Here is a 144,179-nt window from a genome sequence, read left to right as displayed (position 1 = left end):
TAATCAATAACTTGTGTTTTCTTAAATACGCAAATGTGGGTACCTCTGGTGATATATATATATATATATATATATATATATATATATATATATATATATATATATTCTATCTCTCTCTCCCGTAGGGTTATATGGTTTTCGTTTCTTAACTTTGTATATTTTGTACTACTAGATGTCGTTTTCTCATGATAAATCCACACAAATATTATTCAAGGCCTGATTTCAATAAAAAAACAGTTTTGTATTCTAGATTCTTGTTTTTCATCTTTATGGACGTTCTTGATACAAAGATCTTGTGGAAATCGAATCCATGTGTTATACATAATTCACTATAACTACAGATGATGTTGGAGTGAAATATTCTTGTCTTACTGGGTGAGATGTGGATGAAAGAAAAAGGAGAATACCAAATAGAGCATGGGCCAGAGAATTATTCTCCATGTACTCATAAACAAGCAGTAGTTGATTGCTTTCCACACAACACCCATGTAGCCTTACAACATTAGGGTGTTGGATGCCAGCTATCATCCCTATTTCATTCACAAATTCACGATTTCCTTGAGTCGATTTAGCAGACAGTTTCTTCACGGCAATTAGAGTTCCATCTAGGAGTGTGCCCTGCAAATAAAAAATTAAAGGTATATCAGCTACACCTTAATTGGTTTATCAATTTCTTTTGTATTTCACCATTTACATTAAACACCTTACAAGTGATACTTTGTAGATTTCAAAATATGAAACGACGAAGGAAAATTCTCTGTGTGTTCAATATTACCTTGTAAACAGGTCCAAAACCACCCTCCCCAAGTTTATTTGAATCAGCAAAGTTGTTGGTGGCAGCTTTAATCTGTTTATATGTAAATACTCCAGTCTGCAAATCCAATCCCCTTAAATCTGTAAGGACACAATATATTAGCAATCATATAGTTTTTATCTCACTAACCACAAAGAAGTTGCCATAACACAAGTCTCGGCACCTAGGGAGGGGGCAGAGATTAAACAATTGGTCGTGTCAGGGTTAAATATAATTTTCTAATAACAAGTAGAACACCTTTTTCTCGCGATGTTCGGCCCCCTTTATAACGCCTCGCGATATGCCTTGCAATACCAATAACTATGATAATGAGGCACAATGATGCAACCACCGCTCCAATGATTAGGAATATACTTCTTTTGTCAGGCTTAGACTCTAAAGAAAGAAAATCATCTTAGCAACAGACAAAAGCTTAATACTTAATTATTCACTATTCAATACTATAAGGGAAATGCATTTCTAAGCATATCACTATATCTTAATTTCTATCAAGATTGTCTAATAAGTGTCGGTAAAAAATTATAGTTTCGACTTTTAAGGACATTATCAAGAAAAATTCGTTACGCCTAAAATTTATCCTCGCACTCTTTTGTGTCACTGTATAGACCTTTACCATAACAGCTTTACCTCACACTCTTTTGTATCACTTTTGTTTTTAACAACAAAAACAACGAAACTGGAACGATTAAACCAAAGATTATTATTAACGACTATGAATTGAAAGCGAATACCTATGTTTCTATATAATGAAAGAAGTCAACTAATAAAAAAAAAAGTGAATACAAGAGAAACTGAAAAAAGAGTCAGTAATCTAACGAAATAAAACTTTACAATAGTAGAAGAAATAGCATACGAAACTCATAACTAGTGACAAAGACTAACCGTTTATTACTCAACGACTAGATGAGTGACTAAATAATTCTAAAGAGTTTGTATTAATCTTAATAGAGTGATAAGTTGTGATGAAAATAGTGGTTAAAACACGTGGGCAATAAGCGTACCAAACTCCATAGAAATGGCAGATATCATAGGCCCAAAATCTCCTTTTTTTGGGGCTACGGTTGTGCCTTTCCCAGCATACTGAAATCGAATTTCTAATGTTGTATTAGTAACATGAATATTTTTTATTGATATCCAAATTCGATATCCAAATTCTTAAACTTAATTGCACCCTGTGGAAAGGAGAAGGCAAAAGTGAAATAAAATTACAACAAAATTCATTTTTCTATTTCATTGTAGGAAATGCATCATACTTTTTGTTTACAAATTTCTAGGTGAAGTATGTAAAAATTTTTCAGAAAATTTAAAAAGTAGGAACCTTCAACCTGTACATAAACATCAAAAGCACGTCTTCCAAGAGCCTGATAAGATTTGTTAGCTCTGAAAACTATCTCTGCAAAATGTAGAGTCACCCTATACCTTCCATTTGCTAAGCAGCGGCCATAGTAAGTGAGAGACAGTGGAGAGGCTCGAGCCTCAATGTAAATTCCGAGTCTTTCATAGTGAGTCTTGATATATTCTTTATTGTATATGTAAAATTATTAAGATCCAATACATTTCCGGTGCTACTAAATCCCCAATGATCACTTAAAGGACGGAATTTTGCAGGTCCGGCTGGATATTGATCTGCCTCGTCAAATTTATCTCCGATGGTGGCTCCTATCCCGCCACAATTAATATGAACTGATTTGTAGTCTGGGCCAAGAAAAAGAGAAACATAAGATGCATCAGCTTGACTTTTGCTTTTAAGAAGGATTTGCAACATCACCTAGAAAAAACGAGGCTCACCCTTCAAGCAAGGATGGTTGCTAAGGCATTTAGCAAGGTCTCTGTGTTAAACGAAACATAAATCCATGAGCATCGTTGAATTATAGTTCTATTCATATTACAATCGAAAGTAGGGTATATGCTTACGAGTCGTTCCCACTATTGTAACTTCTGAACAAGTTCCTAGTAAATGAGGAGACCATACATAGACTTTAATTTCAAGTTGTTTTCAAACAAGAACTGAGCTAGTATTCTAAATCTGAAAACTTACAATGATTCACCACAAGCTGGAAACATAGTTTCTCTGATAAAGTGGTTATATGAAAGATCTACAAATCTTACTGCATTATAAACACAATCATTTAAGAAAGTATATATATTGTTGAAGACTAATTCAAATAGTGTTGAGTTAAAGTCAAAGTTGGTTAAATCAACGTGGACAACTAAAACTACAGGGGCTTATTTGTAATCTTTCAAACATGTGATGGCTACTTACTAGAGTTTGATTTGAGAGTGTATTAGTTTTCAAACTATAGGCTATTTGTGTCAGTGAGACCTAGTTTGTTAACAACCTATACTAATTTGATTTGGGTGTTTAGGGTTTATAAACTCGGCAGATTCAATCATTTGTATTGCTTGTGCGTTCTTCGATTCATCTATAGTACTTTATTGCTTCGTTCTTGTAATCAGAATACACATTTGTGTTCTTCAGTTATGCCAATTATTTGTTGTTTCCAGAACAGTAGCCACCGCTTAGCTCAATTCATCATCATCATCGTCGTCGTCATCATCATCATCATCATCATCATTGTACTCAGTAAATCTTACCAATAGTAAAGCTATGATAGGGTCTCAAATAACTTAAAAGTATATTCCGTAATTGATGATCAAGATTGTGTCGGGTTGATGTTCAAATTGAAGAAATTCGATGGTAGAATCGATTTTCGTCAACCGAGAGTGAAGGTGGGCCATGCTAGTTCATCAGGGCATACGTTGTGCTCTTTTGGGAAAAAACTAACAAAGCTAGATTGGTTGCCAAAGGGTTCACACATAAGGTTGGGATTGACTTGGGATTGACTACAGTGAGATTTTCTCTCATGTAATCAAGCAAACATCAATAAGGATAATTATGTCATTAGTTGCTTCACCAGATTTGAAGTTGGAGCAACTAGATATAAAGACTGCATTTTTACATGCTTAATTGTGTAACTCTCCTCTCGTCCCAACCAATGGGTCAAACCATGCAAGTGGTATATAAGGCGGGTAACTTTTATGGCACGGTATGTCCCCTCATAACTCAACGATGTAGGGTTTACCTAAGGATTTACAATGTCTGTGTATGTGTTCATTCGAGTTGAAATCTCATAGCAAAGGGCACAAATTTCATACAAAGGTAATGATGAAATGGAGCTTGATAATCCACATCGTATATTACCTGATCCTTTCGTAATCCATCCGGGTACACTCCCATTGAGAGAGTTACCGGTGACATACCTGGTCATTTCACCAAATAACCTTGTTACAATTTATAATCATGTCCTTTCTTTCATAATAACTTAGAAGTTTAATGAGTGAAAAACTAAAGCGTATATTTCTTACATGTATTGTAGATCTTTTAGTCCACTAAGATCTGGGATACCGCCATATAAATGATTGAAACTTAGATCTCTGTGCAAGTACATAGATATAGATAAAAATAATAATAAAACAAGAAAAAATAAGAATATATCAGAAAATACAAAAAACATTCAAAGATGTGATAAATGCAAAAAGACAAACGATACTAGTCAAAAGTAGATTTTGCTCAAGAAATGATTAAGGGAAAACTATTACAAATGCTTCAAATTGGGCAACTTTTTGAAATAATCAGGAATTCTCCCTGTTATACTACAGCTTCTCAACATCCTGCAAAATTGACGTAATTAATTCTTGAAGTTAAGACAACCAATATAGATATTAAGAACTAGGTAATAGATTCCTAAATAAAACAACTTACAACTTTGTGATGTTCGTCATGTTACTTAGATTCGGGAACGATGAATTTTCTCCACTTAAATCAGAGATTCTTCTACACATGGATTACATAAAGATATGCAGATTAGTTATAGCACGAAACATAAAGTTTGAGAGTGTTTTAGTAACTTACAATTCTATCAAGTTGCTCAAGACAGAAAGGCTTGCTGGTATCGGTCCTTCAAGTCCACTACCATGGATCTCTCTGATGATGTTGCCACATAAGAGATATTACAGGGTTGCAATGGCTATAATACTCATTGTCACAATAAAAGCCTCATAGCATGGGTACAAGTTAAGACTTACAGATTAGTAAGTTGTTTCCAGCTTTCAAGGTTTGGTATTTTTCCAGTGAAGTTATTACTACTTAGTCGGCTGCACAAAGATGAAAAGTAGCGATAATTTGTTTCGAAATTATCCATGAGAAATAAAGGAATCTTCATGCTTTTAAAGTATTAGTTTGAAAGGGTGGAATTGCATACAGTTCTGTCAATTTGGCTAGATTATTAAGCTCCATTGGTAACACACCAGAGAGATTATTTGCCTTAAGAATCCTAGTATTTGAGATAAAATAAAATGTGGCCACAAATTTTATCAATCACCATAGGAACAATTATCAGGAATATTTGTAGTAAATAAGTATTAGAAACAAGGCGTACAGGTTTACTAAATTTTCTAGTTTTCCAAGCTCAGCTGGAACAGTTCCGGAGAACATGTTACTCTCCAGACTCCTGGAATTTATTTAGTTATCCATCATACATAAATTTATATAAAGAGCATAATAACTTAATGAAATCCAATTAGCCATAGCATAAATGATGATGCCTTTTGCAAGTGTTAGTTGGGAATATAAAGCATTACACATAAACTTATTGGAGTAGTATCCTCAAAAGTGTGTATTTGAGATGGATATAGAGATCAGAGAACATACAGATATACAAGTGATGTTATGTTGCCCAAATATGTTGGAATCGTTCCCGATAAGCGATTCACAGTAACAGACCTAGATTACAGTTAAAAAGCTAAGAACCAAATTGATATTCACCAAACTTGTAATAAACATGAATGAGAAATGGCTTACAAGTACTCCAGACTGGTTGAAGCCCATTCAGGTGGTATGGTACCATTTAGGTAATTGCGAGTTAAATCACCGCAAGAAGCGACCGGTGTAAAATAATGCCTTGAAGCATGGTATCTGAATTTATTTTTAAATTATGTCTTACATGGTTTTAATATATGGTAACTTTGCCAGGGAAGGTGGAAGAACACCATCCAGATCCTGCCCTTTGAGATATCTGTTTATAAAAGAAATTTCCGCTTATTTAGTTTAACGTGGAGACAGATATCATATACGAAATGAACATATGTTTAATTTTCTATGAATTCAATACATCTATCTTTTTAGTAATTTAATGCATATTTCATTTCATCAAAAATAGTGTTTACATCGATACAGAATGGAAAAGGGCAACAAGTTGTGCCGCTAGCTTTTTTTGAAAATCAAAACTAAGTCGTTTAAGAATAACATTCATAGATCGTGAGGTCATAACATTACAATTTTATGTTCCATTGGACACGACTAAGTAGCCATACATTAGGAGCTAGGAAACCAAAAGTATCATGTGAAGGGTATAAATATGTGTTGTTTGTCAAGACACGTTTTCTCATGTTTGGTCACTTTGCATGAAACAACTTTTAAAGCACTTTGCCCCACATTGAAAAGACAAAAAGAAAATGACAGCCAACGTGCGCATATGGCTTTAATATGGCTCATCCATCTGATTATTATTTACTTTAAAATCATGATTGGCATATTACTTCAGTATATGTACACTTTTCACGAAAGAAACGTTTGTATTTGATCCTAACACCTAAATAATAAAAACTTACCTTCTTCTTGAGGAAGATATCCAGCTTGTGCATGAACATTAGTTACGTCAAATAACAGAAGTGCAGACAAGATGAGCAAGAGAGTAAACAACATTTTGAAACGTCTATGAAAAACAGTCGACATCTAAAATGAGGATTAATTGTAGTAAAGGCTATTCGTGTAATGTCTATAAATACACTGCAAACGAATTTACCGATTGTCCATTATTGTGACTTGACTCAAATGTGTGGCAGGCATCTTTCATCAACAAAAAATGAATGCACAATAATCCATGTCAGACATGAAAGAGTTGACACTGATGGTTGTACTACACGGTGGTACCCCAGAAATTATATGAGTTCACATATGTCAGGAAACATGGCCACACTTATCTACACTCTACAGTGACCAGCATTGAAAATTCAAAAACTTTTGGTGCCCGTACGATCCCATGCAAGTAATTTTTGTGGAATAAATTCACCAAAAAAAAAAGACTGATGTTGATGGTGATTTGGTATTGTGGCGCCACATGCCAATTGGGTCCTTTTGGTCTTGGCTCCAATTAGTTCTCTTAGACACTGTTCTTTATATGGGGTGCGTGTGTGTGTGGTGGTGGGGGGGTGGGGGATCGAAGCCCCTCCATAGTGCCACATCAGCATCATGTAGGCACTGGAGGGTATCGAAGCCCCAACCTATAATGCCCCACTATGGTTTCAAGCCCCTTGGGCACCCCATTATATACACACCTATGTATGTATTTGTGTGCGAGAGAGAGATGGAGAGAGAGAGATAGGGCTCACCAAAATTACCCAAACGCGCCCATCGTTGTGAAGCCCCCCCCCCTCCCACAAGGCGCCCGTCTGCGGTGTGCACAGGCATCAAAGCCCCAATGGCGCCCACAACGACCTTTCTTAGTAATTCATATGTAACAGGTTTAAGTGGTTGATGTGAGGCATTCAAAAACTTTACTTAAAAAAGAAGTTCTTGAGTTCAGTCTCATGTGTGATAAAATAGGGATTCAAGGTTAGGTTAGAGGGTTATTCACATATGTTTCATCCTGGAGGAGGTCACTGGTACTCAGGAAATGAAGATGATTGGGTTAGCCAACAACAACGACTAGTTAGTGATCCAAATGATCGTTATAAAAAATAATCAAACCTTTTTGACTGCCATTCTTTTCTACTATTTTTCACCTATGCCAAGTTATTTTCTTTGAATTTTCCTTCTATTTTGTGGTTTTAGGGTGCCCACATCACTATGTAAATCATTAATTTTCAATAGTCTTATCAATTAATAGCAGTCATAGTGTTTGACCTGAAGGTTAATCTTGAATTATTAATTAAGTTAAATGGTTTATTTTATAATTTTTTATTTTAGTTATTTGAATTATAATAGGTTTAGGAAAGGTTTTGTTTTGGAGAAGAAGTTAAGTAATTGATTATTTAGTAAGACTATAAATATGGGTCTAGCTTATTGTTTGTTGGGCTATATTAAATGGTTTACGCTTTATGTTATTGGGCTTAGTTTTAGGCTATTCAATGTAAACCGAAATCTATGATTTCAGTGGGCTTAGTGTATGTTTGGGCTTGGGGTTAGCATATACTATATATATATATGATGTATGTATGTTGTTTTGGTTGGTCATGGTTAGAAAGTGAGAGACGAGAGAATATATTATCATTGTAATAAGGGCTTAAGTACCCGACGTTGAATATAACGTGTTTTTTGAAGCCATATTGTGTGTTTTATTGTGTTTGTTCGTGTTACCATTGAATCGATCCTTTGTTAGATTCCGCCTAACAACGGTGTTTGATCCCGGATTAACAGTCGATAACAATAAAACACATCTCAGATCTGTAGATTATCCAATTACCACTATTAAATATCCAGCTCATAATTAACCTTGATTTAATGTTATGTATGTGTATATATTATCAATAATGTTAAGATGGAGCTTGGGAGAGAGTAATTACTCAAGATTTTTCTCAATAAACTTATATCTTCCCCAAAAAACACTTTACAAGTGAACAGTTGTTCACTATATATAGAAGGCGACCTGGTTCGCTAACATCCCCTAGCGAACCAGCTTCCCCTTCGTTACATAACTTAACATAACGAACCACCCCTGATTCGTTACCATCCCCTAACGAATCAGGAGGGAATATATTATAACGTCTTAGTTCGCTAACATCCCTAGCGAACTAGACTTAACCTTAACGAACTAGTCTTAGTTCGCTAACATCCCTAACGAACTAGATAAATATAAACATTAAATATTACATTAATTAAATACAAAGACTCCAGACGCAAAACCGTGCACTAACAGACACCCCCTCGTCTTGAGCTCTTTGTCTTTAACTTATTTGAAGCGCTTGGACTGCCAGTCTCTGCAACTATGAATTCCATGTTCGTGACACACACGAACGACTCGTTGGAATTGCATAGCCAGGTCGTAATCTTCTTGGCGTTCAAACAAAATCTGCTTCCTGTATAGCACGTCGTTGTCTGTCTCTGATAAATTAACCAACCACATCGGGTCGATTATCTTGATGAGCTCGGTCTGCAGTCCTCGACCACGAACAATAACGGCCTCGCCAGTATGATTGTCATAGTACCAACGGTTGAAAGACAGATAAATATCTTGAGGCATTGTCTTCACAGGAACCTTTTTCATTGTCTTTGGCTGCTTCACTTTCAAGACAAGTTTCTTCCAGCCGGTCCTTGGATCAATCTCGTCAATGCGCTTACGTCTTGGAACCTGGGGCTTGAAGAATTTGAAGCCATGATTGACCTCGAACAGTAAGTGTTGATGAAACCACTCAGCCGTTCGGTGACTCCCACGATTGATAAATGGACATCTCGCGAGGGTACGTACATCCCAACGCGTTAGAGTTAAAACATCCATTATCCTCTCCTAATACTGGACACCCTTTTCGCACTTGACTATACATACTTTAAGGTCTGAATCATAGAGCCAGGAGACAATATCACCATCTACCTTAGAAACAGTCTTGAAGGTAGTCACCTGATTCGCCTCAATCCAAGCAGCAGCGATATCTTTTCTTTCTTGATCTACATACCGATAAGCACTGATAATCTTACCCACTTTCTGACGTTTGAACCATCTTTCTATGTCATCATCAGTCACTTCTTTGAGTGAATGAACTGTTCGCTGCACAACCTTTTCTAGTTCATCCTCAGTCTCTTTAATTACATTTTCGTGAAATACCGGAGCACCTTGATCAACGTTTGCGTGTTGATACAAGTCCGGGTACTTTTCAGCTGTCACATCCTCCATCTCAATCTCCTCGTTCTCATAAATAAAATCCGTATCCATAAATAACGGATCAACTTCCATTTCTTCTTCATTGATCACTTCGACATCGGGCTCAGTCTCTAAAGCAGTCAACTGATCGTCATTCAGCCCAAGCAGAATCGAAATCTGCTCCCGTGTCAAAGATCTAACAATAAACTCACCGACCTCTATCTCATCTCTGTTCACCACACTTCTAACCACCCCCGATCCATCCATAAATATCACCGTGTTAGCCTCAATCATTTCTATTGGCTTGGCAGCTGTTGGATCTTGATAGGTAATTATCTGCTTGTTCGAATCATCAGCGCCACTAACACCAGCACCAGAGGATGAACCATGCGATTGTTTAGGCTCACCTCCTGCATCAGATTCGTCAGGATCATTATAGTCATTTTTAATTTTCTTGAGGGCATCATCTTTACAAGTTAATTGTAAAATCAACTCTTCTTGTTCCTTTAATTTCACCCCCTGAGACTTAACAATCGTACGTAACGATTTAGTCTCCTTCTGACAGAAAGAAATATAACTCATCATTCGACGTTGATTCTCCATGAGTCTTTCTTGAGTTTGACGGTCAGCTGCCATTGATTTTCATATAGATGTAGCAGATTTAGCAGCATTTCAGTTTGACGACCTGTTGGAAAATTGTATACAGATGGATGAACTGGTTGAACAGGTCCTTGAGGTCGAGTAATCGTCATAAAAGAGACATCACTAGGCGGAGGTGGAGGAAGAGTAGTTGTTGGCAGAGGAGGAGGTCTCATTGGTGTGGTGGAAGATACTGTAGACAACACAGCAGGAGGCCTAGGTATCTCGGTCAACGCCATTTGAGGGATTAGACCGAGCCTCTCATGTGACACCATCGTCGTCGTCAAGGTAAGCATCGGAGTGCTAGTAGTTAGCGACACCGCCGAGCTTTGAGTAGTTGATTGAAGTGGTGGTGGAGTTCCAATAATTACCCCAACCCCAGCAGACACACGAGGCTTCTTTGATGGTTCACCAGTAGCTACAGCTTTCCCCTTTCGTTTTCTTTCTAACTGAGCTTTCACGGTGGCAGCTAGAGCATCATCGACTACATCTTGTTGTTCTTTAAGAGCTCGTTCACCAGCTCCACCATCACCATCATCATTGTCACCATCATCATCTCCACCATCATTGTTCCTACCTTCTCCCCCTTCACGCTCGGAATCCGAATCATCATGGATCCAGCGCTCATTAGGAGGACATACGTAATCCGGATTGATTATATGACCAATCATCCGTTTATCCTGTGGCTTGTCTTTTCTATAGATTAACATACGATGCACCGTTTCAGCTTTCATATGTTCCATATCAAGAACATCGTTCACCAACGATCGATCAATCACTAAATTCGGTATCAAATCCTGAATAATTAGCTGTAAAAAGAGAGGATACATCAAGAACTTCTTTGACGGTAGAGTTTGCTGAACTTGCTCTTTCAGATGATCAAAGATGAGTTCTGAATAGTTGAAGGGCTTATTCAGGATTAGAGCAACAAATGCCGACTGCAAACTTAGTCTACACTCATCAAAACCACCGCGACGTCCACTCATACAATGAAGTAAAACATGCAGCAGATACTTGTATGGTGGACACAACCCATTCTTGTTCAACATAGACTTACGAATATCACCCCCATAATTCAAACGTCTGAATAAACCCCTAACCAATGTCCTGTCAAATTCACTCGGGTAATCATCAATATCGTCAAATTGAAGTACCCGACGAATGACCTCAACATCAATCGTAATAGGGATCTGATTAATTGTAGCTCGAACCCAATTATTTTCTTCAATATATTCCGCCGTGGTCCAAAACTGCCTGATTATACTAAGATACACTTTAGGTTTAGCAGTGATTGCATAGTGTATCTTTGAACGTCGTAAGAAAGTCAACATAGCTCCAAACGTTCTCAAATCAGTCACATCTTGATCAACATAAGCACAAATGTTGTGCTTCTTATCGAACGGCAATAAGATCACTTTAGCTTGTTGATCTTGTTGTTGTGGTTATCCTTGTGGAGGTTGTTCCTGTGGCGGTTGATTTTGTTGTTCTTGATCAGCCATGTTTTACTGTATAAATAAAACCGAATATGAGAATAGATATCACAATATATAATCAAAAGATATGTGTAATTAATCTAGTTATGCGTATTAGACGATTTAAATCCTTTAATTAAAATAAATGAATATTAAAATTAATTTATTTAATATTAAAATTAATTTATTTAATAAATGTCATTCGTTGAGAATCACACTGATTCGTTACAATGAGATAACGAATCAGACGATTCGCTATCAAGTAAATACCTTAACGAACTGAACATAGCGAATCACTATTTAATTTTGACAAACTACACACTAGTTCGTTATATTTTAAGCGAATCCAAATCTGATTCGTGTAACATTTTATTCGCTAAGCTAGTTAGTGTAAAATCTTAACGAATTGGATACGAAACAGTTCCAATTCGCTAAGACTAACGAATGGTCATAAATAGGACTTTTTCTTTGACTTCACACAGTCAATGGTCAAAATTAGGATGAACACGGATAGTCAACAAAATGAACCCAAGAACAATTAGGCCATAACTATCGTCGAATCATCACGCTAATGAGCTCGTTGTACTCGGAATTACAATCGTAATCGAAGATGAATGAGATTAAGACTCAAAATCTCTAAGTACATAGGTTAGACGAACCCACAGTAAACACCAATGTCACAAAACAATAATTAACCCGACAAACAACAATCAATTCATGATTGAAGCCCACCAAGGGTATCGGAATATGATTCCGATCATAATGACATCAAAAACATATATGAATTAACATAAATTATACACAAATGGGTTTTAAAATATCAGAAACCCTTAAACTCCTAAAATTTCATAATTTAACTATCAACATATAGCCATTTTTGACGAAAATGATATCGCCATAATCAGCTATACCTTAGAAACTCAAATATGTCCTTGAAATATTCAAACAAGAAAGTCGAAATTTCAGAGAGAATTTGAACAGGTTTCTTAAAATTGAAGAAAGAAGGCGAACAGTAGAAGACTGTTCGTTTTCTTGTCTTATATAACAGTGCACATAACCCTAGGTACAACTTGTACGAATCAGACGATTCGCGTAATTTAAAGTTAACGAATTAGCCCATTCGCTAACTCAATTCGTTACGTTATGTTGGCGAATCGCTACTTGATTCGTTAAATTAAAGGTAGCGAATCAAGACATGATTCGTGTCATGATTCGTTAAATATGCATAATGAAGGGATGATTCGTTACAGAGTGCGGAAGCGAATTAGGTTAGCGAACCAGAAGCTAGTTCGCTAAAGAATCACCTAGTTCGTTATCCATAAATAACGAATTGGATTTTAGCGAAATAAACTCTTTTATTTAATTTTAAATTAAAGAATTAAATAAATAAAAGAATTAAATGAATAAATTAATGAATTAATTAAAGAATTAAATAAATAAATAAATCAAATTATCGAGAAACCCTTTTATCCCGACAACCAGACACGTTAAAAATGTTTCAGATTTCCGAAACATAACTTAAAATTATTTAAGTATTTTGTACAAATAAGACGAAAATATTTTTGGTATTTTGAAAAAATTTAAAGAATGTATTGCCAAAAAAAAATAAATAAACAATCTTTTTGTGGTTTTCAATGATTTTATCAAAAACAGTACATATTTTTGTATTTTTGTTGAGTTTGAGCTGAGAATCATATTGAACAAATTGCCCTTCCATCACAGTTTTGTATTTCAGCGATATTATGACTGGCGATAAGTCGGTCATTGGTATTGTATCCACATAAATCTAATAACACACATTCAAGTATTTTTGTGATATGATTAAATAGTTCAATTAAAGCACAGAATATCAGAAACTATCAGCCTCTAATCACGGTTCAAGCTTAATTTGATTTTTGCCAAATCACCCCAACTTGACTTAAACCATTATATTGTTGATCAAAATTTTGATACCAATTGTAGAAATTTTGAGCAATGCATCAAGTTTCCTTTACTGTGAGTGAGTATGCACGAGTCCATCTGTCGGCTTACATACATTGTATCCCCTGGGGTCCGTTTCTTAATGGTATTAAGACGCACGCAAGGGAGGAACAATTGTATGACTAACAGCGGATTTTGATCAAGTCAGTAATTTAAATTGTACGAAGTACAGCGGTGATCAAGTTTAATGACTTTGGGTTTGCTCTAGAAGGCGAGTGAAATATTCATGCTTATGAATACCTAGATGGTTAAGCCGCATAAAGACTCACAGTGTCCAGAATCTTAACACTTGTTATTTGCTTTATTTGATTTTTGGGTGATCAACAAATATAAGGCTTGAGTATGACTGGTTATTACATTTCTGCCATCCTCACCGAGACTTTTGCTAGAGACTAACACTCCTTTCAATTTGGCGTTTCTTTATGTTTATATCACATATTTTACTCTACTGGGTTGTTTTAAGACCTACCAATGCACCAATGCAATTAAGCACACAGTCTTTTAAGCTTACTTTTTGCTGAATTTGGGGTCAAGATAATCAATGTACTATCATGTTCTCTTTTTGCTTCAAAAAATCAAAATTTTGAGGAGCATAAAATAAAGAAAAGATAAATTTAATCGCCCCAGTTAACTTAAGTTAATAAATAAATGGCTAACCATCAATTCACGAGTGAATCATAGGACCAAGACATGCAAGCATGCTTCATAAACTTAAATAACCAACGTAATTTTCAGCGAGAAATTAATCTAAAAACGTCTGTAAAAATCTTTTTGGATTTTCTCTGTACAAACATTCAAAAACACAATATTTTTGTCTTTATCAATTTTGTTATAAATAATCTTTTTGAAAACATAAAACACATTCTTTTTGTATTTTCTAGAATTCTCCCCCTAAAACCTAAAAACATAAAAAAAAATTAAGTTAAATTAATAAAACAATTTAAAGATAATTATCCTAATTTTAGGATCTCAGCAAGGGTCTTCAATCCATTTAAACCAAGCAAAAAGTTAAAATGTGTTTTATCAAACGCTTTGGTTAATGAATCGGCTTTTTGAAAATCTGTGTGCACTTTCTCAAGATCAATTAATTTCTTTTTATAGCAATCTCGTATAAAATGATATCAAATTTCGATATGTTTCGTTTTAGAATGTTGTACGGAATTCTTGGTGATACTAATAGCAGCAGAATTATCAAACAAGATGGGAGTAGTAAGAAACTTCAAACCGTAGTCGCGAAGATGTTGTTGTATCCACAAAACCTGGGAACAGCAACTCGAGGCTGCAACATATTCAGCTTCGGCGGTTGAAGTGGAGACCGTTTTCTGCTTCTTACACTGCCAGGAAACAAGCCGACTTCCTAAGAATTGACATCCCGATGTCGTTGATTTGAAGTTGATCTTGCATCCTCCATAATCTGAGTCTGAGTAGGCGGTAAGATCGAAAATATTATCTTTGGGGTACCATAACCCGATGTCAGGATTTCCTCGTAGATATTGCAAAATACGCTTGACCGCTGCCAGGTGAGTCACTCAGGGACTAGCTTGGTACCTAGCACACACACAAACATCAAACATTATATCGGGTCGAGAAGCAGTTAAATACATTAGAGAACTTGTACATAGTTTAAGTTATTCTCTCCATAACTTATCTCCACCATAATGTATTTACTCCATATTTATCAATAAAGTATAATATTTAAAGTATCGATTTCGTGTTGATGTATCGTATTAGCGGCTAGATCTTGGTCGAGAAGTGTTAAGAGGAGTAGAAGGGATTTTTCCGGCAGTAATCTTGAACCGTTCCAAGACATCGTTCACATATTTTGTCTGATGAATGAAGATTTCCTTATCAGACTGGTGAACCTGCAGCCCTAAAAAGAAATTCATCTCTCCCATCGAGCTCATTTCGAACTTTGTTTGCATGGACTTCTCAATCTCCTTACACAATGTGTCGTTTGTAGACCCAAAAATAATATCGTCAACATAAATCTGGACTAGAAGAAGATCATCACCAACAGTTTTAGGAAATAAAGTGCAGTCAACAGTTCCTCGTTTGAAGCCATTATCAGTCAGATGGTCGGCGAGCATGCCATACCAAGCTCTCGGGGCTTGATGTAGACCATACAGAGCCTTGTTTAATCGGTAAACAAGGTCTGGATAATCAGGATCTTCAAAACCAGGTGGTTGTTGGACAAACACTTCCTCGTGTAATTCACCATTGAGAAAAGCACTTTTAACATCCATTTGATAGACCTTGATATTCTTATAAGCTGCATAATCCAGGAAGATTCGAATCGACTCTAATCTTGCAACTGGAGCATATACCTCTGTGTAATCAATACCCTCTTACTGATGAAAACCCTGCACCACTAGACGTGCTTTGTTTCTGACAATCACCCCTCGATCGTCCTTCTTACACTTAAATACCCACTTAGTCGGAATGGCTTTCTTGACTCTAGCAGGTTTGTCTATTAAATCCCAAACACCCAAACGTGCAAATTGTTGTAATTCCTCTTGCATAGATCTTCAAGTGCCTTACGAGCTGTCGTTGGCTCAACTTGAGATAGAAAGCAATTGAATTTAGCAATACTCACAATTCCTGAAGAAAGTAAGTTAGTGTAAGCACACAATGTGTTATTGTCACTTGACGAAGCAACTTGATGACGTGTACGAACGCCCACATCAAGTTCTCCAATGATGTTTTCTTGTGGATGATAACCATGAATCCGAAGAGTGGGATTTTCAGGAACAACAACATTATCAAATAAGTTAGTGTAATGTTCACCCAACTCGGGAAATGAAGCATTATCACTGTCAAGATCAATAACTTGAATTTCAGCTTGATCATCATCAGAAGAAGTAGAAACATTATCAATAGCAACTGGAGAGACAACTTGAGATTCTTCAGTTGGAGCATCTGGTTGAACTTCAACTGCATTAGAACTTGAAAATCCTGGAATGTTCAAATGTTCTTCAAAGTATGCTCTAACCAGATCATCATCGATGTGTTCAGTCGAAGGAGTAAAAGAATTAAATAAACTATCGTAGTCAAACATCCAGTCTGGACCTTTCCCTTGAGGAGGAGTTGTGTACTTTTGACAGTCCACATGGTACCATTCTTCAACATAGCCAGATGTGAAATTAAAAACCCTTTTCTTTGGAGATGCATATCCCAAGAAATACCCTTCGATAGCTTTTTCTTCAAGTTTACCCAAATCCTTCTTCAACATTGTACACGGACACCCAAATGGTTCCGGGTACTTTAAATTAGGTTTTCTATTATTTAAGATCTCGTAGCTTGTTTTCTTGAGTCGTTTCACTGTTAGAACTCGATTAAGCGTATAACAAGCTGTATTCACTGCCTCATTCCAAAATTGAACAGGAAGCTTTGAATCAGCGAGCATTGTACGTGCAACTTCAATCAAAGTTCTATTTTTCCTTTCAGAACACCATTTTGTTGAGGTACATAAGGTGCACTATATTCTCGGTGAATTCCCTTTTGAATACAAAAAAATCCAATATAGTGTTTTTGAATTCAGTACCATTATCACTTCGGATTCTCCTCACCTTTTGTTTATACAGTGATTCGATCTTAGTAATAAGGTTTTGTACCAAAACTGGTGTTTGATCTTTTGAACTCATAAATAACACCCATGAATATCTTGAATAATCATCTGTCACTACAAGACAATACCAGTCTCCAGAAATATTCGCACGATTCACTGGACCAAACAAATCCATATGAAGTCGTTCAAGAGGAGTATCAATGGAATTCAATAACTTAGAGGGACGTGTCTTCTTCTTCTGCTTGTCCTTTTTGCATGCAACGCAGTGATCAGATAACTTAAAATTCTTTAACGAGACACCCTCAACTAAGTCATTTGCCATTAAATAATTCATCTTTTTGACATGTATGTGACCCATTCTACGATGCCATAGAATCGAGTCTTTCTCGGTTGCTTTAGAGACAAAACATGTTTCGATCGATGTTGATATCTTAGAACTCATATTTAAGACATAAATATCATTAGATCGTGGTGATCGCATGACAACCATGTCCTCGGGAATAACATATCCCGGTTTCAAGATAAGACACTCTTTGTCAGTAAATATCGTAGTGTACTTTTTATCACAAATCTGCGATACACTCAATAATTTATGATCAACCTTGTCGCAATAATTCACTTTCTCAAACGTAATGTGACCATTTGAAACTTCACCCTCTTGTGTGATCATGCCCCCAGAATTCCTAGCAAACGCTACATAATCCCCTTGAATATTTCTTACTTTGGTTAATAGGTTGAGATTCCCAGTGATATGACGAGAACATCCGCTATCCATTATCCAGTTTTCACCAGAAATGGTCCTGGATGAACCCTACACACAAACAAAAGTGATTAGTACAAAAAGGCAGCCCAGGACTCGGTCTTGGGCACCTTTTGGTTTTCTCTTTGAACATTAACCTTAACAGATTTCAATTGTTGTTCAACCACTTGTGAATAAGTTACTGGCTTCTTAGACTTTCGTCTTAAGTACGCTGCTTGAACAATGTTTGAATTCTTGTTTTGACATATAGGTTCAGTTGGAATGAATTTTGGTTTCACTTGACCATGTGTCTCATTGATATGAAAAACCTTCCAAGGATTCACATCAGAGAACAAAATATGAGTATCATCAGCATACGACACAGGTCGTTTCAGGATCTCCTTGACCACTGGAATTGGCTTAGATTTGTCTTTAATAAAAGGATGAAGATTCTGAAAGTTTTGCTGACTACAATTCCTCACAACATGACCTTGTTGACCGCATAAAAAACAAGTTCGCATGTCTACATGGTGATGTTTAGAAGAAATTGGAATAAATGATGCAGATGATTGATGATGACTCACATTTTTAATCATGCTCTTAGCAAACTCATCAGATAAGTCACATTTCTTCTTTAAATAAAAATCTAAATTAGAACAGTTCGAAAAGCTTTTTAGTGTATCTGTCCCAGTTGACTTCACAAAGTTAATCTTCTTAGCTTGTTTTAAAAATTGTTTTGCCTTAGTCAATGGATCAGATTGAACTGATGTTTTTGTTTGAGCATACACACGTTCAAGTTCTTGAATTTGTGAAGTTTCATTGACAAAAACACTCTCAATAAGTTCAGGTTTGATAATACTTACTGGAATATCTTTATCAGTGAACATCGTATCCATTCCCTTTAACTTAAAAACACTAGCCGATGAAGACTTAGAACTAGGAGGATTAATGAAACGCATTAAGTCCTCGTCAGAAATCTTTGGTTTAACTGACTTCTTTGTCCTCACTGGTTTGGTTTTCACAGTTTCTTCCTTGTTCATTTGAGATTTGAATGAACCATACACAGCGTCCTCAAACTCTTGAGGTTCGCAAAGAATATGATTAGAACTAGGAATGTTCTTATTCTTGTGTATTAACTCAGGTTCAAACAAATCTTCAATAATCACTTTGTCAACATTTTCAACAAAGACCTTTTTACTTTCCACATGAGGTTTTTGAGGAGCAACTTGGGATTTGACAATTTCAGGTTTAACCAATTTAGGTTTTTCGGAAATCACAGATTCTTTTTGAATCAAATCCTCTTCTTTTCTTGCAAAAGGATTAGTTTTATAATCATTATGAAAAGGTGGTGGAATTTCAACAAAACCAATACCTTTCTTAGAATCTTTTTGTTTTCCAGATACTTCAATAATTTCATTCAACAGAAAAGATGAATTCCTAAATTTTCCCAATTTGTTCTTCAATTCAAGAACCTCATTCTCAAGCTCAGTTATCTTAGAACGATGTTTCAAGATTTCCTGAAACTTTTGGTCATTAATGGTCATTTTCACAGATAACTCGGCTTTGAGATCTTGGTTACTTGTCGACAATGCTTCAATCTTTTCTCGAGATTTCCTTTGAGATTCAAGAGATTGTCGATAAGTATCCTTAAGAGAAACAATTTCTCTTATAAGATTATCATTTTGATTTTTCAATGCTTCTAACTTAGATTTGTTAGATTCACAGTCAACACATGATGCTTTAACAAATGAAGTATTAGAAATAGAATTACTAACCTCATTGATCTTAGCCATGCAAGCAAACATTGATTCAGGAGGCTTGTCGCAAGAGTTGTCAGAATTAGATCCAGAATCATTATCAGAAGACATCTCACTACCAGTAGCATCTTGACAATCTTTATGTAACATAGCCAAATTTGCTTGAACATCATTGCATAGTAACCGTTGTGACCAATCAGTTCCATCTGCTAACATTGCTTGTGTTGTAGAAGAAGATGGTTTCTTTTCAGCATCACTTCTTCGTGGTGTAGAAGCATTTTGACTTTGACCACGAGGTCCAGTGTATTCTTTCTTTGGTTTGTCACATTCCTTCACGAAGTGCCCAAATTCTTGACAATTATAACACTTTACTTTTAATTTGTCAAAACCCAACTTCTTGTTTAAAGCTAGAAGATCTTTTCCAGTTCTCTGCATGAATCTTTTAACTTTACGAACGATCATAGCCATGTTCCATTTCAAATCCATGATTTCTAGATCATCTGGATCTATCTGATCATAGTCCTCATCTGTTAAATCACTTGTGGCAATTTTACTACTCACTAAGTTTTCATATGAAGACATAAAAGCCGTCAGAAAAGCAAAGTTTTGCTCAGCTTCCTTCATATTAACACTAGGTGGTGTAACAAATGGATTGGTATTAGTTGAACTTCCAGAACCACCCGAATTACCAGCAGAGTAGAAACAAACTTTTGTATCATTAAACATAGTTGATTCTTTTTATTTGCCGCATGAGTAAGAAAAGCAGTGATTGGAGAGATTGTTGAACTAAGAGGCATACTTCCACCATAGAAAGCTGGATCTTGATTTTCTTTGGAGGATTTTTGACACTTAAAATCATATTCTCTAGCTTAGATCTTTTGTAGAAATTCAAGTGCCGTCAAGTCTTCATTCAGAAAATAATCATCCTCTTTCAAAACCATTAGAAATGTTGAGTAGGAACTTGGAAGTACACTTTTAATAGTGTCAATTTTATCTCTTTCAAAAATTTCCATTTTCATCTTGTCCATTTCCGCAATTAAATGACTAAATCTTGTAGTCATCTCTTCAACTGTTTCTCCTTTCAATAAATTAAAGTTTTGAAACTGAAACTTGAGCATCACTTTCTTACTCTCAGTTGTGTTTCCCATGCTTCTCATACGCAGATGTTGAAATAAAGACGCACATCTCTTGATACTACCAACTTGATGAAAGATATTTTCTGTTAATGCCATAGTCAAAGTAGAATATGCTTTTATCTCGATTTCTAAAGCTTTCTTCTCTTCTTGTGAGTATTGAGAAACAGCTTTAGGAGTATCCAATAGTATCATCACCAATCATTGGTGCAACATAAACTTCATCAAGACAATATGAGTAGTCAGGATGAACCAATCCCAAATGTGCACGAAACCGAGGTTCCCACTTGGCAAAGTCACTGAACTTCATCAATCTTGGACATTTAGAATGTGAACCTATCTCGGTATCAAGTTGCAACATCTGTTGCATCAACATGTTTTGAGACGCTAATGCATACATACCAGCCATCTTTGAAAATCGAATCAAATAATGAAATACCTTAACTAATCAGTGAACAACTATGGCGAACTGTGAACAGTTGTAGCGAACTGTGAACAGTTATAGCGAATCAATCCTTAACGAAATTAAGACTGATCAGTAACGAAGTATCTTAACGAATGAGGTGAGTGTTTTAACGAATCAAAAGTCAACTTAACGAGTCAACTTAACGAATCACAAATAAGGTTAACGAATCACCCAACTGGTGAAACAGATAACGAATGAGATAAAGGTTTAACGAATCACAAGTCAACTTAACGAATTGACCAAATGAATTGACCAAGTCACCTTAACGAATTGACCAAACGAATTGACCAAGTCAACTTAACAAATTGACCAAACGAATTGACCAAACGAATTGACCAAGTCAACTTAACGAATTGACCAAATGAATTGACCAAACGAATTGACCAAGTCAACTTAACGAATTGACCAAACGAATTACAAAGGATTAGTTTAGCGAATCAGATGATAATCAGTAACGAATCGCCAACATAAACTTAGCGAATCACTAAGGAATGCTTAGCGAATCAGCTACAGTGGATGAGCGAATCACACTATAGCGAATCAGGTTGTTACAACCGTTTGTAACAAACTCTGACACCTTATGCCACATGGCAAAGGTTGTTATGATACAAATCCCAAGAAGAACACGTGTCACACGAATCGGTTAATCTAGTTAACGAACTAGATAACACGAATCAATAACTCACACGAATTGATTAACGAACAAGGTAGCGAAGTAACACTGTTGATAACGAATCACCAAGAAACATATAGCGAATCACCAGGAAGAAGATAACGAATCAAGTTCATCTTCAAATCTTCAAACTAATTTCCAGAAATTATGAAGATTAACCCAGAAACCTAGAAATACCAAATTCGTAATACAACCTCGTTACTCAACCAAATTGCACAAATAACCAATCAAAATTCTCGTAAACCAATTCCGAATCCAATACACATATCCTCGTAATCGATTAACACTTTATCCAAATCAAATTAACCAAAAACAAACACCCTGTTTCGGACTTAAACCGAAACCAAAACCAGATCACTCAATTCCAATTCAAACCTCAATTCCTCTTAACCACACATATCCATATCTTAACACAAATTCCATTCAATCCGTACATAATTCAGCCAAAATAAACTCAAGTTGATTCAAAATCAAACAAAACCGAAAAACTTAATAATAATAACAATAACAATAACACTTAAAACACCAAATCAAGTGTAAAGAGCACCAAGAGCTCTGATACCACTTGTTTGATCCCGGATTAACAGTCGATAACAATAAAACAGATCTCAGATCTGTAGATTATCCAATTACCACTATTAAAGATCTAGCTCATAATTAACCTTGATTTAATGTTATGTATGTGTATATATTATCAATAATGTTAAGATGGAGCTTGGGAGAGAGTAATTACTCAAGATTTTTCTCAATAAACTTATATCTTCCCCAAAAAACACTTTACAAGTGAACAGTTGTTCACTATATATAGAAGGCGACCTGGTTCGCTCACATCCCCTAGCGAACCAGCTTCCCCTTTGTTACATAACTTAACATAACGAACCACCCCTTGATTCGTTACCATCCCCTAATGAATCAGGAGGGAATATATTATAATGTCTTAGTTCGCTAACATCCCTAGCGAACTAGACTTAACCTTAACGAACTAGTCTTAGTTCGCTAACATCCCTAACGAACTAGATAAATATAAACATTAAATATTACATTAATTAAATACAAAGACTCCAGACGCAAAACCGTGCACTAACAAACGGGTTTACGTGATATCACATTGAAAGATCCTTCTCCGGGACTTACAATTGGTATCAGAGGCTACAGACCTATTCTAGGCTCGGTGTTAGTGATATCATTGATTCAAGGGTGATTTTTGGTTGATGATTATTTGAAGAATCCTGGAAATAAAGAACAACCGTTCATCGTGTTCATCGGGGCTAATTGAGATAACTTTGAGAAAGATTTAATTTGATCTCTGGTTTAAATTCAAATCCCATCATTCTTGGGATTTGACTTAATCACCAAGCTTACCAAGTCAAGGTTTTCAGTGTTCTCGGCAACCTCTAATCGATTTCGGGCATTTATTAAGGGTTCTCGGCAAAGATTAGTTGATCTTGGCCATATTTCAGTGTTCTCGGCAAGTTTTGATCGTTCACGGCCATTTTTGTGTGTTCTTGGGCATTTTTGATCGTTCTTGGTCACTCTGGTGTGTTATCGGGCACTTTTGATCGTTCTCGGGAAACTAGTATACGTTCTTGACCAACATTCCTTGTTCTCGGGAAGTTTTGGGTGTTCTTGGATACTGTTCACGTGTTTTCGGTCAACTTTCAGGGTCCTCCGGCTTTTGATAGTAATTAGGTCTGCCTTTGTTGGGCCTTGGAGTTCTCTGTTGAATCGTTTTCAGGCCACTGGGTTCTCTGTTGGGTTATTTGTTATTAGGTCTAGTCTCATTGGGCCTAGTTATTGGACCAGCATATATTTGGGCTGTTCTCTTGGACTATAGATTAAAATGAACAAATTAACTAAAACACCATCAAATGATGCTTTATATCAAGAGTTGGATTCCATCATGGGAACTGCTACTCGTGTACCCCATTTACTGTCTCATGAGCGGTTCGCCGAGTGGAAGTTCAGATTCGAGAAGTATGTGAAGATGAAAGATGAAAAGATTTGGAAAAGCATTGTCGGGGGTCCTCAAATTATCACTTATTAAAGAGAGAATACCGGTGAAGTGGTCGTAAAGCTTTTCGAAATGTATGTCGACGCAGATTTTGGAAAAATTGAAGAGGATGAGAAGGCTCTTGCTACCTTAACAATGACACTTTCACCTGAAATTGCCTTAAGATTCAGAGAGCTATAGTCTGCAAAGGCATTATGGGAAGCCCTCATGGAGGTGTATGAGGGAAATGAGGATATGAGAAGAAGTCCCCAAGATCTGTTACGACAAAATTTACATTTTCAATCATGTTATGGGAGAGTCTTTGGAGACACAGCTTCAAAGATTTATAACTTTGATCACTGAAATGCGATCTGCAAACATAAATCTGACCTTTGTTGAAACAAATAACAAGCTGGTCAAATCGCTACCACAAAGTTGGGACATGAATGCTGCAGTGATCAAGAAGACAAAGGATCTGACCAGACTAACTTTGTTAGAGGTGATGACTATCATTAAATCCTGTGACATGTATAATAAGCAGCGTGCCATAAATCATGCAAACTCCTATAATGCGGTTGGATACATCGTTGCTTCTAATTATGTCATCATCTCACAGAATAACTTCTCTAAGTTCAAATCCTCTTAGGGTCAGTATGCTCAGCCACAACAATCTCAGAACAACTTCACAATGTTTAAATCTGCCCAAGGTCAATTTACTCAACCACCACCACAACCTACTCCTGTGTTCTTTCAACAACATGCTCCTGCCACTAACTCTCAATCAACTATTGGATCCTCCAGTCTGTCTCCCACTCAGTATCCTACTATTTCAAAGGATACTCAAGCAAGCATTGCCTTAATGGCAGGTTTCATGAACTGGTACAATGCTTTTCTTGCTGGATATTTGGTTCAACTAGCTATAGCTGCTGAGATGGATCAAATCCACCCTGACGATGTGGAGGAAATGGATATCTCTTGGCAAATAGCCATGGCAGTGTTTAGAGCGAAGAAGTTTACCAAGAGAATTGGTGGATAACAACTGGAATGTGCAAGCTAACCAGAAGGTGGGATTTAACAAAGACACTCTGAGGTGCTATAATTGTCATGAGCCAGGTTACTTCGCTCGTGAGTGCACGAATCTAGCCAATGAGGGAAACAGGGAAAAAGCATTGGTTCGAGTGAGTAGTGTTAGAGGAGAGATTGCAACTGGTTCAAATGAGGGTAAGCGGGGATTGGTGGCTCAACAATTTTCTTGGAATGACTAGATGGCAGCACTCAACATCATCAATCAGGCTGCTAATTTTTCCCAGATTGATGTCACTGAAGAAGAGAACGATACAGAGGAACAAGTTAAGTATTTTCAATTTTGCCTTCATGGCCTTCACTTCTTCCAGCTCATCCAAGGTAAGTTTTGAATTGTGTTCTCAATCTTGTGTTAAAAAGGTAGATTTACATAAATCTCACAATAGTAATCTTATTAGAGAAATGGAGGGAATAAAACATGAAAATTTCACCCTTAAGAAACTCGAAAATGCTTTAAAAGATAAACTAGAGGCACAACAAAAGGATTTCTCAAAACTTCAATATGATTTTAGCATAAAATGTTGTCACCACTTAGATTCTAAACAAAAATTTACGAGCTAACCGCCGAGTTAGAAGCCTATAAGTTGGAGATTGCTAAGTTAACTTCTAAACTTGAAAATGCTAAATTTAGTTTTAAGAAATTTGATGTCTCTAGTGTTGTTTTTGAGTCCATGATTGAAAAACAATTAAAATGGAAAGAAAACAAGGGTGAGGGTATTGGGTATAGTGTGATTCCTTCCTCCATATAATGACAACTACACTGGACTTCCTCTTTCCAAAGATAAGAAAGAAATGAAAATATTCATGTAGTACGGTAAGCCAACTGCTAATGGAAAAAGTGCTTTTGGTTCAGTCAATGCTACTGACTCAACCTCAAGGGTGAATAATACTAATGCGTTTGCTTCACATGACAATGTAGTAGTTATTGAGGATTGGACTAATGAGGAGGATGATTTATCTGTTTTGAATAATAATGACATTAATTCTAATGTTTCGTTAAATTTGCATGTTTTAAGTTCTGTTGCTACAAATGTTTGTGTGGACTTTGTTTTAAGAGTAAAGACAATTGTGTGGTTGATTCTTCTAAAACTTTTAAAACTGGTGGTGTGGTTTCAAATAAATTTGTTAAAAATAAAAGTTCGCATAAATGTTTATCACCTAAGTTTGTTAAAGAAGTAAGTACATGTCATCAAGGTATTACAAGGCAAATCCCTCGGACGATGATTGGAAAAGAAACAAGGCTGACAGGTTGAACTCCTATCAGACTAAGCCTACCATGTCTCAAAATCGTGATGGAAACTCTGTTTCGGTCCCGAGACCCAAGTCGGCCTCTGGATCAAAATCGTTCTAGAAGTCAAAGCCAAATGTGTCTTCCGTCCTCAAATAGGAGACAAAGTCAACCATTTATGTTAGTAACAAAATTCTAAAACCCGAATATAAATGGCCGCCCAAATCTCTGGTGTCCAAGTCGTTAAAATCTTCTTGCTCGATCTTAGATAATCATGACGACATGTCATGGCAACCCGTAACACGTTTAGATGAATCATGCTTACCCAACACTACTATGGGCTGGGTTCCAAAAACTAATTAATCTCGCACATGGTGCAGGAACAACTATGGAGGAATATCATCAGATCTTGGTATGTTGATAGTGACTATTCTAGGCACATGACATAATATCTCTTAACTGAACGACGTTCGGATATATAATAGAGGGTTTGTTTCCTTTTCGGAAGGAGAAAAAGGAATGATCACATAGAAGGGTACTATAAGTAATGGTGTTCTTAAATTTGAGAATGTTAATTTTTTTTGGGAATTGAAACACAGTCTGCTCAGTGTCTTTCAGATATGCGATAGAAGGGTTTTCAACTCATTTCGCAAACAAAGAGTGTCTAATTTTAAAACCTGGTATCATCATACTAGAAGATTGGGTTCTTGTTCGATCACAAAGAAAAGATAATGCTTACGTGATCGACATGATTAAAATGTTCCAGATGAAATCACCTGTTTATTTTCAAAAGTGTCAGAATATAGTGCCATGCTTTGACATCGTCATCTTGGTCATGCAAATATTAAAATAATAAATCGTCTTGCTAAAGATGACATTGTACGTGGTTTCCCAGATAAAGATTTTGTAACAATTGAGAAATGTGTATCTTGTGCTTTAGGCAAACATCATCGTAAAATCTCACAAGCCAAAACTGGTCAATACTATTTCCTCGGTCCTTCAGTTGCTCATATGGACTTGTTTGGTCCAGTTCACGTATTGAGTATTTCTCGCAGTTCTTATTGTTTGGTTATTACTGATGATTACTCATGTTTTACTTGGGTGTTTTTCTTGTCAAATAAGAGCGAAACTGCAAAATATATAAAGCGATTTGTGGTGCTTATGGAGAATCAACTTAATCTGAAGCTAGAAGGAATTCTCCGTGACAATGCCACAGAGTTCAAGAACTCAACTTTGAATTATTTTTTGTGCCGAAAAGGTAGTACTTAGACAATACAGCTCAGCTCGCACACCACAACAAAATGGTGTAGCTGAGAGATAAAACAGAACTCTAATCGAGGCTGCAAGGACTATGTTGTGTGATTCGAAGCTACCTCTGTTCTTCTGGGCTGAAGCGGTCAACACAGCTTGTTACGTTCAAAATCGGGTGTTGATCAACAAATCACATATGAAAACTCTCTATGAAATTGTTTATGGTAACAAGCCTAATGTTGCACACTTTCGAACTTTTGGATGTCCGTGTACCTTACTAAACGGATTTGACCAATCCGGTGATTGTAAAATGGGTGCCTCCACTAACTTTTCCTTCAAACTGTCAAAAGCTTGCAAACATTCATCAGTAAACTCAAAGGGGACATCCTTCAATAAGAGGTTACATAAAGGTTTTGAATTTGCACTAAAACCTTTAATGAATCTCCTATAAAATCCGGCATGTCCCAAAAACGATCTCACCCCTTTGATATTTTTCAGGGGTGGTAAAGATGAAATTACTTTTATTTTAGCTTGGTCAACTTCCATTCCCCTACTTGAAACCACATGGACCAACACAATGCCCTCCTGCACCATGAAGTGACTTTTTTACCAACTCAACACCAAGTTTGTCTCAACACAACGTTTTAAAACCTTTTTCTAGATCATTGAGACAAGACTCGAAAGTTGAGCTAAAAATGGAAAAATCGTCCATAAAAACTTCAAGTGAATCCCCAACCATGTCAGAAAAGATGCTCATCATACATCTTTGAAAAGTGGTCGGGGCATTACATAGTCCAAATGGCATTCGCCTAAAGGCAAAAGTACTATATGGACAAGTGAAGGTGGTCTTATGTTGGTCATCAGGATGAATTGCAATTTGATTGTAGCCCGCATATCCATCCAAAAAACAATAATAATTTTGACCAGAAAGTTTTTCAACTATTTTATCAATGAATGGTAAAGGGAAATGGTCTTTTGAGGTTGCATTATTTAATTTTCTATAATCGATGCACACTCGCCACCCGGTTACCAGTCGGGTGGCGATTTGTTCACCATTATCACCTTTTATTACCTAGATGTCGGCGTTCTAGGGCACTACCTGTGTCGGGCTCACCAATGCACTGTCTGAAATGGGATAAATGATCCCCGCATCCAACCACTTGATAACCTCCTTTTTCACCACTTCTCACAAATTCGGGTTCAATCTTCTTTGAGTTTCCCTTGTTGGTTTAGCCTCCTCATCAGTGATTATTTTATGCATAACAATCAAAGGACTAATACCCTTTAAATCTGCAAGTATCCATCCAATAGCAGCCCTATATGCTCCCAAAACCTTTACCAACGCCTTCTCTTGATCTTCCTCCAAGTTTGAAGTAATGATAACCGGAAATGTTTCATTATCTCCTAAAAATGCATACTTCAAATGATTTGGAAGTTCCCTCAATTCCACCTTTGGTGGACACTCCAAAGATGGCTTTGTGTCCGAATTGATCTCCGTTGGCAAGCTCTCAAATTGGTGTGTCCATGGTGGCCTTCTCTTTTGCATAGCTAAGGCATCCTGCTTTTGTTCTTCCATCCTCAAAGCACACACGTGTACCTGTTCAGAATCATCACAAATAAAAGCTTTCACACAATCTTCATCATATTCATGAGGAATACAGGTCCACCACATCTGCCATAAAAAATTCTTCACCACTCAAAGAATTAGCAACATTAGTAAAACATTAAGGCGTATTTTTCTATTACCAAATGCCATGCCAACGATACCAAATCTACAATCAATGATTGCATGAGCAGTGTTCAGAAATGGTAGACCCAAAATAACATTTTGTTGTTGAATTGGGTCACCCGAAGAATAGTCTAACATTAAAAAGTCCACAGGATAGTAGAAATCCTTCACTTTTACAATTACATCACGCACGATTCCACGGGGAAGTTTTATGAGACAAATCCGCCAATACAACTGTGGTCTCAACTCGTTTCAAAGGACCAAAATCATATTGGTCATATAAACCCCTCGGGATAATGCTTACTCCGGCCCCAAGATCTAGTAATGCCCTATACATTTGAAAATCCACTTGAATATTAAATAAGGGCGTTCCCTGGTCTTGAAGCTTAGGAGGAAGATCTCCTTTTAGAACCGCACTTACCCGCTCAGTTAAATCCACTCATTTAGGCACCTTTTGTTGCCTCTGTTGAGTGCATAGTTCTTCTAAAAACTTAGCATACGCGGGCACTTGTTTGATTGCCTCAAGTAGAGGTAAATTCACTTTAACCTTTTTAAACACTTCCCACATCTCCTCCTTTTGAGGACCTCTTTTAACAATTACATTTTTCTTACCCGGGTCAAGCAAAGCCGAAGGAAATGGAACCGCATTTGGTTCGACTTCTTTTTTTTTATCTTTTAAATTAGAAGTTTAACCTGGATTTTGTAACGGCTTTTCAAAAGTGACATGTTTAATGGGTTTATTGATTTCGATTTCATCATCACTTTCATTACCCGTAATGTCCTCGACTTCCCCATCAACTGAACCCGGTGACAAATCAGCTTTATACTCTTTACCACTTCTTAACAAACTAACATGATTTATAGGAACGTTACGAGATGAACTATGGGACGGCTTTAACTTAGTTTCTCTTGGCAGTTGGCCTTTATTTTTCTTCAATTCTGACACTTCAGTTGCGAGTTGACCCATTTGTGTGGTCAACGATTGGATGGCCTTATATCTAACTTCATCCTTTTGCATTCGAGCTTCATCAAGTTGATTTCTTCGTCGCATGTCTGTTGCATCAACTTCAACATGTCTATAACTTCATTTCCACTTGATGAACTTTGACCCATTGACCCACTTTAACCGCCACCTCCTTGACCTTGAAACCCTTGATTATTCCTGCCATGAAAACTACCTTGGTTATTATATTTTTGGGTAGGAACATAATTGCCTTGATATCCTTGAAAATTCAGGTTAGATTGAGTGGCTGGGTTTCCATAGTGAAAATTTGGGTGATTTCTTATCCCGGGGTGGTAAGTTTTGGAGTTCATATTGTAATTCCTACCACCTCCCCCTTGAAGTGCATTCACCTCCTCCACTGGTACTTGACCCACCACACACACATCCGAAGCATGAACCAACTCGTTACAATTTGTGCAAACATCAATTACCTGATTAGTGGTTTGTACCCCTCCTTCTTCCATGGCTTGCACTTGCGGTCTACCAATCGCCGGTCTTGCTCTTCTTCCTGTTTGGGCCTTTCTCTTTGAAGTGACCGTCATTTGTTCCAAATATTCGCAATCATCTTGTTCATAATTGTTACCAAATGTACCATTTGTGATCGACCTCAAATCTCGTCCATCCTCCGTACTCAACCCTTCATGAAACACATTCAATAATTCTCATAAGGAAATACCCTGATGAGGACAATATTTAATCATCATGTTAAACCTCTCAAATGCCTCATGAAACATCTCGCCCGATTGTTGTTGGAATGTTCTCAAACTCCTTCTTGCATCGTTGGTCTTTTGAGCCGTGTAGAATTCTTCCAAGAATCTTTGTTGCATCTCTCCTAAGTATAGATGGATGCGGAAGACAATGTGTAAAACCATCTCTTTGCCTTGTCTTCCAACGAAAATTGAAATAAGACCAACTTAACCTCATCAGATGTAAAACCTTGACCCCCAATCGTGGTGCAAATGGAGTCATATGACTCAAAGTGAAAAATTTCTCCGTTTCTAGACCCTTATACTTCGGGAGACTTTGAAGGGAACTGATTCTAACTTCAAATGTCCTCCCTTGTTGATTGTGAGGAATAACCACCGGAGACGGATTATTAGTAATTATCGGTCGAAAATGGGCTTCAATCTCCCTCACCATTTCTCTTGCATGCCTTCTTGGTACCCCCATTGGTACTTTTGGTTGACCCATTTGCCTATAAATGGGCCTTGGAGGTGCAAATTGTTGAAACTGTGGCTGGGCATTTGTTGTTGAAATTGTTGATCTTGAGGTTGCCCTTGTTGTTGAATAATCGGTGGTGGTAGAACTTGTTGTTGAACAACAACCAGTGGTTGTTGTTGAGCTTGTTGTTGAACAACCGGTGGTGGTAGTCTATTAAGCTCTTGCACCTATTTCGGTTGTTGCCATTGACCATAATCAAAATTTCCAGCATTTACCGTTGACCTCCATCACCTTCCGCATAGTAACCTTCCACTTCATACCCCTTAAATTCATTATCAAACCCGTATCCGTAACCGACCTTGTGTTCTTGAAAGTTGCATGAAAGGTGGGGGGTTGATATTGGTAGCTTGATTGTGATTGTTGAAAGGTTGGTTGTTGATTTTGTTGAGATAATGATGCACCAAAGGTAGGAAAAAGGTTGGAAATAGATGGCACTGTGGATGATGTTGAGTATGTGTACTGAGCAGTGATAGGTTCGGTTGTCTGAGTTGGTTGCAATTCACTTGATGTTGTAGGTATAGTAGTAGTGATCGATGGAGGTGGATTTGGTGGAGGTGTGGTTGGGATTGTTTGACCCGAAGTGGGAGCTGGTGAATCCATAGTGCTGTTTGATGAAGTTGGAGAACCAAGAAACTTGTTCTCCCTAAGTAACACTCGGTTTCTTCGAAGTGTTCGGTCAATCTCGGGATCGATATAACTAGTGGTGATGACATGTTAGAGCCTCTCGTATGCATACACCTGTAAGTACCTGCACACTAACACAACCAGCGTAAACCCAAAAATAACGAAAAAAACTACAAAATCTAACACACATTGCGCACTACTCCCCGGCAACGGCGCCAAAATTTGACGAGAGGTCAAAAACTCACACAAAAATAAACCGATTACAACTAACTAGATAGTGGTAAGCGGGTATCGAACACAGGGAGTTTATGGAAAATACGTTACTAAGTAGCTATGTAATTTATCTATATTAATCTAAGTGCATAAAATAAATTCAAAGATTTGGTTGTTTGGTTTTGATTAACAAAAATAACTTAAACAAATAAACGAGTTTTAAAACAATATGAGGAAATATGCAATACATATTGATAAACAGAACTGCTATTTATTTGCTGAATAGACAGATTGATAGAAAAAATCATGACTATACTTAACAATAAAACACTCTGAAAAGCCCACATACGACGAAGACTTTTTGTTGCCGTCGGGAAAAGAAGAAGTCCTAGCTCTATTAACATAGGAACTGGAAGTGGAAGAAAAGGTATTATCCACGCATATTGATATGTCTTTTTCATTCCGTCGAAAATCTATTTTACGGTATAGACGCTTATGACCTCCCCCTCTATGCCCTGCGGTAATGATTCCTCTGGTTTCAGGTTTCTACAAAAGCCAACATGAATGTTTAACTGATATGAATGATAAATATATAGTTCGTGATTATGCAACGATTGTGATAACTGAGGAATGAGTACTTGGATTGTAAATTCAAGGTAATCACTCAAATATCAATTGGATTATGTAAACCCGAGTCCCTCTCGATTATTCTCGATTGCATACAGAACCAAGAACTGACGGCTTAGAACACGAACTCAATAAACTAACAACTTAACAATCAATTCATAACACCATAATAATAAAATCAATAAGTTAAACAATTATCTCAGAAATTTCATAAACATTCAATCAACATTCATAAAGAAACCTTACAATTCGAGGGAAAACACAAAGAGAATTAGCCAAGCATCATTAGGTTCATCATCCTTTCGATTAAAGTAATCATACGAATCACAAAACCAAACTAATGATTAAAATCCACCAAATATTCCTCTTGCACTCTCCAAATCGTCCTTAGGGTATTCTAGATTGAAAGATAAGTGAAAAGACAGCCAAAAATGGATTAAAAATAACATAAATTCGGCAGTTACGGCCCGAACCGTGGCCACGGTGGTATCCACGGTGACTCAGAGACCACGGTACGGTGGCCTCTGTTCCTTTCTACCATTTGGACCGTGGTTCACGCTCCGGAACTGCCTTTTAACCTGCAAATAACCGCAAAACAGTAGTTATCTAATTCCACAAGATAAACTGATTAAATGCATGTTTATTAACGGTCTTATATCACTTAAGGGTTGTCCAGTGGACCACCCGTCAGTGAGTTCACACAGGTTTGATATAATACGTAAAAACCATACAATTCCATAAAACTTCTGAAATAATAGAACATGTAAGGGTCGTTTCCAGTAAGAAGCAACCAACATACTCGGATCGATGGTCCCTTTTCCACTCAAAACAAAATGTTCCAGAGTGCAAAGGGGGGCGTATGATCATTCTTATTAAGGAATTCATGTGAAAGTAATTTTGAGAAAGAAACAAGTACCACACAAGTTCACGATGCAGATTGTAGTTTGATAATAATAGCAAGCAATTGATTTTGAATAGGATATATGCATGACCCTCAAAGTATATAAAAGCGTTAAAAATGGTTTTGAGAAACTCACCTTTGAAATTGAAGATAAACTTGAAATAAAATCGAAAGTGTGTTAAAGAACCCGAAGCGATTGAACCTCACACACTATAATTTAAAAACACAAAATTAAAGACTAACTAATGGGATCATAAAAGTTATATAATTTAGTTTTAGGGATTATTCATTACTTTAGTGTATATTTTATTATTTTTTTGGCATTTTATATTATAATATTATTTTAAGCTTTAACGGTTTTATTATTATTTTAATACAAAGAAACGGGATTAAATACATTATATTCTTAACATGAAAACAGTGAGAACCAATTTGTTATTATCACTAGGTTTATTTTTATAGGTGTTTTCTGTTATTTTCTGTTCGTATTTGCTAATTTATAATTATGAGATGTTATAAGTATTTGCTGATTATATTTTGTTGTTATTATTAGATTTTTTTTCTTTTGTTGTTATCAGTTTTTGCTGGTATATGTTGTTATTATTTTGTTCTTGATTTTGATTCTTTTGTTGTAATTTTTAGGTTTTTTTCTTTTTTATTATAAATCATTATTTACGTAGATTGGTATTGTAGTTGGTATTGTTTCTTACGTTATTTTTTTTTATAAATTAGTATCATTTCTTACGTTCTCACGTTAAGGTTAAAATGTACATGAATCTTCCCCTTAATACTAATATGAGAATTATAATGTTTATGGTACATTAATTTTAACGGTAATTCTATTCGAAAACAATTATACTAGCGTGTTATAAAGTTAACGAAATGATAAATAATAATATAATAATAATCGGGTTTTTTTTACGAAATTTGAAGGATATGAAAGATTAGTTTTAAGGTGAAAATGATAAATATAATTTATAATTAATTTTATTTAATTTAAAATAATTTTATTTGATTTATAGTAATTTTTAATAATAATTTTTATTTATAAACTAAAAGATGGTTTAAAAAGAAATAAAACATTAAAAGATAAAAATAATGGCTGACCGAGGTTTGAACCTGGGTACTCATGTCCACACGCACAAGAACTACCCAACTAAACTAGCTTGTTTGTTGTTATAAGGATGGAAACAAAAAAATCAAAACTAACCAACATGTTCATCTTCTTCATTAACAAACCCTATATTTCAATTATGTTAATTGGTTCCTTGTATGGTTAATATATGTTAGGGGTTTTGTTCTACGGCTTAAAAGCATCATAATGCATATAAACATTACCTGGAATGGTACAGTGAACGGGGTTTGACCGGAAAACAAACTTTGACGAACAAATTCGAGTGATTGAGAGTATATTAGACTGATTTGATGTTTGTAATAGGTTTAGTTGATGATTAGGGTCATATATATAATACCAATTGGAGCGTATAGGCTTTAATGGTCGTTATTGGCGTTTTAATGAGAAATCCGGCAGTTACAGCTGTTTTACGGTTCGATTAGCACGTAATTAGGTGTTATAACACGTTATTATTGTTGAATATACGTTTGACGTTATTGTCTAAAGGGGTTACAAGTTTTAATTGGGTTAATTTGCGAGTTTAACGGGTTCTTGGATATCGCTGGAGCTGGTTTACGGTGGCTGAAGCCGGTTTGCGGTCGCCGGAGTGCTCACCGGACAATCGCGGGATAGCGGGGCTGGGTTGGGTTAAGAATTTAAAAATGATCGATATAATATAAATCATATTTACACGTATGGCCCCTCTAGTTTTAAGTTATATTAAAACAAGTTATAAAGTATATTTACATTTTAATCCTTAAACTTTGAAATGTTGTATAAATTTAAGAAGTTATAAATTTGGATATTTTGCAAGTTGTTTACCTTAATAGAAGCTTTAAATCCGGAGTTTCGTTAATTGAACAAAACGACTAGAAACGAACGAACGATAGCCATAAATCATCGTGAATATTGTATGAATGAAGAACGACAAATAAGAATACACTGAAATGACAAAAGGGATCGGTTTAACGAATACAAATACAAATAAAAATACAAATAAAAATTCACGAATGTCACAACTTGTCGGTTAGTACTTTAGTCGAGTTTTAGAGAGTCTAGAGTATTACTAAGTGTCAAGATTAGCGTAATTTAGTTAATAATTATTAGACTACTTTTAGCACATCAGTTTCCCTCATATCCAAGTTCCCTTCAAACTTCTCATATCATCCCAAAGTGCTTTTGCAATAGTGCATTCTCTCAAGGTCTTGGTGATATCAGCGGATAAGCACATGTTGAGATACCCATATGCCTTTTCATCTTCAAGCATTTTTTGTGTATTAGATTGAGTGAAGAGCCCATGAGGAACATCAAGGGTCATCGTTACAGGTTTTATGAGGTCCATTTTCAATAGATCTTAACATTGCAAAGTCATTTGTTCTTATAACATTCTTATACCTTCATTTACACTCATCAAAGTTGCTTTCAAAACTCAAAAGCCTAGGTGGTTTGTTGGCTGTTCCGGCATCATGTAGTTTTTCAACAATTCTGGATTGTAAGACATCTTTATAAACCGATCAGATAACACCAAATAAAAACAGTCCTTGAATACAACAAAAATCAGTGAAAAATTCTAAGTCTGGGAATCGCAATCGCAAATGAACAGTAATACGAATGCGATTGGGTTACAGGATGTGAATGCGATTTAGTTATAGGATGTGAATTCGATTTGATTAGGGAATGCAAATGCGATTTGGAATACAAATGCGATTGCGATTGTCACATAAATACGATTGAGATTTGTGTTTCAATTGAGATTGTCCTCTCAATGAGAATGTGATTGGATACCTGACCAGCAGAATCGCACCTGACGCTTTAAACTCGTATTTCACGTAAACACCTTCTTTTGTCAGTAGATAAGCTTCAAACAACCCAAGTAACCATGATATTCTTAAACCCACTCATCAAACACAAAAACGAAGAAGATGGTGAAAACATTTTTGTGATTTTACGTTTATCGTTTTTTTATTAAATTTTGAGTTATGATTTTTTTTTATTTTTTAAAAGGTTTTTTTATGTTGCTATAAATCTTTTTTTTTTTAATTTGTAAAATAACTTTACCCTCGTTTATAATCTTACACAAATGGTGAAAAGATTTTAAAATGTGCATAAAAAGACACATCTATAATTATTAAATTACAAAAAATAAATATAAAAAATAGTATCATAAGCTTCTTCATGGCAAACATACCCATCACTATTTTCAAGTATCTTTATCATAAGTAGACTTATATAAAGCAGAAGCTTTTTAAATGAATTAAAGTTACTATTTTAACGCATTTCGTAAGTTGTTATATATTTAGCTTAAGTCTTTGCTACATATATCAATATACGTAATCCTCCAAACACTGGTAACATTTACTCAGGCATTTAACAACTTTCCTCAGAAATTTGACTATTGGGATAGAGGTCATGGATAGAAGATGATGGTTTATAACTGGAAGTCTCCCGTTCACCAGAGTACTGAGACTGTATTTCTTCAATCTTCAATTTGAGTGCTTGCAACCTGAACACATCATCAGAAGTAATCAGATTAATATCTGGATTGATACGTCCCTCCAGCATGTTCACTACTTCCGACATGGTAGGCCTAAGCGAGGGGGACTTATTAAGGCATAATAGAGCGATGTGTATGATTCTCAATGCCTCTTGTTTATCAAAATCAGAACCCAATCTTGGATCCACCAAGTCCAACAAACTCCCTTTTTGTCTTAGCGCAACAACCTTAGAATTAGAATGAAGAAACATATTGATATCAGAGTTTTGTATTAAATAATTCTGGATTTGCTGGAAGGAAATAAGGGGAGCTTTACCCTATCAACAAGACAAATAAATTCTTCGGTTGGGATATATTTCACATTACTCTTTCCAGCAACAATTTCCAGTAAAAGAACTCCAAAACTGTATACATCTGCTTTGTAGGTTAAGTGGCCCCTCAATGCATACTCTGGAGCCATGTACCCTCTGAAGGAATAAAAACAAAATGAAATAAAAGTAAAAGAAACCAATTAGGACGAACAACAAAGAAGAAAACAATAGCTTAAATACATAGCTTGGGAGACTAATATATTTATGAATCTTATCATCCTAGGCTTATTTATAAGATAATGTCATGAACTGCCTTAGACGTGGATCTCAAGATTTAGAAATTCATAAATTCCAGATTGGCCTTCAAAGAGGGAGACTCAAAGTTAGAAACTATAATTCTTATGAAATTTGATGGAACTCCTACAATGGTGTAAAACGGAAACACATATAGAGTTTCTAGAACCGGAAAACGTTACACTAGGATTTTTGCTAGTTTTGCTAGTATAAATAGGAGGGACCTCGAAAATGACCCTGAAATTTACATGCAAAGGTCTTTTGTAAATTGTTTTCTAAAGAATGTATAACGTATTTACTTTTATAATCATACATTCCGCTCTAAGTTGTGTGAATCAAATGCATTTACTTTTAAGTTTTAACATTACAGAGAGTAAGTTCCATAAGAAGGCTAGAAAAAAAAATCGTTTATAAGTTATAAAGCACGTTGATTCAAGGGATGTTGATAGGGACTAGAAAGTTGAAGCATTAACAACTATTGCAGGTAGTGATGAATTGTGGCAATGATGGCAAGGATGCTCAGGTAGTAATGCAAGAGGAGGCTTGCATAGTTGCATGGGTATGATGCAATTCCTTAATTCAACACAAAAGAAGCATAACCTAAGTTAGAGACGAAGTTCCACAGATGCACGAGTATGTCTAACTGTCTAAGGTGGATTCTAAGGCTGAAAGGAAAGAAGAATGACTTGAGCTAAAGTGAGTTAGCATATGTAATCCTTATTCATTTGGGTTAATTATCGAGTCAGTATGTTTAAACTTTGTTTGTTTTAATTGTTTAGTGTCTGGGCCGTTTTGGGCAGAACCTGTTTAGGCCCGTTAGGGCTGTTTTAGTTAGTCTAAGTATTGGCCCCGCTGTTGTTTGTTTGGGCTGCAAGCCAACAAACAAAATTATCTATCAGGTCGAAGGTTGTAAAAGTCGATAGGAGGACCCTAGGCAGCCGACTGGGGAGTTGGGTGTACTCGGGGACTCCTCGGAGAGTACTCGGACATGATAAATATAAAGAAAATTGATTTTTGGACATTATATATATGTCAAATATCAGTAGCTTACTAATATTTATAACAAAATATGTAAATATAAATATAAATAAGAGAAATATATATTTACATAATTAAGTATTCTAAAAATGACTAATCATTAACTAAAAAATGATATGTGTTCTTTAATATTATAGAAATCCGAATTGTGTTTTTATTTTTTTAAGTAAAAATTAGCTCAAGTCCACCGACTAGATGTGATTCTGGCTGAGGTTGACCACATTTGATCGATTCTTACTAACTAGGCGGAATTATAGAAACTCCCCTCGACGACATACCCTGTAGGGAGTACTCGGTCTTGTAAACCTACTTATACAACATTGATCAGGTCCATATATCTAGGAGTGGCGGTTATATATGAACGATTATCACATAACTGTACAGGGATATGTCGTGTCGTTTCATTCAGTATATATAGTATATATAGGATGAGCATTCAGGAGGTTTTGTAATCACAACCATAACACACTTCTTTATTTAATCAATCAAGTTCCTGTTTTCTTGTTTGTATATTGTTACTATAATTGTTAATTGTTTATGATGGCCAAGAACTTGAAGTGTGATCAGGGGTCAGGGAAGATCAAAGGGTCCAACATTTGTATCAGAGCCACATGCTTTTATGAAGTTTCTCATTGTACAATGTCCGGTGATGTTTAGAGATCGATGGGGCCAAGGTTTGGCAGTAGGCCGAGGGGTTTCTGTTGATGGTTACAAGGATTCTTTCAATAGTGAACCGGACATGGCAATGGATGCAATCACGAGGAAGTGAAAGGGTGTTTCATGTGATGTGGGAGAGAATTTATTAGGGTTCAAGAGAAAAGACCGGTCATCGGAATGCTAGGGTTGGGAATAAGTAAGAAGGTTCAAAGATCAAGATCATGGTATTCAATCATCAATCAAGATACTGGGGTTCTTCAAGAACCTAAAACTGAGTGGCAAGGTTCGTCGTGAGTCTTGTACATCAAATAATTTTTGTGTTCGGCAAAACAATAAAGAAGAGGATGGCTGTGATAGTTCGGTGGCGGTTGTAATCGGTTCTAGGTTTAACAAGTCGGGTCTGACTTGTGGTGGCGGCTGCGGTGTGATCGATGAAAATGCAGCAGCGGTGGGAACGACAGTGGTTCGTTCACTGGAACCGAATCAGAGTAGACAGAGGCTTACTCAGTGGTCATCGATGGCGTCTAAGAAGCGACAAAGGCGTGTGGCGACATCAAAAGCGCAGGAGTTGCGGGTAATGATGCGCAGGGGATGTGTTTTGGATTTAGTTTTGGGAGATAAATCATCATTGAGGGTGGTTGGAATCCCAGTGTATTGTCCTAATCGTGCAAGAGGCATTCAAAGGCTGTTTGAATCCAAAGGTATTAGAAACACAAGAAGTCAATGGTGGGTGATCAAGTGGCGTTCGGTCATTAATGAAAGGAGAGTAGCATTTCCATATGCAATCTAACCGGGGAGAACCGAAGTTCGGTATGAGGCTGAAGGAAATTCGACCAGAAAGCGTTTTGGTCGAGGGTTACACAAGGCATTCACATGGAAAGCGAGGAAAAGTTCAAGGAAGAAAGGCCATTTACCGAACCATTAGGATGCAAGAAAGTACAAGACAAGACGGATCAAGTGCAAGTGAAGAATACTCAAACTTGGATCAACAACTGGGGGGGGGGGGGGGGGGGGGTTGAATGTTGGCCTTAATTGTGTGATCATGTTTGATACAATGTTGTAGATGAAATTTGTAATTAGTATAAATTATAGTTTGGGGTGCTTTATGCAACATTTGTAAGTTAGGGGGGGCCTTGATGTAAATAAAAGGCGGTTGTTGGCTGATTTAATGCCAAGGTAGTTATATAACCAGGGGTGGTTAATTAACTGCCACGGGAAAAACTATAAATAGATGCTCGATGTAAACATTTGTATCGTGTGTTGTTCGATCAATAAATTTTGTGTTTCGGGTTAATCCCTTGTTGTTATTCTTCTTCTTTTTATGTTCTTGATTGTTGGTTGAATCATGGTATCCAGGGTCCGACAACATAGGATGTGCAAGAATGATCAAGGCTGTGTAAAAGAGAAAACTGAAAGAAGAACGACAAGTTAAAAGTATGATTTAAGATGTTCATGGGATAACCAAGGTTAAAGAAAAGTATAACATAGGAGAAAATTAAATCAGGACACAAAGTGACGTTACATGATATCGAAGTCATCCATGAATAGGGAAATGGCTTAAGACAAATCGACACGCACAATAGTAATAAAAAAATAGTGATGTAAACGAACCAAACGAACACGAACAAGGCCTAGTTCATGTCCGTTCGTTAAGAAAATATTGTGTTCACGAACGGTTCACGAACACTTACCAAACGAGATTTTATGTTTGTGTTCGTTCATTAAGGAAATTAATGTGTTCACGAACGGTTCACGAAAACAAACGAACACAAATAAAATCGGTAGAGCCTAGAGAATAAAACCGATATATTCATCAATGTGAAAATTGAAAGCCCGTATGCGAATCAAATGAACACGAACAAGGGCATGTTCGTGTTCATTCATTTAACTTTATAATTAATCGTACAAATATTTATGTTCATGTTTGTTTATTTAAATTAGACATTAATTTGTGTTCATTTGTTTAAAATATAAACAAACTTAACTAAACAAAGATAAATGAACATAAATAAACATATATGAACCAATGTGAATGAACACAAACAAACATAAACAAATTTAAATGAAAACACTTAAATGAACACAAATTAACAAATATAAAGCCTTTAAGCAGATAACCTATCCAGACAATATTTAATTATTTTCTATTAATACATAAACGAACATGAATGAATATTTATGAACAAAAATGAACGAACGGAGCATGTGTTCATGTGCGTTCGTTTAATTAAATGAACACAAATTTTTTGTTCATGTTCGTTTGTTTATTAAATAAATGAGCATAAACGAACTTCCCGCCGAACGGTTCACGAACAATTCACCAAACGTTCGGTTCGTTTAGAGGCCTAATCAAAAAGTTAAAACGTGCATGAGGATGATGTGTCAAGGACAAGAGAACAAATGGAACTGAACCACAACGTGATGCAACTAAAGTGATATCGAAAATGACTTCTAAAGTTCTTTTGAAAGTTAATTGTTCTCTCAAGCAAAAAAATGTTCATTATTATAATATTCTTTCATATTGATATAAGGTTTGTGAAATGTTTGGAGGTATAACTTCGTGGAGACTAAGTCCTTCAAGGAGGTATGGAAACATAAGTCCTTAGACAAGAAGCTAATGCTGTGGCATATTAAACTTACAATTTTAGAATGGAGACATCTAGAAGGACTAATAACAAAAAAAAAATTAAGAGTTTTGCAAGTAATGGGAACTGAGTATAGTTAACTAAGCACTTACATAGTTCCAGCAACTCTAGTTGTGATGTGAGTGTTTTCTTCTTCATTAAGCTTAGCTAAACCAAAATCTGATATCTTTGGAGTGAGGTCCTTATCCAAAAGTACATTTGTTGCCTTAATGTCCCTATGAACCATTCTTAGCAACGAATCTTCATGCAGGAATTTCAAACCTTTTGCAATGCCAACGCAAATTCGTTGTCTTGTAGGAAAATCTATTTCCATCTTAGCTTTATTGTCATCTGATTATAAAACAAATGTATAGTATTCATGAAATTGTGTTTGGTTAGATACGCCAATTGGATATAGTGGGTTCATTTGATTTAACCTCATTACTTTGATTTATTTGGTTTCCGTTACTCACCCTTTTGATTTTGTTATAGTAGTCTTTTCCTCCTAAGAAATAGGCTAATTTTATTCCAGACTAAATTGTATGTTCCATTTTGGAATGTCATGTGTAATATTTAACATGTCCTCTTACAAATAACCAGTTTTGGCATGGCAGTTGTTACCTCTAAATCACGACAACGTACTATTGTCTTTGTTGATTGTTATCATTACTAAGAGAGAGGGAGGGAGAAAAGGAGAATACCAAATAGAGCATGTGCTAGAGAATTATTCTCCATGTACTCATAGATAAGTAGTAATTGGTTGCGTTCCACACAACACCCATGTAGCCTTACGACATTAAGGTGTTGAATACCGGCTATCATCCCTATTTCATTCACAAATTCGCGATTTCCTTGACTTGATTTAGAAGAAAGTTTCTTCACTGCAATAAGAGTTCCATCTAGTAGTGTACCCTATAGTTAATATATGGATTGTATAAAGCGATTAGAATTCAATTTAGAAAAAAATTATTTCATATGTCATCTTTAGCATCTGAACACCATGCAAATGGAACTTAATTTTTAGATTTCACAATGTAGAACGGTAAAACATGTAAAATCAGTATATATTTTTACCTTGTAAACTGATCCAAAACCGCCCTCCCCTAGTTTATTTGAATTAGCAAAGTTGCCGGTTGCAGCTTTGATCTGTCTATATGTGAATAAGCCAGTCTGCAAATCCAGTCCCCTTAAATCTGCAAGTAAACCATACACCATCAATGATATTAATGTGTACTTGTTTAAGGTTATAGCGGAATTAAACCTAGAACACCGACGAACAATATAGTCGTAAATCAATAACAAAGAATGAACTACAAATTCAATTGGGTTAAGACCTTAATTTCGCTAATCAATTGTGGATGCAAAGAAAAAGATTACAACGTAATTAATGAAAGAACAGAGAAAAAGTAACAAGTCATTTTTGCAACATTTATTCAAAGAATTGGTAAATCAGAGAATTCGTTTATTTCAAATCATTGACTTTTTGTGAAGACATACATGGGTTTTAATAACAACATAAACAAAGAGATAGACATGGAATGAGAATAAAGTTATTCTAAAACAAATAAAACCCATATAAATAAATAAAATAGATCCTTTATTTATTCCCTATTAACTAACTAAACACAACTCAGGTTAAATTTAGAATCAACCTAAACTTCTTTGACTTGTGTTTGACTTTCTCTATTGAGCTCATTTAACTTGGTATTTTGGTATAACCATATGACAGTACTAATGAGTAATGAAGTGGCAACAAGACATGTCTTATTGTCATGGAGGGGATAGAGGATTAGTCCCTAAACAAAATCGATGTTTCAGCCTTTGGAATTATAAAACCGAATTTAATGTTTAGGCTTTTAGCTTTTTTTTTTTAACCTAAATGGTGAAATATATTCAATTTATTTATGCTTTAATCTTAGATAAACTATTTAGTTATGACTATATTAAAATCCTAAAAGAACCCTTTACAAATTGAGAACTTTGAGAACCATTTTTGACCACTATAAACACCTTTAAAAAAATAATTAAAAAATCATAAAACAAAAAATAATAAAAATTTTAAAAAAGTAAAAAAACCAAAATTCTTATATTTCATTCCGGTTTCATTAAAAAAAATAAAAAAATAAAAAAATAACGTCGTATTATACACATATGTATAATTTTATATAATCTTTAGTTACGTAATATACACATATGTACAGTATCATTTATCTTAAATTATAAACATGTGTACAAAAAAACATGTAAATGTACATATATGTATATATTATACATATGTGTATATAACTTAGCTAAACCGAGTTTTTTTTATGAAACCGGGATGATAAAATAAGAATTTTGGTTTTTTTACTTTTATGATTTTTGTGTTTTTATTTTATTTTATGATTTTTTTATTTATGGGTTTTTTGTGGTGCAAAATAGTTCTCATAGTTCTCAATTTCAGAAAAGTTATCTCATGATCCTGAACCTATATATATATATATATATAACCCTTTGCAAATTGAGAATTTTGAGAACCATTTTTGACCACTATAAACACCTTTAAAAATTATTTAAAAAAATCATAAAACAAAAAATAATAAAAATTTTAAAAAATTAAGAAAACCAAAATTCTTATATTTAATTCCGGATTCATTAAAAAAATAAAAATAACGTCGTATTATACACATATGTATAATTTTATATAATCTTTATTTACGTAATATACACATATGTACAGTATTATTTATCTTAAATTATAAACATGTGTACAAAAAAACATGTAAATGTACATATATGTATATATTATACATATGTGTATATAACTTAGCTAAACCGAGATTTTTTTATGAAACCGGGATGATAAAATAAGAATTTTGGTTTTTTTACTTTTTTGATTTTTGTGTTTTTATTTTATTTTATGATTTATTTATTTATGTTTTTTTTGTGGTGCAAAATGGTTCTCATAGTTCTCAATTTCAGAAAAGTTATCTCATGATCCTGAACCTATATATATATATATATATATATATATATATATATATATATATATATAACCATTTGCAAATTGAGAATTTTAAGAACCATTTTTGACCACTATAAACACCTTTAAAAAATATTTAAAAAAATCATAAAACAAAAAATAATAAAAAATTTAAAAAAGTAAGAAAACCAAAATTCTTATATTTAATTCCGGATTCATTAAAAAAAATAAAAATAACGTCGTATTATACACATATGTATAAGTTTATATAATCTTTAGTTACGTAATATACACATATGTACAGTATCATTTATCTTAAATTATAAACATGTGTACAAAAAAAACATGTAAATGTACATATATGCATATATTATACATATGTGTATATAATTTAGCTAAACCGAGTTTTTTTTTCTTTTTTTATGAAACCGGGATGATAAAATAAGAATTTTGATTTTTTTACTTTTTTGATTTTTGTGTTTTTTTATGATTTTTTTTATTTTTGGGTTTTTTGTGGTTTAAAATGGTTCTCATTGTTCTCAATTTCAAAAAAGTTCTCTCATGATCCTGATCCTATATATATATATATATATATATATATATATATATATAGAAGTGTGATCAAGAGAGAACCCATCTTAAAGAGATAACTAGAGAACTCCATTAAAACCACTAATTTTACATGATCAATGGTTGAAAATAAGGGAAGGGGAAATAGAAAAAAAAAAGGTTGGGTTTTTAATGTGGGGATAAAATTGGAATTGACCTAAATCTAAACATGTAATTATCTCTTCTATCACTCTATCATTCCCTGTATCTTTCAACCGATCAAGATCTAATATATAATATGTTGCTTTACATATATGCAGCAGTTATATGATACGTATATGCAACACTAATCTATTACCTACATATATAGTATGTTGTATTACATATATGCAACACTTATATATTACATGCATATGAAGTCTGTTGTATTGCATATATGCAGCACTTGTCTGTTACGTACATATGTAATATGTTGTATTACATATATGCAGTAGTCATCTTTTACATACATTTGCGGTCTGTTGTATTGCATATATGCAGCACTTATAATTGATTGGATTGAGGTGTGCTTGCTAAGAAGCATATGGAATGTTCCAGGGTATTGTGTTACCTATATGCATTTATCTGCAACTAAATGAACATGGACCGGTGGTATTACATATATGCACTTATGTGATATACATAATATTAGTATTGTAGGAACCTCATAAACCCAATTGGTTCATAATCCTCTAAAATTACCTCATCAAAACTACACATTGATTAATGAAACTAATATAAACATACTCAGAATCAATAATCGACTCTCAATCACCCTTCAATTTCATCAATATAACTCTAATTTTGACATTTTCTATCCAATTTTGACCAATGACGAAGTCAAACTCTTATATCTGATAATTTGCTAACTAAAACTGAAAATTGAGCATTAATTTGTTCCATAACATCTTGAAACCATTACTATATCATCAAACTCTTATCAATTGTAACAAATATTTGATCTGGATCATCAATTTGTGAAGACGTATGGTGAAGACGGTAATTGGGTGAAGCTATGAGTTATTGACATTATTTGGAAAGCATTTTTACAAAAGTAACCTCTATTTATGAGTTCTCTAGTTCTCTCCCAAACAATGAGTTCTCTCTTGATCCTTCCCCTATATATATATATATATATATATATATATATATATGTATATAGAGAGAGAGAGGTTAGATTTATTTACACTAACAATTCTATTCTTATTATTATGCATAATAATTATATATTTTATAAAATAAACTGTATTTATTATCTTATTTATTATCTTACTTTAAAATAATTAATATTATACACACACACACACACATACAAACGGTAATGTTACCGTTATAAAACGGTAATATAACCGTTGTAAAACGGTTATAAATTTTCACTATAAATAACCAATTATCAACTCCATTTTATTTACGACAAACATTCTTCTTCTTAAGTTTATCCAAGATAAAGCTTTCAAGATGATTCATCCAGTTTTATTGTTAACTACCATTATGCTGATAATCTTATTGTTCTTAATTTGTAATCTCCCACCTAGAGAGTTTAACCTTTTCTTTTTTCTTTATCTGTTTATATATTACCATTGTATTTTCTTTCAATTTTAATAAGTATGTAATTCTGATATTTATCTTATTTGTGTTTAGTAATAAAACGGCAAATATCGCAAAACTTGAATTTCCGGCTCTCAATATCACCGGAGATAATTATATGTCACGGACGGCACATGTCAAACGACATCTCAAATCAATGGGTGTTTTGGATACGATAACAGTGGGAAATAATTGTGAGGATCAAGACAAGGCAAAAGTCGATGTCTTCCTCCACAAACACATTGATGAGATGTTACAATTTGAGTATTCAAATTGTGAGGATCCATGCATTTTGTGGGAGGATTTAAAAAGCAGATTTGACCATCAAAGGAAAGTTCTACTTCCCACTGCTAGAGATGAATAGAACAATCTCAGGTTCCAAGATTTGAAAAAAGTAAATGAGTACACCTCTGCTTTGTTTAGAATATGCTCAACGCTCCAATTTTGTGGGCAAACTGTTACCGAGGGAGATATGTTGGAGAAAACTTTCTCCACATTTCATGCAGCAAATATAACCTTGCAAACGCATTATCGATTGCAGAATTTTAGGAGATACTCTGAACTAAATGCATTTCTCCTTGTAGCAGAAAAGAATAATGAATTATTGATGAAAAATCATCAATCTCGTCCCACGGGATCATTAGCAATACCAGAAGCAAATGTTGCTCACAAAAATTCTCATAAAAATTCTGGTAATAAATGGGAACAAGGTGGTGGACGAGGCCATGGACATGGCCGTGGTCATTTTGACAAAAAGGCATTTTAATGATCGTAAACATCCATTCAAATGGAACACTAATTCTTATCATGTCCGTGGTCGTAACCAGAGAGCCAATAATTATCATGTCCCACACAATACCAATTCCAACCACCACAATAAATGGAATGAAGTTGGTAGGTCCGAGAACAATGGCACACCCTGTTTTAGATGTGGAAGTACAAACCACTGGGCAAAGGCTTGTCGCACAGCTCCACATCTGTGTGAACTGTACCAAGCCTCTCTTAAAGGAAAAGAGAAAGAAGTTAACCATGTTGATAACTTTGATGATCTCAATGCTGATCTGAGCATTGCAGATTTTGATGTGGATCTCTGAAATAAATATTGTTTGACAAGAATAAATATATGCAATAATTAAGTGTGCTTCTCATTATCTTTAGTTATGTAGTTTCCTTCATGTAATGTTTGTTTTTCAATTAAATAAAGTTCCTATTAAAATTTCATAATGTCTTTGTTATACACTTATTATTTTTCTTAATACTTTCAAGATTTAAAATGAAAATCACTGGAGCACAAGATCAAACAAATGAAGAAGATATATGTATAGCGGATAGTGGAGCCATGCATACTATACTTAGATCTAAAAAATATTTTTATAAACTGAAACCAACAAAAGGGATCATCAATACAATATCAGGTCCTACAAACTTGATAGAAGGAGTGGGAAAAGCTAATTTAGCATTACCAAATGGTACAAAGCTCAAAATAGAAAATGCTTTATTTTCCCCCAAAATCAACAAGAAATTTGTTGAGTTTCAAAAACATATATCATAATGGATATGATACTCAGTCAAGGACTGTTAATAATGAAAAATATTTGCATATCATAAGCAAAGATCAGATATTGGAAAAATTGCCAATGCTCCATTCTGGTTTGCATTATACATATATAAATATGCCTCAAGCACATATGACAGTCAAAGAATATTGTTGCGATTCTGGTATCATAAACTTATGGCATGACAGATTAGACCATCCACTATCCACAATGATGAAAAGGATAATTGAAAATACACATGGGCATCCACTGAAAAATCAAAAGATCCACAAAATAGATAAAATGTCTCAATGTACATCTTGTTCTCTTGGCAAATTAATTACAAGGCCCTCGCCATTAAAAGTCGATAAAGAAACACCAATATTTCTTGAAAGAATTCAAGGTGACATATGTGGACCAATTCATCCACCATGCGGGCCATTTAGATACTTCATGGTCTTAATAGACGCATCCAGCAGATGGTCTAATATCTCTTTATTATCGACTCGTAATGTTGCTTTTGCAAAATTTCTTGCTCAAATTATCAAATTACGTGCACATTTTCCCGATTATACTATTAAAAGAGTAAGGCTTGATAATGCGGGAGAATTTACATCACATGCTTTTGATGATTATTACATGTCTGTGGGGATTGTTGTAGAACACCCTGTTGCTCATGTACACACACAAAATGGCTTAGCCGAGTCGTTGATCAAACGCATACAACTAATAGCTAGACCACTAATAATGAGGACAAAACTCCCTGTTTCTATTTGGGTCATGCAATTATGCATGCTGGTTCATTAATTCGTGTGAGACCAAGTGCAAATCATAAATACTCTCCCACAGAACTTGTTTCCGGAAATGAGCCAAATATCTCTCACCTTAGAATTTTTGGGTGTGCTGTATATGTTCCTATTGCACCACCACAACGCAAAAAATATGGGTCTCTAAAGAAGATTGGGAATATATGTTGGATATGAAACATCTTCCATCATAAGATACCTTGAACCTTTAACAGGTGATGTATTGATATCACGTTCTGCTGATTGCCATTTTAACGAGACAATATTCCCGACATTAGGGGGAGAAATGAGAAAGCAAGAAAGAGATATATCATGGTGTGTGCCATAATTGTTACACCTAGATCCAAGATCAAAACAAAGTAAGACAGGAGTTCAAAAAATAATACATCTACAAGAAATTGCAAATCAGTTACCTGATGCATTTACTGATATAAACAGGGTTACTAAATCTCATATACCATCTGCTAATGCTCCAGCTCGAGTTGAGATTCCAAGCAAGCAAAATAATAATAATGCACCTCATGAATACCAAAAACGTTTAAAACGTGGAAGGCCAATCGGTTCAAAGGATAAAAATCCTCGAAAAAGAAAGGGCTCTGAAAAGGATACTGACCCTAAGGATGAAATGATTGATAGAACCTTCCATCAAGAAAGAATAAATAAAGAAATAAATGATTCCAATAAGGAATTGTCAATCAAGTATGGTCAATCACATATAATGTGGGATCGAGATGAAATGGAAAATATTGATGATATATTTTCTTATTCTGTGGCAAGTGATATCATGGAAGAAAATGATGACCCTGAACCAAAATTTGTAGATGATTGTAAAAATCGACAAGATTGGAACAAATGGAAAGATGTTATGCAAGCTGATTTAAACTCACTAAACAATCGAAAGGTTTTTGGACCTATTGTCATTACACCAAAGTCAATGAAACCTGTAGGATATAAATGGGTTTTTGTGAGAAAACGAAATGAGAAAAATGAAGTTACAAGATATAAAGCAAGACTTGCAGCTCAAGGTTTTTCTCAGAGGCCAGGAATTGACTATGAAGAAATGTATTCTCCTGTTATGGATGCTATTACGTTTAGATATTTAATCGGCTTAGCAGTCTCTAAAAATTTAGAGATGCGTCTTATGGATGTTGTCACGGCTTACTTGTATGGATCACTAGACAGTGACATCTATATGAAAATTCCCGAAGGATTTAAACTCCCCGAAGCAATAAGCTCAAAGCCTAAGGAAATGTATTCCATAAAGTTACAAAGATCCTTGTATTGACTGAAACAATCTGGAAGGATGTGGTACAATCGTTTGAGTGATTATTTGGTAAGAAAAGGATATACAAATAATCTTATTTGTCCATGCGTCTTCATCAAGAAGACAACATCAGAATATGTGATCATAGCTGTGTATGTTGATGATCTAAATTTAATTGGGACACGAAAAGAAATTAATGAAGCAATTGCTCTTTTAAAGAAAGAATTTGAAATGAATGACCTTGGAAAAACCAAATATTGTCTTGGTTTACAAATTGAGCATATGCATAATGGGATACTTGTGCATCAATCAACTTATACTGAGAAACTCTTAAAGCGTTTCAATATGGACAAAGCAAATCCTTTAAGCACACCAATGGTTGTTAGATCACTCAATGTTGACAATGATCCATTTCGTCCTTGCGAAGATAATGAAGAGATTCTTGGTCCCGAAGTACCACACCTCAGTGCAATTGGAGCACTTATGTATCTTACTAACTGTACAAGACCTGACATTTCTTTTGCAGTTAATTTATCGGCAAGATTCAGTTCATCCCCTACTAAAAGACATTGGAATGGCATTAAACATATTTTTCAGTATTTAAAAGGAACAGCTGATTTAGGTTTATTTTATCCTAACGATTCAAAAGAAGGGTTAGTTGGTTATGCAGATGCAGGTTATTTATCCTATCCCCATAAAGGAAAATCTCAAACTGGATACGTATTTAAGAATGGAGGAACTGCGATTTCATGGCGTTCTCAGAAACAAACACTCATTGCAACATCTTCAAATCATGCTGAAGTCATTGCATTACATGAAGCTTCAAGAGAATGTGTATGGTTAAGATCTATGTCACGAAACATACTGATTTCTTGTCAACTGGAGAAAGATCGAATTCCAACTCCTATCTATGAAGATAATGCAGCTTGTGTCTCGCAAATGAAGGAAGAGTATATCAAAAGTGACAGAACAAAGCATATACCACCAAGATACTTTGAGTATACTCGGGACCTTATTAAAGACAATCAGGTTGAGATGAGATATTTCCAATCCAGCAACAACTCAGTTGATCTTTTCACAAAAGCACTTCCCACAACAACATTCAGAAAACATGTCCATGATATTGGCATGTGTCATGTACGAACAATGTAACGACCTACAACTTGAGGGGGAGCTATATGCTGCACTCTTTTTCCCTTAGCTAAAGCTTTTTCCCATTGGGTTTTTCTTTTGCAAGGTTTTTAATGAGGCAGTAATTCAAAGACCCCGAAGTTTGAAAGTGTGTCATCCAAGGGGGAGTGTTATGAAAGTGTTGGTAAGATATCCATGTGATGGATGACAAATTTTTCAATACCAATTATATGAACATGTCCCCTCAATAGTAATACGTTTTTGTATATATATCTACCTTTGTAACCTAAGAAGATACACCATCAAAAAGTTACTGAATCATATATTTGCTTATCCTCTTGTTTTGTTATCTTCAACTTCTCATATTACACTAATAATATTGTTATAGTTAGAGCTAATATTATAACATAATAAATATAAACAAAAAAAAAAGTAAAAAATCCAAAATGTTTATCTAGCATCCAAGGTAAATAAAAATTAAAAAAATCAAAAAATTATATAAAAAACTAAAAATACGCAAAAAAAAATATAAAAAGTAAAAAAAAAATAAAAAAAATCTAGCATTCCCGTTCCAAAAAAATCCTAAAAAATTGAAATATTAATTATAAAAATATTAAAAAAACGAACAAAATAAAAAAAATAAGTAAAAAAACCAAAAAAAATTTCTAGCATCCCCCGTTAAAAAAACTCGATTTAGCCTTCTGGTTTAGTTTAGCTTTTAAGGATAAGTTTTTAGGGGTTTAGATTTTACATGTAAAATGTTAAATGAATGTTGTTTTATATGTAAAACGTTAATTAGATTTGTTGTTTTGCGTGTAAAATGTTAATTAAAAGTCTTATTTTACATGTAAAATCTTTATAAACTGTTGTTTTACATGTAAAATGTTAATGAGATTTGTTGTTTTACGTGTAAAGTGTTAATAAAAAGTGTTATTATTTATGTAAAATATTAATTTTAACATGTAAAATCTTAAAGAACTGTTATTTACATACAAAATGTTATTAAGATTTGTTGTTTTACATATAAAATGTTAATGAAAATTGTTATTTTACATGTAACATATTAAATTTGACATGCAAATCTTAAATAACTGTTGTTTTACATGTAAAACGTTAATTAGATTTGTTGTTTTCCGTGTAAAATGTTAATTAAAAGTGTTCTTTTAGATGTAAATTTTTATGAACTGTTGTTTTATATGTAAAATGTTAATTCAGATTTTTTGTTTTACGTATAAACCCCCCCCCCCAAGCTAAAAAAACTAAACCCGCTAAAAGCTAAACTAAACTAAACTCGAAGGTTAAAAGAAGTTTAAGTTTTTTTTTCGGGAACGGGATGCTACACACACACACACATATATAGTTTTGTAATTTTTAATTTTTGTTTCCTTTATTTTGCTTCATACACATGTACTTAGAGCCGATGGTCTCTCTGGAAGCCACCTCTTTATTCCTTTGGATAGAGGTACGGTGTGCCTACATCCCACCCTCCCCAGACCCTACTTATAGCTTTGCTGTCGGTGGGATTTTACTGGGCATAATTGATTGATTGATTGATTGAATTTTTAATTTTTGTAACTTTTCATTCTAATTGAAATAAAAATTCCTTCTCCTTACTTCTTTTCGTTGTGTGTCAGCATTCTTCAACGATTACATGTTATCAGAGAAGAGTCCTTAATTTTGCTCTTCATTTCAACCGGTTTTTTCTTGATTCGTCGGCTTTTCTCTCTTCGTCCGCTGTTTGTTTTTGATCTTTTGATCATTTTCTCTTATCGTTCTTGTGTTTGTTCGGGAATTGATCTCGTTATCTTCTTGGAAAACTTCAAATTCTTCTCTTTCTACCTATTTTTCTTCATTCAAGAAAATTTAACCGTTCAAATCTCACCAAAAGTTCCCAACATGTTATATTCTTAGTTTTGAAATGTTTCTCAAAGTGTCAGATCTTTTCACAATATCTTGTAAAAATGTTCTTGCTCACCTTATATGCTTCATAAGTTCATACTTACACGACGAATAACCTTCTTTGACCCGTATAACCTCTTATACGTTGTATAAGATTTCTGATCTTACAAGGCGCATAACCTTCTTTGTTTACAATGTATATCTTATACGCTGGTTCATTACTGTTACAACGTATAACTCATTTATTATACGTTTCTTCTTCTCGTGCGTTTCTTTCATAGATGTGTTCAATGGGAGACTCGAACAATTCTGTTCCTCCAAATATGTCCATCGATTCTTCAAAATATTGCTCTAAATGGTTCATTGACACTGGTGCAAATGATCATATGTGTCATGCTCAAAATATGTTTTCAAGCATTTCTTTTATTCAAAATCTTATTCCTATCACTCTTCCTGATGACACATCTATCACAGTCCATCAATATGGGATTGTTCCTTTGACCAATGAAATTTCTTTGTTAAATGTTCTTTTCGTGCCACATTTTACAAATAATCTTCTCTCTGTCTCAAGATAATGCATTGATACTAACGGTGTTGTCCTTTTCTCTAAAAATGCATGTGTTTTGCAGGCCTCTTCTCTAAAGAGGCCACAAGCTCTTGGTGATATGCTCAATGGTATTTACCTTCTCGAGACCACTAAGCGGTTTCCTGTTAATTCTTCCAATAATGTGTGTAATTTTGTTGTCAGTTGTGAAACTTGGCACAATAGATTTGGTTATTTACCAAGTTACAGACTGAAACAATAACCCTTCATTACTAATGATTCCTTAAAATATATTGAACATTATGGTATTTGTCCTAAGGCACGACAATATAAACTGTCATTTCCTACTAGTACCACATCAACTAGTAAAATTTTTGAGCTAATTCATGTTGGTGTTTTGGGGCGTATCACACACCGACATACCATGGTTTTAGAAATTTTCTAACCATAGTGGATGATTTCAGTAGGACCACATGGACACACTTGCAGTCAACTAAAAGCAATGTTTTTCCTATACTTCAATATTTTATTGAAATGGTTAGCAACTAGTTTGGCACCACTGTGAAATGCATGAGATCCAATAATGCTTTTGAACTGGGTCTGGATCAATTCAAAGTACTTATTTGATGAGTAAATGAATTATTCATCAGACTACTTATGTAGATATCCCTAAACAAAACGACATTGTTGAAAGAAAGCATACACATCTGCTTGAAACCTCAAGAGCTCTTATGTTTCAATTTAAGTTGCCGGTTCAGTTTTGGGGTGACTGTTTGTTACCGCAACACATTTAATCAATCGTTTTTCTATCGAAATTCTTAACAATAAAACCCCTATATGAGGTTTTAACAGGAAAGACTCCTTCATATGCTCATATGAAGTCTTTTGGTTGTCTTGCTTATGTTTCCACCTTATCTCATAGAAGAAATAAATTCAAACCAAGGGTTATGCCTTGTGTTTTCCTGGGTTATCCTCTTCGTAAAAAGGCATACAAATTGTTTGACCTTGACACAAACAAAGTTCTCATATCACGATACGTTGTTTTCTTTGAATCTTTATTTCCCTCTATGACTAAACCCAAAGATAGTTTCATATTTCTATCTATTGATCTTATCGACCGATTATTTGATGATCATTTGTCTACTCCTCTTACTGATTATGCTCTTCTTATTGGTCCTGCATCTTCCATTCCTATCCATGTTCCTCTTTCTAATGCTCACCCTAATCCTGTTCGAAGATCTTCGAGAACATCCGTTCCACCCGTATACTTAAAAGACTTTGTTTGCAACAACTCTGAATCTTCTCATCCTTGCTTCCATATTATCACTAATCGTGCCCCTCTCATATCTCCTGCTCTTCTTCTTTCTTACAGTCAATCTCTCACCCAAGCGATATCTGATTTACATGAGCCTACTTATAAGGCAGCTGCTAGCATTTCTGAATGGCAAGAATCGCAAGAAAGTTGAATTTCAGGCTCTTGAAAACAATAAAACTTGGGTTGTTATTGATCTTCCCCATGGAAAGAAAGTTATTATATGCAAACAGGTGTTTAAAGTTAAACACAAAGTAGATGGGACAACTGAACGTTGTAAAGCTAGATTTGTGGTGATGGGAGAAACTCAAAAAGAGAGAATTGATTACATGAAACCTTTTCTCTTGTTATCAAGATGACCATTATCAGAAGCCTTGTAGTTGTCGCTACAAAGAGAAATTGGAGTTTGTTCCAGCTAGATGTTAATAATGTTTTTCTTCATTGGGATTTAGATGAAGATATCTATATGATGCCACCATCTGGTATGCAGCTTCATGATAATCAAGTGCTTAAACTTCAGAAAACTTTATATGGTTTAAAACAGGCTTCTAGACAACGGTATGGGAAATTGTCTTCCAAATTAAAGTCAAAAAGGTATGTGGGTTCTCAAAATGATCATTCTTTGTTTTCAAAGACTATGGGATCTTCAGTAGTATATGTTGTTGTATGCGTCGATGACATATTACTGGGAACAATTTGGAAGAGATTAATAATCTCAAGACTTTCCTGGATTCGACCTTCAAAATCAAGGATCTTGGAAGCCTTAATTAATTTTTGGGTGTGGAAGGTGTTAACCCTCCTAAAGGTATTATCATGTGCCAACAAAAGTTTGTTAAGGACATGGTTTATATATTTGATACTTCCAATCTTCCCGCCACAAACTCACCTTTGCCTCATCATTTGCAACTTAAAGCTCATGAGGGATTTGTTCTTGATGACCCTTTTCAATACATGAAGCTTGTTGGGAAACTTAATTACCTTACTCACGCAAGACCTGATCTTGCTTTTGCTGTTATTTTTTAAGTCAATTCATGCAAGATTCGAGGATTCCTCATTGGAATGCTGCTCTTTATGCCATTTCTTCTGTGAAAGGAACTTTATCTCAAGAATTATTCTTCAATAATAATTCTTCCTTTGATCTGCAAGCATTCTATGATTCAGGCTGGGCAGCATTTCCTAATACTTGTCGATCGGTTAGTGGTTTTTATGTTTCTAATAGGAGCTCTCCGATTTCTTGGAAATCTAAAAAGCAACCAACTGTTTCTTTGAGCTTGGCTGAAGCTGAGTACCGACCTCTTCAACACGTGACTACTGAACCTGCCTAGTTGACAAGACTTCTCTCGGAGTTTAATGTTCTAGCATCACTCCTATCGCGCTTAAATGTGATAATCAGGCTGCAATCTATATTGCCAAAAATCATGTTTTTCATGAGTGAACTAAACACATTGAAATTGTCTGTCATTTTTGTTCGCGAGAAGTTACAAGACGATCTGGTGACTTTGGTGCATACAAACACGAAGGATCAGTTTGCTGACATTTTTACTAAGAGCTTACCTGGACCTAATTTTCCCTCGCTGTTGTGCAAGTTGGGGTTTTCTTAACCTCCAACTTGAGAGGGGATGTGAAGAACCTATAAGTTGTATATGCTTGTACGACGTATATGTTATACGGCGTATAAACTTACGGGCCATGTATCTAGTTTATATGTAATATATATATATATAGTTTTATATTTTTCATTTTTGTAACTTTTCATTCTGATTGAAATAAAATTTTATATCCTTGCTTCTTTTCGTTATGTGTCATCGTTTTTCAACGATTACATATGTATGTATAACCACTAATGTGTTAAAAAATATTTAACGTTAAAATAAACCTGTTTATAGTTTTTCTGTCAACAATTGATTTATTTTATATATGAAACTCTCAAAACCCAAATATAATGTTTTAACATGGAGCAAAGTTAGGTTCAAATAAAAAGTTTGATTTTATATCGCCCACCGTCACCCACCACTACCACCTCGTCGGAAAAGTCTCCGGAAATTTCGTCGGAATATTTACCAAAAAAGTCATCGGAAAGTCACCGCTAAACAATCCGCGGGAAATTTTGCTGGAAAAAGTCGCCGAAAATATCAGCGAAAAGTAACCGGAAAACAATAACCGGAAAACGGCCACCGGAAAAAAAATGGAAAACACTATGAAAAAACACAATTTAAAAAACACTATGAAAATAAATTACACAATGACAAAAACACAATGTAAAAAACACAATGAAAAAACAATATGCAAAAACATAATTGGATAAAACACAATGTATAACCTATTACATAATGTATTATTTTTTTATAGCAATATGGAACTCAAATTAAAGATAAATACTTTAGATGATTTTTTTAAATAAAAGATGTATAAAAAAGTTATGGACGTTTTAAAACGATTGTGGAATTAACATGTGTGTTGAATGTGGAGAGAGAAAGTCAACAATTATGTATTATTCTTTTTTTTTTTTGTCATTTTCCTTATTTTATACTTAATTTTTCTTCATATCAATCTCAGCCATTCAAAATTAATGGTCTAATATCCTTTCTACAAAGATCATACTTCTTATTATAACTTAACTCATGTAAACCCGCATAATAATTTAACATTAGATAAATTTGAGGTATTAAAAGTATAAAATAATCTTAGCAATAGGATTTACTTCCAGGTCATACTATAGCTACGACACCTTATCTCATTTCATATAAGAAAAGAAATCTCAGCTGGAGAAATTATATTCTTAATTAGTTGGAGCCCATGTTGGTTGTGTTTTGAAAATAAAAAAATAAAAAAATTCATAAACCTTACTCAGATATAAATACCTTTTAATCGTGACATTCGGTGCCCAATATAACCTTTCTTCCATGCAATACCAACGACTATGAGAGTGAGGAACAATGCTGCAGCCACTGTTCCAATGATTATGAATGTGCTTGTTTTGCCAGAATAGGTCTCTAAGGAAAGCAAAATATTAGCGATTTAGCGGCACATTAAAGCTAATTATATATTATACTGAACACTATTAATTAGGGGTGTCAAATGTGACTTATTGAGTTGAATAAGTTGTATAATGTATATAATTGGTCAGAGTGAGTTAAACTAAAATAGGAAAATTATTGAAACGGATCTAAATGGGTTGACATTTCTTAAATATATTTTTTTATTTTTTTATTTTTTATGGAAGGAGACAACAGAGGAAACTTTTTAATATTTTTACTTTTTTTGTTTTTTTTATATTTCGAGTTATGATATTTTAATTATTTTTTTTGAATTTTTTAATAAGGGGTTTTTGAAATGGGTTGAGATTTAAAAAAACCCCTAATTAAAAAATTTTAAAAAATAATAAAAAACTTATAACTTGAAATATAAATAAAAAACTATAAAGGTAAAACACTAAAAGTTTTCTACGTTTTTCTCGTTCCACAAAAAAAACCCAAGAAATTTCAACCTGTTTTAACATGTTTCAATCACTTTTTTAGTTTGATTCATTTTGACCTATTATATATATATTTTAATACAACGCATTTAACCCATACAAGTCACATTTGTCACCCCCACTATTTATGTTAGTAGGAAAGTGCAAATTAGTGGCCTATATATGTATTTTGACACTTTGAAACTTGCACATTTGTAACTTTTTATCCACACTTGCCAAATGTATTGGGCAGATAATTAGTATATTAATTGGTCGTACTAATATTTTTCTTTTTGAACGACCAACTAAGTAATGTCAGGTATTCCGTATGCGGCTCCCATTGACAAAGGTAGCCCGAACTGGCCACGAGTCCGGACAAACGAAGCCCCTAATGGTCGTACTATTTATGCTGTAAGGAAAGTGCAAAAGTTATAATTTCAGGTCCAACATGGTTTAAGAGAAAAATGTCTTATAGAAGTGGACTGACATTCATTAAGACTGTTTTTTTTTGAGCTAACTAAACCGTGCATAACACTCAATCACATAGTAAATAAACTTTAACTGACTCATCAAGTTGTGGATTAGCTAAATAAAATAAAACAAAAGAAAAGAAATAAAAATAAAAAGATAAAAAAATGATGATTGGTTGATGGGGTGGTCCCTCTCATTCTCTCTCTTTAACGCATGTTATTTGGGTGGCGCCCATGACGGCGTGGTGTGCTTGGCGTTATCAAGCCTACGCGGCTGATGGATAACAACCAATTGGAGGCGTAAGTTGTAATTTGTGATGAAAACGGAAGTGAAACATACCACACTCCATAGAAATGGCAGATATCATTGGCCCAAATTCTCCATCCCTTGGGACTACGGTTGTGCCTTTCCCAGCATACTGAAACCGAATTTCTAATGTTTTATTAGTTACATTAATATTGTGTATTGTTCTTAGTACTGCCTTATCAACCCCTCCTGCTTCATTCTTGATATCAAAATTCTTGAATTTAATTGCACCCTGCATAATAAAACGGAAAAAGGAAATCCAAGGAAACAAAGGTTTCCTATATCATTCTTTTGGATTTTTAACATTCTAAGTGAAATATATAAAAGAAATTCAGAAAGTTTAGAAGCAATATCGACATTCAACCTGTATATAAACATCAAAAACACGTCTTCCAAGACTCTGGTAGGATCTATTATCTCTGAAAACTATCTCTGCAAAATGTAGAGTCACCTTGTACCTTCCATTTTCTAAGCAACGACCGTAGTAAGTGATAGACAGTGGAGAGCGGCGAGCGACTGTGTAAAGCTCAGAGTCCTTCATAGTGAGTCTAGATACATTAGTTATAGTGTACTGATAATCATTAGCATTCCATACTTTTCCAGTGCTACTAAATCCCCAATGATCAATAAAAGGACGAAATTTTGCAGGTCCAGCTCGATCTTGATCATCTGCTTGGTAAACCTTGTCTCCTATGATAACTTCTATCCCACCACAATTGATATGAACTGACCTGTAGTCTGGACCAAAAAATAGAAACATAAAATAGGCCAACTGTAGTTTTGATTTTAAGAAGGAAATTCAGCATCACTACAAAATATAGCTTACTCTTCAAGCAAGGATATTCGCTAAAGCAGTTCGCAAGGTCACTGCATTAAATGTAATATGTCTCTTGTTATATTGAAGTTCTATTCATTCTAAAAACCAGACAGGGGCATAAGCTTACGAGTCAGTCACGCTGGTGTAGCTTCGGAATAAGTTCCTGGTGAATTAAGAGACCATACATAGACTATCACGTCAAAATCTAGTCGAACAAGAAAGGGGTATTCGGAATCAGAAAACTTACACTGATTCAGGACAACATGAAGGCACAGTTTCTTTATTAAAGCGGTTATAGGAAAGATCTACTGTGATACCTGAGTCATTAGTGCAATTCTTTAAGAAAATACAGAAGCATTTTTAACGCCAAATGCATAACAAGAAGCATGTTGAGGATCAAAAGTGTTAGGGACTGCAAGCATACTAATTAATACGTTAATTAGAGATATTAATTAGCATATATATTTGTAAAATATATAACAAACAGATAAACGTACCTAGGGTAAAATTAGAACAAACTTTACCTCTATCCCAAGAGATAGAGACTACTTCCAATAAGACCCCGACTTAAGTACCTAACAAACCTTCTTCTTTTAGTATAAAATACCTATAACAAAAAGGATCCCGAAGCAGCTTGAAATTACCTATAATACTACAACTAAACATAAAAAAAACACAAAAACAAAAAAAGAAAAAGAAAGTATAACAATCCTAGATACCAACACTAAGCTAAGACAAATCAATACACCTCCCTAAGAATCCTTAGCCTTTATCCTATAACTTCAATAATTCCTATCTCCGATCATGTCCTTAGAGAATTGTAAGTCTACCGAAACCTAATTAATCTAATAATCCAATGTCATTTTGTGTATATGTCTACTCTTCCAGTCCAATGCGAGGGTCTTGACACATTTAAAAGGTGACATTGTCTGTCTTCTGTAGACATGCCCAAAACTAACTCAATCTCTCATCGCTTATCTTATTCGAAATGCATGACACCCCAATTTAGCCCAAAACTTACTTCCTTACCTGATCCAACCTTTTGTAATGACACCTCCACCTTAGCACCTTTGTTGTCTTAGTGACTGAAATTGTGTAATATCCTGAAACTTTCAGGTCAACTTTGTCAAGTTATAAAAGATCAAGGAACAAAAATGAATAATCTAATTTTTCTACCCATTGCGCAACGCGATGGGCCGGTAACCAGCCCATCGTTATACGCGATGGAGTCTCACAAAACCCAATAAACAGGAGGTGTCGCGCTATGCGATAACCTTATCCATTAAGTCATCGCGATACGCGATAACTAGGCTAAGTAACCGGAGACACGTTTAGAACCACGTGGCACAACTTGATAGGCCATGTGGCAGCACCCAGTGGGATTAAGTCATCGCGTTACGTGATGGCCATAAGAAAGAGTCATCGCTATACGTGATGGGTCCAAAGTTTTTCCTATAAAAGTGGCCGGGCTCTACTCTAAAGCATCCCAAACACACTTCTATAACACACACATAACATTGGTAACCATGCCACAAACCAATTCTCGAAACCCCAAAGTTTCAACAGTGTAATCCATAGTACGCAATGTAATGTAGAAGTATTACCTCATCGACCTTAAGTTGTAAACTCCAAATACCCATGCAAGGTAGGGGCTCTGCTTAAGTATTTAATAATTATGGCTTAGACCCTAGTTGGGGGTATAACCCATACCTTGATCAAATTTAAGTTAAACGTAGCTTTTAATATGCAAAGGCTATAGTCATACACAATGTTTCTTTACACTAAGAAGCGTAAATATTTTCATATAAGGGGTATAGTCAAATTAATGTTTCTTCTTGAATAAGAAACCTAACATAGACGTTTCTTAGTGAACAAGAAACATAGTGTATAATTGGTAAATGAACAAAGGGACTAAAGGTCCAAATGTTTTATACAAACAAATGATATATCAAGGTTAAAGCTATGCAACACAGACTAAAGGTCTGAAGCTAGATATTTGATCTCTATATTTATAAAATTTATTCTCGTACAATAGGTCCGAGATAACACTCAAGCAGAAATCAGTATTGTACTGATCATCATAAAAAAAGATGAATACGTGTAATTCTTTTTTTCAAGCATAAATACAAACGAGTCATTTATACAATAGTTTGCATGGGATTATAGATCCCTAAAAATTTAGTTTCTGCTGACAATCAGGCTAGTTATACATGTGTCTAGATCCTTTTATATGTGGGCAGAAGGTAGGCATACCCCACCACACTTAGTACCATGTCGCCGTCTTATTGAGCGAGTGTATAAGGTTGTGTGGGCTGGACTATGTGATATAATTGGTACGCTGGTCCAGAGGGTCGCTGATTGTTTCAAGTATGAACTAAATGTTTACATAAAAATGTTTTAGCGTCAGCGCGTTCATCAGCATGTGTTGCTGACGTATTTTATAAATATTTTACAGATAATGAGGATAGGGATAGAGGATGGCGGTATTAACCATTAGATCATCTAATGGCTTAGATATTGTGATTAATGTGAAAGATGTTAATTATGGTTTTATTTGATAATATTTTTAATGCTCTTATGTTTAATTCCTGACATTTTGAATATAATAATATTTAAATGAAAAGACTTCCTCTTTGCAATAAATACTCTGAAATATTTACAAAAGTTGTACCAATATTGGTCACACTCCTAGGCCCATAGAGCCGGGTGTGATAGGTTGGTATTAGAATCATCGGCCTAAGCGATGATGCATTTAATTGTATCTAAGCTTTGATCAGAGATAAGTTTGTTATATTATATTTATAGGGATAAGATAGGTTGGTATAATTTTCTCTCCCTCCATAGTCAAATCTTGACTGAAGTCATCCGATCCATAAATCATTTATTTTGGCCACATACGTAACCCGACTATTCGTTCAAATCCCAATCCTCAGGAGATGTCAGACAATAGTAACAATTATTTCACCGACTTCTTTAATTATGAACACATAGCCAAGAAAATGATCGATGATCTAGTTTATTTCCCCGGCATGGAGCAGATGTCAATCGAACTATCAAGCGATTCTTAAATTCAAGAGTATAATCCATAATATTATGCCTTAGAAGAACTAAAGGCGATGGAAGAAGCTGCATGCAAAATGAAGATGGAACCAACCCAGTACCCAACTATCATTCATCATATATACTAGATTATTATCCCTCAGACGAGATAGAGGTGGAGAATCAGAATAGATAGGAACGGGTTCAAGGCGGATGAAGTGTCACTCAGGTCACATCTGACTGACGTACTTGCTAATTAGATTTTCTTGCTACTTGCTGAGACAAACTTGCTTTCAAAACATGGATTCAAAAACGAACCCGCTACCTTCTTGCAATTAATTTGCTACTTTAAAAAAACTTAAGAAAATTACTAAACGACATTTGCTTCAGTTTTGAAGTTAGTTCACCAACTACTCTAAGAAACTAAGTAATACTTAATATTCTTACCATTGTAAGGCCAAAAATGTGACTTACGATATCAAAAGAACGAAACCCGTTAAGTATATTATGGTCAAGTTAATAATTAAAGTAGACGAGAAATCCGGATACGAGACGAGAGCTTTGGTGCACGCGTTTAGCTTCAACGGGGAACAAATCTTCTAGAATATATTTTTTTTATAAATATGTCACATGTTGTCTTTGTATGCGTGTGTTTGTATGGTGTAGATCACCCACCCAATGTGAGCTTAACTTGGGTGGGGTCGGTTCGTTTATCAAATATTTAATCTTTTGCAGCAGATAACGAGATCGTTTATTATTATATTATCCGTTTATTATTTACTCGATCGTTTGATTTACTGCACCCGTCTCGATTGTTTATCAAGAACAAAATTCGTTCGTTTGTCAAATCCATTCGTATGTTTATAAACATACTAAAATACCTTCACTTAGCCCCTTCAACTTTTTTGATAATCCGTTTCAAGATTAACTTCTAATATCTGTTTAACATCAATCAACCTATATTCTAATAAAGTAAAATAATTGTGACACATGTCAGTTTGTGGTTAATCCTTACAATTTTTTTCCCTCCAAAACTTATATATGGCAAATATAAAAATTTATTCACTTTCATTTTACACTCTAGCTATATTATATCTAATTAAATTATTCACTTTTATTTAAACTCTATTTGTATTATATCTATACATTTTTATACAAATAAATATTTACATATTATACTAATGTACATTGTTAGAATATATTTCACAACATACTTGGTGAAATTAAAAAATCTACGACAAACCATGTTTATTAAATATTGAAAATTTGTGAAAGACTTTAGCTATATCTTTCACATCGAAAGACCTCATTGTTTTAAATTTTTCTTCAGTGACATTGCTTCATTATCGTATACTGATTGTAGAACAACTCATTCTCGATTTAAAAGTCAAATATATTTGATGATATAATACGACTATATTTGTAATACATTTTTTTACATAATATAAAGAGGCTTAGTTATCTTTTTTTTATTTATATTAAATTATTCATGTAATTTATACATTAATTTATCCCGTGTAATACACGGGTTTCTAAAGCTAGTTTAGTATAAATAAGAAAATTTCTATAGATTGTTGACTAGCACTTTGTGTTTCCATTTTAGTTTTCCGTTTGATCCAATTGGTTATCCCAATACATACTACGCAAATAAGAGATCTGCGTACATACGTGCTTATTAGGGATGGGCAAATTCGGTACCGGTGATACTAATCGGTATCAAAGTTTTGAGTTTGGGATCGGTATGGTATGGTACCGTACCGGTATTTCCTGAATTTTTACCTTCATTACCTGTACCATATCGGTAACGAACCGAATATTTCGGTACTGGTACCAAGAATTTGTGATTCTCGGGATTGGTATTTTCGGTACCGGCACCGATCTCATCCCTAGTGCTTACTATATAGGCACCCAATTTGTAGTATATTTACATATGATGCATAGCTATATATAAACATGCATACATTTGTATATTCCATATGCAAACACAAGTTTCGCATAATCACAAGCTATGTACGTACATGTATATACATATACATACATGCATCTTACATGTATACATACATACATGCATCTTACATGTATACATACATACATTCTTGAAATACAGACATAGTTTGTGTGTGGTGTTGTGTGGTGGGGTGGAGGCGCCCCCTCCGTGCAACCTCACCATGCTTGAACACTTAAAATCCACAACGCATACGCATAATTACCCGGCACCACTCTTGTTGGCCCATGCTAGCCATTTCCATAAAGCCCAAGGGCTCAAAAAAGTGTGCTCCACCATCATTTTAGCCAATCACTTTTGTGTTTTTGTGTTTTGTTTAATAGTTTTGTTAACTATTTATGTAGGAGTGACACAGCCTTACTGTTTGGATTAACTAACCTCTTCACAACACTTGGTCTTAGAAAATTCCTTTTTCATAGCAAAGTGTACATATGTTATACAAAAGTAATGTTGAAACGAAGTTTGATAGCTTTAAATGTGTATTACCTGTATTCTTAAGCCAAGGAGGAAAACTGCCATTGAGGGAGATACCGGTGAAATACCTAGTCATATCACCATATGAACTTGTTACAATTTATAGATATTGCTTTTCTTTTATTTTCCATTTTAGTGAATTGATTCCGTTTATAAAGTTTTACGTTAACAACAATAAGAGAAGTGTATAGATGAATTGATAATAAAAAAAGTTACTAACTTAGAAGTTTAATTGATGCAAATCGTACAAAGGTGAAAAAACTATATCGCCAACTAAATCATTAAAACTAAGATCTCTGTATAATATATGTGTTTAGATAAAAGAGAATATATGAGGAAATTTAAACAAAAACTAAAGCATATAACTAATGTAAAAAGGACAAACAAGACATGTCAAATATAGGTTTGGATCAAGAAAGATAAAGGGAGAACAAATAATTACAGAAACTTTAAGTTGGATAGTCGTGTTATATAAGTAGGAATTGTTCCAGTTATATTACAGCTTCTCAACACCCTACAAAGTACCCAAAGATCTAGAAGTTAAAACCAGCAATATATAAATTAAAAACTTTTAACAGGTTCCTAAATACAACAATGACTTACAAGTTTCTCATGTTTGACATGCTTTTTAAATTCGGAAACGGTGAACTTTCTCCACTCAAGTCAGAGATTCTTCTACATGTGGATTACGTAAACTAGAAGATTAGTAATAACAAAAAATAAATTTTGAGAGTGTTTAAGTAAATTACAGTTGTGTTAAATTGCTCAAGAGGGAAATGCTTGATGGTATTGGCCCCTCCAGCCCACTACCAATGATCTCTCTGATAATATTGCAATATAAAATATTTATTATTTGATACAAAGAATAAGTCTAGAGCATGGATATAACTTAAAAGACTTACAGATTCCTAAGTTGTCTCCAGCTTTCAAGGTTTGGGATTTTTCCATTGAAGTTGTTACTAGTTAATCGGCTGCCGCAAAAAGGTGGATAATTAGTTAACTAATTATTCACAAGAAGCAAACAATATATAAACAGATAGTACGGTTAATCTAAACTTTTTTAAAGTGAAGTATAGTTAGTATGGAAGATTGAAGTTTTCTTACAGTACTGCCAAATTGGCTAGACTACTAAGCTCCAACGGCAACTCACCAGAGAGATAATTCGCACAAAGAATCCTATGATTTAAGAATAAAAGTTGTAGATAAGCAATAATCAGGACCAGTTGGGGTAAATACACGAGTACTAGAAAGAAAGCATACAAGTTTACTAAATTTTCTAGTTTTCCAAGCTCGGCGGGAACAGTTTCAGAGAACATGTTACCCTCCAGACTCCTGATGTTTATTTATTCATCAAACACAATTTATTATGAAGCATAATACCTTAAACCTGATAACAAACTGGATCGATAAACAACAATATGAACACAATAGATGTTGGAAACGATTTTATTATAAACTGAATATTGTTTTGTGATGATTACAATCAACCAGGGATGGGTATTTATACCCTCCGGTGATGGTTATTACCGGTGACGGTTACTCTGACGGTTATTCCGGCATGAGTCGCGATATTTCATATAACGTTGCATCCGTTCTTATTTTACATATTTACAGTTTCTACACAAACTATCATCTTATTACAATTATGGAACTAAACTATACTAACGGTATTTTCTAATAAACTTAACAGGGTCGATGATTAACTAACAATCACCCCCTTAATCTCGATCTTGTATTGCGAGGTCCTTGACACCTAGTAGTTCGCGCATCTCCATGAACTTAATTCTTGGCAATGCTTTTGTTAGTATATCTGCCTTCTGTTCCTCGCCACTAATGTGCTCCACTTCGATTTGTTGCTTCTCCACGCATTCTCGTATGAAGTGGTATTTTGTACTTATATGTTTGCTTCGCCCGTGAAATACTGGATTTTTCATCAATGCTATTGCTGACATGTTATCCACAAACAGTGTCACTTTCTCTTGCTTCCAACTAGTCAAGTCTTCTAGCAATCCTTGTAACCATAAGGCTTGACATGCAGCTGAGGCGGCTGCCATGAATTCAGTTTCACAAGATGATAGAGCAACTGTAGATTGTTTCTGAGTATTCCATGCAATCGGAGCATCACATAAATAAAATACAGTTCCATTTGTGCTCTTTCCATCATCAATGTCCATGTTATAGTTGCTATCACTATAACCCTTCAATACTTTTCTGCCTCCTTTCTTGTACTGGATTCCATACTCGATTGTACCTCTTACATATCGTAGTAAGTGTTTCATGACTTTCATGTGAGCTACTTTTGGCGAGTGCATAAACCGACTTGCAAATCCTAATGAAAAGTTGATGTCTGGTCTTGTATGAGTTAGATACCTTAGACATCCTATCAGCTTTCGGTATTCTATTGCAATTGCTTCAGCTCCTTCTTCATTCTTTGATAATTTTAGACCTGCTTCCATCGGGTATCGCGTAGGATTACATTCTAACATCCCAGCGTCCTTTAATATCTTCTTTGCATAGCCCGATTGTTTTAATGTCACCCCTTCTTCATTTTGTAGTACTTCGATCCCTAGATTGTACTTTAGTTCTCCAAGATCACTCATTTCAAATGATTTCTTCATTTGCTACTTGAATTTTGAGATATCTTCTTTATCGTTTCCTCGATTAAGTCATCAACATAGACGCCTACTATTAACTTTCTTTTTCCCCTTTCACGTGTATACACTGCTGCTTCTCTTGGACATTTTTTGAAACCAAGGTCCTTTAAAGTATTATTTAATTTAATATTCCAAGCTCGTGGTGCTTGACGTAGTCCATATAATGCTTTTATTAGCTTGTAGACCTTGTTTTCAGCTCCTGGTTTCACGAAACCTTCAGGTTGTTCTACATATACTTCTTCATTTAATTCACCATGCAAGAATGATGTCTTGACGTCGAGGTGATGAATAGTCCATCCTTCATATGCAGCTAGTGCGAGTAGTAATCGAACGGTTTCGATTCTAGCTACTGGTGCTAATACTTCTTCATAGTCAATAGCATGTCTTTGTACGTATCCTTTCGCGACAAGGCATGCTTTATATTTTGTTACTTTACCTTTTGCATCTTTCTTCAGCTTAAATACCCATTTCAAACCAATGGGCTTGTGTCCAGTAGGTAGGTTGGTCAGTTTCCATGTTTTATTCTTTTCTATCGAATCTAACTCGTCTCTCATTGCCTTTTCCCATGCATTATTTCCAGTCGCTTCTTTGTAATTCATTGGTTCTTCGTGCATCAACAGGAGTTCATTTCCATACATGTCAACTCCTTGAATTACAAAATCTCCATGCTCGTCCATGGCTGGAGCTCTTTCATATATTTCGGCCAAATTACGTAGACCTTGAATTGGTGTGTCATCTACGTTAGGGTCTATATCTTCACTTTCAATGTTTTCATTTACTGATTTATTTTGTGAAAACACTAGAGATTCATCTTGACCTGGACTAGATGAGTCAGAGTCTGTTGAGGGTGTATTTTGCCCTATTGACTGTGATCCTTGGCTTGGTGGGGTACTTGGGGTTTCTGGTTCATCGGGATCTTCCCCATAGGTCTCATCTTGATTATCATTGGTTGTGGTTAATTCTCCTACAACCACAAAGTCTAGCCATTCGGGTCCTTCATCGGCGTTTGTGAGATGATTCTTCCAATCCCATGCCTTGTTTTCTTCAAATTCCACATCACGGCTCACCATTACTTTATTTGTATTTGGGTTATATAACCGATATGCTTTACTTCCTGGTTCGGTACCCAAATAAATGGTTATTTCACTTCGATCATCAAGTTTCCTTAAATTTACTGTAGGAATCTTCGCGTAAGCCACACAGCCGAACACTCTCAAGTGTTTCAAATTCGGCTTTCGCCCTGACATTGCTTCATATGGTGTTACGTTATCGAGGGCCTTTGTTGGTGTGCGATTTAGCACATACACCGCATGTCTCACTCCTTCACCCCAAAAGTTTTGTGGGACATTCATACCTTTTAGTAGGCACCGTGTAGTTCCGATCACGATTCTGTTCTTGCATTCTACCACCCCATTCTGCTGTGGAGTGTAAGGGGCTGTGAGTTGTCGTAGTATACCATTTCTTTCACAAAATGTCTTGAACTCTTTCGAGGTAAACTCTCCTCCTCTGTCGGTTTTTAAGGTCTTAATCCTATGACCTGTTTCAACTTCAACTACTTCTTTGAACTTAACGAAAAAGTTTAATGCTTCATCCTTAGACTTTATGATATATGCCCACATATATCGAGAGTAATCATCCACCAATAAAAACACATATTTGTTACCGGATTGTGTTGTTGGTGAGATTGGGCCACATAGGTCGTCGTAGACTAATTCGAGCGGTCGCTTTGCTCAAAATTGTGTTTGAGCTGGAAATGAGTGTCGTGTTTATTTTCCAGCTAGACATATATCACATACTTGTGGCTGATGGGTAAAATCTGGCACACCGTTGGCCATATTTTTCTTAACAATCATTTTAACGAACTCAAATCCAATGTGTTTGAGTCTTGCATGCCACAACATTGACGTCTCGTTGATTTTGTAAGAAAACACATTGATTTTCCCATATCAAGCTTTACTTTGTAGAGACGATTTTGTGATCTTTCCACCTTCATCAAGAGATCACCAGAGTCATCATATATCCATAAAAACTCATTCTTTATTCGTATATCACACCCATTTTCAGTAGCTTGTCCTAAGCTTAAAATGTTATTTCGAAGATCGGGTATGTAGTATACGTCGGTGATCGTCTTTTCTTCACCATTATTTCAATTTACTCGTATTAAGCCTTTCCCTCTTATCATCACATGTAAAACATCTCCGAATTTTACTTCTCCATTGATGTCTTCTAATTCAGAGAAATGAGATTTAATCCCTGTCATATGGTTACTTGCTCCGTTGTCTAAGTACCATATATCTTTATTACTTGGCTCGGCTTCAGATTTTCTTGGTGTTATCTTTTCTTCATTGAGGAAAATTGCATCTTCCTGTTTGGAGCTACAACTAGCTAACAAGAGAGTTTTTATTACTTGTTCGGTCTGAACAATATTGACTTCTTCTTTATTCTTGGACTTTTGACACTCAGATTTGTAATGACCAAGTTCATTACATTGGTAACACTTTATTTGACTTTTGTCTTTATAATTTGACTGGTCCTTTCGATCATTTGACGATGATCCTTGACCTCCACGGTCTTGTCTAAATGGCTTTCCATGCCCACGGCTCTTTCCACGGCGTTCTTCATATGCTTTAAGTCTCCCTATGGCTTCTTCCAACTTCATGTTGTCAACATCGTAGCATTGTTCGACTGTTGCAGCGATATGAATAAACGTTCTGGCATGGATTCAAGGAGTTTCCTGACATGTCGGATTCATCAATTGTTGCGCCAAGCGTTACGGCTTTGGAGACTAGCCCGTTTAATTTTCCTGAGAAGTCATCGATGGTTTCTCCATCTTTCATCTTTAATGACTCAAACTCAGCCCTTAGAGTTGAGAGTCGTGCCTTTTTTACTCTTTCGACACCCATATTCCTTACTTTGATTGCATACCATATTTCTATAGCTTGCGTATGTTGAGCTACTTGTAGTACCACGTCTTCTGGCAGTGCTTGATAAAGGTAGGCTATTGCCATGTTGTTCTTTTTTTGGTCAACAACTTTTCCTTCTTCTTGTTCAATGGCCTCCCATAATCCATGAACGCTAAAAATTGCTTTAATTTTTACTGCCCATATTGTATAGTTTGTGGAATTTAATATGGGAAAATTGAAACGATAACGACGTGTTATCCCTTGGGTGATTGGGTTGGCTATTCTGACTTGTCGAGGTTTCTTGTCCACTTGACATCGTGCGATCATTTCTTTAATCGCTATAAACGGGTCGACTTGCTATCGGTTCTTCGATGCAAATTTTAAACAAGATGAAAATTTCTCCTCTGGTACTAGTTCCTTCTTGAATGGTATAATGAGGAAAATTTAAACAAGATTTATAATTTTTATTAATTTTAATTTGAAAATTAAAATTTTAACTTTTTTTTTTTCAAAATCCCCCGTAGATTTTTTGTGTTCTTTTAAACAAAATATATTTTGTTTAATAAAGTCTTTTTGACTTTACTTGTCTTCCACACGTTTCCACATAAACACTTCCAGGTTTCTTTTTCTTCTTCACCGGCGACGTACTACGCCGTTTCTTCTCCGGTTCCACAAGCCTCTATCTCCGGCTTCAAGACTCGCTCGTATAGTGATTATACCCACGTCCTTTTGATTCAACAACACACGGCTCTGATGGTGTTAGCAACAAAGCGTAGCCCTAATTAATTCTTCAGGGCTTCGACGATCTTGGTTGTTGCAATCTGCAATTGCAATCTGATGAAATTCATAGTCCTTCGGAATTTCAATTTGGAACCGGTAAGCGCTATTCCTCTTTTCGTCAATTTTAGGGTTAGTAAAATTGATTCAGAAACGATCTATTTTCTTGTTTCTGCCTGCGTTCTGATACCAATTTGATAACAAATTGGATCGATAAACAATAATATGAACACAATAGATGTTGGAAACGATTTTATTATAAAATGAATATTGTTTTGTGATGATTACAATCAACCAGGGAGGGGTATTTATACCCTCCGGTGACGGTTACTCCGACGGTTATTCCGGCAAGAGTCGTGACGTTTTATATAACGTTGCATCCGTTCTTATTTTACATATTTACAGTTTCTACACAAACTATCATCTTATTACAATTATGGCATTAAACTATACTAACGGTAATTTCTAATAAACTTAACAGGGTCGATGATTAACTAACAAAACCAAAAGAGTAAATGATGATGACTTAAAAGGATAACTCATTGAAGTACTATCCTCAAAAGAGTGTTTTCGTGTGTGACATGTAGAGCGAACGAGAGAACATACAAATATACAAGTGAAGTTATGTTGCCCAAATATGTAGGAATCCTTCCAGACAAGCGGTTTACAAATACAGACCTACATTAGGAAACTTATGTTCTGTAAGAACCTTAGATTCATATTGATATATACTAAACTTGTAGTAAATATGACTGAGAAATGGCTCACAGGTACTCCAGCTTGGTTGAGGCCCATTCAGGCGGTAAGGTGCCACTTAGATAATTACGAGCCAAATCACTGCAAGAAGCAATTGGTATCATTGTAATGCCATAAAACATATCTGATTTTCATTTCTAGGATAAGTTGTAGTACATAAAAGCACAAATATTTGTCTTACATTTTTTTTATGTAAGGTAACGTTGCCAAGGATGGTGGAAGAACACCATCAAGATCCTGCCCTTTGAGAGTTCTGTTCATAAAGCAAAGTTCGACCTCTTAGTTTCATGCTAACACAAATTCTTGGCATACACATGAAAAATTTATGTTTAACCCTAATGAGTATTTTTCATTCTTACAGCCAAAGGGATTGACTACGGTAACCAATGCCCGATTCTCATGGCAACGGTTTAGCCCACATATCATTATTTGTTTGCACTATTTACCTGCTATGATTCGATTGTTTATACTCACGAATAACAGTTTCGCGGTTTTCTTATATATATTATTGTAGTGTCAAAACTGGTGATTTTTTCACTCAACCTAGTGTTGACAGACCTTTTCTATTTTGTACGCATCTGCAAGTTGGATTATCTGTCAAGGTGAAGAACATTTAGTGATGACCTTTAGGATAAAATGTATACAAGATGATTCAGATTTGTTTTGTAATATTCAATGAATTGATGTACTCATTTTTAAATTGTTTATTTAAATAAATTAAATAGATATTGTCATATATTAATTTTCATGATAGTACATTGTGAGCTGTGAACTATCAGTTCGCGCTCCGGCATTTCCGTCTTAGGTTGGGGTGTGACATGCGAAATGTTAAAGCGTTGTGTAGGGCCGCCTTTGAGAATCGTTTAATTTTTTTAGGCCGAAGGCGAATGAAATTTAGCGCCTTAAGTAAAAGGGTTTTTTGTTAGGTTTAAACAATTAAATTTTTAAATGTGTATACTTAGATTTGATTTGGGTTGCGCAAATTTTTTTTTTATATATAAAAATAGGCTTAAATGAGTTGACTAATTGAATTTAAATATTAAAAATACATAATTTTTTCTTATAAAAATATTACAATTTTTTGTTTTAAATTTTTTGGGCCTAGTTTGATACTGGTCAACTACCCTGCCTTTCTTAAGAGCCGACCTTGGCGTTGTGGAAGCTCTTATGTCAAGTGTATTAACAATGTGCCAATATTGATAGTCAAATAATATTGTTGTAAAATAAGCCTAAATTAAGGTTTGCAGACGTACATTGCTATGATGTGACAAACATCCCCAAGAGCAATTACATTCAACACGCTTAACAGTTTTGTTAAAATTCCTATTGGAATTAATATTGCAAGCTTTCAGGTTAAAATCCCAGTCCCTAATACCCAATTCTTCTGCTATATCACGAAGAGCACTCACCGCAAACACAACATGAAAAATTATTAAACCAAATATCAGTTGAAATTTCAAAAAAAAAAAAACACACACACACAAATAAAAACTTGCTTTCATCTTGAGGAAGATATCCAGGTTGTGCATGAACATGAGTTACTTCAAACAACACAAGTGCAGACAAGAATATGAGCGCGAGATCCATAGTTACATGCACTATGATATCCAAAATGAGCATTGTGATAAAAAAAACACTGGAAGATACATTTATTGACTCAAATATGTGGTAGGTATGTTTCATCATCAATAGTTAAATGCACTAGTTAATCGATGGGAGCCATGCAAGAGACTTGATACAGTGACCGTCGGCGGTAGGGTCCCATCAATTCAATCAAGAAAAGTAGAAAAATGTTGCTGCCTTTGAACTTTTCTCCTTTTTTTAGTGGTTTTATGGTGCCCACGTAAGGGTACGAGCTGTGGCATGTGCGGGTACCGGATTTTGGGTGTAGCTAGGGATGTAAACGAGCTGAGCCGAGCCCGAGTGGGCTCGAGCTCAGCTCGGTTAACTTACCCAAAGCTCGAGCTTAGCTCGTTCGAGCTCTATTTTCAAAGCTCGAGCTTGGCTCGTGAGTAGTTTTTCCAGCTTAACCTCAGCTCAGGCTCAGTTCGTTTATTTATCAATTATTTTTTATATAATTATAATTATTTTTATATATTTTTTCTATTATAATTTTTTGTATAAAATAATATGTATTATTTTTTTAAAACGACTACTTTTTTGTATTTATGCGCCCTAATCCCCTGTGTTTATTTATTTTATCATAACATTATATATATATTAATAACTATTAAATATATTTTTTTAAGTTGTCTTGTCTAACATAATTCACATCATCCAGGACTTAGGTCCCTACTCTGTTGTGGATGCTTTAGGACCAATCTTTTATTAATCAGTGTGGCATTAAATTTGTTTATATTTTTTTAGATTTCATATACGTTTTTCTTGTCCATCAATTAGGATAACAATTACAATCTATTAGAAAAAAGTTTAAGAAATTTTTATGAAGTAACTTTTATTTTAAATAAAACCAGGAAATCAAATTTCAATTTTTTAGAATTTTTTTTACAGCTTTGCTCTTACGTGGTTTTGAGACAAATTACAAACTTGAATCCTATTTCATAACATGGTCTTGATCTTTTGTTGTTGTTTAATGTAAGTGAAATGATTATTTTACTCATTTTATTTGTTCTTTATAATGAGTAAAGTGTTATTTTCGCACTTATGGTTTGACAAATAATACGAATTTAGTCTAAAAAATTTATTTTTTATATATGAATCATCCATGTTTCCCAGTTATTGCCAATTACATATCCAAATCACTATAAATTTAATCGGTAAGTTAGGGGTAGACATGTCTTTTCACTCTTTCTTTATTATAATACATATTTCAGTGAACTGCGGTTTTCGTCTCTGTGGTTTGTCTAAATCTACGGTTTCAATCCAGTAGTTTCAAATTTGCAATTTTCTTCCCTATGGTTTCATTTCAGTACGTTTCAGTTAAACCTGAATTCCCTAATCTCGTTAAGTCTAGTCGTTAAATCTATCAGTGTGCCCTTCACGTGATGGGCAGTTTTGTTCCTTCTTTTTCCTTTTCCCCAAATACACCTCAGCCCCTCACGTGAGGAGGCTTGCGAATTATGACTGATATTTATCCGGGGAGTAAAATGACGAAACCAGTCGTCACGTGAGGGGCACACAGATGGGTTAACAACCAGACTTAACGAAGTTAATAAATTCGGATTTAATTGCAAGTGAAATGAAACTACAGGATGAAAATTGCAAACTTGAAACTATTAGACTGAAACTGCAGATTTGGAAAACCAGAAGGACGAAAACCGCAGTTCAATTAAATAAGTATTATAATAAAGAAAGATTGAAAAGACACGTATACCCCTCAATTGGGAAACGTGGTTAGTGATTTGGATGTAATTGACAACAATTGGGAAACGTGGATGATCCATATAAAAAAAATAAACTTTTTGAACAAAATTCTCATTATTTACCAAACCACAAGAACGAAAATGACACTTTACTCCAATACTTAATTAAATTAAGATCTCTCTTAGTAACTTGAATCAAAGAAATAGTAGATTTGTTCCATTCAAAATGGTAATGGATTTGGTTTATCTATAATACGATGATTAAGTCGATCTCATGATTATAAGTTTGTTTCACATCGGACTAGACCGGAATAAGGTTATGTTCATTCTCATTGTGAGAACGGGTCATTTGAGTGTCTCGAAATATATATTATGTTTACATATGAATCCCTATGTCGTCACCTTTCATTGACGATCGCGAATAGGCGTAATCAAACCCGCTTTCTACAAATCTCTCGTTATTTGAGACTATGCTTTTTATTATTAACATGACTAGTATAGTTTTATTAATCAAGTAGCTAATCAAAATCACAAATTAACCGGCTACTAAACACAATTGGGAATCAACTGAAGTCAACTATTTCTTTAGTATAGCTCTGGATGAATATGTTGCACAAGTTGAGGCAGGATGAAACCAGCGATTCTTGAACGCAAAGACAATTTGTTGCGGAAATACTGTAAAAGAAGTTGGTGACACTGAGGAGATCTTTATTTGGTAATTGAACATTAAGCACCATCTTTCTCTAACACTTTAAAGGTTAAACATAGAAAATATATACTTAATGTTATTACAAATTTTGAGACCAACATTGTTTCAGTCGCTGGTTTTTGCAACTAATTTTATTCAGCGGTAAATTTTGCTAATATTTGGTTTCCGCCACTAATGCTACAACTGTCTGTGAGTCGCAAGTGAAACATCCATAGAAAAAAAGTAATACTAATAATAAAATAAAAATAAAAAAATAGTGAACAAATATAAAAATTAAAGCAGTTTTTTGCAATTGCATATGAAGTAGAGACGGTGCACAAATTACGTAAATATATTATGCTTCTTATAGAGTGTACTGTAGTAGCGTTAACATAAAATCCTCATGAGAAACATAAGCATCATTGACTTCTTAAACGTTTGATTCTACTTAAATATCAAATATAAGTAACATGAAAATTATACTAGCAACATAAAAACACTAGTTAATGTGCTTACTCGACTATACCTTCAAGATCCTACAGAAAGTTTGATCGTTGGGATCAAGGTCATATATGCTAGAAGATGATTGTTGAATATCAGTGTCCTGTGGAGGCTGCACATCTTCAAGCTTCCTTCTGACCGCTTGCAACATAAAATCTTCGTCAGATGTAGCTAAATTCATATCTGATTCCTTTATTTTTGTACGACCCTTGAGCATATTCACTACTTCTGACATGGTAGGCCTAAGAGCCGGGGATTGATTAGTGCACAATAAAGCAACTTTCATCATTCTCACCGCCTCTACTTTGTTGTAATTAGACCCTAATCTTGGATCCACCAGATCTGTCAAACTCCCCCTTTCTTTGAGAACAACAGCCTTAGAAATCGAAACATACATTGATAAAACGATATTGTCAATGATTTGGGTAGAAACGATCATAATGTTGTTTCAGTAAGAAGTTTTACCAAATCAAGAAGAGAAACATAATCTTCATTTGGTTGATATTTCAGATTGTTCTTTCCAGCAACGATTTCCAATGCAAGAACACCAAAACTATAGACTTCGGCTTTGTAGGTTAAGTAGCCCCATAATGCATATTCTGGTGCCATGTATCCTCTATAAGAAATAAAAACCTTTACTAAAGAAAGTTATTAGTCTAAGATAATATAACTAACAACAAACAACTCACAAAGTTCCAGCCACTCTAGTGCTAATGTGAGTGTTTTCTTTGTCATGAAGCTTAGCCAAACCAAAATCTGAGATCTTTGGAGTAAGGTCAGTATCCAAGAGTATGTTTGAAGCCTTGATATCCCTGTGAACCATTTTTAGTGCTGTCTCTTCATGTAGGAATGACAAGCCTCTTGCAATACCAACACAAATTCTTTGTCTTGTAGTCCAATCAATTTCCATGTTAGCCTTATCGTGATCTAAGATTTAATGGGGAAAAAAAAATAAATCTTAGTTACCTTTAGAACTACAAAATTCTCATGAATTAAGTAGTATAGAAGATGAGTAAGTACCAAAAAGAGTATGCGCTAAAGAATTATTCTCCATGTACTCATAAACAAGTAATAGGTGGCTGTGTTCAGCGCAACAACCATGTAGTCTTACAACATTAGGGTGTTGTATTCCGGCTATCATCCCTATTTCATTCACAAATTCACGGTTTCCTTGCTTTGATTTTGAAGAAAGTTTCTTCACAGCAATTAGAGTTCCATCTAATAGTTCACCCTGCAATTAACAAATTACATATAATTCAACTTCACTTAGTTTGTTTATTCTTTACTTTCCATCTTTTAGGTTCTACAATGGAACAAATTAATTGCAAAGAAGAAACTTATTTATTTACAATACCTTGTAGACGGACCCAAAACCGCCCTCTCCAAGTTTGTTTGATTTAGCAAAGTTATCTGTGGCAGTCTTGATTTGTTTATATGTAAATACACCAGTCTTTAGGTCCAAGCCTCTTAGCTCTTCAAGAAACCAATATATATGTTACTAAGTAAATAAGTGTTTTTTATCATTTTGAATACTAACTTCTTATATTGAGTCATAGCAATCAACTACCTCTTTCCCTTGATATTTGACTCCATATATAGCCCTTCTTCCATGCAATACCAACAACTGTGAGTATTAGGAACAATGCTGCAGCCATCGCTCCAATGACTAGCAATATTCTTTTTTTGCTATGAGTTGAAGGCTTGGACTCTGGAGGCGACTCTAGAGGTTTAAACTCTATAATTATTAGTAAGCCTATGTTTAACAGATTTATCACTAGATCAGTACATCCGATAGATTGAAATATGTATGTGTGTATGTGGATGCGTATGCGTGTGCGTGTGCGTGTGCGTGTGCGTATGTGTTTGCGTGGGTGTATGAGTGTGTGTGTGCGTGTGTGTGTGTATGTGCGTGTATATGTGTGTGTGTATGTATGTATGTATGTATGTATGTATGTATGGTATGATTAATCGGCAGCTTCTCTATCTTTATCTCTATAATTACACTTGAAAACCATACATTTTCTTTCTCATATACAATTAAATAATATTTTTTACATCTTTGTCATTATTTTTTCTCTCATTTCACTTACAACCACTTTCAAATATATTAAAAAAACAAATAGATGTCAAACAGTGTTCCTCCAAATTTACTTATCTTTTTAAAATTTTATCTCTCCTTCACTCACAACCATTACAATCCTCTAAAAAAGTTTAGAGATTTCTCTCACAATAAAAATAATGGGAGCTGTTATGAATGCTCTAAAGGGAAACTAAATAATATATATTAATAAGCTTATGTACCTGAGTTCATTGAAATAGCAGATATCAGAGGCCCATACAATCCTCTCTCTGGCACTGCGGTTGTACCTCTGCCAGTATACTGGAACCGAATTTCTAATGTTTTGTTGGTTACACGCACACTTTTAAATGTTTTTATTACTGCCTTGTCCACCCCCCTTGCTTCATTCTTAATATCAAAATTTTTTATGCGATTTACCCCCTGCAAAATGTAAAAGGAAAATTCAATCAACACAAGTATGCTAGAAAAGAAGAGTTCACCCATAATTTCAAGTTGAAGTACGTAACCAATGTTTTTACTCTAGGGAAAACGATCCAAGTTTTATTAGTTTAGATTTTGAGGTACTCTTCAAATTAATTTAACGGTTTTCAAACGAAAAAGAACATGGATTGATATCTTTTAACTCCAAAATCAAATTTACACAAAAGTTGTTGACCTTTATATTCAACTATCCCTTCAAAAAACAGAAAGTTCAGTAATATGAAGTCTTTATAAAACCTGGACATAAACATCAAAAGCACGTCTTCCAAGAGCTTGGTAAGATCGATTATCTCTGAAAACTATCTCCGCAAAATGTAGAGTCACCGTGTAATTTCCATTTGCTAAGCAACGACCATAGTAAGTGACAGATAATGGTGAGTGGCGAGCTGTTGTGTAGAGTTCTGAGTTGTTCATGGTGAGTATTGATACATTAGTTGCAACATATTCACTTGCAACATCCTTAGTGTTCCATAAACTTCCTGTGTTACTAATTCCCCATTGATTATTTGAAGGAACAAATCTTGCAGCTCCAATTGGATCTTGATCTGCTTCATAAACCTTATCTCCTATGGTAATGTTTACTGGCCCACCACAATTAATATGGATTGAATAGTAATCTAAACGAAAAAAATACAAACAAAAGAGGGGTCAGTTTTTTTTAGTCATATATTTAGTTTTGCTTTTTCATGCTTTTGAAAAGAAAATGAAGCATCACATGAAAGCATGTGGCTCACCCTTTAAGCAAGGATAGTGGTTCAGGCACTTCCCAAGGTCTCTGCATGAAATCAAACATGTAAAAATTGATGCCTATCTTGTTAAATAAGAAGTTATTCATTCAAAAAAAGTATAAGCTTACGAGTAATTACTGCTAGTGTAGCTTCTGAATAAGTTCCTAGTAAATTAAGAAGACCGGCTAGGTTTTTAGTTCAAGTAGTTTTTTAAAAAAGTAAAGATCATCTTAAGGCTAAAAACTTACAATGATTCATGACAATCTTGAGGAACAGTTGTTTTAATGAAGTCGTTGTACGAAAGATCAACTTCACTGCATTAACAGCACAATTAATCTAATGAATTATGAACTAATATCTCATAACAAAATTAGTTTCAAAACAAATTAAGGTCTACCAAGAGGATGCTGCTGTCTTAGTTAATAAGTAATAAAATAAAGCTTGATAAACCATACCGTATATCATTAACTTCCTTTGTGAGCCAGCTAGGAACACTGCCGTTGAGGAAGTTACCGGTCAGATACCTAGTTCATTCAATATACACTTGTGTTATAATTCATAATCGTCACCTTTTTTTTATTTTATACATTGTAAAGAACAAATGGCTTATCTTTCTCACATTTTTTCCAGAGTTGGTCCACTTAGATCTGGAATATCTCCACTCAAACGGTTGAAACTTAGATCTCTGCCTAAGTATATCGATATAGATAAAAAGATTATATATTTTTGAACTATAAACTAACACTTCTACAGATGATACTTCCAATGGATGTGGTCTAAAGGATGTTCTGATCAAAGAAAGAAAGTATTACATATATCTCAACTTTGACAGTTGAGGTATATATATAACCAGGAATAGCCCCCTTTAGATTACAGCTTCTCAACACCCTGTGAATCCACAAAATTCTTGAAGATAAAATAACCGGTATGAAAATTAGAGGACCATTACAATATCCCACAATTACTTAAAACTTTTCCATGCTTGTCATGCTACTTAGATTTGGAAATAGCGAAGCTTTTCCATCTAAATCAGAGATTGATCTGAGAACAGATTACATGAGTAATTTAGATTAGTACACATGGAGCATGAATAGGAAGAAATGAAAATGGTTTGTGCAACTTACAGCTTTTCCAAATTTTTCAAAAGGGAAATGCTTGTTGGTATTGGTCCTTCCATCCCACTACCTTGGATATCTCTGATTATATTATTGTTCTCGTTAAGTTTCGGTGCCAAAAAAAACTCCCCACTGTTGTATGGACAAAGTAAGGCAAAGTAATCATATACAGAGAGCTCAAGACTTACAATATCTTTAGCCGTGTGCAACTTGTGAGGTTTGGGATTTTCCCACTGAAGTAGTTGCTAGCAAGGCCGCTGCACAAAAGTGAGAAGTATACTAATAAAAAGTAAGTAGTTGCTAGAAAGGCCGCTCCTTACGTTGAATTACGAGATTTGGTTTTTTATAGGTGTCACCATATCGAAATATACTATAACAGTAAAATGAAGCTTTTAAATATATAAAGACCATATAATTTCATTTTTTCACAGTCATTTGACATGGGTCATGACCAAGTGAGCATCATCTCTTGGATACAAACTAATTGATTTAGTAAAGAGATTGTGCATTATTGACTATATTAAGGGATTTGGGAAGGAAGCTTCCATTAATGACACAATCAAAAATAATAATTATCAATAACAATTGATGTATTAATGTGTTCTAAATTATATATATATATATATATATATATATATATATATATATATATATATATATCTATACACATAAGATTGATTTCTTTTGAGAACCACTTTGAGTGTTAAGAACTTGAAAGAACTCAACGTAACAATTTTTTTTTTCGAATTTTTTTACACATGTGTAATACGTAAGTGTAAGTGATGTACAAAAAATTACGATATTTTTTTACACACCGAATCGACTTTTTACACATGTGTAACTAACGTTTAAACTTGTGTAATTATCAAAAATATTTATTCTCTCTCCTGCTTCATTTTTTAATTCAATTTAATCTCAGCCACATATTTCAAATCATTTAATTAAATGTGTGGTTCAAAATTGAGTTCTTAAAGTTCTTAAAACTCACCATGATTCTCAAAATAACCCTCCCCTACATATATATAACTATCTATATAATTACCTACCATAAAATCCTAGGTGTCACTCTCAGGTTGTTCCCCCCATTCTCTAGAGCCACCAGATTGCTTGATTTATAAATGGAGGCTTCTCATGCATTTGACCCGAATTCGCGGGTATGGGTCTCACCAAACCCGGATAGTCTTTAAATGGGTTATAACATCTCATTGATTTGTAAAACTATTTCATAAGCAAACAATAATTTTCACGGGTCATGGGTCTCACCAAACCCGGATAACCCTTAAGCGGGTTATAACATCTCATTTATTTGTGAAATAACCCCTTAATTATCAAAGAATAACTTTCACGGATTATGTGTCTTACCAAACTCTAATAGCCCTCAAATGGGTTACAAGATCTCATTGATAAACACTTTCATTATCAAACCCTAATTTAATTTATATGCTTTACATGTTCTTCGTTGCTGGTCTATCATCTCCACCGTTGGATAACTTCCAATACTACTCACCATCGTCAACTACATCAACGCCTATTTTTTCATTAGACAAATATTTGTGTTCATGTTTATACATTTAAAAAAATCAACATGCTCGTGTGCGTTTATGTTTGTTCTTTAAAAATCTAAAAAGCCTAAACATCTCAACTAATAAAACCCAAACGCTAAAAAATATAATAACAAACTAATATATATGTATTAAATTAAAACAAAACTACGTTAAAAAAATAAAATAATCATCATAAAATAGCAAAACGATTAAAAACAAAACTTTAAATAAACTCCCGTAACACGGGATGATCAAACTGGTATATATATATTTATATATATATAGGGGATGATTCAAGAGATAAATGATATTATTGCAAGAAATGTGAGAAATAAATATGGAACACTAGTATTGTTTTAGATTTTAAATGCTTAAAGCTAAATAAAGAAAATATTAATTATTCTCTTTCTTCAATTAATATAACTAATAAACCATAATATTTATCTATTTAATTAATATAACTAATTAAATTATTATAATTAGAAAATATTAACACTCATTTATTTTTATAACTTACTTTTTGTTTCTTAAATTTTTATCCTACACAAGTATAATTTATTCATATATTAAAATTTATTTCTATCCAAAACTAATTTCTTCCAACTCAATAATTAATATCTATCAACACATACTTACATTATGATGAATAATACCAAAAAACTATTTTACATGTATTTGCATTAGATATCAACAAAAAACATACAACCTACACAAAAACGTATAATCTACACTTGTTCTAAGAATAAGACAACATATAACCTACACACGAAAAATATTTAACCTACACACAAAATTCATCATTAATAAAATACACACGCACACGAAAACATTTAACCTACACACGAAAAACATATAACCTACACACGAAAATTTTATCTTACAAAATACAATTTATTCATACATTAATTTCTTTTTATTCAAAACCAATTTCTTCAAACTCAACATATCAATATCCATCAACACATAGTTACATTGTGATGAATAATATAAAAAACTATCTTACACATGCTTGCATTAAATGTCAATGAAAAATATACAACCTACACAAAAACATATAACTTACACTTGTTCTAAGAATAAAAAAACATATAACCTACATGCGAAAAAGATATAACCTACGCATGTGTAGGATATGTGTATCTTTTTGTAGTTTATATAATTGTTGATGTGGAATTCTATATGTAAGTTGTATGCTTGTTGTATCGCTCAAAACAAGTGTAGGTTATATAACTTTGTGTAGGTTGTATATTTATTGTTTACATTTAATGGACACATTTGTATGATATTTTTTATTATTTTTTATGACAATAATTTCTATAGGCATACCAATTGAATAAATATATATATTATGTTTTGATATTTAGTGTTAAAAAACATGCTAATAAATTGAGTGGAAATTAATTTTTAATATGAAGAATAGTATTATATGAATAAATTGTATTTATGTTGAATAAAATGAAGAATGTGCAAATAAAAAATAAAACTAAAGTAGTGTATTTATCTTTTTAATTATTATAGTTAAATTGGTTAGATATATTATTTAGAGAGATTCATTATGGCTATATTAGTTGTATTAATTAGAGAGATAGAATGCATTTATTGTTGCATTTACATCTTTTTTATTTATTTTTAAATATTTAAAATTTAAAATAAAACTAGTGGCTTCATTTCAACCATTCACATTTTTTCTTTTTTTATACTTTTAATTAAATACATTGGTATAATAGTAAAGATGTAAAAATTTTATATTTGATGACTATTAAAAATTTAAAAGTTTCTAATTTCTTATTAGTATATTAATTTTTTATTTAAATTTGAAAATTTTAGATTTACGATTTATATTACAAATATTTTAATATAAATCGTATAATACCTGATCAACTTTTATTTTATTTTATTTTATTTTATTTTTTTATGTTTTTTACATTTTGTGTTTTTAATGAACTTAAATATATCAAGCTTCTTTATTATCATGTCATTTCGTCATCTGGTATAACCTCATCCCACATTCAAATCTTTAAATAAAATATCAACCAAAACATTATCATTATCATAGAAAAGCGACATCTAGCCATTTCAAATAAAAGATAGGCCAAAACATTATCATAGAAATCAAAGATGATTAATATTTTAGTGAACAGATCATCCCATGTTAATTATTTTGGTAGTCAATACCCTATGTTTATTCATACATTGGTAGTCAACAACCTACATTAATTATTATTTCTTGTCAAAAACAAATAAAAGTTTTTACATAAAATTACATAACATATTTAAATAAATAAATAATTTATTTTTTATTAAATTAAGAAATATTTATCCCTACGTTAGTAATTAACAACCTACACTAAAAAGAAGATAATAATAATAATAATAATAGTAATAATAATAATAATAAATTATTTCGGTAGTCAACACCATATATTTATCCCTATGTTAGTAGTCAACAGCTTCCTACACTAGTTACCAATGTTTTCAGACGCGAACCGGGCATTGACCCGGAAGCTTGACCGAGTCACAAGTCAGACCTTAACCCGGATGACATCATAAATTATATATATAATATTAATAATAATAACCAACTCTTTTGTAAAAGAAAAAATAAAACTTAAAAAACAAGAAAATAAATAAAAAAACTACACATTTGAACAAGTTTAGGGTCAAGTTTATTAAAACTAATAACTTTCAACGTGGAAATGTAACTTAATAAAAAGAAGCTAAATAACCTAAATTCCTAATAAAGTCAGTCATGGGACGTTTATTTCTACCCTCCATAATATCTTCTGTATCAAACCCTAAATATACACAACACCATTGCCGTCGCCACCGCTCAATCGATTGAATCGTGTAAGTTTTGTGACTGAATCGTCTCACCATTTTCATCTCCATCTCCTTCAGACCCCTATGCCTTTTTCTCATTCACAATGCCGCCTCCGGATGTACAGCGGGCATAATTTCAGCCGGAATATATTGGAGTTTTGCAAACTGGTTAAAATTTTAGGTTTCATTACATCTTACCGGTTCACCCGACGGTTCACCGGTTCCGGCCCGACCGCAAACCGCACGAACCGGCCGGGTTTTTAGAAAACGGGTTTCAACCATGAACCGGACCGGTGTTGATAGCGGGTCCTAGTCCGGCCGGTCAGACTAGCCGGTCCGGTCCAGGTTTCAAAACATTGCTAATTACTACTCATTAACAAATAAAATTTCCTACTCAAAATAACATAATACATTTAAATAAACAAATAAGTAACTATTATCATGTTATCCCTACACAATAACTTACCCATCAACACTAACAATAATACTATTCATATCCCTAGACACATGAAAATACACATGTGTATTTTAAATTAACAAAAACATTGGATGTTTTATTTTAAAATACACATGTGTAGATTATATACATTTTTGTGTAGCTTATATATAGTTGTTGATGCTGGAATTCATATGTAAATTAGATATTTATGTGTACATTATATGTTTTTTATGCAAAAACACAAGTGTAGGTTATAAATTTTTTACTAAAATTTAATGTCCACATGTAGGATATATGCATTTTTGTGTTGTTTATATAATTGTTGATGTTCAATTTAATATGTAGATCGCATGTTTTGTGTATGTTTTACGTGCTTTTGTGCTTAAACTAATGTAGGTTTTATGATTTATGTAACTCATATATTTTATTTTTGATATTTAATGGGTGCATGCGTATGATATATATTTTTTGTATTATTCATCACAATAATTTTTATAGTTACGTCAACTAAGAAATAACAATGTATTGATGACTATTTAAAAAAGTGACGCATTATATTGAGTTGAAAAAATTGTTTTTGTTGTGTAAGAATGCATTGTGGCTGTGTAAGATAAAAAATAAAAAGAAAAGATAAATAAATATAAAAAAGATTAATTCTTTATATTTTTTTAAATATATAAATTGATTAGTATGTTAATTGAAGAGAGAATTTAATGATTTTTAGTTGTAATAATTAAAGAGAGAATATTTAATGTTACCATTAAAAGTTTTTCATTTATTTTTATAAAAATTTAAAACCTATAATAAACTAGTGATCCATATTGATTTCTTGCACTAATTAAGATAATTTCTCGTATTAACTTAAGCTTATGTGTGTGTGTGCGCGCGCGCGTGTATATGTATATATGTATGTATGTATCTATAATTGAGTACCGACCCAAAAAATTTCCGATCCCTATGAAAAAATATTATGGGTCCGGCCCTGACTAGATATTCATTTTATTCGTGAAAGATATCATATTCGAGTGTTAAATGCCCCCCCCCCCCACACCCGCAGACATTTTCACAAGCGGATTACCTTGCATGCTTTTCACTTGGTTCATGTAAAGCCCCGTTACCGGTAGCCCTACTTTCGTGTTGGATTTACTCATAAACGCAATTCTAAATATCAGAGTTAATTAAAAAATTCGCAGAACATTAAAAATATTCAAACCATACATTCCATAACCATAATTCTTGTCTTATCGAGCATTCATAGTCATTTAAAAACAAAACATAGTCTTTTAAAATAAAACATCATAGCAAAATCTTCAGATGCCAGCTTCGTCCAACTCTGCCATGTGTCCTCCTTAAGCTACCTGCCTCATTCTACTCACCTGCGTGCATACTAAAAGTAGCTACGCTGAGTGAGTTCTAGTTAATCACATAATCATACAATACCTTCTTACATTTCATACTTAACCTCTTAACTTTCTTTCATACACACATAAGTGCATATACTTTCATTCTTACCTTCATACTTTCTTTACATACATAATCATACGTTTTAAAGAGTCTTTCGCCCTATAACCTCACAGATATTATAAGGGTCTGGTCCCTAACATCACAGATATTATAAGGGTCTGGTCCCTAACATCACAGATATTATAAGGGTCAGGTCCCTAACATCAATGATATTATTAGGGTCTGGTCCCTAACATTACAGATATTATTAGGGTCTGGTCCCTAACATCACAGATATTATAAGGGTCTGGTCCCTAACATCACAGATATTATAAAGGGTCTGGTCCCCAACATCACAGATATTATAAGGGGTCTGGTCCTAGCATCACATATATTATTAGGGTCTGGTCCCTACAATCATAGATATTATTAGGGTCTGGTCCCTTTGTTTCGTACTACTATAACATACCTGTCCTTTACATACTTTCATTGACAATACGTGCAATCTCCGAAGAGCGTTCACGTACCAGCAACATATCATACTTAATCACTCATACATCATTTATACATCATATATATTCATACATACAACATTCATACATCATATATATCAATCATATCATTAACTACCACCTGACGGTCCATGCAATATCCGAAGATCGTTCATGCACCGTCAAGAAATCATCATACATAATTCACACAGGGCATACACTTACCACTTAAGGTAAGTGTATTAACTATCACATCAAGTATGCACACAGCCCCGAAAACATAATGTAGAAACCCGTTACGGATCTAGACGCTAATACGATACAATGATTATATACAAGATCTAAACGTTAAATTATTACTTTATTGATAAATATGGGATGAATACATTATGGTGGATGGAAATAACTTGTGGAGAGCATAATTTAGATCTAGATCTCTCTCTAAATATGTACATTACTAATTATGAGCATGGAACCACCTATTTATAGGCCACATGCTCCATTTACAATAAATAAACAATCTATACTATGTATAACTTATTCGAATGCTACGGACAACCATTTCGTGCACTAACAGACACCCCCTTTTCCGTAGCTATAGAATACTTTAATCTTGAATACTTTAACTGCAAATCACCAGTCACAAACCGTGCACTAACACATAACAAGGAAGTGGGGCTAGAAACTCACCTCAATGCGGTTGCGTTCACCATTTACGGTTATTCCCTTATTGAGCTGTGCACGACTAACTGTATAATAATTACAGTATTAAGTATCGCTCTAGTCATCTCATTGCTACTTAATTAGTCTTACACGTCTAAGCTGTTTTACTTCATTAAATCATTACCTGGTTAGTTAATCGTTACTCATTTACCTTTAAAGGTATCTTTCATAAATTGCCAAACTCCAAGGGCTGTTATGTAATTATATAATTATTTTCTAAGTCCAGGGACCATTCTAAACTCCTAGTTCGTTACTTTGCCCTTAACGAATTGGGTAAAGAATCACCCTCTGATTCGCTAAGCTCCCATAACGAACTAGCTAACGAATCACCCTCTGATTCGCTAAGCTCTCATAACGAACTAGTTAACGAATCACCCTCTGATTCGCTAAGCTCCCATAACGAACTAGCTAACGAATCACCCTCTGATTCGCTAAGCTCCCATAACGAACTAGCTAACGAATCACCCTCTGATTCGCTAAGCTCCCATAACGAATCACCAATAGTTCTTATCCAGACTTTGACTCAAGGGTCAAAGTCAAAATCGTCAAGAACAGCAAATAGTCAACATATCTTAGATCTGCAATTAAACCTTTGTTTCTTAACCAAATATCACGATTTTGGTATCAACGGAATCGTCTGACCAGCGCCTACAAACCCCAACCATCAAATCAGCATAACATCGATGTTTAAGGGGTGCGATTTAGGCATATAGGTTACGGGTTTACTTAGGTTTACAATTAACCCATCAAATGTTAACCAATTTCCATAAGATTTGTTGTTTTGGATTCGTTTATAACCAACTAACACAGATCTATGATTTCCTTAATCAAACCGAACCTATATGAATGATTTCTAAATATAAACGTACCTTAGACGAGTCGGTATTCGAACACGAGCTGGTCTTTGATGTTGTTTTGGTTCGTCACAACGATCTAGCACCAACAATCTTGGGTTTCGACTTCGGATCTTGGTTCGGGTTATAGGATGGTGTGTGTGTTTTCCAAGTGTAGGCTATGGTGTAGAGAATGGATAAAAATGGAAAGGTTTAGGGTTTAAGGGGTATTTATACTTGCTTAAGCCCATGGACCTAAGGCCCATTCCATTCCTTATTTTCCATCTTCTAAAGTCCAAGCCCACCTTCTATTAGTTTATTTATTTAAACCGACACACAACACTTTATAAAATGAACGAAATTTATTTTATTAATTCTTATCAAAAGCAGGATGTTACAGTTCAAGTTCAGCCTTTGTATTTGACTGCCGACTGCTTCGACCGTCTGTCTATTAGTATATTATATCATGTGTTATTATGTATTTAGCATGTATATATTGTCCTTATGAATAGAAGATGTAGTTTCCTTGGAAAGGCTCTATGTATTTTGTATTTATCTTGTTAATATGGATCATAAAATAGTTGACCATTTAGAGAAAGGGTGTTGGGTGCATACAGTTCTGTCAAGTTGGTCAGATTATTAAGCTCCATTGGCAATTCACCGGTGAGATTATTAGCAGTCAGGACCCTATGTGAGAATAAGTTGTTTTGATAAACATGAATTAGTTAACATATATATACATGCTATACATAAGCAAGAAAAACAGTAGTAAACGTATTGTACAAAGATGGCCTTACAGAAGTTCTAAACTTTTTAGGTTTCCAAGCTCAGCAGGAACTTTACTTGAGAACATATTGTTGTCTAGATACCTGAAAGAATGTAATAAACTTTTCAAGAATATATATATATATATATATATATATTTTATTTCATTCGAAAACCACCTTCAGTTTTTAAGAATTTAAAAGATTTCAACAAAACAATTTTTTCTTTGAATTTTTTTTACATATATCTTATATGTACGCAGATTGTAAGTACGAAAAATAAATTTACTATTTTTTCACACCTAAATGACTTTTTACATAGATGTACGAACTCTTAAATTACAACAATCATTACACAACTTTAAAAGTTTATTTCTCTCTTCTATTTTATTTTTTAATCAGGTTAAATCTCAATCACAAATAATTACTCATTTACTTTATTTTTTAATCAAATTTAATAACAGCCACAAATCTTACACATTTAATTAGCTGTGTGATATTGGTTCTTAAAGCTATGTGTAGTAGAGGACTATAAATTAAAGATGATTTTTGACATGTGGGGTCACGTCAGTAAATGGATAATTTTTATTTCAGGGGTGTAAAGAGCAAAGAGCATTCGCAACCCTCCCTTATCTTTAAATTCAAAATTATATTAAAAATCACTATATTTTTTCTCTCATTTTTAATTAAATAATATTTTTATACCTTTACTATTACCATTTATATTTCCTACATTCACAACTACTTTCAAAATATACTAAAAAAGTTATAGGCCATGAACAGTAATTTTTAAACTATACAGAAAAATCATTGCATTTTTCTCTCATTCGTTCAAAACACCCTAGACCACTCTCTGTATTATAAAACTCCTATCGCATATTTTGAGGGATTAAATATGAATGATCTAATGGTTTTGTAGCTCCATCACATCATATATATATATATTATTACACACACATATAATATAATAATATTAACTCTAAAACACATCACGGCGACAAATACATGCCTCCCCCCACCCACCCACCCCACACTTATTTCCCTTTTGTAGCCTCGGGGGCGGTGTTGTAGCCCCCGTGTCACCCAAATCCTTACATTTTATCGCCCCACTACACTTGCACACACACATATAAAGAGAGAGAGAAAAAGAGAGCGAGCTTACAGGTGCGTAAGCGTGGTTATATTGCCTAAAAAGGTAGGAATGCTTCCTGACAAACGATTACCCATGACAGCTCTAGATTACAGTTATTATCAATCATTAAGAATACGATAGTTCTGTTATTATAATAAAACTGGACAGACAAGAAGCGCTTATAGTTTTGTAAGCTTAGTTGACGCCCACTGTTTTGGTATGGTGCCATTCAGGTAATTGAAAGATAATGAACTGTAAGAATCAACCGATGTGATCATGAACCCAAGGCATTCAGCATGCATGGTACTTGAAAGCAATAGTTTGAACAAAATTTGAAAGGAAGTCACCAAAACTGACCATTTTGAGGAATGTATTATTTGACATAATATACTTACCTAGCTTTTAATATATTCAAATAATAGTCTTACCTTTTAAATATTATCAAATTAACTAAGGGGGGAGGGGGGTGGTTTCAAATCCATCATCCACCACACCTAATGGTATAATGACACCTCACTCCAATCAAATCCATCACTAGTGATAGAATTTAGTGGAGGTGGTGGTGTGGTGTGATGAGTTTATTTATTTATTTATATTTTATTTTATATAGTATATATTTGTTTATTTTATATAATTTTTGATAATGTATTTGTTTCAAGAGAACATACGAGAACATGTGAGTGGGTGAACTTTCCATTTATATTCCTACTTCAACTTTATCAACAACCAGCCATTCTCTTCTCACAACTCACCAACCACAAACTCCGGCAACTAGTTTTCTCACCGGCACCGGCGGTAACAATCAAGTCATTTGCGTCACCGGCTCCGGCGATAACATATCTCCGGCAACCAATCTTCTCACAACTCACCAACCCCCTCAACGGTCATACCCCCCCCCCAACGGTAACATATCTCGAACTCCACCACGTGATGGCCATCACGCAAAACCCTCATCACGTGGCACCGGCGGCGGTGTTCGTGATGGATGCCCATCACGCACCATCCCGAGTCCCCTAATGTTTGACAAATGTATTTTTTTGGTATCGCAGATTTGAATTTAATTTGCCGCTAGATTTCATGATTTGCATGACAGATTCAAGATAATCTTGGCACACGTAATCAAGTCTATGTTTATCTCATGGTGTATCACGTGAAAGCTTTTAATTAAGGCTATGTGTAGTGAAGAGAATAGAAAATGACGGGGATTTTTGACACGTGATAAGGGGCTATATGTAACCCGGAGGGCAGTGTTGTAGTTTACAAATTGCCCCACCCTCAAATACCAGATCGTCACGTCATCAAGCCCACTTTATCACCCATGGGGCAATGTTTTCGCCCTTCTCTCCCCAAATTTGCCGCCCACTACAGATAGCTTAAATGAAACAGTTTCCTAGCTAAAAAAATAATGATTGTGGCAAAAAAGTAATGGTTTTTTTTGAAAGAGAATTCCTAAAATAGAAACACTTCGAAAAAAGATTCTATTTTTGTCCCTTTAATTTTAGAATTTAAACACGTCGTTTAAATTGTTGTAGACTTTGTAACACATGGTCAAAAATGAGTTAAGTCTCCAAACACATGGTCAATGACGTGTTGGCATCCAAACACATAGTTAAAGACGTGTTGCCTCTTATATGTTTTTTTTTAATATTATATTACTATAACTAATTTTACTTATATTGGGTTTTCTTTTAAACATAAATACAAATTTGAAAATACAAAGTTCACTTATATTTTTTAGACAAAATGACAAAACTAGTCCTTTATGTTTGCATGTTTTTTCAATGGTTGTCCTTTGGCAAACTTAATGACAAAAAACATCCTTTATTCTTAGAAACTCTATCACGGTATGTCCTTTGGCCCTAACCCAATTATCTTTTCTCGTTAACATGAGGGTAGTATTGTAATTTTAAATATTTATTTAAAAACTGGAAATAAAAATGAAAATATATTTAAAAGTAAATACTCTCTCTCTCTCTCAGACACACACACACAGCCACCATTACCAGGCACGCGTACCGTCGGCCATTAAATCCGGTCATCCGCCACACGTAGCCACCATTACTAGTCATCGTCGGCCATTAAATCCGGTCATCCGCCACCCACAGCCACCATTACTAGTCATCGTCGGCCGTCTCCACCCACAGCCACCATTACTAGTCACCGCTGGCTGCTTTAGCCATAAATCCACACATTAAAAACCCTAAATCCACAATACTCTTCAATCTTCATAATTACAAAATCAAAAACCATAGCTTTAGCCCTAATCCATCTCCACCATCTCTATTTGCGGGTTACATGATCCGGGTTTCTCTCGGTTTCCTGGCTCTTTCGATGCTTGACAATCAATAAACACCTCTTTTTTGGGGGCTTCTTGTTCGGTAACTGTAGCGACAACAGGGACAGGGGTGTTTTTCTTCTCGGGTTTTTCTGGGTTTGGTTTGAATTTGAGTTCGGTCGGAGACGGGTTTGTAGTACTACTGCTAGTCTTGCTATAGCAAGCACCCATTTTGGTTTCAGAATATTTGCAAAAAGAAGCAGAGGGTTTAGTTTAATGAAGGAGAAATAATGTGATTGATAGTCGTTGGGTTTTAAATTAGGAATAAATTTGAATAGATCTAGAGTTTGTGAGATGATGGTGATTGGTTATAAATATTTGGGGAAGAAGATGATGATTAAAAAGAGAAATTTTTTTATTTATATAATGCCTAAAATTTTAAGTCAATTACACAAATAATCTCTGAGGGGGTAAAAAGACTAAATTGCCCTCACATGAGATGCACATGACTGGATTTAATGAGACAAACTAACTCTCTTGGTGAAAAGAACGAACCATGCAACGTTTTTTGAATATAAAGGGTGTTTTCTGTCATTAATTTTGTCAAAGGACGCCCATTGAAAAGCCGTGCAAACATAAAGGTCGTCTTTTACCATTTTGTCTATTTTTGATATGATAAAGTGTATTGTTTTTAGTGATTAACACTTATTTTTTTCAAAAGCATGTTATATTAAAGTGGGACCCACCCACCACAAACTCATCATCTTCAATCCATCGATCTTCATCCCAAACTCCCAACTCCTTCACCCACTCAACGATTGGCTCTCCGATCTCCATCACTCTCTTTTAAAAACCCTAATAATAGGTTTTCTTAATTAAAAAATTAAGTAAATGTTTAATTACCATTATGACCTCACATGTCTTGTACATGCCAATATTTAACGGAAAAAATGGATGGACGGTAGCATAATGACCGAAAACGAACGCTTTACCATATAAAGGACCTTTGAAATTAACATTTTCAAAGGACCCGGTCCAAAAATTCATCATGTTTAAAGGATAACAATTCTATTTGTCTTTCTTTTATAATTTTTAATATACAAAGTTTTATATTATTTTGAATATACCAATAATACATGCTTATTTTTATCTACGAACCGACATAAACTTATTCAAACCTGAGCCGTGCCAAATTAATATCGAAATGTTCAATAAAATTTAACCTCGCACGATTTTAATTAAAATTTATGTCAACATGTAAATAAAAATAAGCACATGTCTTATCGAATATCTGAATATAAAACTTTACATATTAGAATTTAAATATAAAAATACCAAATATAAGTAAAATGAGTTATAATAATATAATATTAGAAAAAATAAGTCGCTAACACATTTTTGACTATGTGTGTGTATGTCAACAAGTCGTTGACCATGTGTTTGAAGGCCTAGATCATTTTTGATCATGTTTTATGAAGTTTAACACGTCTCTATTTACAAACACATCGTCAAAGACGTGTTAGATTTCCTAACACATGGTTAAAGATGAGTTTGAGAAAAAGAGAATTAGAATTCTAATGTTTGAGGGGGCAAAAATAAGATGGAAATTCTTAAAATGTTTCATTAATGATGATAGATTCGATTTTTGTCCTCATAAATAAAAGTTTTTAGAATTGTCCCCTACGAATACGTCTTTGACGACATGTTAAGCCTCAACGCGTCTTTCAACACGCGTCTTTCACGACATGTTAGCCTCTAACGCGTCTTTCACGACATGCATGCCTTATTAATTGTTTTTTTTTAATATTCCATTATTATACTTAATTTACTCATATTTGGTTTTTAATAACTTGTAATGTATAAAGTTTTATAAAGGTTCAAATATAACGTTAAGACGTGCTTATTATTATTTACGTGTTAGCATAAACTAGACCTAAAATGAGTCTGCCAAATTTTGTTAAACATTTGTTGAATATTTCGATATCAATTTGACACTCGGTTTCAAGTAAAATTTATGAAAACATATAGAAAAAATAAACACGTCTCAACGGCATATTCAAAATTATATATAAATTTATATATTACAAGTTATAAAAATGGCAATTATGGATAAAATTAATTATAATATTGTAATATTAAAAAAACAATTAATAGTCCAAACATGTTGTGAAAGACGCGTTAGAGACCAACAGATCGTGAAAGACGCGTTGGAGGCTAGCAGGTCGTGAAAGACGCACGTTGAAGGCTAACAGGTTGGGAAAGATGCGTTTGGTGGCCAAACAGGTCGTGAAAGACATGTTGAGACTTAACACGTCATCAAAGACGTGTTTTTATAGGACATTTCTGGAAACTTCTAGTTATAGAACAAAAATGAAACATCTCTCCATTAATATGATGTTTTGGGAATTTTCCCAAAATAAAATTTCTTTCTAAACTATGGCACCAGCTTCGTTGTCTTACATAGTATTTATGAAAGGTAACTTTGCAAGGGATGGTGGGAGAACGCCTGCAAGATCCTGCCCCTTCAAAGATCTGTCAAACAAAACACAAGGTAATTTGACCTCAAATTTCATGTTTCTATAAATAGATCAAAAATGAACAAACTACCATGACCTATTAGTCTAGTGGTATAATGTCTCATCACAACCCCCCCCCCCCCCCCCCCCCTCTTTTTTTTTTTTTTCAAATTTAAGATGATATATGATTTGTTCAAATCCTTAAAAGTACAAGATTTGAGGATTTTCTAGTGGAAAAAAATTGCTTTTAAAAAAACATGTATTACCAAATTAATGACGGTTTCTATTTTTAAAATCCTATACTTTTGGGCTTTCGGATGTTGGAAGCGCCCCAATACATGGGGTCTAAATAGATGCAAATATGAAATAGTTAATAACATACATGGTAACAACGTGACAAGCATATTTAGTGCAAGTACAATTAACTTCGTTGCTAAACTGCTTTTTGTTTTCGTTTATTGGTGTTCGCCAGTTGATATTTCCATCACATGGGTTCAGGCTAAAATTCCAGTCTTTTTTCCCCAGTTCCTTAGCTATTTGCTTAAGGGCATTCACTGCATGCAGATTGTTAAAAAAATGATCAACTAGGATTAGTAGAAATCTGAAATTGCAGCCCCGTGCATGGATGTTTAAGTATTGCATCTTTTTATGCAAACATTAAGCACGTCGCTTAGAACTGTAAAATATGGGTGGCTCAACAGAGAGTGAAATAAAAACACTTGCCTTCATTCGGAGTAAGCTGTCCGACTAGCGCTTGAATAAGAATTACTTGAAGGAACATAACCGTACACAAGATCAGCATGATAACAAACAAACGTCTCGAACTTGCTTTGAACATCATTAAAATCTACAATGTTGTACTAAAAATAGCAATTCTTATAATAACACGATGCAACTGATCATCTCGACCGTGGAATTCAGTGGGGGACAACATCAAATTAATTTCACACGTCATGTACAATATTTAATACGTGTAACAAAGAATTCAGTGTGCATGGGGCAACATCAAGTTAATGTCACACGTCATGTACAATATTTAATACGTGTAACAACGAATCACAATTATTAAGAAAGAAACAACCCTAAACCAATTTAATAGTACTTATCGGTAATACTAACCGCTGTCATGAATCATGAAAGTCACCGTTTACTTATCTACAGTTTTTGATCTCCAACCAGTCTCTGTCAATAGTAACGAATCATAAATCACCGAAGATAAATGTGAATGATTTTATTTTGACACCACCTAATATACGCCTCATATAGGCCTATGCCTCTTAAAGTTATAAGATAAGAAGTGTGTTGATCGTTCCCGGGAACACATGGCATATATAGCGTTGAACTTATTCGACCAAGTCAAGAACACAAACCGGATTTACAACTGCTTATTTGACTTTTTTTTAATAATAACGAACACAAACAAAATACAAACTAAAAAATAAATTCTAGGCCTTATTTATATGTAATTATAACTTAACTGTAACATCCGGTCTTTGTTTATAATTAAATAACTTGTCTATAGTAATCCTTAGTGGTTAAAAAGGATGTCATATCATTGTTTTGATTCAAGGGCTGTTTTGTATATTTGACAAAAAGAAGAATTACAAGCACATGCATGAACGACCAGCAGTACAGCACATTATATTATTTTCATTTTGTAAGGCCTCGTTTTATATATTAGTGTTTTGTATTTGTTTGATCTATTCACAATGTATCTTGTTAGATTTTCGTTTCGTTTATGTATGTTTGGTCCGAGGCCATGTGATATTGAGCCCATTGGGCCGTTTATAATAGAACGAGGCATGCCATGCTCTTACTATATATAGGACAACATGCCCATGCACTCAACAACCTTTTGCAAAAACTTAATCTTATCCTCTAACCAACTCTCTTCCTACTCCCTCTTTCTTTCTATTTTCGGAAATAATCAAGCACAAACAAGATCCGAGATCTCGGTTGGCTACAAGTGATTTCCGCTAGCTTCTAGTTAGAGATTGATTCAAGAACTAGTTGTTTGATCCGTTGTTAGGACATACAATTGGTATCAGAGCTATCAGCTCTACTAGTTGTAGTTCTTAGGTCACAACATTGGATTTTGGTCTTATTTGTGTATTTAAGACTTGTTTTCAAGTGTTAAAGTGGGTTCACTTGTTGTATTTGTGTGTACAAGCTTGAAATAAGGGCGTTGAAGTGTTACAAAGGTATTCGGGTTTGAAAATGGGTGTTTTTGTGTTCTTGAAAGTATTTGGATTCAAGAAGATTGCTTGGTTAAGCTTGAAAGTTTGAGTCTGAAGATTGTTGAAGTGTTCATCGGGTTCCTTGTTAGATCAATCGAGTTACCAAAATTGGCAAAAAGTGTACTTGTCTGAAAATCAATGCATAAAGTGAAAATTGTACTTTCTGGAAATCAATTCGAATTGAGATACCAAACCAATTGAATAGAGAACACAAACCAAAAGAATCGAAATCTCAAACTAGTTGAATCGAGTTTCTATTCAATTCGATTCAATTTGCAATTTAATTCAATTCATTTTCTATTCAATTCGATCCATCTACCAATTCGATTCGATTCCTTATCCGTCTGCAATTAACCTCGATCTGTATTGTTTTGGACAAAAATTTACCAAGGATAATGTATCCAAATTTGTTTAGTGAGGATTAGTGCTATGATGATGAAAACAAGTATGTATCGATTGCAAACACAAACACACAGATTTGTTACGGGGAAAAGCCCTTGATCTGGTTCGGATCGCTGGCACAAAAACTCCGGGTGATGACAACTCGTCGATCACCACTTTATTAATATCAAAAATGAGGATACAAGGTTGGAGATTATGAGCAGTATTACAACGAAAGCTATGTGTGTGTGTGTATGCTGCTGAATTCGTAGTGAGCAGAGTGTGTTGTCGTGTCCTTTCCTAACTGATCATAGCCTCTATTTATACATCAAAGATAATAACTCAATGGAGTTATGAATAATAAAGACTATTAACTAATAATCCCTAAAAATCCGCCATTGCCTTCAATATAATCGTAACTGCCACTTTGACCACGTGCTCCATCACTCATGTTGCGAAATAGGGGGTAGACCAGGTCTTGGAGCAGTTACACTTGATAAATATCAGCCTTCATATAAGAAACAACCGTTAATAGCACCAAATACCGAGGATCCATGATCCTGACATAGCTCTGGAACTCTTTAGAAGAATAATTGATCCAGACACGTCAATATCTTCTTGACTGCAAGTTAGTGGATAGACTGAGTCTTCTAACCGTTATACTTGCTAAATATAAGACTACACATGAGAACAACCGTTAATAAATAATAAGTATTGTGGATCCTTGATCCTGACGGGATCTGGAACACACGCTAAGGATAACTGATCTAAAACATATGCCAGGATAACATATCCACAGTGTCAAATTTCTATGCACTAACAATTGCCTCCAAAATGGCGGTTGTGATAAGATCACAGCTGACATTTTGCCTTTGAATTCAAACTTCCTGCAAAAACATATGAGATTTGACAAGCTGGATATAATTGTCACATATCAATGGAGTTTCCATGGGAACTTCCCTTCCGGCTGTATATCCTTCTCCCTGCAAATCATGAACAACTAGTAACACCTGATTAACCCGGGTGGATGGTCCATCTTTCGTATGGTGAAATCCGGGCTAAGGATTTTGGATAAGTCCAGGTGACTTATGTTTAATAACAAACTAAAACTTTTGACTATTTACTTGTTACTTGTTATTTTGAAAGTTTGTTTGATACAGATTTATACTTGTTGAAAGTTTTGAGAAATATTTTTTAGTAAAAATTTTTTAGGATAAAATATCCTTGCAAAAATAAACCAGGATCTTAAATCCTTATAAAAATAGATTGAGAATAATGAATCCTTATATCTATAAAGATATAAACTGAAATCAAATAAGTGTAAACCGATAAACAGAAATCATACCGTAAGGTCTGGTTAGACTTAAGTTACCATAAGTATTGATCCTTTTGAAATCCTTATAAAACTGAATTAAAGGATTTTGAATCCATAAGTATTGATCCTTCGGTGATCCTCATAATCTAATTTATGAAACCTGTGTTTTGGACAAAAATCTGCTAAGGATCAAGTATCCAAATCTGTTAAGTGAGGTAAGGTGCTAACTCAATAATGAAAGTGTATAATCATAATATCGGTGAACACGAAGGTTTGATCACGAGGGAAAAAGCCCTTAATCAAGATAGTCTTACTTCAGTCAAAACTTATCAAGGCAATCTTTGGTAAAATAACTTCGGTCAAGGATTAATAAGATAATCTTTGGTTGAATTACTTTAGTCAATGATCAACAAGGTAAACTTTGGTCGAGGAGTATATGATTATCATGATCTCCGGCACAAAAAACCCCCGGACGGTGAAAACTATCACCATCGATTATATTGATAAACAAAAGATGATTACAAACGTGGTGGAGTTTATGATCGAGATTACAAAGTATGCTAGTGTAGAGAGAATGCTTGTTTCTGCTCTAGTGTGTGTAATACATGTGTTTATCTATTCGATCATAGCTCGTTTAAATAAGACAACAATAATAACAATATTTCCTATCTATCCGGAAGTATCCCACCTAGCCGCTCCACGACCTTTGACCACGTGCTAATAGCCACCCAGTAGCGAGATAAGCGGAAGAATGAGTCTCATAGCCGTTGTTAATATTTGCATGTTCATCTTCACATGGATTCATCCATTGGTAGCATCATTAAGGTAGGATCCTGGATCCATGCTCCAGCTAGAGGTTGCTCTATGAGGATAGTTGATACAAATACGTCTTAAAGCTGCCACACTTGTCTAACACATCACCATACTAAACACAATCATTAGTAAACAAGTAATACCGAGGATCGTCGATCCTTTATATTCTGATACATATTTCAAGGATAACCTATCCATAATACAGTTAAGGATAAATGATCCTCAGTATAAAATTCATGGCCTAACAACTGCCCCCATAATGGCGGGTGACAGTGGAATACAGCTGTCATTTTGAATTTTAAAATCCTGCAAAACAAAAGGTGATTACACGTGTGCCAGGCGGTTCAATATCTACAAACCATAATTACACGCCGCCTATATATGTGATAATTATAACATTCTTATAATCACAGATTTTAAGCGTCTTTCAGGTGTCCTTCTCTCTTTTCGTTAATCTTCCTTCGATATGTCAACTGCTTCTACATCTTCTTCCTCCTCTTTTTTCCATCCTGATGACCTTTACTCACAAAATCTCCTTCAATCACCTTCTTCCGAAATCTGTAAATTCACAGATTTGGATATCGATGAAATCCGATCATACTTCCCAGCCGATACAGTTTTTTGACCCTTCGATTCTGCAGCTCGTAGTGACAGCATTTCAAAAAACTGGGTTTGCTTTCTGGCCCAACCGTTTCTTATCGGTTATAAGTATCCTTTCCCCAATTTCACTCAAAGGTTCTTCAATTTAGCGGGAATTTTTTATATCCAAACCACACCAATGTTGTGGAGAGTCCTTCATACTATAGAAAGGATAATCGTAGAGGAAGGAGTCAAGTTCGGCTTAGCAGAATTAGCATATCTATACAATCTCGTTACCCACGGTTCCTAACGCTTTATCTTTAAATCGAAACCTCACCAAGAAAATCCCATTTCCAAAGTCACCCTTAATAGTACTCTTTGGAAAAACTAATTTTTCTTCGTAAAACGAGATTCTATTCCGGGTGGAATTAATCTTCCCAAAAAGTGGATACCAAAGGGTAGGATCCTGGATCCTTAGGTAACCAAGATAAAATACTCTGCTCTTCTGCTAACAATTTTTATTACTTGTTCAGTTGAAAATTTCGATTTGCTGGCTGATCTTCCGGGAGTTGAAGATAGAGTGAAGAGGTTTCTGTCACTGGATTCTGCAATTAGGACCTTTCAAGCAAAGTTTGTTGAAGCTTTTCAAAGATCAAACTCAGAATCAGTTATGTCAAGTAAGAATAATAACTCTTAGTATAAAAAGTATTAATAATTGAAAACTTATCTGTCAATTGCTGTTTATAGGTGCTCCGAAATCAGGAAAATCTGCTTCCAATTTTCCCTCAAGGATATCGATTGCATGCTTACTAAGAAAAAGACCCCGAAATCAACCCCTACATCCGAGCCTCTCCTGATCACAACTCGAACAAAGTCCGGATCCAAGAGAAAGAGGAGTTCAGATATAGAGAATCCCTTTGATGCCGAAAAGCAGATTCTGGACATGCTCTCCACTGTAAGGATCCTTTGCCTTTTCTATTATTCCTAGCATCTTCCCAAGCTTATTCCACTTTCTTTCATAGGCCATCAATTCTGCCCGACACCACTATGATAAGACTGTCGCTGAGCATGAAAAGACTCACGCTGCGCTGAGATCAATGGCTGCTGCTAAGGAGAAGGCCCTCTCGAAGATGACCAAAGAGAAAAGAGAGATAAAGGCACATGCTGCTGCCTTGGCCGTCCAGATGTAGGACGAAATCAAGCGGGTTGCCGAAGAAGCGAAAGTATGGGCAGCCAAGTCGGTCCTCGAGGCCAGAATCAAATGTTTACCGAAGCCAATGATCCGTCTTTTGATAAGTCTTCATGGGAAATCAAAGAATGGAAGAAAGCCTTGATCGACTTGGATGGAGGCGAGGACGAGACTGAAGCTATAATGGTTGAAGCGGGCGAAGCTGGTACAAGCGGTGTGAAGGGTCTAGAGGCGGAAACAAACGTATGAGCGGGCGATGAAGGATACCAAAGACAAGGCCCAAGCCCGTTTTATTTTGCTTCTATTGTGTTTTTATGAACAAGTACTATGGTCTGTAATAAACAATAGTAACTAGGATGAATGATCCATGATCCTTAAGACAATATGCTGGGGTGACAAAGGTGGAGGGATCCTCTGTTTGTGGGGATGAAGCCTTTTTTGCCCCTGTTTTTTAATTTCTCTGCACTTTATGAACTATTAGTAACTTTCACTTAACCCGGATGGATGGTCCATCTTTTCGTATGGTGAAATCCGGGTTAAGAATTTTGGATAAGTCCTTGGGGCTTATTTTAATTAATCTATAAATCTTTTGACTAATTACTTGTTATTTATTTTCAAAAACTTGTTAAATATAAGTTTAGCATTGTTAATAGTTTGATAAATAATCTTGAGTAAAAGGTTTTTAGGATAAAAGATCCTTAAAAGTTGTTTAGAATAGAATATCCTTAAACCACACATCTTAGGATAAGACATCTTTAATATTTAATAAAATTTATATAAGAAAAAATTTCCTCAAAGGGCAAATTTTAGGATAAAGTATCCCGAAAATAGCTAAAGACTTTAGTAATTAAATAACTTTAAAATAATAGCCTTTCCAACTGGAATATCCAAATTTATTGCAACAAATATCAAACTTAAGTTAATCAATAAAGATCATACCAGAAGGTCTAGATAGACCTAAGTTACTAGAAGTATTGAACTCTTAAAGTTCCTTACAAAAGTAGCTTTAGGATTCAGGATCCTTAGTTTCTTGATCTTCAGGAAAAACTTAGAAAATCCACTGCAAATAAATCATGTTATCAACTGGGGTCAATACCCATTAAACTGGGGATAAGCCCAATAATATACTGGGGACAAGCCCGTGCAACTGGGGACAAGCCCGTGTAATCTGGGGATAAGCCCGTGTAATCTGGGGACAAGCCCGTGCAACTGGGGACAAGCCCGTGTAATCTGGGGACAAGCCCGTGCAATGGGTGCTAAACTGGAGACAAGCCCAAATACTGGGGACAAGCCCAAACTGGGGACTGGCCCAAAGATACGGATGTTAACTGGCGACATGGCCCTTGAGAAGAGGTGAAAACCCCTTAAACCTTAGGAAATGGTACGTCTACCATTATTCGTAGGATCCTCCATATAGCTGGAGACAACGAAATTGTCAGCCACTAAGCGTGTAGTGGTCCCGCTGCCCCGAACTATACATCGGATAGCGTGCGCAACTGGCGATCGTGAGAAAGGTGAAAACCTTTAAACCTTAGGGGATATGACCATCGGGGGTCATACCCAATCGTGGGCAAGGCCAAGGGAAATAGTAAAGTACCTTATATGTAAAGGAGAGGTGGCCAACCTCTTAGACATTGAACCTCTTATTGAAATCTGCATTGTTACTTAAAAACTTGGAAAAGATAAATGTTAAGAATATATTATCCTTAGAATAACAAGAATAAAAAATAGATAAGTAATCAGATAGATATTACCGATTTTAGGATCCTTGATCCTTTAAGGATAATATATCCTCTCAAGATACTGGATCCTGATTAGAAAAAGTACTTCTTTAGGTGGATAGCATTCCATGCTCTTGGTAGTCTATTGCCTTCCATTGTGAGCAAATGATATGCCCCCTTTCCTGCTTCCGACTCAATCTGATAAGGTCCTTCCCATTTGGGCGCTAGCTTCCCATCAGCTGGATTTGTTGTGTTTTGGAAGGCTTTCCTTAATACTAGATCTCCTTCTTGAAATCTTCTGATTATGATATTTTTGTTGTATGCCCCATCTACCCTTTGTTGATATGCTGCCATCCTGATCTTGGCTAGGTCTCTGAGTTCTTCTATAGTATCCAAATCTTCAAGAAGGGTTTCTTCATTGGCTACAGGATCACGAATGCTCGTTCTCGCCGTAGGAACCACCATTTTTTGTGGGAATTACTGCTTCTGATCCAAACACCAATGAGAAGGGTGTTTGACCTGTTGCATTTTTGGGCGTAGTCCTGTCTGCCCAAAGAACATAAGGAAGTTCTTCAGCCCATTTTCCCCTTGGATCCTAGCTTCTTCTTTAGATTGTTGATGATGATCTTGTTGCTAGACTCAGCTTGACCATTGGCTTGGGGATGAACCGGAGTGGAAGTAATCATTTTGATGCCCCAACTGTCACAAAAGTTAGTGGTTCTATTCCCGATAAACTGGGAACCATTGTCACAAACAATTTCAGCAGGAATACCAAATCTAGTTATAATATTTCTTTAATAAAAGATATTACTTCCCTTTCTCGGACTTGTACAAATGCTTCTGCCTCAATCCATTTGGAGAAGTAGTCAGTCATAGCAAGCATAAAGACTTTTCCACCGGGTGCTTTTGGTAGCTTACCTACAATATCCATACCCCATTTCATGAAAGGCCATGAGGAGGATATAGGATATAAAGGCTCCGCTGGCTGATGAAGGATGTTTGCATGTCTTTGACAAGCATCACATTTCCTTGAATACTCCACTGTATCCTTCTTCATTGTTGGCCAGAAGTATCCAGTTCTAAGTATTCTAGAAAATAATGCTCTTCCACCTGTGTGATTGCCGCAATCTCCTTCATGAATATCCTTGAGTACTTCTTTGATCACATGATCCTCAATGCACCTCAAGTATGGACCTGCAAGAGATTTTCTATATAGTATATCATCTAATAAAATGTACTGTGAACCTTGAGTTTGAAGGATCTGGGATTCTGTGTTGTTGGAATTTCTCCTGTTTGGATGTACTTTTTGATCGGGAGGATCCAGGATCCTTGATTGTCCGAGGATAATGGATCCGAAAGTACAATCTGCTTATCACTTGTTATTTCCCCAACTTCTTGCTCTCCTATTATGGCGAGAGTATGTGAATAATTGGGATCTTCGTATCTTCTGGAATTTTCAAAGATGAGGCTAAATTTGCCAAAGCATCTGCCCCGGCATTTTCTTCTCTTGGTACCTGATCAATGCTAAATAATTCGAAGGATTTTGCTAATTCCTTAACAACATCTAGGTATCTGATTAGTTTTTCTCCTTTAACAGCATATGAGCCATTAAAGTGGTTAGCAATTAATAATGAATCTATATATACTTGAATATACCTGATCCTCATGCACTTAGCTAGTTGCAAACCTGCGATCAAAGCCTCATATTCAGCTTCATTGTTTGTTGCTTGAAACTTACAGGCTATAGACTGGGGTAATATGTCCCCCTGTGGCGATTTCAGTAGGATCCCTAATCCTGTTTCTCTTACGTTGGAAGCACCATCGGTGAAGAGTATCCAAGGATCCTTAGTTTTTTCCAGTTGTTGGACCTCCAAGTCAGCTTCTTTTTGTAGATCACTAGTGAAATCAGCCACAAAGTCCGCTAGTGCTTGAGACTTGATTGCTGTTCTTGGCTCATATTGGATATCATATGCACTTAACTTCACTGCCCATTTGGCCATTCTACCTGATAACTTTGGTTTTCTAAGAACATTCTTCACAAGATAATTAGTTCTCAAAGTAATAGGATGAGTTTCAAAATAATGTCTTAATTTAGTGGATGCCATAATGAGTGCAAGAATTAACTTTTCTAAATGAGAATACCTGGATTCCGCATCTAGAAGACTTTAAATTACATAGTAAACGGGATGCTGTTCACCTTCATGATCCTTCACCAAGACGGCACTTACTGCGTTTCCTGAGACGGCTAAATACAGGTATAAGGATTCTCCATCCACAAGCTTCATTAGGGCTAGAGCTGAGGATAAGTAATCCTTCAAGGCTGTAAGTGCAGCCTCATGCCTTTCCTTCCATTCAAACTTTTTATTCTTCCTAAGAATGTCGTAGAAGTCCTTGAACTTCTCGGAGGATCTTGAGATGAACCTATTGAGGGCAGCTATTCTTCCAGTTAGTTTTTGGACGTCCTTGACGTTTGCAGGCGACTTAAGGTTGATGATGGCTTCAATCTGTTCAGGGCTTGCTTTAATTCCTCTTTTAGTCACCATATATCCCAGAAACTTTCCAGTCTTAACACCAAAGTGGCATTTTGACAGATTCAGTTTCATGTTATAATGGTCAAGGATATTGAATGCTTCCTCAAGGTCTCTAAGGTGATCCTCAGCTTTCTTTGACTTCACCACCATATCGTCTATGTATACCTCCATAGTCTTACCCAACTGATCCTTGAACATCATGTTGACCAGTCATTGGTACGTTACCCCTGCATTTCTTAGTCCAAACGGCATAGCAATATAACAGTATATGCCTGTAGGTGTCATGAATGTTGTATCCTCTTGATCAGATGGTTCCATCTGAATTTGTTGAAATCCAGAGGAAGCATCAATAAAAGTAAGCATTTCATGTCCTGCCGTTGCATCCACTATGGAATCTATATGTGGTAATGGGAAAGGATCCTCGGGGCATGCCTTGTTTAAATCAGTAAAATCGACACACACCCTCCACTTTCCATTCTTTTTTGAAACAACGACCACATTAGCTAACCATCGAGGATATTGAACCTCTCTGATCATACCGGCCTTAAGAAGTTTTTCAACTTCTTCTTGTATGATCTTGTTCCTCTCAGAGCGAATTTCCTTCGCTTCTGATGGACAGGTTTAACAGATAAATCAAGGCCGAGTTTATGAGTGATTACCTCTTTCGAAATACCTGTCATGTCCGAGTGCTTGAAGGCAAGGTAGATCTTCTTCGCCCTAAGAAGGATATTATATCCTGCTCAATCTTACTGGGGATACTGGATCCTAGGAACACCTTTATTTCTGGATCCTCTGGGTCCAATGATACTTCTTTAAGGTCTTTCTCCTGAGCTTCCAGCACGTCCCTAGGATGTTGCTGTAGTTGCTATGCTATGGTTGGCTTGGTTGTTGGCTTCATTGATAATGAATAATAGTTCTTGGCCTCCGCTTGGTCACCTACTATCTTTACAACTCCCCAAGGAGTAGGTAGCTTGATGCACTGGTGATAAGTTGAGGCTACAGCCTTCATTCCATGGAGCCACGGCCTATATAAAATAACATTGCAACAGGAAAGGTTATCTATAACACAAAAATTTTGGTATGAATTTAACCTTCGATATAAATTGGGAGGTTGATGTCCCCCAGTGTCTTCTTGGTTTCGCCACTGAAACCAACTAGCACCGAAGTTCTAGGGATGATTTCTGAATCCGGGATGTTCATTTTCTTAAGGACATCATGTTGGATAATGTTGACCGAGCTGCCGCCGTCTTCTAGGATCCTGCGTACATAATGGTTAGAGATAAATAAAGTAATAATCAAACCGTCATGATGAGGATCCTGAATGTTCATTTTGTCTTCCTCATCGAAGAAGATTCTCTTGTCTGTTGTTAGGGTGGTTGACACGATTGGTTGATCTCCGTTATCCATCTTTATCTCTTTAGCGAGTCTTTTTGCTGCAGAGAAAGAAGTTCCACATATGTCAGAACCTCCTGAGATGAAATTGATCGTTCGCACGTCCAACTTATCCTGGTGAGGATCCTGGATCCTTGAATTGAAGAAGATTCCCTGATCAGTCACTCGAGTAGTGGGGATGAGCGGTCTTCTCTCGTCATCCAGTTCGAATTCTACTATGGGATCTTCTCTTTTAGCACAAGAATCTTGAAATAATTCGTAGTCTCTGGAGAAAAAGTTGATCACATGAGCATCTGGCGGTGGCGGTGTTGCTTTCTGTGAAAGGTCTTCAGGATCTTGGATCTTGGATTTCTTCCTTCCCAAAAATTCTTGACAGTGACCTTTACTTAGAAGGTAACCAATTTTCCTCCTTAAGCCAATGCATTCGTCTGTTGCGTGGCCAAAATCTTCGTGGAAAGCGCACCACTTAGACTTGTCCTTGAAGCCGACAACCTTCTCATTTTTTCGGGGCCACCTTGCTTTTTCTCCCAGATTCTTCATGGAACAGATCAAGCCATGAGTATCCACAGAGAAACAATAATCGGAGATGCAAGGATAGTCTTCATCGTCATCTCCTTCTTCAACTACCCACACGTTCTGATTATTGAACTTGGTGTACGGCTTCGAATTGTTGTTCCTATTCAAGGATCCTTTATTCTTCTCGGGAGTTTCTTGTTTCGTTTATCCTTGAAGACAATCCTGGATCCTTTTGTCTTCTTCCAATAGGATGTATCTTAACGCCATGTCTGACTTCGTCTAATGTCCTGCATGGAGTCATCACTAAATCATCATAAAAGGGGGAGCTCTTCTAAATTCCCATCTTGAATGCTTCAATAGCAGTAGTAATATCAAGATTTGGGATTTCTAGAGCTTCCTTGCCGAATCTGGTGACGAAATCCCTAAGGGATTCATCACTAGGTTGGACAACACGATATAAATCACTAGTTAAACTTTCAAATTTCTAACTACAGGAAAATTGAGTGTTAAACAAGTTAACTAAGTGAGAGAAAGAAGTAATTGAAAAGGGAGGAAGACTTAGAAGCCATTTTAGAGCGGCTCCCGTTAGTGTGGATCCAAAGCCCTTGCATAGGTAAGCTTCTTTGAGTCTTTCCGGAATAGGATTGATCTCCATCCTTTCCCTATACTGTGCTACATGTTCTTCAGGATCAGTGGTCCCGTCGTAAGTCTTCATATTTGGAGTCTGGAACCGCTTCGGGATTTCAGCATCACAGATAGGCGGAGCGAATCTGGATACTCTGTGGCTTCCCTCAGGTATCTCGGGAATTGGTCTTATACCCCGGGAACACTGGATATCATATCCTTGAGCTTCTGTAGCTCCTTGGCCATGGCTTGGTTGATACCTGCATCCTGCATGGAACAACGGTTAGCATCTAAGGATAAAGGATCGTACAAGTTACATCTTTGCTGAGTGAAGGTTGGCATCTCGGATGAGTAGATGGGATAGGAGGAGTCTGCGATAAGAGTTGGTCCTCCAGAGGCTATAGTCTGCATGGGGATTATGTCTCCTTCATGGACTTCGGAGGATCGTTGATGATGGAAGCCCGAGGATCCTTGATTCGGAAAGAAGGATCTTTGATTCGGGATGAAGGATCCTTGAGGTTGGGTACCATAGGATCCTTGTGGAAGGATGACCGATCCTTGCCGATAGTATGAGGATCCTTGATTCTGCTGACCCATGGATCCCTGTTGAAGGATAGATGATCCTGGCTGAAATAGTGAGGATCCTTGAGTCTGTTGACCCATGGACCCCTGTTGAAGGATAGATGATCCTTGAGAGAACTGAGCCATGGATTCTGGACTGGTGAAATCCAGCATCCTTGGCATCAGGGGGGTGAGATCCTCTGCTGGCCTCTTGTTCTTCTTGAGATCCTCTATCTCACGGAGGATCCTCTGATTAGTCTTGTTCTGCTGCTCCATGTATGCTTTAACCTTCGAAAACATAGATGAAACATTACTGTTAGTATCAACCACCGGGGCAGCAGCAATGGTCTTTGAGCTCTGGAAGACTGGTAGTTGCGTCTTGCTCCCAGCAGCAGCAGGCCGTTGCGTTCCTGTGATTGGCGGAGGCATCGGTGGCAAAGTCCTTGATGAGAGACGAACCGTAGCCGGCATGGTTGATGAAGCAGAGGTTGATTGAGAGGCCATTGATGGTGATATGGGTATGAAAAAGTTGAGAATGATAAGAATAATATGGATTATAGCACCAATTGCCCCACGGTGGGCGCCAAATTGTTTTGGACAAAAATCTGCTAAGGATCAAGTATCCAAATCTGTTAAGTGAGGTAAGGTGCTAACTCAATAATGACAAGTGTATAATCGTAATATTGGTGATCACGAAGGTTTGATCACGAGGGAAAAAACCCTTAATCAAGATAGTCTTACTTCGGTCAAAACTTATCAAGGCAATCTTTGGTAAAATAACTTCGGTCAAGGATTAATAAGATAATCTTTGGTCGAATTACTTTAGTCAATTATAAACAAGGTAACCTTTGGTCGAGGAGTATATGATTATCGTGATCTCCGGCACAAAAAACCCCCGGACGGTGAAAACTATCACCGTCGATTATATTGATTAACAAAAGATGATTACAAACGTGGTGGAGTTTATGATCGAGATTACAAAGTATGCTAGTGTAGAGAGAATGCTTGTTTCTGCTCTAGTGTGTGTAATACATGTAATTATCTATTCGATTATAGCTCGTTTAAATAAGACAACAATAATAACAATATTTCCTATCTATCCGGAAGTCTCCCACCTAGCCGCTCCACGACCTTTGACCACGTGCCAATAGCCACCCAGTAGCGAGATAAGCGGAAGAATGAGTCTCATAGCCGTTGTTAATATTTTCACGTTCATCTTCACATGGATTCGTCCATTGGTAGCTTCATTAAGGTAGGATCCTGGATCCATGCTCCAGCTAGAGGTTGCTCTATGAGGAGAGTTGATACAAATATGTCTTAAAGCTACCACACCTGTCTAACACATCACCATACTAAACGCAATCATTAGTAAACAAGTAATACCGAGGATCGTCGATCCTTTATATCCTGATACATATTTCAAGGATAACCTATCCATAAGACAGTTAAGGATAAAAGATCCTCAGTATAAAATTCATGGCCTAACAACCTGATGCAAATAACTTATGATATTATCTGGGAATAAACCCAATAAACCGGGGACAAGCCCATAAAATATACTGGGGAGAAGCCCGTGAAACTGGGGACAAGCCCGTGAACTGGGGACAAGCCCGTGTAATCTGGGGACAAGCCCGTGAACTGGGGACAAGCCCAAACTGGTGTTAAACTGGGGACAAGCCCAAAAACTGCGAACAAGCCCAAACTGGGGACTGGCCCAAGGATACGAATGTCAACTGTGGACTCACCCAAACCGGGATTTAGCCCAAACGTGAGTGACGTGAAAATGCCAAAACCTTAGCTAACATGAAAATTTTAGAAACCTTTGTCTTGAGATAACGTGAAAACGTTATAAACCGGTGGTATGGTACGTCTACCATATATCTTAGGATCCCCCATATAGCCGAAAGCAACGAAATTGTCAGCCACTAAGCGTGTACCGGTCCCGCTACCCCGGACTATACGTTGGATAGCGTGCGCTCCAGGCGAGAGTGTAGAAACTCTAATTTATAAGAAAGGTGAAAACCTTTAAACCTTGGAGGGTGTGACCATCGGGGGTCATACCCAATCGTGGGCTAGGGCAAGAAAAATAGGGATGTACCTTAAGCGTGAGGGAGAGGTGGCCAACCTCTTAGACATTGAACCTCTTATTGAAACCTGCATTGTTACTTAAAAACTTGGAAAAGACAAACGTTAAAAATATATTATCCTTAAATTAATAAGAATCTGAAAAGGATAAGTGATCAGATAGATGTTACCGATTTTAGGATCCTAGATCATTTAACGATACGCAATCATCTTAGGATGCTTGATCCTGATCAGAAAAAGTACTTCTTGAGGTGGATAGCATTACATGATCTTGGTAACATGTTGCCTTCCATAGTGAGCAAATGATATGCCCCTTTTCCTGCCTCTGACTCGATCTGATAAGGACCTTCCCATTTGGGTGCTAACTTCCCATTAGCCGGATTGGTTGTATTTTGGAAGGCTTTCCTCAAAACTAAATCTCCGTCTTGAAATCTTCTGATCCTTATATTTTTGTTGTATGCCCCAGCTACCCTTTGTTGATAAGCTGCAATTTTGATCTTGGCCAGGTCTCTAAGTTCTTCAACAGTATCCAAGTCTTCAAGAAGGATTTCTTCGTTGGCCTCAGGATCACGTATGCTTGTTCTAGCTGTGGGAACTACCATTTCTGTGGGAATTACAGCTTCTGAGCCAAACACCAATGAAAAGGGTGTCTAGCCTGTTGCATTCTTAGGTGTCATTCTATCTGCCCAAATAACATAAGGTAGCTCCTCGGCCCACTTTCCCTTCTTGGATCCTAGCTTCTTCTTTAGATTGTTGATGATGATTTTGTTGCTAGACTCCGCTTGACCATTAGCTTGAGGATGCACTGGAGTAGAGGTTATCATCTTGATGCCCCAGCTGCCACAAAAGTTAGTGGTTCTTTTCCCGATAAACTGGGAACCATTGTCACAAACAATTTCCGAGGGGATACCAAATCTAGTAATAATATTTCTTTTAATGAAAGATATCACCTCTTTTTCGCGTACTTGAACAAAAGCTTCTGCTTCTATCCATTTTGAAAAGTAATCCGTCATTTCAAGCATGAATACTTTTCCTCCTGGTGCCTTAGGTAGTTTGCCTACAATATCCATGCCCCATTTCATGAAAGGCCATGAAGAGGATATAGGATACATAGGTTCTGCTGGCTGGTGAAGGATGTTTGCATGTCTTTGACAAGCATCACATTTCTTTGAATATTCCACCGCGTCTCTCTTCATTGTTGGCCAGAAGTATCCGAATCCTAGAAAACAGGGCTCTACCTCCGGTGTGATTACCACAATCACCTTCGTGAAAATCATTGAGCACCACTTGGATTTCAGGATCCTCGATGCACCTCAAGTATGGACCTGTAAGAGATTTCCTGTATAGCATATCATCTAATAAAATATATTGTGATACCTTGAGTTTGAAGGATTTGGGATTCTTAGTGGTTGGAATCTCTCCTGTTTGAATGTACTTCTTGATCGGGAGGATCCATGATTCTTGATTATTAGATGATAATGGATCCCAAAGTACAATTTCTTTGTCATTCGTTATCTCCCCCATTTCTTGTTCTCCTATTGCTGGTGAGAGAACATGAATAATTGGGATCTTCGTGTCTTCTGGAATTTTCAGAGATAAGGCTAAATTTTCCAAAGCATCTGCCCCGGCATTTTCTTCCCTTGGTACCTGTATTGTACTAAACAACTCAAAGGATTTTGCCAATTCCTTCACAATTTCTAAATATTTGACCATATTCTCACCTTTCACAGTATAAGAACCGTTAAAATGGTTATCTATTAACAAAGAATCTATATATATTTGAAGATACCTAATCCTCATGCTTTTGGCTAATTGCAAACCTGCGATCAGAGCTTCATATTCTGCCTCATTGTTGGTGGCTTAGAATGCACATGCAATGGACTGGGGTATTATGTCCCCCCTGTGGCGATTTTAGTAGTATGCCCAAACCTGTTCCTCTTACATTGGACGCTCCATCTATGAAGAGGATCCAAGGATCCTTGGTTTCTTCAAGTTGTTGGACCTCTAGATCAGCTTCATTTTGCATGTCACTACTGAAATCAGCCACAAAGTCTACAAGTGCATGTGATTTGATAGCTGTTCTAGGCTCATACTTAATGTCATATGCACTCAGCTTCACAGCCCACTTGGCCATCCTTCCTGACAATTCCGGTTTTCTAAGCACATTCTTAACAAGATAATTAGTTCTCAAAATAATAGTATGTGTTTCAAAGTAATGTCTTAATTTAGTGGAAGCCATAATCAAAGCAAGGATTAATTTTTCAAGGTGAGAATACCTGGCTTCTGCATCTAATAGACTTTTACTTACATAATATACTGGGTGTTGTTCACCTTCATGATCCTTGACGAGGACGGCACTTACTGCATTACCTGAAACTGCTAGATACAGATATAAGGATTCTCCATCCACATGCTTCATCCGAGCTGGAGCTGAGGATAAGTAATCCTTCAAGGCTTTGAGCGCAGCCTCATGCTTTTCTGTCCATTCGAACTTCTTGTTTTTCCTAAGGATGTCATAGAAGTCTTTGCACTTCTCTGAGGATCTGGAAATAAATCTGTTGAGAGCAGCTATTCTTCCCATCAGCCTCTGGACATCCTTAGCATTCACAGGAGACTTTAAGTTGATAATGGCTTCTATCTACTCGGGACTTGCTTCTACCCCTCTTTTGGTGACCATGTACCCTAGAAACTTTCCAGCCTTAACACCAAAATGGCATTTTGACGGATTCAGTTTCATATTATATTGATCCAGGATGTTGAACGCTTCTTCGAGATCTCTGAGATGATCTTAAGCTTTCTTAGATTTCACCACCATGTCATCTATGTAGACTTCCATGGTTTTGCCTAACTGATCCTTGAACATCATATTCACCAGTCTTTGATATGTTGCCCCTGAATTTCTTAGTCCGAACGGCATAGCAGTATAACAATATATGTCGGTAGGAGTCATGAATGCTGTATCCTCTTGATCAGATGGTTCCATCTGAATTTGTTGAAATCCAGAGGAAGCATCCATAAAGGTAAGCATTTTATGTCATGCCGTTGCATCCACCATGGAATCTATATGTGGTAACGGGAAAGGATCCTTGGGGTATGCCTTGTTTAAATCAGTAAAATCGACATACACCCTCCACTTTCCATTCCTTTTAGAAACAACAACCACATTAGCTAACCATCGAGGATACTTAACCTCTCTGATCATACCAGCCTTAAGAAGTTTTTCAACTTCTTCTTGTATGATCATGTTTCTCTCAGGAGCGAATTTCCTTTGCTTCTGATGGACGGGTTTAATAGAATGATCAAGGCCCAATTTATGAGTAATTACCTCCTTAGAAATACCTGTCATGTCTGAATGTCTGAAGGCAAACGTGGATTTTTGTCGCTTTAGGAAGGATATTATATCCTCCTCGATCTCGTCAGGGATACAGGATCCTAAGAACACTTTTACATTTGGATCCTCGGGATCCAAGGATACCTCTTTTAGGTCCCGCTCTCGAGCTTCCAGTACATTCCTAGGATTTTGCTGTAATTGCTATGTTATCGTCTGTTTAGCTGTCGGCTTCATGGATGAAGAATTATAATTCTTGGCCTCCACTTGGTCACCATCTATCCTTAATACTCCCCAAGGAGTTGGTAGTTTGATGCACTGATGGTAAGTAGAGGCTACAGCCTTCATTCCATGTATCCAAGGCCTGCCAAGAATAACGTTGCAACAAGAAAGATTGTCAATAACACAAAACTTTTGGTAGGAATTTAACCCTTCAATGTATATTGGAAGTTTAATCTCCCCCAATGTTTTCTTGGTTTCACCACTAAAACCCACTAGTACCGACATTCTCGGGGTGATTTCCTAGTCTGGGATGTTCATTTTCTGCAGTACATCATGTTTGATGATGTTGACCGAGCTTCCACCATCGACTAGGATCATGCGCACATAATGGTTAGCAATAAATAAAGTTACAATCAAACCGACGTGGTGAGGATCCTGGATGCTTGTCTTATCTTCTTCATCAAAGAGGATTCTTTTGTCAGTTGTCAAAGTAGTGTATATGACTAGTCGTTCCCCGTTCTCCATCTTGGTTTCTTTGGTCAGTCTCTTAGCTGCGGAGAAGGAAGTACCACATATATCCGAGCCACCGGAGATGAAGTTGATTACTTGTGCATCTGGTGGGGGCGGAGTTGCTTTTTGCTGGATATCCTCAGGATCCTGGATCCTCGACTTTTTTCTTCCCAATAGTTCTTTGAAATGGCCTTTGCTTAGGAGGTATCCAATTTCCCTCCTTAAACCAATACAATCATCGGTCTGATGGCCAAAGTCTTCATGGTATGCACACCACTTGGACTTGTCTTTGAAGGATGTTGTTTTCTCAATTTTTCGAGGCCACCTTGCTTTCTCTCCAAGATCCTTCATGGCACAAATCAAACCATGAGTATCAACAGAGAAGCAATATTCAGAAATACTTGGGTAGTCCTCATCATCATCTCCTTCTTCAACTGCTTGGACGTTTTGGTTGTTGAACTTGGAGTAAGGCTTCGAGTTATTGTTCCTGAATGAGGATCCTTGTTTCTGGTTAGGAGATTCTTGCTTCGTTTGGGCCCCTAATCGTTCTTGGATCCTCTTGTCATCCTCCAGCCATATGAATCTTAGTGCCCTGTTCCTTACTTCATCTAAAGTCCTGCAATGAGTCATCACAAGATCGTCATAAAATGGGGAGCCCCTTTGAAGTCCCATCTTGAATGCTTCAACAGCCGTAGCCATATCAAGATTAGGTATTTCTAGGGCTTCCCTGCCAAACCTTGTAACAAAATCCCTTAAGGATTCATCATAAGGTTGGACAACTCTATATAAATCACTAGTTAACTTTTCAAATTTCCTAATACAAGAAAACTGGCTGTTGAACTAAATGTGAAAAAGATGTAACAGAATAAGGAGGAAGACTTAGCAGCCATTTAAGTGCAGATCCTATTAGTGTGGATCCGAAACCCTTGCATAGACAAGCTTCCTTGAGTCTTTCAGGAATTGGATTGATCTCCATCCTTTCCCTATATTGAGCTACGTGTTCTTCCGGATCAGTGGTCCCATCAAACACCTTCATGTTGGGAGTTTGAAAGCGTTTCGGGATCTCCGCATCGCATATCGGTGGAGCAAATCTGGACAGCTTGTGGCTCCCTTCTGGTATTTCAGGAATTGGACGGACCACTCCTGGCACGCTGGATATCTTATCCTTAAGCTTCTGAAGTTCCCTAGCCATAGCCTGATTGATACCTGTATCCTGCATAGAGCCAAGGTTAGTGTCTGAGGATTTGTGATTATAGGCGTTATCTCTTGATTGGTTGAACGTTGGCATCCCATAAGTGTAGTTAAGATAAGAGGCATCTGCTACAGTAGCAGGTCCACCAGAGGCAATGGTCTGCATGGGGATGATGTCCCCTTCATGGAACTCAGAAGACCTTTGATGGTGAATTTTTGAGGATCTTTGATTCTTCCAGAAGGATCCTTGAGGTTGGGAGCTAAAGGATCCTTGAGGATACAACCCAGAGGATCCTGGTTGAAGGATGGATGATCCTTGTTGAAGGAACGAGGATCCTTGAGTTTGTTGACCCATAGACCCTGGATGAAGGACGGATATCCTTGCTGAAGGATCGAGGATCCTTGAGTATGTTGAGCCACGGATCCTGGAGTAGTGAAATCCAGCACCCTAGGCATCAAGGGAGTCTGATCCTCCGCTGGCCTCTTTCTTTTCTTGACATCTTCAATTTCATGTAGGATCCTCTGGTTGGTTTTGTTCTGCTGCTCCATGTATGCCTTAACCTGTGAAAACATTGCACAAACATCATTGTTAGATTTGACCACCGAAGTGGCATCAGTGGTTTTTGAGCTCTGGAAGACTGGAATTTGTATCTTGTTTCCAGCCGCGGTGGTCCTTGGTTCTCCCGTAATTGGAGGAGGCATCGGCGGCAAAGTTCTTGATGAGAGAGAAACCGAGGATGGCATGGTTGATGAAGCAGAGGTTGATTGAGAGGCCATTGATGGTGATATGGGTACGAAAAGTTGAAAACTGATTGGAAATAATCTGGATTATAGCACCAATTGCCCCACGGTGGGCGCCAAATTGTTTTGGACAAAAATCTACCAAGGATAATGTATCCAAATTCGTTTAGTGAGGATTAGTGCTATGATGATGAAAACAAGTATGTATCGACTGCAAACACAAACACACAGATTTGTTACGGGGAAAAGCCCTTGATCTGGTTCGGATCGCCGGCACAAAAACCCCGGGTGATGACAACTCGTCGATAACCACTTTATTAATATAAAAAATGAGGTTACAAGGTTGGAGATTATGATTAGTATTACAACGAAAGCTATGTGTGTGTGTGTATGCTGCTGAATTTCTAGTGAGCAGAGTGTGTTGTCGTGTCCTTTCCTAACTGATCATAGCCTCTATTTATACATCAAAGATAATAACTCAATGGAGTTATGAATAATAAAGACTATTAACTAATAATCCCTAAAAATCCGCCATTGCCTTCAATATAATCGTAACTGCCACTTTGACCACGTGCTCCATCACTCATGTTGCGAAATAGGGGGTAGACCAGGTCTTGGAGCAGTTACACTTGATAAATATCAGCCTTCGTATAAGAAACAACCGTTAATAGCACCAAATACCGAGGATCCATGATCCTGACATAGCTCTGGAACTCTTTAGAAGAATAATTGATCCAGACACGTCAATATCTTCTTGACTGCAAGTTAGTGGATAGACTGAGTCTTCTAACCGTTATACTTGCTAAATATAAGACTACACATGAGAACAACCGTTAATAAATAATAAGTACTGTGGATCCTTGATCCTGATGGGATATGGAACACACGCTAAGGATAACTGATCCAAAACATATGCCGGATAACATATCCACAGTGTCAAATTTTTATGCACTAACATGTATGTAATTAGAGGTTCTGGACAGAATCTGTTTCTTTCCTAGTTTGTTTAAGAAAATGGCAAACGATCCTGAGATGTTGAAAAGTTGCCTAATGCTGGAAAATGAGGCTGGAACCACCACAAAACTCCAAAGTTAATTTCATTTGAAAGCAACTTTGACGATTTCAAATGGAGGTTTAAGAACTCTATTAGAATGACTGATATTACTTTCCTTCCATCGATTGAACAAGGATCTCATAAGCTTGTGACCTTAACTCCTAACGGACCCATTGATTCTCATGTTGAAGCCTATGGGGAGGAGGAAAAGAAATTGATTTAAGAGGATTAAAAGGCTTATGGAATCCTTAGTATTTTTTGTTAGCTGATATTGCTCAAACTCTGAGAGAAGAAACATCAGCCAAAGGACTTTGGGATTCTCTAGTTAAGAAATTTGAAGGAAACTTAGAAATGAGAAATAGTCAAAATGAGATGTTAAAGGGAGAATTCAGCATGTTAATCATGTTCAAGGAGAATCTGTTGGAAATCTCATCAGGATATTTGAAAAGTTAATCACCAAGATGAGAAGTGCCGAAGTTAACAATGATTCGTCTAGATTAATTACAAATTGCTAAATTCACGGCCCTACACTTGGAATAGTAGTATCGTCACCATCAAGAGAAGTACAATTTCTCTCTCTTCAAAACTTGATCTCTACTATCAAGTTGTTTGAGATGGATGACAGAGATGACGTAATTTTATCTGCAAGTTCTATCTCTCTCTCTCTCTCTCTTTAAGACTTGTGTGTCTTTTTATTATCTTCAAGTTCTCTCTCTTCAAGACTTGATCTCTACTATCAAGTCTTTGAGATGGAATTAACAATGATCCGCCTGAGATTAGTTACAACCATGTGAGCTCTCTACATCAATCCAAGATTGCTATGGGTTCAAGCATTGGTTCTTCTTTTCTCAGCCAATCTCACCCAACAACTCACTCAGTTGATGGTGTAAAGTTGTATAATGCTTAAATCACCAGCAACAAAACATTCTCCTCAACAAGTCAGCTAACACCAACAAGCTCTTGTCCATTCCAGAATGTTGTTAACATGGCATAAGCAAACCAATAATCAACATACCTACTTGTTCAAGTCAGCCCGCTGATATTGATGATTCTCACATTTCTCTCTTCCACGCCTTTATGGCGAGTTATGAACAACTATTGCAAGGAAACCTGCTACCTCCATCATTTCAACAAGGAGATATACCTGATATAAATGAAAAATATCTTGAGAAGATGGACATCAGGTATCATATGGCAATGATAGTTCATAGAGCAACCAACTTCATGAAGAATTATGGGAGAAACAGCTTCAAGGACTCCAACAACAAGAGCATTGGGTTTAAATGAGATCAGCTTCATTGCTACAAATGTAATGAAACTAGACACTTTGCCAGAGAATGTACCAACCCAACACAGCCAGCAAATGACATTAAGATTACAGAGGTTACTAAAAATGAAAGTGGAAAAAAAATGACAAAAGGCCAATGGGTCAGAGTTCGGGTCAAAGGATTCCATAGATTGGTCAAGGAAATTCAACCAAAGGGAGCTCAGGCTCAAACTCCAGGGCCCTCGTCACTCAAACTGCTAGATCAACTGAACCAGACTGGGAAGACGATCAATTCACTGAGTTGGTGAACCCGCTGAACATTGCTGGAATGGCGTTCATTAAAGAAATCATGGCTGCTTCAATATCTGCACAAGGAGGAAACCAAACAACTCCTGAAATTCCCGAGGTACACAAAAACCTTTGTTCTCAAGCTTGTATAAATACGGTAGAATTCTATAGAGCACATAATGCTAATGTGATTAAAGAAAATCAAAGCATTAAACATCTGAATGAGGAATATATGAAATCTGATAAAATATATACCTCTAGTATCAAAACTCATCATGCCGACATGGCAAAAATGCATAGTAAATTGTTTCAGTCCACTAAAATTATTGAATTTCATGAAAAGCGAATAGCCGAGTTAAATGATAAAATTGAGAAACTAGAACTGGAGATTTCCAAAAGAAAAATTTATTGTAAACAAGTTTGAAATGGCATCTAATAAATTAAATGGCATCATTGAAGCACAAATGGGTGTGAAACAAAAGACAGGTCTGGGATACGAATTTGTAGAAATTCCACCACCATTTAATGACAACAACACATCTCTACCTTACTTTAGTTTCAACACCCCTCTCAAGGATGAAATGTTCTATGGAGTTGGTCATGTGCCAAATCCTACGATGTTTGTTCCTTCCAATTAAAAACGGTTCATGTGCCTATTGATTCTAATGGTGATCTGTCTTGCTCAGTAGGTGGTGTAGTTGAATGTGGGTCAGTGGAAAAGGACATGAGTTGTGACGAGAAAATAAAATCAAATTTACTTTTTGTTTCTGATGTGAATTTAAAATCATTTGTCATTATGTCTGTAATAATAACAATACTATTTCCATGCAAAATGTTAATGCTATTTCAGATAGTGATTGTGAAACCGTTTATGATGAAACGTATGTTGATAATTGTGAAAATTTGAAAAGACCAGTTGATGTGAACATATCAAGTTGTAAGTCTGAGAATAATTTAGAAAAAGACAAATTTTTTAAAAATTAAAAAGCCAGTACTTCATGTAAATATGCTCCACCAACTAAACGATCCATTTCTCAAACAACTAATCAAGTTAGAAATCCTCAGCCATACAACTTTTATGATAACAACTATTATGGTCATTATCAAGAGAATTATATTAATTCTAATTATGCAAGTGCTTTTGGTAATTGTGGTTATGGTCCTAATAGCTTTTACAATCATGTTCCTTTCCAAGGATCACCTTTCTCACCGCAACAACCATATTATAGTTCAGATGAGTTCTATGGTGGTCATAGAATAAAATAATGTTTTGTTTGTGGTAACCCATCTCACCTTGCAAGAAATGGCATAAACAACAGAAAGAAATGAACAGTGTTTCGTCAGTCCCATTCTAAAGCTACACCCAGTACAAGAACAAGGACTGATTGATCTCAAATTCTGCGAGTGAAATGGATGTGAGATCCAACAACTTTAAGAAATCTAGAAAACCTTTTTGGATAACCAAAAAGGAAATATCAAAAGGGAGTTCAAAGACTGAAAAGTCCAAGAACTCACAAAAAACAAATCAACAAAAGGATCCAAAGATAGAAAGATCTGAGGATTTTGTTTTGAAAACAAAAGGGAGACGGTCCAAAAGATCTTCTAAAACCAGAAAACATGCTTCTTCATGGATTCCTGAGGACTATTCTTCTGATACTGAATCACCACAACACTCAACATTTATAAGAAACAAGATAAAATTTGGTGATTTCAAGGTTGATCTTCCCGAGACAGCTAAGTCTCGAGAACCCGTGTCTAATTAACTACTAATGTGTGTAGGGTTAGTCAAGAAGGCCTGTCAATAGTATTTAGTACTTTGACAGTGGTTGCACTCGACACATGACTGGAGACGAGTTCTTGATGTTTGAGGTTCAGCGGTTCGATGGTGGACACGTTTCATTTGCTGGTGACATGGCAGGAAACATAACAAAGAGTGGAAAAGTTTCAAACGAAATCTTAACTTTTGATGATGTCAAACTGGTGGAACAACTCAACCATAATTTGCTCAGCATCTCATAAATCTATGATCGGAAGTTCTCCACCTTATTCACGGAAAATGAATGCTTGATTCTAAAACCAGGTTTCAAAGTCCCAGAAGAATGGATTTTGATGTGTACTCCGAGGCATATTGATACTTATATATTAGACCTGAATAGTTCATGCTCTCGTCGAATTGCTTCATATTTAATTTCTAAAGCCTCGGAGAACGATTCTTCACTATGGCATATAAGTTTGGCCATGTGAACTTTAAAAATTTTAACAGACTTGTTAAAGGTGAACATGTGAGGGGCTTGCCTATTAAAACTTTCTCTTGCACTGAAAAATGTCTTTCGTGCTCTAAATGCAAGTAGCACAAGGTCCCTCACAATTCCAAGACTGTCAATTCCATAGATTTCTTTCTTTAGTTGTTACATATGGACTTATTTGGGCCATTCATCCATTGGCAATAGGCCGAAAAGGCCTATGTCTTGTTGCAACTGATGATTTTCCGCGTTTCAGTTGGACTTTCCTTTTAGGGCACAAGAATGAAACCGCTCAGTATTTAATCATATTCATAACTCTTGTGGAAAATCATACTGATAAGAAAGTGAAGTGTATTAGAAGAGACAATGGAACTAAGTTTTGTAACAGTGTTATGAATGACTTCTTTCATTCAAAGGGGATTGATTGCCAGTTCAGTGCCCCGTACACTACAATAGAAAGGGGTTGGTGAACGTCATAACAGAACACTGATCGAAGTTGCAAGAACCATGTTGTCAAACTCAAAGCTTCCATTGTTTTTCTGGGGTGAAGCAATCAATGTTGCATGCTTCATATAAAACCGTGTGATAATCAATAAGAGCTTATAGAAGACTCCTTTTGAAGTCTATTATAAAAACAAGCCAAAAAGTCAACTATTTTAAAACTTTTGGATGTCCATGCACTCTGCTTCATACAAGTGAAGGATTCAAAATTGCTTAGAAGGCCGACGAGTGTTATTTTGTTGCGTAAGCTGCCAGCAAAGCCGCTTATCGTGTAATTCCTTAATTTCGACTGGCAAGAGCTTAACCTTACTGATGCACACACGGACCTAATTGGTTGTTTGACAATGAATACATGTTCAATCAGTTTTGTGCCATGTCTACCTCCCCATCAAAAAGTGCTCATGTTCTAGCTTCTATCCCGATTCTATGTTGATTCAAGCTATTTCCAACAACTTGAATGATGTCAATATGTCTGCTGGCCCTTTCCCTTACAACAGAAATGTACCACCAGTGGCTCCTCCACCAGCTGTCATCAATCCTGCTCTTCAAGCTGCTGATACAAATGACCTGGTAACCACTGAAGATGCTTATGATTCTGATTCAGATGACTCGTTCCTATCAGCTGACAATGTGGATCAAATTTCAGATAGAACCCACAATAAATGTTTAAAGAACACATAGTGTGGTCGAATTTGTTCCCCCACCTCCTTCTTCAAATGACAATATACAATTTGTTGCTGCTGAACAAATGGCTGTTGATATTTCTGACAACACTGCTTCCACTTCTATCCTTGCAGTTATTGTTCCCTTTGTTGAATATCTCTGGATGATCCTATTGCTCAAGAACATGTGGTTGATCAACCGGACACTGTTCAGCCAGCCACTGATGTTTTGACTAATGCCCCTCGTATATTCCATCCCATCGAGAGTCTGACAGGTGATCCCCAAGTGGAACCTGTCGTTCAGGAGGACATACCTCAGTTTCCCATTCATCGGTCACACCCGGCAGAAAATATCATTGGCTCTCCCTCAGCCGGCACTCAAACAAGGAGCAAATCTGGTAACATTAACATATGTCTTTTTGTATGATTTATTTCACAGGTTGAACCTAAGGACTACAAGATTTCTCTTAAGGAGAACTCCTAGGTTGAATCCATTTAAGAATAACTGCTACAGTTCAAGAAGCTCAACGTGTGGAGGTTGGTTAAGAAGCCGGGGAACAAGAAACGGATTGGTACAAAATGGGTATTCAGAAATAAGAAGGATGATAAAGTGGTAATCATAAGAAACAAAGCACGGCTGGTAGTTCACGGTTTCTCTCAGCGTGAAGGTCTTGATTATGATGAGGTTTATGCTCTTGTTGCTAGGCTCAAGGAAATTAACCTCTTTTTGGCCTATGACTCATATATGAACTTCAAAGTGTATCAAATGGATGTGAAAACTGCTTTCTTGTATGGGAAAGTGAAAGAAGAAATTTATGTCAAGAAACCGCTAGGTTTTATAGATCCTGAACGTCCAAACTACGTTTACCATCTTGATAATGCTCTCTCAAGCACCCTATGCTTGGTATGCTACCTTACAGAACATCTTTTGAAGAATGGATATAGAAGTGGTGTTATTGATCAAACACTCTTTATAATGAAGATAAAGGACGATTAGATTCTTGTCCAAGTGTATGTTTATGACATTATCTTTGGGTCAACATGTGATACGCTGTGTGGAGAGTTCACAAAGGTAATGCAAAGTCGGTTTGAAATGAGTTAGTTGGGGGAAATGACTTTCTTTTTGGGCCTTCAGGTGGAACAGAAGACGGATGGGATTTTGATTCATCAGGAGAAATACGTTCACGGAATTGTTCAGAAGTTTGGGTTCAAACATGCCAATTCCTTTGTCACTTCGATTACTACTAGACCAGTGTTAGTTCCAGATCCATCGGGAAAGTCAGTCGATCAAAACCTTTATCGAGCGGTCCATTATTGGCTCCCCGATGTACCTCAAAGCATGCAGGCCGGACATTATATATGTTCCCTGTCTGTCAGTGTGCAAGATATCAATGTGATCCAAAAGAATCCCACTTAACCTTTGTCAAGCGTATCTTTTGGTATCTAAACGGAAAGCCTTGCTTAGGCCTTTGGTATCCCAAAGATTCTCCTTTAGTGTTGCACGCATTCACTGATAGTGATTATGGGGGTTGCAATCTTGATAGAAAATCAACTTCTAGAGGATGTCAGTTCCTTGGAGACTGGTTAATTTCTTGGCAATGCACGAAGTTGGTCACCGTATCCACCTCCATAGCTGAAGTAGAATGCATTGCCACCTCCGCCTGCTGCTCACAAGTGATATGGATCCAACATCAGCTACTGGATTACGGTTTGAATTTCTTTAACACCCCTATCAAGTGTGATAACGAAGCAACGGCTTGTATTGTCAAAAACCCGGCCCAACATTCTAAGACAAAACATATTGACATCCGAATGCATTTCATTCTTGATTTTTTATGAACGAAAACTTGTCTGTATTGAAAGGGTCCACACATATCACAACTTTGCAGACGTTTTCATGAAAACCTTCAAACGTGACCGATTTCTATACTTGTAGAGTCATTGGGTATTATTTGAATTGATTAAATTTCTGTTATCTTTTTATGTTTTTAAAATTGAAAAATTGTAATTACTTTTAAAATATTTCACAATTTTAGAGGGAGAAGCTGAGTTACGTTTAACTCACCAAAAGAAATTTCCCTCTGATTTCAAGAAAAACAAAAATGAGTAACCTGACTTGCTAAAAATATTTTATAATTTCCCTTTGTTTTCAAGAAAAACAAAATTGAGTCACTTGACTTGCCAAAAAGATTTTATACTCTTTCAAAGAAAATCAGAAAAAGTTTCAAAAAGATATTCTCTTGTTTAGAGGGAGCTCTAGCTTAGAGGAAGTCAGATAATATAAAATTATAAAATTTTGAGAAATGGATCCAACCTTTGGAAAATGATAAGAAATTGTCTTTAGTGATCCTAGCACATGAAAATAGTAGATCAAAAGCCAACAAGATCATTGCTTTATGTGTAGATAATCTTGACAAATGAGTAAGTGTCATACTGATATAAACTAAATTATCCGCACATGCTAGTGGTTTTACCTTTATGAAGCGGTTACATGACTCCACATTAAGTCATATCAATGAAGACAAAAATGTTATTAGTCAATCAACACGATCCTGTTAGTGATTGAAAACCTTAAAATTGTTCTTGCTTTAAATACAACTACTGGAAATCAAAATGAAAAATCTGAAAAATTGCATAGTGCTTAAAAGAATTTAAATTCAACACAGAATGTTGACAATTCTCAACACAAAATGTTGATAATTAACAAACAAAAAGGGGCATATTAGAATCACGTAACATGGGGAAAACAAGTAACTCCTAAACATTTTCAATGAAGGCATGTAAGTCCGAACTTGACAAGTAAGTCCATGGTTCAACCTTTATTGTCTGAAAAAGTTTGCAAAAGTTTAAATTAGCTCAAAATGTTTTGATCAATCATTAGGAGGGTCAGAGTCAACTTTGGGTGATCTGATGAACACAAATTATGCCCGAGGTATGATGGAATCAATAGCATGTTAAATTAAATGGGTACTACATATGTGTTGTGCTTAATATATATCTTAACGTATCACATTGACACCTAAATACTTGTTAAGCTTAAAGTAGACAAATTATATCTACAATCGACTTTGGGTTTTTGGCATAATAATATTGAAATATAAATGTGATCTAGGACATTAACAAATAATGTGATTCCATGTCGTGATATTTCTCACAAAAAATATGTGAATTGTTAATAATTGTAATTTATGTATAATATATAATATTAATTTCATCTTTACTTCAAATTGTTTTTAAATTTTTTGTTTTGATTATTTTAACTTAAAATTTGTCTTAAGTATGTTTTATTTTATTTTTGTTTTTACTTTTTAGCTTTACTTTTATTTGTTCATTTTTATTTTAAGTAGGTTATTTATGGCTCTATGTTAACGGTCCTTATTGCAAATGTTGAGTGTTTGGATTCGGTGTATCAATATTTTTCGGGTTTAAATCTGTAAAAATTTTCAGAGTTCGGGGGTTGAGAGTGTAAAATCGTTTAAAACTCGAGATGTTTTGACCATTTATCAAGGTAGGCTAGCCCTATATTAAGGGCCAACCAAAATATCTCTCATTTATTCACCTACATTTTATCCAAAAAACTCTCAACTCTCTCTCTCTCTACCTTATCCATCGGCTTTTCACTGCTACTCTCATTCAAACCCTAAGTCATCAAATATGCTTTGAAATCACTTGTATCACACTTGATAATCATCGATCATGGATCCTTCTCCATCGGTATATCTTGATTCTTGTTCTTTGTTTTATCCTTTACGAACCACCGGAAAATCAAAAGGGACTGTTTGTGTTGTTGTATGCTTATGTCGATGTTTTAATCTTGATGTCGCTATCACCAGGAACATCAAGATTTATTTAATTGAGTTTTGTGTTGATTAGTATAGTTTTTAGATTTTAGGTCGTTTTCAGACCATTTTGGGTCCAATTGACCATTAATATGGACGTGTTTTTGTAAAAGGACTGCCTAGAAATTCATATCGAGGTTGATAGAACCTAAACGTGAAGGAAATCGTTGTTTTGGACAAAGTGATGTATTTGGATCGAATTAAAGGTGAATCGAATCGAGTTCTTAATCTATTCGAATCAAATGTGATCACTGAAAATTCCCAAAGGCAAAAGGAATCGAATCGAATTCATAAGTAATCTATTCGAATCGAATTTTATTATAATCTAATCGAATTACATTTGAATCGAATTGAGTTTCATGCTTGATTTGATTCGTTCACAGTTGGACAGTTTTCATTTCTACAAGTCAAAAGGATTCGAAGTTAATATAATTCATATCCAATCGAGTCTCTGAAATTCCAATCTGATCGAATCAAATCTCCCAAATCGATTTGATTCATATCAAACTCGATTTGATTCATTTTATACTCGATTCGATTCGTTTTTATATTTGATTCGATTCATTTACACTTTGAGCATTTTATTCCAACATTATCCAACTCGATTCATTTGACCAAATCTTGATTTGATTATTTTCTCCTTAATTGTTTTAATTTTTTAGTTTATTTTTTGTTTTATTTTATTTTTTTGTCTTCTTTACTTTTACTTCATGTTTAGTGTTGATATTTATATCTTTGTTCTTCTAACTCAATGATCAATCTTAATGATTTGTTGATGATTTCTTTGTAGCAACATAATATATACTGTCCTCTTGATATTCCTCAAAAGAAGAAATATAAAGTATTCATCCCAATGATCAAGGGTTTAAGGGAATGTCCGCTTACGCATGCTATATCCGCCAACCCGGAGTTTCTTACATGTTGGACTGAAGAATTTTGGACCAATTTTAGAGCGGTTAAAGGTGGTGACACTATTACTACCAAAGTGGCTAGGAAAAAACCTAAGATCACCGAGGATGACATCCATTGAGCATTAAATACCAAGGATGCCCAGATGATCCTTGTCCACATGCAAAGAAACCGGAGTTTGAAGAGTTCGGGACGAACATTGGATATGATGTCGTCTGGTCCACATGTGAGAAGAGACATCTTCCTCCATATTGGAAGTCTCTGTTTCACATCACCGCAAACTGTCTGTCTTCACAAAGGGAGGTCTTGACAAACTGAAGGTTGATTGGGTTGGAATCATGAACTATCTGACCATCCAAATTAAATTCAACTACTCCAAATTCTTCTTCAAGTGCATGCAAGCGAATGTGCTGTCAAAGCATACTTGGATGATGTATCCAAGGTTTGTTCAACTTCTTCTAGATGACTTGATGCCTGAAGTTCCTCGACCAGTGTATCTGCCAAAGTTTTATAATGACGAAAATGACTGCCTCCCACTGAACCTCATCATGAGAAAATGGTAAAGTAGACTATGTTTAAGGTTATGTTGGAGCCTTCGGGTCACAAGGGGTATGTGTATCAAGGAGAAGCACCTAGTACGAAGTTCGGGTTATTTGCTGAGACTGAACCAGATAGTGATGAAGTAAGTGCAAAAGGTGAAGGTGATGGCGACCGTGGTGATGATGGTGGTGATGTTGATGGTAGTGGTGATGATGAGGCAGATAGTGAGGCGACTGACAGTGACACTGAGGTTGAGGGTGAACACCAAACCAAGAAAATGCATGAAAAGAAAAAGAAGGCTCCAAGCAAGCCTTCTGCTGGAGGCTCTTCTAAACAAGCTGAAGATGAACCCGAGCAACCCCTAAAGCATTTGAAGAAATGTGGGGACTCCAAGAAATCCTCTCCTTCAAAGATGCCCACGTCCGTTAAGGTAATCTTTACTTCTTATTTCCACTGTGACACATGCTACCACACAACCAACCGAAACAACCACTCCTCCTTCCCAAATCACACACACAAACCCTCACCTTACCTCACCAACCACCTTACCCCATACCCTAGCCACACAAAAGGGAAAACAACTCCTAGCCAAAACCAAAACCAAAGAAAAGACCAAGCATACCACTAGGAGACTTTAGATGAACCCATCACACCACCCGAAACATCTCCCTGAAGACAACATGAACCTTTACCATCTATCCTTGAAAACCTACCCACCTCATCTAACCAACCCGAGACCGAACCAATCCATACCTCACCACACACCAAACTATCTCACCACGTAGGGCATCCTTGACCTTTAGCTCACCATCCTACCAATTCACCACTCAAATCAAGGCCACATCATTTTGGGCATCTACCTTTACCTCTCCAAGACACACACACAAACTACCACAACCGAACCCATCAGCCTTCCTTTAGCCCTAGCCACGTCTTTGCCTACCCAAACCATAACAATGCCCACTCAAACAACCATTAAACCTACCTTCTCCATTACACCTCCCACAACCACCAAAATCCCTGAAAGATCCACAATACCATTGTCCAGTGGAAAATTAAGGAAGTCTCTAGTGTTCATGGATCCTATCCTCGATAGGATTCAGGATTTGGAAGAGTCAAATGACAAAAGGCTAAAATGGGAACATCTTATAATAAAGTTTGTAAAAGATCAACAGGCAATAAATGTGAAGGTTGTGAAAGAAAGAGACATTCTGGCTGCTCGAGTTACTAGGTTTGAACAACACATAGAGATTGATTGAGCCCTTATTGAGAGCCAGAAATTGTGGATAGAAAGTTTGGAGAACTGAATCACTTGGCAACAGAAGTTGATGACAAGTGAATTTCTTCTCGGTGCTGAATGTCATGATAATGTTGTCAGACTCGAGTCAAGGGTTTGTCATCTTGAAACTGATTGGCCATCTTCCTCCAATCTTGACAATAATCTGATGAACGAGTTGCAGTCGGGTGTTGATAGGACGCTGCTAGAGTATGAGCGTCTTGAGTTCAGGGTTCGGATGATAGAAGGTGATTCCGCCTCCTCACAGAATGTGGGCACCTTGATTAGTGGTAATGCTGAGTTGAGGGTCGAGATCGAAAGGCATAGAAGAATAAAAGCCGACTGAAAGCATTATTCAGAACATGGACAGACTCAGATAATGATGATGATTAGAAGACAAGAAAAAGGCAATTTGCCGTAACCGAATTTGTTGCTGATGCTCGTAAAGTTGACTCAAGAGATGTTGCCGGTGGTAGTGATGTTGTTATCGGCGGTGATGGTGCTAGTGGAAGTGGCTCTGGTGCTGGTGCTGGTATTGATGAATTTGATATGGTGGTTTGGACTGTCATCAGTACCACCATAACAAGTACTGTTGTAGATGGTTTCTGCTGTTACAGCTCAAGCCGTTGCTATAGTTGCTCTGGTTACTCCGACTGTTGAAGAAATCGTAAATCAACGAGGTGACGATGATGGTTTTGATGATAATGATTCAGATGATGATGTTATGATGATGCTGAGGGACGTGACGAAGGTGATGAAGATGATAATGAGGATGATGATCCTCATGATAGTTATGATGAGCCGCGAGATGGCGGTAATGGTGGTGTAAATGGAACAAGTAACCAACACGAGGACTCACCAAGGGATGTTGTAACTGATGATCTCGCAAGGAAAATAAGAGACCCGGATGTTGCATTGGAGGCTGAGATCTCCTCTATCTTTATTGTTGATAAAAATGTAGGTACCAACTCTCCAGTTCAAGAAGTCGTGGAACAAGACAAGGAAGATAAAAGTGATGATGATGGTATCAACTATTCTCTGCCTAGATACTTCGGTCCGTGATGATACCGATGCGGTCCAACTACCCGTGATTGTTGTGGCACTTCCTGCTCATACTGCTGGTGAATCGTCTCAAGCTCCGAGACGTCGAAAGAACAAGAGCTACTCTATCAACAATCGAGCAAGCGTTTGAGACCGATTGTATCCCTACCTTGATGATTCACTTGTTGTTGGCATCACAACAGTGAAACTTGGGCTATTAGACGAGCAAATGGATACCTAACCTATATGCGTTTCAAGGACATGCATACTCTGTCAGAGATTGATATGAACTACTTTCGAAGAATTGTGGGTCACTACGAGATAGAGAAGGAGCTTAAGGGATGGTTTTACCAGTTTCTAAGTAAGGAATGGAAGAAGGACTACCCCAACTTCAAACTTAACAAGGGTAAATACTATCGACATCCAACGGAAGTCAATCCAGCCATCGGGAAAAAAAAGAAGACGTGGAGGTACAAGACACACAAAGAAGGGCGAGCTATCTATCATGATGAAACTTTCTTGCCAAACTTGTTCCAACACTTTATCTGTTGGGAGTTCGACGACAGCACGGGGGAAGTAGTTATTCACTGCAAAGACATGTACCACCTCCAATTCTTTGATGAGCATGAGCTAGCCGCCCTCAGCAAAAAGACCTATTGAACTTTTGAAGCTGTACAACTCCTCACTGGGAACAGTCGAACATATCCGAAAGGACAATACATGTGGAATAGTTGAGAAGTTCTACAAGTTTGTTCATTATCTTGTTGACAATCAACTATTCAACTGCGAATCCGGCGACTACGAGACAGACTGAAGAAGAAAGCTACCGGAGCAAATACCAAAGACTAGAGGGAGATTGTAGGGTCCCGTTTTGTATGTTAGTCGTTTGTATTTATTTGATCTATTCACAATGTATCTTGTTAGCTTTCGGTTTTTCGTTTATGTATGTTAGGTCCCAAGGCCATTTGATATTGAGTCCACTGGGCCGTTTATAATAGAATGAGCCATGGCATGCTCTTACTATATATAGGAGAGCATGCTCATGCACTCAACAACCTTTTGCAAAAACTTAATCTTATCTTTTAACCAACTCTCTCCCCACTCCCTCTTTCTTTCCATTTTCGAAAATAATCAAGCACAAACAAGTGATTTCCGCTAGCTTGTAGTTAGAGATCGATTCAAGAACTAGTTGTTTGATACGTTGTTAGGATCTACACATTTTCAAAATCTTTAAAATATCTTTCTTGATTATTCATTGATTCTCGTTGTTGTACTGTTGCCACGTTATATACTTTGAAGTAATTCTTCATCACACCATAAAGAGAACCAGGGAGAAATATGGTCGAAAGTTTAGATGATGACAAAACCTCCGACTTAAAATCTTGTGATTAAGGAAGACCAACGACAGGAAATCGATTATACGATAGTCTAAATCTAGCTCATTATTAATAAATTATTAGACAGGAGAAAGTCATGGTTGAGTTTTAGAAAGATGAACCATATATAAATGCTAAATTTTGATAACTAGCCAAACGAATATTTTATGATAATTTTGATTAAAATATAACTTGGTGTTATAGTGAAATTTACTGAACTCAAGAGTTTGAAAAGCTTCGAGTCTATTAGTGTCTTAGTGACGACTCTAGTATTGTCACAACGAAGGTCAAAATAAATTTTATATAGCAAAGTAAAGTATATGTATATGATTTTTAACACCCTGCTTGCGATGCGCGCATATAATATATATATATGTGTGAATCCTCAGGTGGGCAAAATTGAAATTGCACTAATTTTGATGTTATTTTACTAATTTCGTGAAAATAACATTAAAAGTGGCGGAAGGTTTATCAGAATTCATGTGGTGGCGTTGATAGCCGAAAGACAAAGGTACATGCAACAATTGGCCGGTGTCCCGATTATTAAGCGTTATATGCATTATCTCCAAGGCTTGATGCAAAACTACTATCTAGTCAGAGTCTCACCAAAAGCAGCCCTACCATAAATCTATTATTGGTTGGATTTAATGAATACGATGATAATGCTGATGGTGTCTTTCCGTGAAAATAGCTTACCGAGTGGAGACCCATATGTTTGTTACTTGTTTGACTTTTCTAATCCTCACAACAAATAATAATAATAATAATAATAATAATAATAATAATAATAATACTTTTTATTATTATTATTGATTTTGCAAGGTATGATATTAACTTGGTTTCTGTTATTAATGTTCTAGTCGAAATCTTCTTTTACCATCTAAATTACATTTTGACATTTAGTTGATGATTAATTACTGCCAAGTGTGAAGCACTAGCATTTTAACAAATAAATAGTTAAGTTTAGGGTAGTCTTTGAAAATTTAAATATCTTGGTCGAGGCAAAATAAAAAGGCTCGTAGGCCTTATTGAAATTTCATGTTTACTAGTGTACATGGATAAAACTTTTATCGACCGATTTATTATAAACAGAAACTATTTTTAGCATGTAATTATCTTATAAACCATTGTAAATAACCTTATTTTTAACACTAAAAAACATATATATGTAATATGTGTAAATATATGTGTGCCCCTAAAACTTATATTCCTCGGCCGATGGTGCGACTCGCACACCTCCGAGCCTCCCCTGGTTAAGTTTTTGTGGTCAACATAATTTTTTTTTGTAAAATTTTTAATAGCATTTCAACAAAAAAGTTCTAATAAATATCACAAGATTTTGAAATTAAGTATATATCTCGAAACTTCATTTCATTTGAACTAAAGCATGAATCTTAATATTATTCATCTATAATATATATAAACGAAAACATAAAAATCCTAAGTGTCACGATGTGGTCACTCCCCCTTTTTTTGGAGTTGCCAGCTTTGCTTTATTTTTAAATGGAGGTTTCTCATGCATTTAACTTGAATTCATGGGTATGGGTCTTATTAAACCTATATATTTCTTAAACGGGTTATGACATCTCATTAAATTAAAAATATAGGATATAATAAAAATTAATATCTTATTTATTTTAAAAAAGATATATATATATATATATATATATATAGGGGTGGGATCTAGAGAGAACTAGAAAACTAGTAAGGAATTATTTTTAACTATTTTAAAAAATTATTTTGTGATTTTTTTTCTTTCCTCCTTCTAATAAGATGATATTGTTCCTTAAAAAAAAGACCGTCAATGTAATGCGTATGTGCATTAATGTGTATTGTATATATAAAATAGTGTTTTATTGCATATAATATAACACAAATACATTATCTAAATACACACTATTGAATATATGCAAATACGACACTAATAATTGTATGCAAAACACATTATCGCATATATGTAATACAACAATAATGCATATATGCACTATATCGATTTTTTTTATTTTTTGTATATAATATAACACTATTGCAAATATACAATACAAACAACTATATATATGCTATTTAACACTATTTCAAGTATCAAAATGCACATATATTGCACATATGCATTATAAAAAAAGTCGGTGTATTGCATATATGCATTACTCGTTAATTTTTTTATTTTTATATTTTTTTTGTGGTGAACAATAACAACATTTAAGAAGGATGAAAGAAAAAAATTTAAAAATATTTTTTTAATTAAATTATAAATATTTCATTATTAGTTCTCTAGTTCTCTCCATAAAAAGGAGTTCTCTCATGATCCTTTCCCTATATATATATATATATAATTTAAATTAAAAAAACCAATTTGATAGTAAAAAAATTAAACGGGTCTTGGGTCTCATCAAACCATAAGTATATTATTAACTTTCATACAATAAAAAAAATATAAATTCAAAAAATAAATAAATATTAGAACAAACAATATAAAACCAACCTCGTAATACGGGGGATAAAAACTAGTAAATATATATATATATAAACGAAACCTTTCTATTTTTTCTCAAATCACCAGATTGTTTTATTTGTAAATTGTGATTTCTCATGCATTTGAACTGAATTCACGAGTATGGGTCTCACCAAACCCAGATAGCCATTAAACAGGTTATAACATCTCATTATATTAAAAATTAATTTCATCAAATATTTAATATAAAAATCCTATAGAATAGGGATATAATAAAAATTAATATCCAACTTTTTAAAAAAAATATATTATTTACAATTATGAATCAATTTTATAGTAAAAAATTAAGCGGGTCATGGGTCTCATCAAACATAGATAGCTTTTAAACGGGTTATAATACTCATTTATTTGTCAAACTCTTTCATCATCAAACCTAAATATATTACTAGTTTTTTTAAAATAAATAAAATTAAAATACAATAAAAATATATCACTATTAGAAACGTAAATGTAAAACAAACCCCGTAATCAAACCCTAATTTAATTTCTCAATATGAATTTAGTTACGCGATTTTTCTTCTTCTAAGTTTAGCTTAAATGAAAAGTTTCACAAAAGAATATCCAAATTATAACAAATGAACATAAACGAATAAATATAAAAATTAAGTTGATAATTCATTGAACGTTTCATTAAAAAATGAAAAAAACCCAACATAAATTTATCAAAATAGGTTTAAGTATATTATTAACTTTTTACAATAAATAAACTAAAATTCAAAAAAATACATTCACAAAATATTAGAAACGAAAAATTTAAATAACCCCATAATACGAGACTAAAAAACTAGTATTTTTATATGTAAGTTATGGTGTGTATACAAGTAATCATGTGCTAGAAACTCAAACCATTCAACTAAAACTCCCCTATGAATAGCATATTTATATTGTTTTGTATTTAATTTTAGTTAGCGCGGTTATTGGAGAATTGACAGAGAAAAGAGGGGGATTATATATCATCACATGAAAAGCTTAAAGGTGAGATCTATGACCTCGCCACTTTTTAATATTATTTTTGGGCTAAGATTTATGTTCGTGTAGTATCTCGTAATAAAATTATGAGTTTCTAAGACTCCATATTTTTAGTCATTTTTAGTCAAGATACACACAAACTTATATTGATTTAAAACATTTATAAATGTTTAAAATAATTATTTATATGGACCATATGCTTTTCAAGTCCCTATGGTCTCATGTTCACTTGTTTTAAAAGTTTGTTTAAAGCTATAGAAAACACTTTGATGAAAATATTATCTGAAATAGTTTTAATTGAACTAGCATGGTTACATACAAACGTTAATTTTAGAAACAAGCGCATAAATTGGAATGACTTGGCACGGTCATAAGGAAAATTATTAATTTGAAATGTCTTTATGAGTGGTTTTATACCAGGGAGCCTGCGGGCTGAGAAACTCTATGTAAGTCCTAATGGGCATTGGAGGGTGGTGTTATGCCACAGACCTTCGAGTGATCAAGCGCATAATTGGAGCAATGGAGGGTGGTTTAGTACCACGATCCTTTGGGTTGGAAACCTACAAGTAAGACCTATGGATTTGGGGTATTTGTGTACCTGTACAGTGTGACATCGATAGTCGGACCCTCTAGTAGATGGGCTGCATTGGACTTGACGAGTATAGGGTGAGGTTATCATAGAGTTGGTGGCTCTAATAGATAACCAAAATCCAACAAGGCTTAGATAGAGGTTACCGTAAAGTGGTTGACTTTAATAGGTAACCAAAACCAGACGAGCGACTTAAAAGTCTATAACTGTGGCGTTGAAATAAATTTCAGTGCCAAACTTATTTATATACTAAAGTATTTTATACTTTATCATTTATTAATTATAAACTTAGAACTCACCAGCGAAAGTTGACTTGTTTTAGCATGTATTTCAGGATAAGAGTAGTAAGTGTCGTAGAAGGCATCAGGTGGCTATTTGGCACGAACAGTATTTGACACAAGGAACTCTAATAGGGAGAGCCTTATTTAAGTTTGTTGTACAGACTTAAAACTTCCGTTGTTGTTATCAATAAAGAGGTTCTGTTTTTGTGTAAACCAACTTGTCGGCGCGCCCCTATTTTGGTGTCACATTAACCAACAAGATATAAACTAGAAAAAAATACTCCCTCCGTCCCATTTTAAATGTCTATTTTTCCACCTTTGGTTGTCCCAATTTAAATGTAATTTCTATACATATAAATTCAATTTCCAATTGTGCCCTTACTATTACATATACTAGATGTAATATGGTTTTTTAGCCAAGGAAGAAAAATGATTTTTAGCCATAATAACTTAAAGGACATTATTGTCATTTTGCAGCTTATAAAATAAAATGATCAAACATTTCTTAATTTGTGTGTTTTAGGTCCCATGACATTTAAAATGGGACGGAGGGAGTAATCAAACAAGGATTCTAATTTAAATAATCTAAAATATATATAAAAAAAAAGTTAATTTAGACATCAAGTTATTCAATTTAGTCCTTGAACTTTAGATCTCTTCCTACCCGACTCTTAAGATCTTCTGCGACACACTTATAGTTTTCATATTAGTCATTCGGGTCCTTCAAGCTGGTATTGCACTAAGTTTAACAATACCTCTCAGTACTAACTTTTGGTTTTCCTCAAATATATTTCACACCTTGTAACGTTGGCACCTCTTTGATCTTGATTCTTAGATTTGACTTTATCACACTATGTGTAAAGTTCTTTATATGGTTACAATTGAGCTAATCTTGACATTTCCACTATTTAGAACTACATTACCCGCACTATCAAAATATGGACTAATGTAACCTTTACTTTATAAAAGCAGTTGCGTCAGATGAAGTTGCATTAGATCTAATGCAACATTTTTCCAAAGAGTTAAATTTTGAAAATGTTGCATTTGAAATAAAACAATTATATTGTGTAACATTAGGTCTAATAAAACTTTATCTAATAAAACTGTTTTTTTTTAATAAAGTTTGCATTAGGCTATTTATTTAGTAGTGTTGGTTTCAAATAGGAAACAATTTTTGGTTTCTCAACATTATGGCCAACTATCACGATGGGTTTGGTCGATGCATGGAATGTTAAGAGTAGTTCACGAGAAAATTTATAAACTAACGCTACATTGTGACACTAGAATAACTATCTAGTTCTCATCATTATCACGGACTATAAACACGTTTACTAATGAGGATGAACTTGGATGTTAAGGGTGTCAATGTGTCATCTATTATTTGTAACTAATGCATGGATAGGTACGTTAGACCGAACCTTTATTTGAATGGTAATGTAACTCGGTGAAAAAGATTTTGGACTTTATTGAAGGTTAGTTAAATCCGAATCTCCCGGTCTTTGAGATTTGCTTCTGATCTTATCGCATGGCTAGAAATTATTGGTGTTAAGTATAACCAAGAAAAAGATTGTGGGAACTATAATGTTTGTAGCGTGGTGGGTTATATGAAAGCTTCGGAGCAACGTGGTTTTCTCGAAGATTTGAATTAACAAAGAATTGCTGATAATTGTAGCATGGTGGGTTATTTGGAAACTATAGGTTCCAAAACAAATAAGATACATAGTTTTAAACGGGGGGGGGGGGGGGGAGCATTTATGATGATTAAGATATACAAAGTATCTTATTTAGGTGGGAAAAAAGAAATAAATAGAAAAAAGAAAAAAAAACATTCGAATACGAAAATATGATGTCTGAGTTTCTGAAAATATTTTGGATATTTCGATTCAAAATTTTGGATAATCCGGGTTCGGTTTTGGATTAGAATAGTTTGGCACACCCCTATCCCCATCACAAGGAATTGCCCATGCAGAAAAGCCGCTCCTGTCATGTATCGATGTTAATGCTCCCTCCAAAATTAATTTCAACAAGTCACACTCCAGCTGGTGGGTGGATTGTCTTTTAAATCCCTAAATTCCGTCCTGTCACTGAATTTTCGTAAGCGACCCCGTGCAATAATATCTTGTTTATAGACTGCAGCTTAACCATGGAATTGGATGTGGGCCTGTAGACTATAAGGCTGGGTGCAATGGACATGTAATGTTTACATCACTAATTTAATGCATGCCCAAGTTAATGATAATCTCTCTAAACCAACAAACCCCATCACATAGGCATACAAGCCTAGAAAATTTTGTGTGTAATATGCATATATACATGAGACGAATTAATAAAAAAATAAATAATTAAGAGCATGAAAAAGGTCTCAAAGAATATATAAGGGTAAGTCATGCAATTTGGGACCCTATAATAAACCAAAACATAGGTCGTTACGTTTAACTACCTATCTTATAGCCACAACTCTTATACCAATCTCACACCCCGACCAACAACGGATTAACGTCGGGGCGTAACGTGATTGTTCATCGCAAAATGACACTAATAAATGTGAAAAAAAAATTATTTAATTAAAATTCAAATTTTAGTACGAGTTTCAAACAAAAAATAATAAATACATGAAAGATAAATGTTTATTTGTTGATATCCTAAGGTCTACTGTCCTACTTCATATTCCAATCTTCACATGTTTAAACCTGTAGCATGACTAAAATAGATAACGAGTCAATATGAATGTTGGCGAGTTTTTATAAGGTGTATATATATATATATATATATAGGGGTGGGTTAACGTATAATAATGGCTTATCATACATTACGTACGCGACCTTCCAGAGTGGTAGATTAAAAAACACACGGTGTCAATTTCGTAAATAATCAAACAGTAGTTCGTGATCAAAATTCTTCAATTACAAATCGACTCTGATCCAAATTCGAAACTCGTCGCGCAATCTAATCCAATTTCTAAACTCTAATCACAGCTTAAAGTATGAAATTTCTAAAGTTGAAAACCAAATCAAAATCGAACATCGTTGAACATCAAGAAATCTTCCAAATTGTAAAAAAAAAATGATGATTTAATCAATTGAATTGATGTGTAAAGTATTTACGTTCATCAATTGATTATGGAATTGCAGAAATAATACAGTCAATCGAGCTCTGATTAGGGTTCAAAATATTATTTTAAACATTCTGAAACAAAACTGAAGAACTTTAAACGTTCTGACCAAAAAAGAACATCTTTAAACGTTCTAATACGTTCAAAGAAGTTCTGGGTGTTAAAAAAATGAACATCTTTAAACGTTCAAATACGTTCAAGGAAGTTCTAGGTGTTAAAAAAAAAATAACATCTTTAAACGTTCTAATACATTCAAAGAAGTTCCGGGTGTTCAAAAAAGTTTAGAAGTTCTGAACTTCTAAACAGAACTTCTAAACTAACAAAAAAAATTAAACACTTGTAACATGAAATTGAATACTGAAAGCACTTCATATAATCTCTTAATCGTTAAACAATTATCAATCGACCATCAATTTGATCATCGATTCGATCCTATGAGCAAAATATGGAACGTCTGCAACTGGTATATCCTATATATAAGTGTTATTGTCATATTTCCTATTTGTGGCGTTCTTTCGGGTCATCCAAAAATCGGCGTTATCTTATTTTAATTATGTATGAATAAAATTGTTAAAATTTTTAACAATTCCGTATATTAGTTGTTCTTTTTTAAAATATTTATTTATAGTTATTTTTATTTTAATTTCGGGACAAAATTTCCAAAAGTTGTAAGTCCTGTAACATTCGTCACTTTTCAAACCCGAAAATCTGACCAATTTTAAATTTCCTGGTTCGTTCATATATATATATATATATATATATATATATATATATATATATTAACTCAATTTTCGTTTCATGTATTATATATTTTTTATATTTATTCGTCAAGCTGAGTGGTTTTGGTTTTTCAATGTACTAGTATGGTCGTTTATCATTTACATAACATTTCAACGATTTAAAGTTTATTAAGTTTCTAACTATCGGGTATAATATGAAAATAATCAAAGTATATAACTTTTATTAAGTGAATATAACTTTCCAAAGTTCAAGGTTTATTTTGTAAATACTTTAATTTCTATTTTAATATAACTTGAAAGATTAGGGGCTAAATATGTATCTATATTTAATTTATAATATTATAATAAATCCCAACCGCCCTTCCTCTTGCGGTTTTCATGCGAGACCTCCGGCAACCGGATTTAAACTTCGTTCGATACGTTATTATATACCAAACGATTTCTCCACTAATGTTAAACAATAATATGTGATTAAAGTCGTCATTAACAATCCAAATAACTCGTAATTAATCCTAGCCCGTCGGAATTTAATCAAAGTTGTAATAACTCAATTTATACACTAATCGATTCAATTGGAACTATAAATAGTATCCTGCTCATCGTCTAAACTTGTTGCAAACCTAAATCTATACAAACAAACACTCTAGAACCTTGAAATCGTTCTTCCAAGTGTAATTTCGGCCATGGCTTGTTCAACTTCTTCGCGGAACCATACGAGGTAATTGTTATATAATTTTGCATTGTTATTAAACGATAATCAAAACCCCTAACATTAATTGATCAAACATGGAACGGATTAATAGATTAAAACCTAGGGTTTTCTAAAGAAGAAGACGAACTTCAAGTATTATATTTATTTTTTTTCTTTTCTGGTTAGATTAACAAACAACAGGCAGTCCAGTTGGTTAATACACTTGAGTTTGGTGAACTCGGGTCATGCATTTTTCTTTTATTTTATTTTTAGACACTTTCTTATTTATATTAAACAAAAATAAATCAAATAAAATTATATAAAGTTAAATGAAATTAGTTTTAAATCATATTTATCATTTGCCACCTAAAAACCAATCTTTCAAACTTGCCAATGCTCGTTTAAACTCGTAAAACATTTGTATATTATGTTTCATTCGTTTAACTTTATAATTCGTTAGCACTTTCGTTTTCAAAATAAAATATATCGTTAACACCAATATTTCCGTAACCTTTATAATATTCAAACTTGATATTAATTTCGTAATGTAAACTAATATTAAATTTATAATTTATTAATAAATTCGTTAATGTATAAAATCATATTATAATATTCAACT

General features: G+C 35.2%; 1 long non-coding RNA gene and 3 pseudogenes across 4 annotated transcripts in view; all 4 read right to left on the bottom strand.

The window, feature by feature from the left end:
* The window catches only part of LOC143629960 (putative LRR receptor-like serine/threonine-protein kinase At1g53440), an 8,416-nt pseudogene extending 1,129 nt beyond the window's left edge, over nucleotides 1–7,287 (bottom strand). Inside the window, exons 1-19 of the transcript XR_013153057.1 lie at nucleotides 7,274–7,287; nucleotides 5,676–5,789; nucleotides 5,526–5,597; nucleotides 5,254–5,325; nucleotides 5,077–5,148; nucleotides 4,901–4,969; nucleotides 4,728–4,799; nucleotides 4,578–4,649; nucleotides 4,415–4,486; nucleotides 4,181–4,249; nucleotides 4,017–4,075; nucleotides 2,853–2,922; nucleotides 2,729–2,764; nucleotides 2,603–2,643; nucleotides 2,140–2,509; nucleotides 1,816–1,986; nucleotides 1,052–1,189; nucleotides 776–894; nucleotides 408–618 (exon numbers count right to left, since the gene is read on the bottom strand). The product of XR_013153057.1 is annotated as a putative LRR receptor-like serine/threonine-protein kinase At1g53440 (transcript). The remainder of the gene's footprint in view (nucleotides 1–407; nucleotides 619–775; nucleotides 895–1,051; nucleotides 1,190–1,815; nucleotides 1,987–2,139; nucleotides 2,510–2,602; nucleotides 2,644–2,728; nucleotides 2,765–2,852; nucleotides 2,923–4,016; nucleotides 4,076–4,180; nucleotides 4,250–4,414; nucleotides 4,487–4,577; nucleotides 4,650–4,727; nucleotides 4,800–4,900; nucleotides 4,970–5,076; nucleotides 5,149–5,253; nucleotides 5,326–5,525; nucleotides 5,598–5,675; nucleotides 5,790–7,273) is intronic.
* On the bottom strand, nucleotides 1,480–1,666 carry LOC143629991 (uncharacterized). Its single transcript, XR_013153066.1, has 2 exons — nucleotides 1,598–1,666; nucleotides 1,480–1,545 (listed from the first exon to the last, which is right to left on the bottom strand). It is a non-coding gene; the product is annotated as an uncharacterized LOC143629991 (long non-coding RNA).
* Nucleotides 7,288–37,504: 30,217 nt separating the features above from the next.
* On the bottom strand, nucleotides 37,505–75,459 carry LOC143629959 (putative LRR receptor-like serine/threonine-protein kinase At1g07650; annotated as a pseudogene). Its single transcript, XR_013153056.1, has 24 exons — nucleotides 75,332–75,459; nucleotides 75,093–75,243; nucleotides 74,021–74,092; nucleotides 73,852–73,920; nucleotides 73,690–73,761; nucleotides 68,010–68,081; nucleotides 67,854–67,925; nucleotides 67,652–67,720; nucleotides 67,499–67,570; nucleotides 67,353–67,424; nucleotides 67,192–67,263; nucleotides 66,983–67,045; nucleotides 66,762–66,820; nucleotides 61,479–61,548; nucleotides 61,359–61,394; nucleotides 61,241–61,281; nucleotides 60,779–61,152; nucleotides 60,448–60,646; nucleotides 59,045–59,176; nucleotides 43,630–43,748; nucleotides 43,257–43,467; nucleotides 42,669–42,906; nucleotides 37,948–38,098; nucleotides 37,505–37,858 (listed from the first exon to the last, which is right to left on the bottom strand). The product of XR_013153056.1 is annotated as a putative LRR receptor-like serine/threonine-protein kinase At1g07650 (transcript).
* A 2,823-nt stretch (nucleotides 75,460–78,282) lies between these two features.
* LOC143629988 (putative LRR receptor-like serine/threonine-protein kinase At1g07650) lies at nucleotides 78,283–98,577 on the bottom strand (annotated as a pseudogene). The gene is made up of 24 exons (XR_013153064.1): nucleotides 98,458–98,577; nucleotides 98,117–98,288; nucleotides 97,679–97,750; nucleotides 93,110–93,195; nucleotides 92,974–93,043; nucleotides 91,845–91,916; nucleotides 91,663–91,734; nucleotides 82,943–83,011; nucleotides 82,764–82,835; nucleotides 82,612–82,680; nucleotides 82,452–82,527; nucleotides 82,259–82,324; nucleotides 82,095–82,163; nucleotides 81,888–81,953; nucleotides 81,768–81,803; nucleotides 81,646–81,686; nucleotides 81,149–81,528; nucleotides 80,653–80,851; nucleotides 79,919–80,086; nucleotides 79,706–79,824; nucleotides 79,372–79,582; nucleotides 79,041–79,278; nucleotides 78,817–78,967; nucleotides 78,283–78,727 (listed from the first exon to the last, which is right to left on the bottom strand). The product of XR_013153064.1 is annotated as a putative LRR receptor-like serine/threonine-protein kinase At1g07650 (transcript).
* Between the last annotated feature and the right edge of the window lie 45,602 nt (nucleotides 98,578–144,179).

This window comes from Bidens hawaiensis, unplaced genomic scaffold, assembly GCF_021521415.1.
Source record: "Bidens hawaiensis isolate Kalapana, Puna unplaced genomic scaffold, B.hawaiensis_p1.1 tig00005498_1, whole genome shotgun sequence".
NCBI classification, from domain to species: domain Eukaryota; kingdom Viridiplantae; phylum Streptophyta; class Magnoliopsida; order Asterales; family Asteraceae; genus Bidens; species Bidens hawaiensis.
This window is presented reverse-complemented; position numbering and strand designations above follow the sequence as displayed.